This window comes from Nerophis lumbriciformis, linkage group LG01 (genome assembly GCF_033978685.3).
Source record: "Nerophis lumbriciformis linkage group LG01, RoL_Nlum_v2.1, whole genome shotgun sequence".
Taxonomy (NCBI): Eukaryota; Metazoa; Chordata; class Actinopteri; order Syngnathiformes; family Syngnathidae; genus Nerophis; species Nerophis lumbriciformis.
In genome coordinates, this window is record NC_084548.2 from 45,066,454 (window position 1) to 45,210,632 (window position 144,179).

Genomic DNA, 144,179 nt, shown 5'->3' on the forward strand with positions numbered 1-144,179 from the left:
TTGCTTTGTGTATAATTTTAGCTGTTTGAAAATTCACTATGTCGTGGAATTTCAGTATTTTTGATTCAATAAATAAAGGGTTTGAATGTTCTCTATATCCAACATTGTGTATTATTCTAACTGATCTTTTTTGTAACACCGTTAATGAATGAAGTGTACTTCTGTAGTTATGTCCCCATATTTCTACACAATAACTCGGATATGGTAACACTAGTGAGCAGCAGAGAATATGGAGTGATTTTTGGTCGAGAACAGTGGTTCTTAACCTGGGTTCGATGGAACCCTAGAGGTTCGGTGAGTCGGCCTCAGGGGTTCGGTGGAGGTCAAAACACACCTACAAACTTCTCCCTATCGGCGTATTATGGATACGGCAACAGCTGACTGGTTTGCAGGTGTGTAATTTGTTGTGAGTTGATGCACTGTGTTGGTTTTGTTGTTTGAACAAGTTGATGTTCATGCACGCTTCATTTTATGCACCAGTAAAAAAAAACATGGTAACACTTTAGTATGGGGAACATATTCACCATTAGTTAGTTGCTTATTAACATGCACATTAGTTACATATTGGCTCTTAACTAGTCATTATTAAGTACTTATTAATGCCTTATTCGGCATGGCCTTATTATAACCCTAACCCTCTAACCCTAACCCTAACCAAATAACTCTAAATTAAGTCTTTGTTACTTAGAATATGTTTGTGTCCAAATAACTCTAAATTAAGTCTTTGTTACTTAGAATATGTTCCCTATACTAAAGTGTTACCAAAAACATATAACTTTGTCTTGAATTAAAAAAAAAAAAAAACATTTTATTTTTTACTAAAGAAGGGTTCAGTGAATGCGCATATGAAACTGGTGGGGTTCGGTACCTCCAACAAGGTTAAGAACCACTGGTCTAGAACATCCATCCATCCATCCATTTTCTACCGCTTGTCCCTTTCGGGGTCGCGGGGGTGCTGGAGCCTATCTCAGCTGCATTCGGACGGAGGGCGGGGTACACCCTGGACAAGTCGCCACCTAATCACAGGGCCAACACAGATAGATAGACAACATTCACACTCACATTCACACACGAGGGCCAATTTTAGTGTTGCCAATCAACCTATCCCCAGGTGCATGTTTTTGGAGGTGGGAGGAAGCCGGAGTACCCAGAGGGCCGGAACCCACGCATGCAGTCACGGGGAGAACATGCAAACTCCACACAGAAAGATCCCGAGCCCGGGAGGCACATGCACTAACCCCTTTTTCCACTGTGCTGCCCGGTCTCGAACATGTTTTGCTTTATTCATTATTGACGTGTTTCTTGCTACTTTATGTTGTATATTTTTTTACATGAGATTTCCAGTTCAATTTATCATCAATCATTATACCTAGAAATTTGGTTTCATTTACTATTTCAATTAATATTCCGTGTATTTGTATTTGACTTTCTCTTCTATTGTTACCAAAAGGCATTATTTTAGTTTGACTGAGATTCAAAGATAGTCTGTTTTTGTCAACCCATCTTTTTAATTTGTTCATTTCTTCTGTTATTACTTGTATTAGCTTCTGTGTGTTCTCTCCTGAACACGTAAAATCCGTAAAATGTTATTTGAGAAAAATACAGAAGGATATACACATTATTTTGTTAGTTTCGACATAGGCGGAAGGGGAAAGTCACATGCTAATCGAATGTGTAGCAGCCCCACAAAGGACAACCTCCGGAGTCCCTTTTCCGCCCTACTCTGGATCTCCAATAGCCGGAACGTTGCACGCATCTGCTCGGCCCAAAGAGTGTCCCGGAACTCCTGGCTAATAACCGAGCTGTAACACTGGGAGAAAACGGTAGGTCGCATTGCACAATTCGCCATTTAATCAGAGCGTTCTTTTTTGGCAACCACACAGGGTGCATTAGCCGGTTTTATTGTGAAAAGGCTCTGTTGTGCATGCGTCTAACACAAAGAACGTCGCATGCAAACACATGGTGTTATTTGCATTTGAAAATGAATCGGAGATAAGGCCATTTTCATCACAGAATGTAAAAAAAAATATTGTTCGGCTTGTTCAAGCAGTTTCGTGTAATAATAACATGTGTATTCACAGGCACCGCCTTCTCTTACGAACGGTTGTATATGTATGCATTAAGCGCTTTTACTTCCTAAAAAAAAGGTAGGTCTTGGAATGTGAGTCCAGTGAATGTAAAACAAAAACAATATACCCGCTATCATTTATAATTGCGTATTTGTCGTTGGCGCCATTCAAAACATCCATATTTGTAAGGAAGTTGAATTTTCAGGACCCAGGATATTCGCGGCAAAAACAAGATCTCGCGAGACTTCATGCATGCGCTCTACAAAGTGAGGAGGGGCAAAAGAGCATGGAGTGAATGGTTGGGAGGGTTCTAATACACACAAATATCAAGAAAACTGATTGAAACCAGTCTTAGTCAGTCAAAGCTTTCCCTTTTTTGTGTTAGATCCCACAGGCATAATCACCCACTGACGGACAAGAGAGGATTTTGGATTTACAGCCATGGGGATGTAAGTAAACTGTGCATCAGTAGTATAATAGAATAATATTGCTGCAAGTTCCTTTCTGGGAATACTTGGCAGTGCTCATTGTTGTCTTTTTGTCACCACTTACATGAATAAATCAATGTGATCAAGTCTTATTATGTTTTGTCTGGGTTTTTTTCCGATTTTGATCAGTAAAAGAAGATCGACGAGAAGAGTGATTGTGATCCCTGAAGATTTACCTGACGAGACGGACTCAATAAATTCGCTGACCTGGCTCAACGGCCTACTGAAGACCAACTTTCAGGATGTGCAGCACATTGGTTCAGGTGCTTGATTACAAAAAACATATAATAAAAGTGTTTATTACTATCATTATTATTATTGTTGTTTATTACGCTTTTGTTCAATGTATCTACCACAAATGGACTGGGTGTGCACTTGTTTGAGACTTTTCGTCTTTTCCAGGTGCTTGTCACTGCCAGATGATGTCTGGCATCATTCCAGGCTCAATTGACATGACCAAAGTCAGGTTTGATGCACAAGCTAAAGAGGACTGCGAGCACAACTTTAATCTCCTTCAGTATGCCTTCACCAACAACGATATCTCAAAGGTATGATGTTTTTTTAACGAATGTACTTCGTTGGGTAGTGCTTGTTTGTATCACTTATGATATCATAGTGTAATAGCGCTAGGAACAGCACAATTTAAGTACACATCAGGCCATGTCTGCGCTTCAGGGATGTAACAGTAACCAGTCTGAATGATAAACTGCGGTAAAACTCCCAACAATAGTGTTACGGTTTTGAATTAAAAATAATCGTAAAAACATTACTTTTACAGTAACCGCATGCACTTTGATAAACTCACAGACCGGTGATACTGATGAAGCAAGCTAGCGTGCTAATAATTGGTTAGCTAGCCTAAATGCTCACATGGAAACAAGAGTCATTACGTCTTTCCCCATTAAAGGGGTCATATTAGGAGTATATCAGGCCATCTTCGAGCTGCTATCTGTCTGTCTCTTCAGGATACGCCATTTTGTGGGCGGTCCTATTTATGTGTTTACACTTCAAAATGCATCTTCTCTCCGTTAATCATGTTGTACTTTTCAGCGTTCCGTTATTGAGTCGAATGACAGATAGGAGTTAAAACTATACGCTACTTTGTATAACAAATGTCAACAGAGGAGGGTGCATGTGCGAGCCAGTCAGCCCCATAACAAGAGGATAGAGAAAAATGGCAGACTCACGCAAAGCTCTTGGGGTTAAATCCCTACCATATATAGAGATATCCGTTGACGTCACCAATTGGAAAAACTTTATTAATTGGGTAAATTTCAAAGGGCTCGTTTGGAGGACGCATGAAGAAAGGCGAGATCGTTTTATAAATATCTCCACCATGTCTCCATGGTTAGATTTAAAATTTACGGGACTTATGCAGATCCCAAATACACAAAAACAGTTTGTATACCCACATTACTGTCTGAGCAAGTACAATATCAATTGTGCACATTGAACCTACAGGCTTAATCAATAACAAAGTTCTCTTAGCACAGAGTGATAAATATCAAGATCTATACACAGACATGTTTACAACAGGAAGTTAACTCGGTGACGTCACAAATTGTACAGTATTTTGTATTTCTATAGTGTTTTGTATATTGTACAGGATTGCTTATTATTCTTATTGGATAGTACGGTAGTCTGTTTATTTCAATTGTTAGTTTTTTAGTTGTGTAATTTATTTTATTATTTATTTATTTTTACCCCATATTTGTTCCCACTACCGCACCTTAAAGTGGAGTCCTTAATCTCGTTATATGCAAATATAATGACAATAAAGTCCATTCTATTCTATTCTAATTAGATGTGCAACACTCGTTTTGTCTTTATCATTAAAAAACACTCTAAAACCTTTATAAATTAAAAAAGGAAGAAGATAAACGCACTTAAACACTTAAATAGGACTACAATGGTATAAAGTATATTGTGTATCTATTTATAAAAATAAATACAACTTGGTTAAAATATTTTAGTGTGTGTATAAGTACTTCTTGAGCACATTCAAAAATACAATGATAATGATAACTGATCATTTTAGTCACAATAATCGAAATTTTCCTATTGTTACAACCTTTTCACAAATCATATTTTTCCTTGCATTTTGGCCCCAGTCCACATGCACCTGTAGGTTTTTGTTTCCTAAAAACTGAAAAACGCAGTCAAAAATGATCATTTTCAAAATGTGTGTACCAGTATATAGATGACAATAAGCTTTTTGATCTGTGTCAGTATTGTATGTGTGTTGTTGTGCGCTAATTAAAAAAACATTCATGGTGTGTTGCCTGGACTATGTGTGAGTGCCCTGCTTTTAAAGACTTGAAGGATGATTTATTGTCAATAAGAACATGTACATGTTGTTATACAACTAATGTACATGTTGTACATCTAATATTTCACAATAGGGCTGGGCGATATATCGATATACGCGATATATCGCGGATTTGTCTCTGTGCGATATAGAAAATGACTATATCGTGATATCGGAGTATACGTTCTCACGCAGTTGCTTTTAGCTGCGGGCATTACACTACAGGATCCTCTCACTCTGTCTTGTCGCTCCTTCTCACAGACAGCAAGCGCACCTTCTTACACACGTCACATACTGTCACGTCATACGTCACATACGTATACGCCCTCCTTGAGCAGAGGGGTAGCGGCATGGCTAAGGTTAGCTGTGATGCGAGTGGGAAGACGAGAGAAAGAAGGTGCGAATCTGGTAATAAATGAAGGAATAATTAATTCCCCCAAAAAACAGCAGGGGGTCCATCGTCTGGCGGTGGTTTGGCTTCAAGTGGGAATATGTCGAACAGACAACCGTAATTTGTCAAGTGTGGGGCGAAAGCGTTTCTGCAAAAAGTAGCATTACTGCTAATATGTAGCATCATTTGAAAAGTCACCTGAAGAGTGATTGAAACTCCGCACGTCAACATCTCCGTCCGGTGCCACACCATCAAAATGCCGAGGCAAACATTTCCACATCAACACCGTATGAAAAAAAGAGTCAACAGAAGGAGATAACGTCCGCAGGAACCTACCACATAGCGAAGGACGAACACTATTTGATTTCCTATTATGCAGCTCATTTTTATTTGACACTTATTGAAATATCTTGTGTGACATCATGTTTTAAACTAATCGCTTGTTTTAAAATGTCTCTGACAATCTTGCACTTTCTGTTTTGGAAATGACATGAATGTTTTTGCCACTGCTTAATAACTGTTTAATAAATACACCTTTGGTAAATTGACTTACGGTAGTTGTGATTTCCCTCTCTGCATTAAAGTTTAAAAGTAGCATATATTAATGCAGTATGAAGAAGAATGTTTTAATGTAGACACATAGGATCATCATACTGCTGTGATTATATGCATCAAGTGTTCATTCAAGGCTAAGGCAAAATATCGAGATATATATCGTGTATCGCGATATGGCCTAAAAATATCGAGATATTAAAAAAAGGCCATATCGCCCAGCCCTATTTCACAATATTGATGATGAACAGAGCCGTTTTAATGCCACCAAGTCAGCTATGGACGTTTTTTCAGGCATCAGATAGCACAAAATGTGCCTGACAACAACAGGAAAATGGGGTTTTATGTGGACATAGAGATTTTTATGTAACTACATGGCTGTATATTTTTTTAACACTGTAGAGAACAAAATATGTGTTTCTGAAGATATTCATGTTCATGTGGACATATAACACATATTGTCATGAGAGCACACCGAGTTTTTATATTTGATTGTACAGAATGAAACTATTGTATCGTTATCTATTTGTGCTGATTTTTCACTCTTTGACTGTTTTTTTGTCGTTGTTGCCATATAGACCATTCCTGTTGCCGAACTCATAAACGGGGATTGTAAAACTAACTTTGAGTTCCTGAAGTGGTTCAAAGCCTTCTACACAAAAAATGTGAAAGATGAGTATGATCCTGTGAAAGCTCGGAACAGCCATGACATTATCTCTTACCGACCATCACAGCAATCTCAAAACGGTAAATGTTAAATTTTACAGTGACAGCATTAGTATAAGACTGTGCTTATGTTTTAATCACAACATTAACTAAAGTTGCATTTTTGTATTTATTAGGTACACCTAAACTGGACCATGTCACTGAAGATTGTGGACTCAAAAAAGTTGAGCAGCTGCACTTCAACGAGTTAGCCCTCAAATTCATTAAAAAAGTCTGTTGTCACCAAGGGTCAAGACATATTGCAGACTCTAAACTGAGGCCGGAGTATACCAAACACATTACAACACTTTGCAAGCAAACTCCATACTGTATTTACTTCTATGAAAAGGTGCCACTTGAAAAGGATGAGACTGTCTCTGTTGTTCTTGTTGGATTTTTTGACGTGGAAGGCTCTCGGCACTACATTAAATTTCTGGACGCTGTAAATTCCCCAGCTGATGAGACAGGGGAGAAAACCGCCTCTGCGGTGGTGGAGACTTTGAAGAAATTTGGCTTACCTGAAGACATGTTAGTTGCTCTTTATTTGAACCATGAAGGTGCTGCTGCAGAGCAACTCAGCTTGCAGCTCAGGGAGCTCAATCCAAACATAGTGGTATTTGGAGAACTTTACAACATTGCTGATGCTGCTTGCCATGCGGCTATGAAGAAGCTCTCCAGTCCTGTTATTGAGCTGATTCTGGAAATTCATGCGCACTACATATCCTGCTCTGTAAAGGACATTAACCTCCAAACAATTTTTGGCGCAGATATGATAGAGGACGGTTCATCATCTGTGCTCAACACTAGCTGCCATTATGTTCATCAGACAGTTGCCAAAATGTTGGAAATATGGACAGATGTCACTTTGTACTTCAGCTCATGTGACACAAAGGACAGGAAAATCAAATTCATCAACTCCCAACTAGATGATCCTAAAGTCAGGGCAACCTTCATTTTCCTGGAGCAGACCTTAAAGCCTCTGCAGAAGTTCCAAACACATCTTCAGGGAATTAAGGGAGACAGCAGAGCTGACATAAAGCTAATCTCAAAGGAAGCCAGCAGCCTTTTGCGCACATACACTGCCTCTTTCCTACACCCAGAAGCAGCAGCTAACATCCTTAAAGAACACAATGCTAAAATACTGCAGAAAAAGAAGTTCCACCTGTCCAGCCCAAAACTCAATTTTGGAGGGAAAGCAGTTGAGGACCTATTGAAAAATTCTTCAGCGTGTGTGCATTTCCAAAAGGAGGTGCTGTCGTTCTATGTAGCTCTCACTGGAGCCCTTGTAAAGGAGCTGCCTCTCAGTGAGGAGATGTTCGGCTGCATCGCTCAACTGCTGGACCAGCAAAGCAAACTGACAGAAAAATCACTGGAGATGCTGGTGACACAATTAGGAATGTGTGACCAGATGTCCAGGCAGCTTTTCAGTGAATTCCGTGATTATCAGCAGGCTGATGGTATGACACAGACAAAAGATATGGAACATCGAATGGACAATTACTGGTCCAGCATCCTGAAGCGAACCAACCCCATCTCAGTATTCAGAAAACTTGTGTTAACTTTGTTGTGCCTACCTTGTCCTCCCCTTGATGCTCAGCTTGTCTTTAGACAGGTATTTCAAGAGAAGTCATGCTATTTTGTATGTGCTGATTGTTTTTTCTGTGTTTTTTATTTTAATGTACTTATTTTGTTTCAAGGCCCTTGACATTGGAAATATGGCATTGCTGTCTGAGAGTGAAGCTGTATCACAGAGCGACTCTGGCCCCAAGTCAGACAGCACTGACAACCAAGACACATTTTTCAAAAATATCCCACCAGGTAACGCAATCAAATCAAACAATGTCATTTAAATCCAACATCTTATTTGAGTGTTGCTCTTTTTGTGCATGATGGCCCTTGATATCTTTTAAATTGTTTAAGTTTTATGCATTGCTTTGGAAGCAACTCTACTTAGGATTTTAATATTTGATTGTATTGTCCAAACGCTTAACTTGCCATGTGAACTGTTAGTTTTTAATTGGGGAATTCTGTATTGTTGTCAAATTTCTCACGATTAAGTTATTTGTATTTTCTACAGCTAAGTACTCCCAAGAGTCAACTCATGAGACAGAACTTATTATTTAAACTTGTGATTTGCTTTCAGACCTCTATTTAAGATGCGTGCAGCCATGTCAAGTCCGTCTAACAAAACTAAAAGGTAAGAAATGGGTATATAATTTAAGTTTGATTCTAATGTATCTTAACTACTACGCTATGCTACTACATAAAAATGCCAAGCTTGTGACAATAACAACTTTCAAACTATTCTCTGTCTGACTTCCAGGCTACTCTTGTAGGTTAATGTGACTAAAATGATGAAACGACTAACAGTTTGCTGGAGTAGAATTTAGGATAATATTATCTACTATGACAACGCTAAAATATGTGGTTGTTTCCTTCCTAAGATCTAGACAACCTATATGATGATCTTCTTGAGGAGAAGGACTGCCCTAGTGAAGAGGTATCTTTTTTGCAGCTTATTCGTATGTTTACATCAATACATGCTATCAGCGTGTGTATACTTTAGAGTATTCAGTGTATAGATTGTATAGATTTACTCTGTACTGAAAATGGCTCAAGACAGTCATTGTTGTGTAAACACCTGGCAACATAAGTGATTACACCTCACAGTGAACACGTCCAAATTAAGTCCGACAGTGATTATTTAGTGTAATCCTCTTGGGTATGGAATTAATGTTATCCTAAATAAACTGCGGCTTCCCAGTGCCAGTGGCACTCATGAAGCTCATAACCATGACACGGCCACCACCATGATTTACTGTACTCACTTGTGTTGTCAGCTAATTAGACAACGATGGCTGTGTCGCCCTATTTTCAGTAGATAGTAACGTATATTGCTGTACAAACTGTACACTGACTATTTTCAGGATTATACAAGTTTTATTTCTTTAGCATAGTACCTTGAGAATATATATTGTAATAAAACAATTGGTAAAATGTGAGGGGTACTTACTTTTGTGAGATACTGCACTGTATGGCAACTGCAGTGTATTTTCTGCCCAGTGTCAGAGATCGGGTATGTTTTTTAAGATCAATTAAAACTTGGTTATTTCTATGTACAATACTACTGTACTGTGCATTTAAATGTTGGGACATTATTTTTCCCACTAAAGTTACATTGAATAGAAGGTACCTCTTTCCAAAAGTACACATTAAAGTTGTGTATTTTGGGTGTAATTGGTGTGTAATAAAACAGCATAACTAATATGTCTGGTTATACACAAGCCGCAAGCCAATCCAATGTCCTCTTGTGTATTTGCAAATTACATCATTTATGTCCACCAACTTGCTGGTATTCGATTATCTCCCAGGGGCCCAATAGGGGAGGTCATAACTTGGAGTGCAGTTTACGCCAGAAGCCACGGGCACGGACAGTGTTTCAGGCTGATGTCGGCACCTGGTCCAGTATTGTAAGTTCAACTTTGAAGGGGGCTAAGACTGTTGGTATTACAAGAGTAGTTTAGACTTAGCTTAAATAATGTAATATCAATAATGCCCACATAATGTACTGTATGTTCAAATGGATAAGTGTATAGGATACTGCTTCAATTTTACATGGTGCCGTTTGGAGTATAAACCCATCATCAATGGAAGTACCAAGAAAAAGTGACTTTCCTTTGTCCACCACTACAGTGTGCCAAGTTTAATTCACATGTACTCCAATTGACAACTTTCAAAGGAACTGTATTTCATTCCTGCATTTCCTCTTTCATCCTTCCCCTAGCAGAGGAAACACTGAAAGCTTTGTGATTTACAGATGGTATCTTGATCAATTGTCATGAATACCATCAATAGGTCTACTATGAATACTAACCAGAAAAAATATCATTTTAGTAGTTCCACAGTAAATTAGTAAATGTAAAAAGAGTGCCAACATAAATATTAACTTGCACATGTTATAAGATTAAACCGATATTGATGTAGTACACAAATACGTATATGTCTGTGTTGACAAGGTTTTCTAATCTCATGTCAAATAAAGACACATTTTTCTTAGTCATGCATACAGTGACTTTTCTTTATTGTCTGGTTTAAGCCACCAAATGTGTTCTCAAAGTTAGTGTAATAATGTGTCACTTTGTCATGAAGACACAAGAAGAACAATTATTACATTTGCATGAACTTGACTAGTAAGCATTTTTTTCACTGTTTCAGCTGTATAATTACAAATTAAATGTAGCAATATACATATTCAGGGACCAGTTCACATACTGACAACAGTTTTCTGGTTTTCAGGAAGATGAGGATTCTTTAGGTAAGAAAGAGACCAGAATAAGCCTAAAAGGATCTTACCAGGTAATGTTACAAGCTTACGATACAGATCACTGAAAATATCTCCACACTATTTTGGTATATATTTTCTAATATTTTAATAATATTTACTTGTTTTCATCAGGATGGGAAGGGATTTTTGACAGGAGAGCTTGTATGGGGGAAACCGAAGGGTCTTTCTTGGTGGCCTGGTCTGGTGATACCTTGGAAAACCACATTTTCACCTCCAGGTTTGCGGAGGTTGGAATGGTTTGGAGATGGACACTTTTCAGAGGTTTGAAGCGTATGGCTTGTTTTTTTCTTCATATTAATGTATTCTTGGGGAAAACACTGTAGAGAAATCCAGAGCGTTGATTTGTATTTTATACCACTCAATTTTCTGTTACAGACACCCACAGAAGATTTGCTACCTTTTCGTGCCTTCTCTACATGTTTCTGTAAAGACTCATTTGCCAGCCTGCCTGCCTACTGGGAGGCCATCTTCCAGGTCATAGAGGTAAAACACACAATCTGCATTAGCTACTGTACACCAGAAAAATGTTTGCATGTATTAAAAAAGTAAATTTGAAGTAGCCTTTTTTGCTATTTCTTTCCACAATTTCACCAAAGCAATATACTGTATAATAGACATCATGTAGAACACACATTAACGCTACATGCAACTTACATTGTTTACCTACACACAGACCTACAAGTCACCTGTTTTTTTCACTGTTGTTTTGTTCAGTTTTGTAAAATAATTTGTCTTCTAATTTATGTGATTTTTTTTTGTCCAAAACTGCTGTTAAAAATGATGCCTGAAAGACTAATCCTCAGCGAGCTATCGCACACATCCCATACAAACATGCACAGCAACAAAATTACACTGAACAAAAATATAAACACTTTTGTTTTGCTTCTATTTTTCACAAGCTGAACTTGAAGATCTAAAACTTTCTCTATGTACCGTATTTTTCGGAATATAAGTCGCAGTTTTTTCCATAGTTTGGCCGGGGTTGCAACTTATACTCAGGAGCGACTTATCTGTGAAATTATTAACACATTACCGTAAAATATCAAATAATAAATTTTTAGCTCATTCACGTAAGAGACTAGACGTTAGGGATGATGTTTGATAAGAAATTATCGAGTTCAAGCCTATTATCGAATCCTCTTATCGAACCGATTCCTTATCGATTCTCTTATCGAGTCCAGATAGGTTGTTGTATATGGAAAAAAACACACAATATTTGGTTTAACAAATCACTTCACATTCTCTACTGCTCGCTACTATAGTATTACCATATCTGAGTTATTGTGCAGAAATGTGGGGAAATAACTACAAATGTGCGCTACATTCGTTAACCGTGTTACAAAAAAAAATAATTAGACTGCTACATAATGTTGGATATAGAGAACATACAAACACTTTTTTTATTGAGTCAAAAATATTAAAGTTCGATGAGTTGGTAAAATTGCAAACAGCTAAAATGATGTGGAATTAAATGATGGAATGGATTAAGTAAAGAAGTTAAACATTGTACTGATATGATCCAGTTTAAGAGGTTGTTCAAATGAATAGTGCTTTCAAAGTACAAAGAAGAAGAATTATGAGAAATACTTTCAACCTTATTGAAAATAAGATGTTCTTCATCTCAGTATATTAATAATGACTGAATTAATTAATTACATATTATAAAACTGTTGTATATACTAATTCATAGATATTTTATTATAAAAAGGTCAGTAAATGATGTATATCTTTGTAAACGCTATGAAGTGGGAAAGGGGTAGGATTAAATAAGCTTTACTTCTTCCTACGCCTGTAAAGTGAAATGATATGAAACTGTGATGTATTATACTGTAAGTGTGTTCATGTTCCAAATAAACTAAAGAAATAAAGAAAGCACTAGTTTATTAGACAGACTTGCAAACTCTGTCGTGGTGTAGGCTACAAGATAACGTTAACGTTATCAGACACATACAAAAAGGCTCACGTTAACGTTACCGTTAGCCACTGACTATGCTTAGGTAACGTTAGTCTAGCTAACATTACTGCAGTTCTGGTTGATATTAGAGGTAACGTTACTACAAGTGAGCAGATATGGAAATTAACCGGCAACAGTTAACGTTAGTTACTCACCGGCGTCACCGCCACTGTAGCTGGGACTGGGGCAGCTGGCAGAAGAAGAGGGGCGTTCTTCGTTGTCTCTGCCGCTGTTTCAACACGTGTCCAAGACACGACACGCTTGTTGTGCTTCCCCCCCTTACTTACACGAGAGCGAAGCCTGGCAATAATTGCATATTGCCGCTTCCTCGGTTTTTTTGGTGAAATGAAGCCATGCCTTTGAGTGCTTTTTCCGGTCCATTTTTTTCCTGCTTTCCCTATCTGCGCCTAATGACTGAGCTACGTGACGTCATTTCTTGTGATGTCCCACGGGGCATTTCTTGTCGGGACGGGATTCGTTCCCAGGGATTCGAATAAAGAACCAACTCTTTTTCTTTACTATAGTGGTCTCGATAACGGGTACCGGTTCTCAAAAAGGGATTCGAGTCCGAGTCGAGTCGGTTCTTTTCTTATCGAACAACCGGGAAAACCGGTTTCGAGCATCATCCCTACTAGACGTATAAGATTTCATCGGATTTAGCAATTAGGAGTGAAACGTATAGCATGTTCTATATGTTATAGTTATTTGAATGACTCTTACCATAATATGTTACATTAACATACCAGGCACGTTCTCAGTTGGTTATTTATGCGTCATATAACATACACTTATTCAGCCTGTTGTTCACTATTCTTTATTTATTTTAAATTGCCTTTCAAATGTCTATTCTTGGTGTTGGGTTTTATCAAATACATTTCCCCCAAAAATGCAACTTATACTCCAGTGCAACTTATATATGTTTTTTTTCCTTCTTTATTATGCATTTTTGGCCGGTGCGACTTATAGTCCGGAGCGACTTATACTCCGAAAAATACGGTATATAAAGGGACTATTTATGTCAAATATTGCTGACAAATCTGTCTAAATCCATGTTAGTGAGCACTTCTTCTTTCTAGGTGCGGCATATTAAGATGCTGATGAAACAGCATTATTATTGACCAGGTGTGTCTGAGGCTCACCATTATAAAAGGCCATTCCAAAATGTGCAGCTGTATCACACAGCACAATATAGAAAAGGTGTCATATTTTGAAAGCAAATGCAAAAATAGGCATTCTGACAGCAGGAATGTCTACCAGGGCTGTTGCTAGTGTATTATTGTTAATTTATCCACCATAAACCAAAGAGGTTTCAGAGAATTAGGATTTGCATCCAACTGTCCTTACGTCCAGCAGCTTCACCTCGAATTACAGCAGCTTCAACTCCAAGATTGTCTGAGACCAATTACCTGGATAGCTCAACACAGAATTTTTGCACAAATTGTCACAAACCGTCTCAGAGACGCATCTGCATGCTCGTCCTCACTATTGGGGTCTCGACCTGACTGCAATTTTTTTGTTGTAATCAACTTAATTGAGCAAATGCATACATGCAATAGCGTCTGGCGTGTTGTAGAGTTGTCCTCTTCATGGAAAATCCAGCTTTTCACTGTTCAGAGCAGATGGCAGACGGCGTCATGTATTGCGTCCTGTGGGTGAGCGGTTTGCTTATGTAAATGTGTATTGAGTGTTCCACAGTGGCGGTTGGGCCATGGTATGATCAGGGATATGTTATAGACAACGAACATGGGTGTGTTTTATTGATGGCATCGCGAATGCACAGAGGTGATTGTTTTGCCTTTCATCCAAAGCCATCACCTCATGTTGCAGCATGATCCAGGCATGTGAAATGCCCGCGAAAACGCGGAAATCTGCGTTTTTAACATTCAGTTTTGTGTCACAATTTCACTTTCGCGTTTATTTTATTAAATATTGTAGCGTGTAAAGAGGGGACTCAGAGGAGTGTCAAAAGACGGAGCTAATTGTTTTAATGACATTCAGAATATGTTTTCTTCTCAGCAACCCAGCTGTGATGTGCGAGTCGAGTCATGAACGAATCATACAAAACCTGCAAGTTTTTTACTGAATCAGCACTCATGGGTTGTCTTTGCCATTACCGTAATTCGGTCAGTCACTCGTCCCTGCCACGCTAGCGAATTAAGAGAATAAACTATGTAAATAATTATGCCTTTGTTAATATGACTGTGTTTCTTAATGTATTAGCACCATAGAAACAGCAACACATATGTTTCTTGCCTCAAATCAACTCTCCTTTCCACTTCCTGCCCAAGTTGAATCACTCGCTGTGTCGCAGTTTGGCGTGTGCTGCTGCAGATGCTTGCCGAAGACTCACTGAATCACAGATACTGAGTGAACGCACTATGAAGTGAACGATATGTCCCATTGAATCATCATTCGTTTAGTTTTTATTTTGTCCAGAGAATTCACAGCTGTAAGCATTACTGTTGTGACTGCGGATATAACTGAATAAAGGCTGTAGTTCATAAAAAAGAAGTTACCGGTAACTTATATTCAATTGTTTTCACAATTGTAGAATCAATACTGTTACCTCTAAAGTTGAGCAGCATTAACTTTTGCGGGTGTTATTTAATGGGATTACTTCTCACATAAGTGCGTGTCCCTCCGCCTGCGCCTCGTGACTGTTGACAGTGAGACTTGTGCAGTCGCCAATCATGTGCAACGTTTTACACATGTGCTCTGTGCTGAGTGATTCGTGTGTGAGGTTTTGCACATGCGCTCTGTGATGAGTTAATCAAGTGAACCGCATCACCAACAATGTGCGAGCATTTGCGCATGCGCTTTGTGTTACGGTAAGTGAATCGACTCGCTTCGGTGAGTGACTCATAGGTACCCGAGTCAGTAAAAATAATCAAGTTTACCATCACTCCTTCCCAGCGCAACAACACAACTCTGGAAATGTGTTTCTTTCAAACCCGTCCGACCAGAACTCTAACAATAACAAAAGTCTTGTTCGTGAGTGATTTATGTAAATGCTATCAAAAGATAGGATCTACATAAAATTTGTTGAACGCTCACCTCAGCCACGGGTACGCTGTTCCTCTCGCCAACACGCTGCACTGATTTGCAGGACAGGGAGACTATCAAGGCCGCCGAAACAAGCTCGCTACTTAGCATCATCTAGCACAGTGATCCTCAACAGGCGGACCGCGGTCCATGTCCGGACCCAGCGACGTGTCCGTCCGGACCCAGCACGAATTATAGTAAAAAAAAAAAAAATGTTTTTTTTATTATTATAATTATAATTATTATAAAAAAATATAATAATTGTATTTATCTGTGAGTTATCGCTAGCGCAAGTCAACGTTCTTTGTTGTTTTTAGTCAAATATCTCCACGTTTCGTTTACACTTCTCGTGTCTCACTCACTCCGTCTCTCTCTCTCTCTCTCTCTCTCTCTCTCTCTCTGAGAGAGAAAGAGAGAGAGACAGAGTGAGAGCGAGAGAACGCCACTCTGATTGGCTAATTCCGGGGTATGGGTTGTCATCTCTTTCACAACGACGCGCTGATAGGCTGTTACCACCTGGGTCATGTGCACAGTGCATGGAACCTTTCGCTGCAGGCACACAGTTGTCTCGTATCGCTACTTCGCTAACTGTTCACTTGTCAGTCACTGAATGTGAATCAAATCACAATGGCATGCTCCAAGTTGGCTCAGGCTGGTAAAAGAAAGGTGGACAGGGAAAACCGACGTTTCAAGGAAGAATGGACAGAGCAATATGTTTTCATCCTACCTACTGCAAGTACCAGACCAATGTGTCTACTATGCAACACTACTGTTGCTCTGGTGAAAAGTGAAAATCTGAAACGTCACTATCTGAAAGAGCACCGCGAATTTGAAGAGACATTTCCTCATGATTCAGAGCTAAGAAAAAAAGAAATCACGAGGCTGAAAAAGCCATATGAAACATCAAAGAAGATTTTTGTTAAATCTATGACACAACAACAAATAGCAACAGAGCAGTAACGTGCGGTGAGGTTGATGGCTGGTGAGGCACTGACTTCAACACAGTCAGATTTACAAACATATGAACCCTAAAGAGTATCTTATTCACCATTTGATTGGCAACAGTTAACGGGTTATGTTTAAAAGCTCATACCAGCATTCTTCCCTGCTTGGCACTCAGCATCAAGGGTTGGAATTGGGGGTTAAATCACCAAAAATGATTCCCGGGCGCAGCGCCGCTGCTGCCCACTGCTCCCCTCACATCCCAGGGAGTGATCAAGGGATGGGTCAAATGCAGAGGACACATTTTTTCAAAGTTCTTATTTATTTTTGTTTCAAAGAAAATATTTCATGTATTTTATTGGATATTTATTTTATTTTTGTTAATTTTAAGAAAATGTTAAACTACCTACCTCCTGCTATTATATAAGCTTGACCGATAATAAACGGACCCAGCCTGTTTCAAAAAAACATTTGTGGACCTTCAAGATTTGTACTTGAGGACCCCTGATCTAGCAGCTTACCGGTACTTGTACAACGTTGATGGATTTCTACCTTGCTGCTAATCATATTGGGATGTTTACAATCCGAACTCTGTTAGTTCCAAACCAGTTGTAGTTCAAGAGCATTTATTAGTAGCCATGAGCGAGAAGGTATATTTTGAGGTGACATGTAAAATGAGGTCACAAAACCAGAAGTATATTACCTGAGGGGTAGCGGCTATAGGATAGAGTTGCCAAATGGGTAACATTTTCGGAGTTCTTTGCGTGCATGTTATAGAATTTGACATTACATTTTCAATGATAATAATGTTAGTAAAGTATCTGCTTAAAACATTAAAACATATGTGGTACATTACATGGGACATGCAAGTGTCAAGAAGACAGCCAAAAGATGTTAGTTGAGAATAAACCTAAAGGAAAAATATAGTGTAGAAAAGCACACAATTGCAGGAAATGTAGTTTTGATTTTTCTAAATTTTATTTCGTGGCTTGCCTTTTTTCAAAGGGTGCTCACATGCCTGTGATATTTGGGTGTTCCGGTTTCTCCCAGCAACTTTGCACAGCCATTGAAGAAGAGTGGACCAACATTCTATAGGCCACAATCAACAACCAGATCAACTCTATCCAAAGAGTACGGTTAAGACAGCACATTTTTTACTGGCATTTTATATTGGCCAACCTAATGTACACCTGTTTAATAAATATGTTGTGTAATCATAATATCGATATGCAACACACACTTGTGAGTTGGATTATCCGGCAAAGAAAAAGTTCACACTAACTCAAATTTAGAAATACTTTTGAGACAGTATTTGAAATAGTTTTTTGTGTCCATTAGAAAACAATTTCGGTGTTTGAGTTCAGCTCATGGAAAAATGGGGGCAAAAAACAAAAGTGTTGCGTTTTTTTGTATAAGCAGTATTATTTAACTGGCAGCCCGGGGGCCAAATTCAGCCCAGGAATGACACCAGACTAGCCCGCGAGTTCAGTTTAAAAAAAAAACATGTCAGAGATGACCATTTTTGCAGCAGAGCCCTAAAAACACTGAAGCTCAGGCATACATCTGGGCTTTAACTACCTTTTTTGCAGTAGGTCCCTAAAAACGGCAGAGCGCTCTTGTTGTACACTGTGGAAAAATTAACGCAAAAACAACTGTCAGATTAGTTGCCATAATTTTAATGAAAAAAATAACTGGTACTGTTGGTCAATTCATTAGGTGTAAAAACCACTGTAAACTTTACGGTACAATTGCGGGGACTAAGCTGACAATTTTTTTACCTTAAGATTTACAGATTTTGTTTGCAGTGTACTCAATGCAATTTTTTCCCCAAAATTAATTTTAATAAAAAAATAATCGCCCAAAAATTTACTGTCCACTTTAGAGGTCGCTGGTTCTCAGGAATATACAACAGCGACTAATATTGATTTAAAAAAAAAAAAATGTACCAAAGAGAACTGACTTAATAACCTTGAAGTAGTTCGTCGAAAAAAATAGTACTAGCAGGGTACAATTTGTGAAACGATCTTTTGTGCACCATCTCAGCCTAATGAAACATTTACACATGCAAGTTACTACCAATAATATTGTATTAATAAAATATAATAACAATGAAATCACTTTTTAGAAAAGAAAAATAGGCCCTCTGCTGATTTACTCCTCACTTCTTATGCACAATTGCCACAGATTAAAAGTACTTATTGTTGTTTTTGAACAAATATTTAAGTGTATTTTAAAATGTTGCACTCTTTTTAATGTCAAATCAGTTAGGAATATTTGGTTGTGACTTTACGGGCCAGCGTGTTTAGCGTGGTGGTGCCAAAGCAAGATAAGTAAACGCGGCCTTTGTCTTTAAGTGCCTGTCTCTTAAGCCCCCCTCCCCAAGCCCCGTTCTTCCGGCTGGCAGCATGTCGGTCCTGGGGGCACTTTCCTGGACTTCGACCGAATGCTACTGATATGCTTCTTCAGGAAAACAATAAAACGCGATTCCAAAATTGGTGGTTTCCATTGGAAGCGCGATCGAAACATCTGGACACTTGATGGTTGCGTTCAAGTGCTTCGTGGAGCGGATCGCCGCGGTTCTTCCACTACGTTCACACGGACGACAAAGGAGCAAGACAAAGCCACCGAGCGCTGATTTTTTTTTCAATGAAAGTACAACTGTTCGGCGTCCAGTCAAGTAGGCAAAAAGAAAGTAGTTTAGATGTACAGTTTAAGCAAATACTACCGGGATATTTTAACCGGCAGATACTTAAACCATCGCACTCGGCGAACTATCTTGCTATAGTGAACGCCATGTATTTAAGGCCATTACAAAACTGACTGTTTTATGTTAAGCAATGCACAACATATGCATACTAACTCCCATGTCGTCCGTGTGAACGCAGAATTAACCTTTAATTTTAATTTGGCATTTGCTCGGTCCTTCAGGTATCCATGTAACTTCTGTCCTGAAGCTGCAGTTTCCCATCTTGCATGAACTAAACAAATTCCTGATCGGCTGTAGACAAAATACATTGGCCAAAGCCAACATAAGTTATTTCATAGTATAAACACAAGAAGTATGCCAAAAGAAAAATTAGTGCCCAAAAGGGCATCATACTCTGTCATTTGGAAGTGGTTTGGTTTCAACCCAAAAGATTCTGAGCAGTCCAATGTGATCTGCAGATTGTGCAGAATGTCTGTTAAAACATCTATGGGTAATACCACAAACTTGTTTAACCATCTGAAACGACAACATCCCAAAGAGCATGTCTTGAGTTTATCTTTGCGCAAGTCAGTCACACAACAGGCAAACGGCAAAAGAACGCCATATGTAGAGTGTGAGAAGAGGACAAGATCTGCACAAGGCAAGACAAACCAGGAGGAGGTGATGCTGCACATTTGTTAGAACCAATATGACATAATGTTACTATCATGTTAGTGTTTTGTGTTTCACTTCACAATAGTAGCACCGTATTTTATCACAAAGATATAAGATCTGCTTCAGTTTAAGGACATTTTAATTGTGAAACTGTAAACATGTGGTACTACAATGCAACCTTGTATGCATGATTGAAATATACCAAAACCATATATTGGGGTACAATATATAGAGTAGATTGTCTTGTGATCAGATCCTGCTAAATAAACAACTACCTTAATATTGTAAACTAACCTAATCTGCAGCAACCAAAATAATGTTTCACACATACTTGAGTCATAACCTATATTAGGTACAGTATTTAATCAATTAGAAGAAGCAAACAAACATTTGTATCTATAAATATTGCTGTGTAGTTTGCTACAAAAAGACTGTACTAACTATGCCTATGTATTTTGCAAAATGTTTGTCATAGCCTTCCAGATTAGATTTTGATCTGCCTAACCAATGTAAGGTTATGTTTCATTCAGTCACAAAGTATGTAATCTGCAGCTCGCAGGTGAACGCTGTGAGAAGTCCTTCGAAGATGCAAAAGGAGATAAAGAAACCGAACTGAAGCTAATGGTGGATTGGGCCTTTGGGGGATTTTTGCCTTCTGGACCAGAGGGATTTACGCCAAATAGTAAGTGCACATTCACAAATCCAACAGAGTAATTCTTCATTTTTAGGACTCAATGGATGTATTTTCCCACTAGTGATGGAAAGGGACATTTCCATGTTAAAACATGCTTCTTTAATACTATTTCCTGTATCATTTATTGTGACTTTTCTTCTTCATCTCAGCTCTTCAAGATGCTGAACAAATAGATTCTGACTCCACTCTGTCTGACTACCAGCCACCACTCAAAAAAAAAAATGCTTCAAAAAATAGACCGAGCACCTCCGACATCATCTATAACCGAGGTAGGTATCCATGTATATCTCAGAAAAATTCTAATCTCAGTATATCTTCTCAACGGACAATTCAGTTGAATTGAACTTTGGAAATACAGTGCCCTGGAGAAAAGCAGTATATATTTATTGTTCCTTAAAAATTACTCTGTGTAGGATTTTCTAAATAGCTGGCAACCCAAGTGATAACCTGTGATCTCACAGTAAACATGTCCACAGGTTGTCGTTGGAATACTACCAGTACCAGGATAATTGTGTCTTGCCGACAGTCAAGCATGGCAGTAGTAGCGTCATGGTCTGAGGCTGCATGAAAGCTGCAGTTCATTGAGGGAAACATAAATTCCATTAAGTACAGTGAAAAGAGTGCAATGATTCGTCGACAAATATTGACAGTAATCTTTGTTGCTGTTACAACAATTTTTCGACAATAGTCAGTGACATTATTACTCATGTTTTTCCGGACGTAAGCGAGTTAGCAGGGCAACAACATTGTGGGTGAAAACATGTAAAGGGTGGGAACATTTCACCCGAATCTTGTTAAAGACATGAATACCTTGATCATTTTGCAAAGCGGACCTTGTTTTTATTGGCGGTACATCTGTTATGTGGGAGCATTTAGGCATGTCAGACAGATAGATAGATTAAGTATTCAACTTCAGCCTAAACACTTTCGGTCTGCAACATTTTCAATTTATGAATGTACAACTGTTTATTTATGTAAAACTGTTTGTTTATTTTGTTGACCACTGACCGAAGAAATAAACTAAACATAAACTAACAGATAGCTTGTTACCTTGCTAGCTAGCTAACAAGCATGAGAGAAGTTGTTTGAAAAATAGATGTAACTATCATGATAACAACTAAGTTTTTTATTTATCAATAACTTCAGGTGTAAAGCAGCGTCAATTTGCAGTGCAAAGAAGAAACCATAACAAACGTCAATCACACATACACGCACACATTAGGCACCTCTGCGCCAATATCATATAAGAATAAATATACAATCTACTAATAGCTAAAATGTTTAAGAAGTCATCAATAATACAATAATATACAATGAGTCTATTATAGGGATGTAAAGGTATCAAAATCTCACGGTATGATACTTTCAGTATATTCAGCCCTCGGTACGATATCATTGTTGTATATCAAAAAAAGGAGTTGGTAAAATGTTATAGTGTGTAAAATGAAGTAGCAGGAATGTTTAGGAGAAACACACTTACTATAATCAAACAAAACATAATGCTCAAATGTTCTAATCATATGTATTACTACAAATGTGTGTAGTATGTATTTTTAAGTGCAAAGAATAATGCAGGAACATCCACTATTTCTGTCAGGTTTTGTTGGTGACGAACCCCAAGATGCAGAGATGACGATAGGCATTGAGCGGGAAAACATTATTTAATGTCCAAAAATATAAAGAAAGAACACAAACTAGGAACTAGGAACAGGAAACAGGATGCCAGGGAAACAGAAACTGGAAGACGAGGAACAAAAAGACAGCAAGCTACAAACATCTACAATATGTAGCTTACAGCTACACTGACATCGACAAGTAGGAATGACAATAATCCAGCGTAGAGTGGAGGACAAAGCCGGTTTAAATAGCAGCTGGCTGATTGACACCAGGTGTGGCCCGGTGCCAATCAGCCACAGCTGAGGGGGAAAAGCACTCAGGGAGATAATCAGGAAATTACCAAAATAAGAGCGCTGACAGGAAACAAAGACAAACGCAGAAGAAAAACTAAAACATGGCCAAAATGTCAGGGACAAGCCTGACAATTTCAAGATAATATAAAAAAAAAACTTAACAGTTGATGTCTTTAAACTGACAATGTTAACATCCAGCGTAACAACTAAGTGTAAAACAATGTTCACATTTACTTTCTGAGAAGGAGTGTCTTCTACAACGGACATTTTTATATCAGTCTGGAAAATGCTGTTTCACATAAAAGTTAACTAACAATATAACTTTTGATAAAGTAAATACCCCACAAATTGATATTTAACTCCGGTGGCTTGAAATATATTTTCTGGGTGACGTTTTATGAGGTGGCGATTTGTCTAGTCTCGGGTTTATCCTGCCTTCCACCCGAGTGCAGCTGAATAGGCTCCAGCCCCCCACGACATCGGGAGAGACAAGCAGTAGAAAATGGATTGATGGGTTGAAGATTTGTCAAGTAACTTTTCAGTTTACTCGTATTTCCCTTTTGTTTTTGTCATTTTCGTCCGTACAGTGCGACATGACTGGCTGGCACTGTGTCGCCTCAGAAACGCTTGAGAATTTGCTTTGCTTTGCAGAGCGCAGACTTTCTTACGTCCGCCAAAGAGATTGTGTTTTCGCCAGAGTTATTGCCAATTGCTGATTAGCAATACTAAATTGGCCCGAGTGTGTGAATGTTTGTCTGTGTTGACCTTGCAATGAGGTGGTGACTTGTCCCAGAGGAGCACACCAAGTCTGTGATGATTAGTGGTTGCAAACACAGAACAAGCTCTTGTTGCTGACAGAAGAAGCATTTGTTGCCGTGTGCCCTGTGAAATCAATATGCCCAAGAAGGACGTTCCAGTAATGCTTAAAATACTGCAAATATTACATGTTATCAGGAATGTTCCTTATATTTGCAGCATGTACGGTACATAAAACGTTGGAGTTTTTTGGATTGTTTTAGAGGGCTTTGGAGGCAAAATAGGTCAATCCCCATTACCTGCATTGTTAGCCGCCTCTTCCTAGCAGTTTTTGGAGAAGAAATGGAGAAAATATAGAAAGATCTTGTCTCACATAAGGATTGCAGTTTCCCTTTAGGTGAGATGTTATAAGTCCACTTTCATAACAAGTAGCCACCTACATTCAGTCATTCCTGGATTTATTTGATAATCGAAACAGAATATACAGGGATACAGGGAAAAATATCACAATAATGATTATGGAGAAGTTAAAAAAATAATATTTTTTTAACCACAACACATAGTTGTTTTCTCATTTTAATGATTTATTTTGATGCTTCACTTGCAGAATTGTTAGATGAGCTACTTAACGAAAATGGCACAAAAATTGAAGGTGAGTTCTGCCTGTGAATACTCGGTATTTTATCATCTAATTTTCAGTGATTAAATCTAAGAAGAAAATGCTTTTTGTTTCAGAGCTTTGTTTAACTTGTGGCACCCCTGATATTGAAGTGCAGCACCCATTGTTTGAAGGCGGCCTTTGTTCCAGATGCAAGGTTACCGTAGTCATTGACAGATGCGTGTTTGCTTCACTACATTCTGCAGACTCTGTCCAAAACTCCAGCCTCTAGTGTCCTAAATTATCCAAAAACAACATTGTGATTCCTTGCAGGAGAACTTTACAGAGACACTGTATCGCTACGATGAAGACGGCTACCAGTCATACTGCACCGTGTGCTGTTCAGGGATGGAGGTTATTCTTTGTGGCAACACCAGCTGCTGCAGGTAAACACTTTCTTAGGCAGGGGTCCATAATTTGTGGCCCTCTACTTAACTTTGTAGTTTAGTGTAATTGTGGCCTGCGCAAGACTTGTCCTGGCTGTTACCATTGATCTATTGGAAAGCTGCTTTAATGGCCTCTCTCAGGCCACTGATGACTAAGTCTACATCTTTCTTCTGTGGTGTCCATGGCAGATGTTTCTGTAAGGACTGTATGGATATCCTAATCGCACCAGGCACCTTTGACAAAATGAAAGTGATTGACCCATGGAGCTGCTTCATGTGCCAGCCGGAACAGTGCGCCGGTAACCTTAAACTCAAGCCAGACTGGCGCGTTAAGGTCCAAGACTTGTTTGCCAACAACAGTGCCATGGAGTTTGTGAGTACTGTTTTACACCGCAGCAGTACACATCCACTTTAAATGTACATATTAGGGAGAATGCGCAGTGCCTCACAAAAGTGAGTGCACTCCTCAAATTGCCAAGTATTGCAAATATTTTATTATATCTTTTCATTGGACAGTATTAAATAAATACAACTTAGATACAAAGTGAAGTAGTCAGTGTATAGCTTGTATAAATTGATTGTACTCTCAAAATAACTTGAAACAGCCATTGTTGTCTAAACCTCTGGCACAGTCCTGAGTACACCATAAGACAAAATATCCAAATTATGCCCAACTATTATTTGTTCCTTTACAGGAGCCTCACAGAGTATACCCGTCTATCCCAGCTGATGAGCGCAGACCATTGAAGGTTCTTTCACTCTTCGATGGGATTGCAACAGGTCAGTTTTCCTTGTTGTGTCATAAATTCGTCAAAGACAGTAGTACCTCGATTTTCATATACTCTGGACTCAACGACTGCGTGTAAAATTCTAATTATTCTCCATGAAAAAAAGTGTTTTGTGTTGACATTTTTCAAAGAGATTTGTTGGATTTACATAGTTTTCGAATGGAAAGTGTTTTGGTTCTCATAAAGTTGTTTTAACAGACTTCATGCAACGGATTATTAACAAAAACTGAGGTACCACAGTAACTTATATATAATGGTACATTAAACAGGCTGTATTTATATAACATCTTTCCACCTTAAATTAATTCAAAGGGGCTGCGTTAGTGCCTCCATTTTTCTACCATTCACACAATGGCGAGTGGCTCCCCCTGTGATATTTGCTCTTCATCTGCATCATGACAGGCTACCTGGTGCTCAAAGAACTCGGCTTTAAGATTGAACGCTACATTGCCTCAGAAATATGTAAAGATTCCATCGTGGTGGGCATGGTGAAGCATGAGGGAAAGATAGAATATGTAAATGACGTACGCACCATCACAAGGAAACATGTAAGTGCGCAATTCATACCGCTCTATTGGTGACATTTTTTTTTAAAGGTTCCTAAAATATGAATAAAACTAACCTTTATGTTGCAGCTGGCTGAATGGGGCCCATTTGACCTGCTGATAGGTGGAAGTCCATGCAATGACCTCTCCATGGTCAATCCCCATCGAAAAGGATTGTTTGGTATGCTTCTTCAATATTTTTTGTTGTAGCGAACAAAATAAACTAATAGGGCTTTCATCCTGATCCTGCAGAGGGCACCGGAAGGCTATTCTTTGAGTTCTACCGCATCTTGACACTGTTAAAGCCAAAGGAGAATGAGGACCGTCCATTCTTCTGGTTGTTTGAGAACGTGGTGTTTATGTCAACCAGAGACAAGACGGACATCTGTCGATTCCTTGAAGTAAGCATTTGATACAACTGAGGGTAAAGCTGCGGTTAAATTGTACGGTTACTAAATTACACTCTCTACTTGTTAGTGCAACCCAATTCTTATTGATGCTGTAAAAGTCAGCCCGGCTCACAGAGCACGCCTCTTCTGGGGAAACCTACCTGGCATGAACAGGTACATTATATCACAATGTTCCATCACTGCATCTTCTACACAGTGTTCTTGCTTTTTAGCTAATAGTCTACAATCTAACAGCGGAAATGACTCTACAGGGCTGGACAATTAATAAAATATAATGATTAGGGGAAAAATGCAATTATTAGGCCGCGCATTGTGCATGTAGTGAAACTGATGAGTGAGGGAAAAAAAGCATGTCTATGAGAATTTTGGGATCTCACCACGGTTCCTACTTTTTATTTCACACATCTCTAGTATGCCAAATCAATAAATCATTGATCTCAACAAAAAAGTTAAGTCGGGTGGAGTCACAGAATTGGCTAATAAAACGGAATCCACGGATAAACGCAGACAATTACTGAAATTGACATAAATGTGAGTGAAATGCAGTCATTGGGAGGAGAAGCAAGATTTGTTTGGTAAAATATTGTATCCAGGACCGCTCATTCATCCCTAAAACACGGAACTGCCCTGTGCTAGAGTAAACAATGAGAAGACGGCCGTTTGAAACAGCTACAAAACTCTAGGAAGCTAAAGCTAGCAATAACAAGCCATACACCCACAACATGATTATTTTTGATTGATAATTTAATCACAACTATTTACACGATTATTCATTAATTCGAAAACATGAGTATTTATTGTACCACCAAAACTCAAATTTAAATATAGTTGGTTTTTTTAAACAGATTACAATCCATCCATTTTCGACCGCTTGTCCTACTCGTATAATTAGTTAATTATTAGAATAAACCACAAGTAAAATAATAATAATGATACCAATACCAATACATTAAAATAACAATAGCAATATAAAAAACAAAGTTTTTGCATTTGATTTTATTTTTAATTCCAAATAAAATGTTTGTTATTTAAATAGAAAAATCCTCACATTTATTGGTGCGATACATCTTTGGACAATTTATAACAGTATTTTAGGTCAAAGCATATTAATTGTGCACATTATGGTGATCGCCAGTCAGGCATAAAAAAATATTCCTAAAAATTAGCGATCATCTTTCTTCACTTGATTGACATTCATGGCACCAGAGGATCTTGTAAGATCGCCTCCACAATTTGTTTTGTTTTTAACCCGTTCTTAACCCTGGAAGTACATTGAAAATACACGCAACCCTAACTCAAAATGCCGGACATAAAAAACCCCGCCCGGACAACCCCGCAAAAGAGGACATGTCCGGGGAAACATAAGAAGAAGCCGAAGTCTGTTTGAGTGACGTCAAACGTGCATGTGCGTAAGATCACAGTAGTAAACAATTTGTGACAAGTTCGCTCTCAAAATGGCAGGGAAACAAAGCACAGCAAAATGAAAATATGAAGAAGAACACAGGACATTTTTAACAGAATGGGAGAGTTCATATTTTTTTGTTGAACATAATGGCAAGCCATTCTGCCTTACATGTCAGGCGTCGTTAGCGCATTTCAAAGCTTCAAATCTTCAGCGTCACAAGGAATGCCAGAAGTCCCACTAAGCAACATGCATAGTAACAGAAAAAATATTATATTTTTGTTTGTGGACTTGGTTGAACTGAGAGTTTGTGTGTGTGAGACAGTGTACACAATGTTAATTGTTGAAAATAACTGGCCTGTGGTCTTAGTACTGTAGGAGTCATGTTGGTGTGTGACATTTACAATACATCTGGCCGAGCAGAGGTCTGTGTGTGTGTGTGTGTGTGTGTGTGTGTGTGTGTGTGTGTGTGTGTGTGTGTGTGTGTGTGTGTGTGTGTGTGTGTGTGTGTGTGTGTGTGTGTCCAAGGGGAAGGATGTGGCTCTTTGCAGTAACACAGTAAAAAAAAAAGTGGCTCTTAGTCTCTAACTAGTTGGCCACCCCTGGTTTAAGACATCGTATAATTAACATTAATCCGTATAAACAACATGGGCGCAGCCATTTTGGTGTGTCAAAGATTAACTGACAACGAGAACAGCCGAGTTGTTCTGAGATTTTCCCGAGAGATACACTGCATCAGGGTCTGGAAGAACGTCAGGTGTTCGGTGAATTTAGGTCAGGCTGATTTTGCCTGCCATATCAGCAACGCTAAAAAACATAAACATTACTATGACACGGAGAAAACTTAAAAAAAAATAAACGCGACATGTTTGTAATGCTTTCTTGGGGTAACTCCTGTTAGTTGACCTTGTACCAGTCAATTTGTACTGTCAGGAAACTCTACCTGATCCTATGCAAACTTCTAATAAATCCTTTAATCAATCGATCTATTATAATTAGTCAGAAAAGGTTGGAAACTAAGCTACCACTACTAGCTGTGTTCACTTACCAGATATATATATTAAAAAAAAAAAAAAATATATATATATACATATATATATAGATAGATATACATATATATAAAAAATAGATACAAATAGTGTTCATTTATTATCGTTATCAATATTGAAATCATGATTACTGATTGTTAAGTAAAGCAGTGTTGGGGTGTGAACGGAATACCTTCATGTCATTTGTAATGTCTAATAAAAGACTATAGATAAACATTATCCATATATTTATAGACAATTACTAGGTTTTTTTATTCTTTAATAACATCAACTTGTCAGCTTTTTGTCATTACATGATGCCTTTATCTCTATTTTTGCATTTTGATAGAGAGAGTTATGTACATTTCTATGTACATGTAGATGCTCTATCGGGACAGAGCCATTAAGAGTTTGAGCAGAAATATGTTGTATAGGAATTAATTATACACAATAAAAGTTTAACAAAATGATGTGTCACATGAATTATTTTTGAAGTAACACCTTAGTGACATGAAAAAAAACAATGTAAAAAAAAAACTGGTGTTTACTTTTTGATATAAAAAATAAAACACAAAGCAGTTTGGCTAATGAAGATGAAGTCTAATAAACAAGCTTTGTTCTTCTCCAACGCCTCCCTAGGGTTTCAGTACAACAGTTTGGCCAACAAAAAAAACCCGGTGTGATCCCTCTTACATCTAATAAACAATCTTCACAGCCTGCGTTCAATTCGATGAGATGCCAAAACCTTTTAGCCAGTATTGATGTTATTTGATGAACTGATACAGTTTGCAGTTAAATAAAGGACGAGTGAGCATCCCAGTAAAGACTTTATAAACAAGTTGTGACAACGTTCACGACACATTGCCTGCTGCAAAACATCAAATAGTTTTCTCCTTCGCTGTATGCTTTTAGTGTGGGGACAAGTGCGTCTGTCTCCAGTATTGTCCACACCTGTCTCTATCTAAACACAGCAGTGGGCTCTTAAACGCACGGCGAGAAGAGAGGGAAAATTACGTTAAACCGCTTGGCTCCGTTTACTCCGAGGGGAAATCTCCGCAGCAAAGTTGGTGTCCGCCATGACTATCAAGCCAAACACCGCTAGTGCGCATGCGCTAGACTTCGTGTTGTCAAAAATGCATTAATAAATGACGGTTTTGCTGTAATTAAAAAATTAAACGGTATTACTAACCATCGCAAATTATCATTATACCGTTTACTGTTACATCCCTCGTCCAGTAAAAAGTCAAGGGCGGTCGCGGCATGTTCTTGCCGCAAATGTTGGTCAATTTTTGGGGCATTACGGCGAAAGACGAGGGCAGTCGCGCCACTTGCCGTGGTTGCCGCGGAAAAATTCGAGCCCTGTATTATATTCATAAACTCAGGAATTACGTCCCTGGACACATGAGAACTTAAATTATGACCAATGTATGATCCTGTAACTACTTGGTATCGGATCGATACCTACATTTGTGGTATCCAAAACTAATGTAAATTAAGTACCCAAACAACAGAAGAATGAGTGATTATTACATTTTAACAGAAGTGTAGATAGAACATCTTGAAACGGAAAGTAAGCAGATATTAACAGTAAATGAACAAGTGGATTAATAATAATTTTTTACAGCTTGTCCCTCATAATGTTGCCAAAATAATAGAATGAGAATTGGCAATATGTTACTGCATATGTTAGCAGACTAATTATGAGTCTTTGTTTGTTTGCTTACTACTAAAAGAAAAGTTGTCTTGTATATTCACTATTTTATTAAAGGACAAAATTGTTCTTTTAATTGCAATAAGAAACATATGTTTAATGTACCCTTAGATTTTTTGTTAAAATAAAGCCAATAATGCTGCATGCGAGCTGAAGACGGGGTACACCCTGGACAAGTCGCCACCTCATCGCAGGGCCAACACAGATAGACAGATAACATTCCCACTCACATTTATACCCTAGGGCCAGTGTTGCCCAGCAACCTATTCCAATCTTTGCAGCCCCTTTAAATTACATTTGACACTGAAAGCACACACTCTATAAATAAGTGTGAAAGGTAAAAAAACAGAATTAAAATAGAAAAACTGAATGTTATTGATTTTTTTATATTGCTATTATTTTTTATTTATTGCTGTTAATATTATTATTTTTACATGTTGTTTATTCATTACTAATTTATATCTGTTGTTCTTTTATATATTTTTTTTAAAGTTGAGTTTTAGTGGTGCAAAGAAAACTCATGTTTTCAAACTACCGGTAATGAATACCGGTAGCTAGGTTGCAATCACGTGACCGAGAGGCACTTCCGGGTTTCAGGCGATGGTCTAGAGTTCCATTATGCTACTGTTTATTTACCTGCCTAAGTGCAGATTTGGCCGTATTTGGCAACTATTTGAAAATGAAAAAATATATTGAAAAAAAATATTTAAAATGGGATGGAGTAGATTTATACAATCTTAAGAAAAATATATGTTTTAATGATTTGAACTATCATCACCAAAACATTACTGCTCGCTACAACCTCCCTTCATTTAACACTTACGGTGTTTAGAGAAGAAAAGATTAGACACACATCATGTCTTCACATCTGAGGGTTCCACAAATGATGCTTTAATCCATGAAAGACAGAGTTGGACCTATTCGTGCATCGGTAAGTACCGTATTTTGATTGGTGATTGGTAATTGACATGAGTGCCTTGCTGCTGTGATCGTGATGCGGAGAAAAATAAAAAGTTTGTTTGCAGTTGATTTCCTGCTACAAATATTAGTATTATCTACAATTCATGTCTGCAGTTGTTTTTATGGTGTGAAGTTCATATTTTGTGTCAATTTTTAGCTATAAATATTCCTGTTGTTCAGCAATGTTTACTAGCGATATCAAGATTCAGTACATGTTGTTGAGCCTACGAGAGATTTATTCATCCAGTTTGTTAATACTATTAAGGATATTTTCTTAATATTAACAAATATCACCAAATATGTTACAATGTGGTCCTTTGTGTCAAATAAAGAACGGCTTTCCAGCACAACTACAACTAAGCTTTCCTATCTCTCTATTTGAACAACTGGAACACCCAAGAACAGAACAGCAATACACCGTTTCCTGCTCAAACTCTACACTCACTCGCACTTGTTTTAATGCTATATTCAAGCTGCTTGACCGTCGCATGAATTAAGCCGCGAAGAAGGAAAAACAGAGGTGACATCATATGCAACCCAGCTATAATCATGATATTATTTGTGATATTAGTATCAATCAAAAAATTTGGGATTATAATTTTGGCATAATCGTCTCGCCCTAGTTACAAGCTAGAAAAGCCTAAACTACTACCTATATTGGATAGTGGGCAGAAACATTAACTCTCTATTGCATATTCCATTTCCTTTTTCTCTTCAGACCCCTTGCTCTTTCTCTGGATCACAAACCTTCTCTTCAGGATTGTTTGGAGACTGGACGCACGGCAAAGGTAAAGAACAGCTTGTCCCATTTGTAACACCGTGGAGAGGAAAGGGAAACTGATGGAAGGGTTCATTTGCTATTTCATTTTTGTCTCTTCGTGCAGTTGGAAAAAATCAGAACCATCACAACAAGTTCACACTCCCACAAGCAGAGGAATGTCGGGCTTCCTGTCGTCATGAATGGCGAGGAGGACTACTTGTGGTGTACCGAAATTGAACAGTAGGCAATAATCATCTATGGGCTCAACATACTTTTTAAAAACAGTGATAGCGGATATATTCATATGAGGTCAATTACGGTCTATACAATGATAAGTAGTTTTCACACTGATGACCGTTGTTTAAGATGATAGCTAACAAAATAGATTTGTAACAAAGAAACCATCCTAGGAAACAAGTTATCCTCTAACATCTTATTGGGAGATGGAAATCGTGTAAACAAGGCAGGCCTTTTCAGGCTTGCAAATTTGCCTCCTAAGCAAATGCAATGTTTTTGATTGAACAGTCAAATCAACGTGTGTAACACTTTGCTCCACTGCTGTCTCTTAGGGTCTTTGGCTTCCCCAAACATTACACGGATGTGAACAACATGGGCCGCTCTCACCGCCGGAAGCTCCTTGGTAAATCATGGAGCGTCCCCGTCGTCCGACACTTCCTCGCACCACTTAAGGATTATTTTGAATGTGAACAGTAGCAATGAAGTCTGTAAACCTGCAGGCACATTCTCCCTGAACTTTTTGATAGGTTTTTTTTTTTTTGCATAAGAACAAACACATTTTTTACTGCTTTTGAAAACACTGAGAAGGAAGTTTCTTTTTTTTTTAATAACGCGGTAATCTATAGTGTATAGTGGCCTGTATCAACAAGCAAGCCGGTGTCTTTTGGCTCCGTGCTTTCTCAATCGACAGTGAGGGACGATAGTAGCTGCCTCCTAAATGTTTACACCACTGTGCACTTCATTTATTACCTCAGTGAATTAGGAGTGCAACCTCTAGGTCAATGGCAGCTGTAATCATTATTTTTATACTGATACTATATGGAACCTGATCTCGCTGTTTCTTCACAGCACAGCTTCATCGGGCCAACCTGTTCTCAAGCTATGTACAGATCCAACAAACGATTTCATAAATATGCCACTCCATACAAGCAAACTAACAAATAGGATTTCTACATCAGTAAAGAAAATAAGTATGAGATTACCTACAGATTGTGTAGGTTGATCCCTTTTTTAAATACATAAACAGTCCAGAATGTTATAGTAAGTTTCTTGTAACAGGAACAGAATATAAAAAATAACATTAAAGATCATAAATGATTTTTTATTAGATTTTTGGGAAACAAGCAGAAAATGTGCCGTTTATTTCAACTATATTTCCTAAAATACATATTGAGGCTATATATTTGTTTTATCCAATTACTCAATCGAACAAACTAAGCGATAGATTACGTGATTATAAAAAATAAATAACAACTGCAACGCTAATTTAATTTTGCTCAAACACACAACCCAAGATGTCATTTGCTTCTTGACACAGGCCCTAAAACTCTACCTCAAATGTATTTTGTACTTTTTAAAATGTGATTACCCTTTTTTATGGGTTAAATTTCTTTTAAATATTAATTATTTTTCCCACATAAAAGAACAGTCGTTACCTGCCATGGTTGACTTGAAAATGCAGTCTGCTTGTGCTGGATTTAGGACAAATCCTCTGCATGTATTATGATTCTCTGAATCTTGATCTTTGTGATTTTTAAAACATCTTTAGAGTCAATAATTTTAAAATTAATTAGAGTTCAAATGTATGTATATATCTTACTGGGTTTTAATGTGAAAGGAAGTTTACAAAACATTGCTGCCTTGATTAATACTGAATGACTTCCTGTGTCTAGCCTATCCCAGGTGACTTCCAGCATGTACATCTTAGGACTGATCGCCTGCCAATCGCAAGGCACATTTAGACAAACAACCATTCATCCATATTCACGTCTATGGACAATTTTAGAGTGTCTAATTAACCTAGCATGCATATTTTTGGAATGTGGGAGGAAGTTGGAGTACCTGGAGAAAATTCACACATATACAGGGAGAACATTCAAACTCCACACAAAGTTGCCCACAAAGTTGAACTCAGATCTCCTGACTATGTGGCCTACATGCTAACTACTAGGTCACCATGTGGCCTGTTTATTCCCTCCGGTGCTGTTTTAATGGTGCTAAATAGCTGTACACTTCTTTTTTATTGTTAAGAGGATGATAGCTTTTAAACAATTGTGTATTTTTAAGATGACCATGCATTCTTAGACTCTGTGTAATACTAATAGATGCCTTGTGTTTTTCCTCAATGACCACTACAAATGACAATGAATTAAACCAGTATTAGTTTATTGAAGAAATGTGTTCCATGTAATTATTTTTTAAAGATTTTCTCTTTCTTCATCCTATTATTAACTAAAATTGTGTTGCTTGATCTGAAACATGATGCATTATGAATAAGATCAAAGAGTGTGTCCTGGAATTTCTAGCTTTGATCTTATGAGAACCATGATTAAATGCTACATGGAGTACAACACAAATGATAATCCGATCATAATATTTTTGCTACCTAAAGAAAGAAACAAATTGTTGCAATTTATTTTGTTTTTTTTGCTTTGAACTGTCTTCTGTCAAAAAGTATTTGGAAATATATTGTTTTATTGAAGCATCCCAAACCCTTTTAAATTCACATGTAAAAATCAGACCGTCCCATTGTTCACAGTTTCATCTTGTAAAAAAAAAATGCATGAACAAAACGCCACAGTGAGTGAAATCACTTGGACACCGACACCACCTCCCAGGGTTTAAGTATTCTTTCCATTTGTGATGGAGTTTCAGTCTGGTTGCTTGCCTGTATGTCTAGCTTTGTCACTCCGGGAACTGCTTTTCCTTCTTGAATCAGTTGCATCACCTCAGCAAAGGAAGGCTGCTTTAACTGTGACTCAAGCTGTTCACAAGTCTGTTTTTCAGCATCGCCACAAGGTGAAGGCCGATCGCTGCAGCCTTTCTGAGTCACATGAACAGAACCAGAGATGGAGGACCACTGCTTGTAGCTGACTGAGCTTATGGGCTCCACAAACCTGTGAGAACAGAGTAGGAATCAATGACAGGAGAAAGTTATACTGGCAACATAGCGAGATCAATACAATGATTATTAACGTGGTTGAATTTTGCTGTGTTGTAGAAATGCACTGTATCGTGATTATAAGGTTTTTCGAATATTTTTTTCCTCTTCAGCTGGCTTTAGTTTTCCACCTCAGCAGATCGCAAAGACAGACTGAGTGCCCTACATTAACACTGTGTATATACATAAGCTTTCTTTGTTGGTGGTGTAAAGTGAAGGATTATTTTTATAAAATGCTAAATGTAAGAGGAAACTATCGTAGACCAAAAATGGGATCCGGCTTTTGCACATTCCAAATATATTTTGAGGGCGATGTTACAAGTAGAGATGTCCGATAATATAGGCAGGCCGATATTATTATTATATTATATATTATGTGTTAAAATGTAATATCGGAAATTATCCGTATCAGTTTTTTTATTATCGGTATCGGGTTGTTTTTATTGTTTGTTTTTTTAATTAAATCAACAAAAAAAAACACAAGATACACTTACAATTAGTTCACCAACTCAAAAAACCTTCCTCCCCCATTCACACTCATTCACACAAAAGGGTTGTTTCTTTCTGTTATTAATATTCTGGTTCCTACATTATATATCAATATATATCAATACAGTCTGCAAGGGATACAGTCCGTAAGCACACATGATTGTGCGTGCTGCTGGTCCACTAATAGTACTAACCTTTAACAGTTAATTTTACTAATTTTCATTAATTACTAGTTTCTATTTAACTGTTTTTATATTGTTTTACTTTATTTTTTATTCAAGAAAATGTTTTTAATTTATTTATCTTATTTTTATTTTATTTTTAAGTACCTTATCTTCACCATACCTGGTTGTCCAAATTAGGCATAATAATGTGTTAATTCCACGACTGTATATATCGGTTGATATCGGTATCTGTTGATATCGGTAATTATAGAGTTGGACAATTTTGGATATCGGCAAAAAGCCATTATTGGACATCCCTAGTTACAAGTTTTGGTATCACTGTGATACTTTGAACTTAGTCTTTAAGTCCTTTTTCCTTTAATTTGTTGTAATCACACTCAAAAACAGGACAAAGACTTTAGGCAAACAAAAATGTTTGTATTAAGTAACATATCTTAGCAATTGAAACAATATTTTGTATATCACCCTCATTTAACAATATCAAATATTACAATGTGTAGAAATATGGGGAAACAACTACAAATGTGCGCTTCATTCACTAATGGTGTTACAAAAAAGATCAATTACAAAAATACATAATGTTGGATATAGAGAACATACAAACCCTTTATTTATTAAATCACAAATATTGAAATTCAAAGATTTGGTGCATTTGCAAACAGCTAAAATGATGTATAATAAAGTAAACTATAACCTGCTACCCAAGAATGTACAACAATTATTCTCAACAAAACAGGAGAAATATAACCTTAGAGGAAATCTAATTTAAAATATATGTATGCTCGTACAAACCCCGTTTCCATATGAGTTGGGAAATTGTGTTAGATGTAAATATAAACGGAATACAATGATTATGCAAATCCTTTTCAACCCATATTCAATTGAATGCACTACAAAGACAAGATATTTGATGTTCAAACTCATAAACTTTATTTTTTTATTGCAAATAATAATTAACTTAGAATTTCATGGCTGCAACACGTGCCAAAGTAGTTGGGAAAGAGCATGTTTACCACTGTGTTACATGGCCTTTCCTTTTAACAACACTCAGTAAACGTTTGGGAACTGAGGAGACACATTTTTTAAGCTTCTCAGGTGGAATTCTTTCCCATTCTTGCTTGATGTACAGCTTAAGTTGTTCAACAGTCCGGGGGTCTCCGTTGTGGTATTTTAGGCTTCATAATGCGCCACACATTTTCAATGGAAGACAGGTCTGGACTACAGGCAGGCCAGTCTAGTACCCGCACTCTTTTACTATGAAGCCACGCTGATGTAACACGTGGCTTGGCATTGTCTTGCTGAAATAAGCAGGGGCGTCCATGGTAACGTTGCTTGGATGGCAACATATGTTGCTCCAAAACCTGTATGTACCTTTCAGCATTAATGGCGCCTTCACAGATGTGTAAGTTACCCATGTCTTGGGCACTAATACACCCCCCATACCATCACAGATGCTGGCTTTTCAACTTTGCGCCTATAACAATCCGGATGGTTCTTTTCCTCTTTGGTCCGGAGGACACGACGTCCACAGTTTCCAAAAACAATTTGAAATGTGGACTTGTCAGACCACAGAACACTTTTCCACTTTGTATCAGTCCATCTTAGATGAGCTCAGGCCCAGCGAAGCCGACGGCGTTTCTGGGTGTTGTTGATAAACGGTTTTCGCCTTGCATAGGAGAGTTTTAACTTGCACTTACAGATGTAGCGACCAACTGTAGTTACTGACAGTGGGTTTCTGAAGTGTTCCTGAGCCCATGTGGTGATATCCTTTACACACTGATGTCGCTTGTTAATGCAGTACAGCCTGAGGGATCGAAGGTCACGGGCTTAGCTGCTTACGTGCAGTGATTTCTCCAGATTCTCTGAACCCTTTGATGATATTATTGACCGTAGATGGTGAAATCCCTAAATTCCTTGCAATAGCTGGTTGAGAAAGATTTTTCTTAAACTGTTCAACAATATGCTCATGCATTTGTTGACAAAGTGGTGACCCTCACCCCATCCTTGTTGAATGACTGAGCATTTAATGGAATCTACTTTTATACCCACTCATGGCACCCACCTGTTCCCAATTTGCTTGTTCACCTGTGGGATGTTCCAAATAAGTGTTTGATGAGCATTCCTCAACTTTATCAGTATTTATTGCCACCTTTCCCAACTTCTTTGTCATGTGTTGCTGGCATCAAATTCTAAAGTTAATGATTATTTGAAAAAAAAAATGTTTATCAGTTTGAACATCAAATATGTTGTCTTTGTAGCATATTCAATTGAATATGGGTTGAAAATGATTTGCAAATCATTGTATTCCGTTTATATTTACATCTAACATAATTTCCCAACTCATATGGAAACAGGGTTTGTAATTTAAAACATTTGTATGCTCGCACAACATTTAAAATCTTCAGCATATCTGTATGTGGAATTAAATTATGGAATGGATTAACCAAAGAAATCAAACAAAGCACCAATATGATTCAGTTTAAGAGACTGTTCAACTACAAGTATGGTGAAGATAAGGTCCTTTTTTAAAAATAAAAAAAGATAAATAAATTTAAAAAATGTTCTTGAATAAAAAAGAAAGTAAAACAATATAAAAATAGTTACATAGAAACTAGTAATTAATGAAAATGAGTAAAACTAACTGCTAAAGGTTAGTACTATTAGTGGACCAGCAGCACGCACAATCATGTGTGCTTACGGACTGTATCCCTTGCAGACTGTATTGATATATAATGTAGGAACCAGGAAGAAACAACCCTTTTGTGTGAATTAGTGTAAACGGGGGAGGGAGGTTTTTTGGGTTGGTGCACTAATTGTAAGTGCATCTTGTGTTTTTTATGTTGATTTAATAAATTTAAAAAAATGATACCGATAAATTAAAAAAACGATACCGCTAATTTCCGATATTACATTTTAAAGCATTTATCGGCCGATATTATCGGACATCTCTAAAAAAAAAAATACCAATTGAACCAGTAAAATATCGGTCTTATGACACTACCCTGGTACGATTACATTGATAAATAGATCGATCCGCCCACCGCCATTTACTTAATTGTTGGGAATTGATAATTAGCTATCGTAATATGCATTAAATAATCAAGTGCGGTGGCAATATAACACCTTTGAATATTACTGAACTTGCCAACAGAAATCCGAAGATTCCTACCTGTTAAAAAAGAAGAGTTTCGCCTCCAACAGTTTACTTTTTTCAATGGAGCCGCCTTGTAATGTCTTTAGGCCGTTTAAGAACCTTTGGTCCGCTTCGAAGTTATACGAGTCAAACCTTAAGAAAAGAGATTCCATCTCAACAACAAACGGATTTGTATTTCCCAAACTGCCCTCTTTCCGAAGAAACCGACACTTCCGCGTCAACGAATGTTGAAGAACACACTATAAGGACAGGCTTAATAGTATAGCGTCCTCCTGCGGTTGGAAGTAGTACTATTACTTTACCAGTACTACTATTTGTTAACACTGTACTGTTCTTCCTAAGTCAGTACACCCCCAAACAGATTTACAAACTCTTGATGACTTGACTATGTGAAATGTCAATGAAATGTTCCTTGGGGTGTTAGTGTAAATACATATTTTGTGTTTACTGTTTCCATGGCAGAAGAATTAGTCTCACAGTAAACGAGGGTTTGTGCTGAGCTCTTATCCATCTCATTAAGTGCTTTTTTACCACTTACTTTTTTTTTAAACATATGTCACAGCAAACTTCCTGGAGTGAAGTGAAGTCATTAAAGCAAAGACGGATCCATCCATCCATCCATTTTCTACCGCTTATTCCCTTCGGGGTCCCGGGGGGCGCTGGAGCCTATCTCAGCTACACTCGGGCGGAAGGCGGTGTACACCCTGGACAAGTCGCCACCTCATCGCAGGGCCAACACAGATAGACAGACAGCATTCACACTCACATTCACACACTAGGGCCAATTTAGTGTTGCCAATCAACTTATCCCCAGGTGCATGTCTTTGGAGGTGGGAGGAAGCCGGAGTACCCGGAGGGAACCCACGCAGTCACGGGGAGAACATGCAAACTCCACACAGAAAGATCCCGAGGCCGGGATTGAACTCACGACTACTCAGGACCTGCTGCTGACAGAAGCAACATCCATCCATCCATCCATTTTCTACCGCTTGTCCCTTTTGGGGTAGCGGGGGGTGCTGGAGCCTATCTCAGCTACATTTGGGCGGAAGGCAGGCTACACCCTGGACAACATGTATATTTGTTAAATCATTTCATAGTTGGTGAAGATAAACCATGAATTGATTAACGTGGACCCCGACTTAAACAAGTTGAAAAACTTATTCAGGTGTTACCATTTAGTGGTCAATTGTATGGAATATGTACTGTACTGTGCAATCTACTAATAAAAGTTTCAATCAATCAATCAATCAAATATATACAGTGCATAAATATAAGTTCATATTGTACACTTTGATTGATTGATTAAAACTTCCGTACAATTGACCACTAAATGGTAACACCCGAATAAGTTTTTCAGCTTGTTTAAGTTGATGAATCAATTCATGGTGAACATAACACATAATGTGATTAAAAAGTTATTTCCTTGGGTTAATTCATGCAAGTTTATGTTAACTTTATTTTTGTTACAAACCCCATGTAAATTGGAGGGGAATCATAATTTTTGTTCCGGTTTGGTCACATTGTTGGGGGGACAATTAATGTGTGACGGAATTAAGGAAGCAGCATGAGACAACACGTGTTTGATCGAGAAGACTTAATGGAGTCTAGGATTGAAAATCAACTTTATTCACTTGGAGTTTATGAGGCCAATGAGGTATGATTCTTTCTGTGAAATCAATGTGGTTTCTTTTATTGGATGTCAGACTAATTGTAAGTTCTGTTTTCTTATTTTATTAGTTCTGAGGGCATTATATTTGGCATCGTTGGTAACATGAAGAAGGTGTACGTGGCTGAAATAAATGTCTTGAGCCTTGATTAAGACCTCGGAGGGAGTAAAATATGTCACAGCAAACTTCCTGGAGTGAAGTGAAGTCAAAGATGGATGAACACGTTTTTCTCAGATTTTTATTCAATGGGACATGTGTCACTACATTTGACCAAATGGGTGTCACAGACTGTGACCCACAGTCTGTATAAGTGAATTAGAATAAACATTAAGTATTAAACAATGACACTACTGGCTGGATTTCAATTGATCAATTCCTACATGTCATAAATGTCAGCAGTTACCTGCTTGAGGTAGAAACAGTAACTTTACAAAAACAAAAGACCAATCACAAGTCAGATTGTTTTTAATGCTGCACTGAAAAGCAGCTTAACAGTGTACAAATGAGCAGATATTAAAGATACACCGAAGGCTGACAGAATGAGGAAAAGAAACAAATGTGCCTTAAACATCAATTGACGGATGTTCAAATGAATACAGACAACAACACTAATGCAAACACACACAGAGTTTACTCGAGTACTATATGTTGTGATCCTGACCTCACTCACAGTTGGATTCAACGGCCGTACTCGCTGTTTTCTGGTCTTTGTGTCGAAGGACTTTGCTCCGGTTGGACGTTTGTCTCGGGGTAGAACGAAACGGACGAGCAAAGCAGAAGGTCAGTGTGCTGCTGGAGCTGCAGTCGTAACTTACATCCTGGTCGGCAAGACACAAAGAAACAATAGATAAAATCAGTCGTGAACAGATCAAAATGAGGTATTTTTCCAAATGAATACAAAGGGATATGTGTACTTTTAGGCAGGGGTGTCATTAGGTTTGAAGAACAGGAGGGGCATAGCCCCCAGGAACCTCCAGAAAACCTGAAGCTTTTTGAACTTGCAAGATCTATTCCTCACAACTTTTTGGCACTGTGTTATATTTACACAACAAACACTGAATACATCTAAATGGTTGAACGTGGAAGTGTAAGAAAGCTTCAGTCATCTTTAGTAAGCATGAGATGGTCCAAACACATAAGGACAGTGTTGTTGCATGGAAAAGCTTCCAGACAACTTGCACAGGTGATAGCAGTGTAAACGAACTTGCACAGCACTACAGAGTTGACCTGAAAACAGAGGAGGTTCTGGTAGAAAGAAACGTTCTTGCCTGGAAAACAGAGGCTGGATGTGAAATGTGCGATTAATCTGTGTTTATACATGATTAATGCAATAATGTGATTAATTACATGAGGTAAAGGGTCAAAATTGACATCCTAAATTATTTAAAATATTTGTGTGGACATGGTTTTTTTAATCAACAGCCCCTCTGCTGGTTGCAGACAAGTACTGCGCTACATTTGACCTCACCCTTCATGGTGTGATTATTTGACAATTGATTAAAACAGATTAATTAGACATATCATACAATCACTTGTATGATATGTCTCTCCTTCCACTTACGTCTGCGATGAGGGAGCTCAGGCTGTGTGTGACTCCGTTATTCTCAGTGCTTTCTTTCTCTTTCTGCTGGGCTGGGACGACATCTTCCTTCTGCTTCATGAACCTGTGGTTGACGATTCTTGTTACGCTGTCACTCCTCGACAGCGAGGCCGCAGAAGGCCTCACGGGAACACGCTCCAGGCTGCTTTTCGTCTTCTGGCCCGACCCCGGTACCGTTTTTTCTGCCCGGCAGCTCACTCTACGCAGGAACTCGGTGACCAGACCCCCTGCGGACTTGTTGGGGGGCTTGAGGCTCTGACGCGGAGGCTCACAGAGAGGAGGACCGCGGTTCTGTCCAGAAGCAGCTCTGGGACTAGTTTGGCGGGTCAACACAAGGCTGGACTGGCTCTGATGAAACCCATTTGACATTCGATCCCGCGAGGCAGATGCAGATGAGGAGCTCAAAGTAGAGGACGCCCCAAATGCAGACTGACTTCGGCACAATTTAGGGGACGAGGTAGAAAGCTTGGGCCTCTCGGTTCTGCTTGTTAGTCTGTCCAGTGAGGTGGAGATATGACGAGAGCGCGGCGACACCAAAGAGGAGTTGACCGCCCGTGAGGGACTGTTTCTCACTGTGGTGGGTACTTGTCCTTCTGTCTGCAGGCCAACACTCACCATCTGTGGCGTCGATTGGGTCTGCGTACCAGAACAGGCCACATCCACCCCTTGTCCCACTGATCTTGTTCTGTTCTGCACCAGTGAGCTGCTGTGACTCACCTGCCTCTGACCCGCCGCCATCTCTTTCATGTCGTCGCTCAGGTTTGCCAAGGAGCCAACACAGAGTGACGAAAAGGAGGTCAGCGGTGTGCACCAGGGAGACTGCGTGTCCACAGACTCTCGGTCACTCTCTGAGCTTTGTTTTAGCTGAGCCAGCTGGACTCTGCGCTTTGACGGGGGGCTGTAGTAAATGCGGAGGGTTGACTTCTCTGGAGCAGTATGACTCCTCTCTGTAGACATCTGCTCAAAGTTAAGATCTGGGAAGCTCAGCGGCATGATTAGATGGTCCCACGTCTTAACCGGGTCCTCCCGGTCTAGTTGGGCAGCCTGCTGGCTCAGATAGCACCAGTCCTTCCTCTTGCAGGTATGTGGAAAAAGATGACGCTGAAGTCTCTGTCTTATTGAACTGCACTGTCTGTTAACACAAAAGTGGGGGAACCAGTGAATTTCCACTTCCCAAACCTCATCGACAAGATGGAAATGTACAAAACACTAACCTGTCCGCATCAGAGGGTCTTTCATCATTGACAGCACACTTAGAATGAAAAAACAATTAGATTGTTACTGAGCATGGAACTCCAGAATGTTCAGCTCCACCTTTTCGCTATCTTAACATTCTGGGAGTAACAAAAAGCGTGATCATTGACTTAGGTTGGTCAAATCTAGTCTGGTCTTTTTAGAGTAGAACTGACCAATATAAGTCTATTATAAAGGTTTCTGTACTGCTTTTTGTTACTACAATAAATGTAGTCTAAAAAGAAAGGTCTCTCAGCGTGAACTGATGAAGCCTGCTGAAACGTCTTCTAGAACAGTGGTCCCCAACCACCGGTCCGGGGACCGGTACCGGTCCGCATTTGCTACCGGGCCGCAGAGAAACATTAAATAATTTATAAACAACTGCATTTTCTCCAACTTAACTTCCGCCTGGCCCTCTGTGACATGATACAATGCACATTAATGGAAATATAAAAGACAAATGTGACAGATTGTAGCCGAAGGCTGATTTCCATCTGCATCTCATTGCAAGCCCAGGGCTCCCACTAATTCAGCGTCATAGTGAGTTGTACTTTTCATGCAGTTATTTTTGCTGTGTTTATCTGGCACAAGTGGAAAGCCGGTCTCTGAAAATAATGCCTACATTAAACCGGTCCGTGGTGCAAAAAAGGTTGGGGACCACTGTTCTAGAACAAACTGAACAGTCCAGTTGTGATCGATTGAATGTCCTGAGAATACAATGACCTGGATGAATGAACATGTAATCAAAAGCAGTACAGTGAAGCAAACACCAAACCTTGTTCAACTTTACAATGTTTTAACATCAGCATACTAAGTTGTGCAATGCTTTGTTTGCTGTTTCCTCTTCATAAACTTGTAGAGGCGAAAGAAAGATTACTAAGGAGGGAGTGACATCCCCTGCACTTTTTCAAAAGGCCTTTCAGGCACCTGCACTTCTTGATGTCCAAAAAAATGTAACGCTATTGAATGGAGACAAGTCAAGGCGGACAACCGCAGCTCAGACTGAAGCTTGTCCCTGTAGCTCATTGATTAGCCTTCTTGCCAACCTGACACTGATTGACAGCATGCAGTAGCTGACCAATCAGCAGTCAAATGCAAGATAATAGCGAGTCAAAATATTTGTGATAAAAATGATAAAAAAATGTTGGTGAGTGAGATCATAAACTTTTCCAAACACTGCTTTTGTAGTATTACAAGTGTAGTTATATCGAACCAGGAAGAGAGCAGGTTATGAGGGTGCACTGGCCATCGATATTTTTTTTTAAACTCTATACACGCCACCTTTGATACGACAAACACTTTTGAAAAGCAAAAACAGCTTGTAGAAGCGTGCTTTATCCATCCATCCATCCATTTTCTACCACGTGTACCTCTCGGGGTCACGGACATGTCGCCACTTCATCGCAGGGCCAACACAGATAGACAGACAACATTCACACTGCCTTTCACACAGTAGGGCAAATTTAGTTTTGCCAATCAACCTATCGCCAGGTGCATGTCTTTGGAGGTGGGAGAAAGCCAGAGTACCCGTAAGGAACCCCCGCAGTCACGGGGAGAACATGCAACTCCACACAAAGACCCTGAGCCCGTGAATCGAACCCAGGACCTTTCTTATTGTGAGGAACTTGCCCTAACCACTGTGCTGCCCACATGGTGCTTAATATGAAATTTAATACCGGACCTCGCAGCCTCATAAAATAGTTGCAGAGTCCAAAATTGTATTCTTTGTTCTTATTTCCTTTTTACGTACTCAGTGGCCTAGTGGTTAGAGGGTTCGGCCTGAGATCGGTAGGTTGGAAGTTCAAACCCCGGCCGAGTCATACCAAAGACTATAAAAATGGGACCTATTACCTCCCTGCTTGGCACTCAGCATCAAGGGTTGGAATTGGGGGTTAAATCACCAAAAATGATTCCCGGGCGCGGCCACCGCTGCTGCCCACTGCTCCCCTCACCTCCCAGGGGGTGATCAAGGGTGATGGGTCAAATGCAGAGAATAATTTCGCCACACATAGTGTGTGTGTGACAATCATTGGTACTTTAACTTTTTTTAACTTTAACTTTTTTTCCACTATCCTTTATGTTGCACTCCAATAAATAAATAATTGATCATGCATGCTTAATAACATGCATCTAATTCTTCAAGCCAGACCATCTATAGTAAAGCCAATTGTGTCCCCCACTTCTGAAATAAAATTTTTGTCCGTGCACATTCACATGAGCTGCTTTTATCCGAGCAGAATTCAGCTAGCTTGTTGTCAATGCTGTATGAATTCTGCCGGAGGCCTTCTGAATCAACATTAGCAGCGGCTGTGCAATGTAAACGACCGGAGAACATTCAGTTGATAGACTGTTGCGATAGCCAATAAGATCAAGATTTGTTGACCGTAGTCCATCTAGATATCTTTATGTTAAATGTGACTGTGATTGGTGAGTATCCAATCACAAGTTGTGATTTGCGAAAGCAGGAAGTGGCACCGGAGTCATACAGAGAAATCACCGAGATGAAGGAGAGCAAAACGTTGATTAGGTGGCAGATATAGTAGAAATTAAATCTTGTGAGATGAAGTCAACCGATCCTGGAAGCGAGCTAAGCTGAAATGGTTTGTCTGCCACTTCCACTCGAATCAATCAACCACGAGCGGTACCACTGGCTTATACGGCATCGGATGGGTGCTACAAATTGTGAGTCCCATCCATCCATTTCCTACCGCTTATTCCCTTCGGGGTCGCGGGGGGCGCTGGAGCCTATCTCAGCTACAATCGGGCGGAAGGCGGGGTACACCCTGGACAAGTCGCCACCTCATCACAGGGCCCAAATTGTGAGTTCAAATATTTTATTTCTTCATGTTCAATATGTTTTTTACAATTATTAAAATTTTGACAGTGCCACGTAAAATATGTTTTAATTGCTGATACTGGTTTACTGATTTTTAAATGCGCCAAAAAAATAGCCCATTTGTACACTGTTGAGGTGGTTCAATACTCAGTAGTGTGCAAGTGTGTTTCTGTATAGTATTTCTCCAGCCGTGGTCATGCGGTGAGACAAATTATGGTATTTTGAGAGGTATTTCTTGAAGTCGAACTAAGCAGGACATCACTGAAGGCATAGGTGGGAAACACACTGCATGAGCATATAAAATAGTTTTGAACAAGAGGACAATGTTTTCTGTGTGTTTTCTTCTCAGCGGATTGTGTTTGAATGCTCCTGGCCTGCTTGGCCGCAGCTTCTACACGAGATTAGCCCCAATACTCTGGCAGGAGTCCCTTGGTGGTGCTTGTTGAACCGTCAAGAGGGCTCCCAGCCAGAGACAGATCACCAGCAGGACATCCCGCTGTGTTCTACAGTACAGAAAACCCTCACCTCGGCTGCTGCCTTGCGGACCACTCTGGCCTTGCTGTCAAGCGTTTCCTCCTGGAGCTCAGCACTGAGGCTTTCCAACAAACCCCGCAACACAGTTAAGGTTTTCACTTGAGCCTGAATCAAATAATTTCACATATGGCAGAGCTTAAGAACATTTAATGGTAAAAGTCTGGTAGTGGATCATCATTTACCTCTTTTCCTTCTTGACACCACTGTTGAAGAATCCACAGAATCTGCATGGACAATTGCATTTTGGGCTCTTTGCAGCTGTGCACCAGGTCAGATTTGGATGGTGACCCTTTCACTCTTGGTTCTGGCCTCTCCAGCTCCGCGGCGTGGAGATCTTGAACACACTCCTGCTTTCTGCGTATGTCTCCATAGCAGTCCTGACCTTCCTTGTGAGAAGAGTTGTTGTCAGTTACAAGCACCTCCATCCTTGTGATAAAAGCTTGCAGCATGGCCTGTAGTAGTTTCAGTGCCTCGTTCAAAGGCCCTGGGAAGAATAACGTCTGTGACGGCGGTAAACCATTTGAACTGCCGTCTGTTGGTGAGGTAAGCGCACAAGAGGGAGATGAACAATGGCCCTTTTTGGATGGAGTCATCATGAGCTGGATTGCAGAACTAAAAACGCAGGCATGATCCCTCAGAGCAACGAGAGCTGTAAAATTGTTTGCAGTAATTCCTTTCAGGTCGCTGTCTGGTGTTTGGTTGCTGACGCTCTCTGATGGATCCCACTCGCCACCTACAGGACCTTCTCTGGTGATGTGACAAGAAGGAATCTGTCCTTCAGGCTGTGATTCATGACTACAGAGTGAAGATGTCTCCACTAAACTTGCCTTTTCGTCCTGCTCCTTCTCATGCACTACACTTCTCATCCTCTGACATCTTTGCTTTCTGTTCTTCCTCAGAGTAGAAGGTGACAGATGTTCCTCCAAAACATTCCTATTCCCCTCCTCATCCACTTCTCCTTCTTTCTCTCTCAGGTCGTTCATTTCTGCTCGCAGCCCACGATTCTCCACCTCCAGCTCTACGATGCGGCGACTCAGGAGCATCGCCTCCTCTTCCACCAGTTTCAAGTGAACTTTGACCTCCGCTTCCCTGGCATGGGCGGACCTTTGTTTGCCTTCAGATGACTGGGCGCCCTCTATGTCACCGTACACTGAATGGTACCTAGCCAGCTGCTCGTGCATGGCCTCACTCTCTGATACCAATTTGGTGAGCTTCTTGCACATGACAGCCAATTCTTCTTTGGCAAAGTGGAGTTGGCACTTGAGGTCATTGTCATCCTGCAGTGAAAGAACAATTACTGTAATATACTTAGCACTCCCACAGGTCTGCAGCCATACTTGAACAAGATAAGAAGAAAGCAAACCTCCATCTGTTGAGAGAGCCTCCTCTCTGCTTTATTAGGTGCTGGTCTGATGCTTCTCTTCTTCAAACAGCTCTGGGAAATTAAACAAAACAAACTAATTATATTAAAAAAAACAATACTCAGCATGGAAAATGCTTGTAGCTCATGAAGGACAGATGTGCAGGACTTCTCATTTTAAAATTAGAAGAATAAAGGTGCAAATTCATTTAGGGATGGGTACCGAATTCGGTACTTTTATAGATATCAACCGAATTCTGTTGCTACTACCAAGTAACGTAAAATCAAATGCTTGATCGATATATTGATAGATCGATCAATTTATATTCCAAAATTTCAAGTTAATTGATCTGTGCTGGACAAGTTTGACTTCTAGAAGATTGGTATTGGTCCAAAATCCTTTCAACAGGTAATCGATAAATTTGATCAATACTAGAAATAGGAAAACATTTTATTCATAGATGTCTAAATAAAATGTAATATCGGAAATTATCGGTATCGTTTTTTTTTTTTATTATCGGTATCGGTTTTAATTTTTTTTTTTTTTTTTTTTTTTTTTATTAAATCAACATAAAAAACACAAGATACACTTACAATTAGTGCACCAACCCAAAAAACCTCCCTCCCCCATTCACACTCATTCACACAAAAGGGTTGTTTCTTTCTGTTATTAATACTCTGGTTCCTACATTATATATCAATATATATCAATACAGTCTGCAAGGGATACAGTCCGTAAGCACACATGATTGTGCGTGCTGCTGGTCCACTAATAGTACTAACCTTTAACAGTTAATTTTACTCATTTTCATTAATTACTAGTTTCTATGTAACTGTTTTTATATTGTTTTACTTTCTTTTTTAATCAAGAAAATGTTTTTAATGTATTTATCTTATTTTATTTTATTAATATTTAAAAAAAGGACCTTATCTTCACCATACCTGGTTGTCCAAATTAGGCATAATAATGTGTTAATTCCACGACTGTATACATCAATATCGGTTGATATTGGTATCGGTTGATATCGGTATCGGTAATTAAAGAGTTGGACAATATTGGAAAATCGGATATCGGCAAAAAAGCCATTATCGGACATCCCTAATTTTATTTAAATCGGCAGACTTTACATAAAGTCTAGAACTTTTTTTGAGAATGACGTAAAATGCTAAGTCTTTTATTTTGTCCGTCTGTGGCGTCATAAACACAAAAATGGCGGATCGCCAGTCGCTACGATGGTTAAGAAAGGTCACAACGAACGCACACACCACAAAATATATCATAAATTACAATCAAAAAGCTGTCAAATACAGCACGGTTGCAAAAGCCACAACAAATACAAAGGACACAACACAGTAATTTAAAGCTGCAACACAACTTTAAGCCACAAAAGACGGGACCGCTACATCGGAAGGGACAGCCAAGCAAGTTAGCAATCTCTGGAACACAACAGCAGGACAGCCAAGGTTAAGTCATTTTATCAGAAAGAAAGAAAAACAAGAGATGGATCAAGGAGGCTATGGAAATTAGGAAGCTAGGACCCAACACCATCAACAGGGATGAGGGGGCAAACACGCTTCCGCACACTTGACACGCTGGCCCATCATCGGCAACACCAGGGCGGAGAACAGATACTGTATGGCCGGGTCGTGGAACTTCTACTGTTAAAATGTTGGTTACTGTAAGTTTATTGAACATTTCTTGAAGTGTTTGATGTAAGAGAACATGAAAGTGTTGGTTGTACTCTATTCAAATAGGATGTGAATGCATTGGCCATTATTTGTTGTTTACTTACTTGTTTGTATCCATGATTCATTTACACATATTTCCCATAAAATAAATAACAGGAATATAGGAAACTTCACTGGCAGTGTCCAGTATCCAATATTTATTTGACAGTCACACTATTTGTTTTTTGCAGAAAAGTTACTGAATCAATTTCAACTCACTGAATCACATTGAATCGAATCATTCTAAAAAAATGACATTGTCCCTGAATCGTATCAGCAATCACAAATATCAAGTCAAATCAAATTGTTGTTAAAACTAATCATTACACCCCTAAATGGTACCATATTTTGAGAACTTTGCTGCACATGATGTCATGTCCTGTTGCAGACTCCGGCTCAAGCACTACAAACAGGCATATTTGTAGTGAACTAGGTAGTGTTGATAATTTCCATGCTAACAATGTACAGCTCCACTTTTCACGATGCGCTAGCTCAATGCGAATTTACATAGGAATTACATATACCGGTACATGCTACTGATTGGCATCAGTAATTTTAAATAGATTTCAACACCTCTAAATTTGGTACTGAAAACTACGACTGAGATGCACGTTAGAATCAAACAGCTGGTATGTAATGTATGCCAAGGGATTACAGATGAAAACTAGCCTTCTGGCAAATTCTGGCTTTTGTAACCATGTGCAGTCATGTGTTTCATGAAATTGCATTGTCCCCTTTGAAATAAACTAATCTTAATCTTAATAAATACAATACTTACAGTACAAACATTTTGTATGGCTCAACAAAAGTCAAGACGGCACATTTATCTTAATGGAAAAAACTATTAGGAAAAACTGAAATGAATGCATACTTGCAAATGAGGCTCGGAAGTCAGAAAAGATATAACAACTGGACAGCACTGTTATAATTATCAGCTCCTAAACATATATTTTATTATTAAACTAGTTCAAATGCATTACCCCAAGAACACACACAATTATACAAAAAATAGGTACTGTATATACTGATATCAACTCCCAAGTACCAGGAATTGGCACTGCATCGGTTCAAATAGATACAGGAATTCATTTTCAGCTTTTCAGATTACTGTGGCATCAGAGGAAACATCCATCCCTGACAAACAAAACTATCACCAGGAAGCAACCTGCACACTTACATACATGCGAACAAACAATCGAGCTCAAGTCACTAAATATTTGTAAAAACATCAAACCTTAGGATGGACTGAGGTTTGTCATAGTTTTAGATTTCCATCATGATTGATAGAAATAAGTGCAAGCCAGTTGGAAGGGAGTGACTTCATGTTGAATTCGAAACATGTGAGGAATGCCAGCAGCGTCTGTCGCCCACAATAGTCTTACTGACCTGGGAGGGATCAGACTGCGTTTATAATAGTCACCATTAACAGGAAACAGAAGCTCTTTCAAGTCGAAATTCAATGCACTCTTGTTTTGACGTGACGTTTTGCATTGTTATTATCAGGTAAGTGCAACTGAACGTTTCTTTTGCAGCTCACTATAATGGCACTAACAGGTTTACAGACATTACAGGCGCAGTGTAAGGGTCGCCAATCCTCCTTCCCTGTGTTTTAGGCTCTTGGATGAGGTAACCTAAGTGGATTTTCTCTGCCATAGTATCAAACTAGCAGCTGTCTCCAATGAAGGGACCAGACTGAGCACAGAATCCTGGATTAAATTAGACACGTGCCATCGGAGCGCACTCTCACCGACAACAAGGACAGAAGAAAACTGAAGGCTGACACTATGAGGGGGCTGAAGGTACTTCTTTGGAAAAACACTTTCGTTGATGTTTGTAGGTCACTGTGTCGGCATGCCAACCGCCGCCTTGCTGGAAGCCATAATATATGCTGATCCCGATTTAGCCAAGCTTAAATGAAGCAGAAAAGCTCAGGTCTATTTTGGTAATCTCTCACTTGCTTCCACCCTCTACTCCTTTTTCTCTGTCTTCTCAGTGGAGGACGTCAGCTTTGCTCTGAGTTCAGACTTCAGCATACCAGGCGGCTGCACCCCATCAAGGCACCGGGCAGCTGCTAGCCCTGCCCTCCGCTCATATCAGGGTGTCGTCTGACGTCCTTGGGATGAGGGGGACAGCTGGCTGGGATAGGCACAGCTGGGAGGGGTCACCATGATGGACATGCGAGATGACCATTCTTAATGGTGACATATTTGGATCCAACACACTTATTTAGTTAAAAAGTCACACCTCTCTGGCTTTTTCCAACTCAGCCTGCAAGACGTGCTTGGCCACATCCAGCTCCTGTGTCTTCTCTCGTAGCATTTCATTCTCCCAATCCAAGTGACTGTTCTTCTTCTGCACGCCCTCCAGCTCAGTATAGAGCCGCAGCGACACACTCTTTGCAACCTGAAAGCAAAGCCAATGACAGAATGTTTTGCGCTCGCATTTATCACTTGTGTAAAACATTAAAGGAGTTTAAAACATATTTAAAACATTTCCTTGTGGACTAGATAATATGTATTGTATATGCTTTGGTCTAAATTGTGCGTGAATAAGTTACTTTCTTAACCCATTTTTGAGTCTGTCATATGTTCAATTCTGGAGGTGTTACCAGATAGCAAACGCTGCACCCTCTCCAAAAGTATTATCTTTTGAAATGTACACTGTTTAAATGTATACCTTGAAGTCGTCTTCATAAATAATAAACACATTGACCCGGTCACATCATTTGCATTATGTACACTAGCACACTTTCCGATCGATTCTGACTCTGCATTAAAAAAGGCTGCTTTAACGCATTAATGTCACTGCATGTCACACGCCTTTGTTAATGTGCGCATGCCACGATTATATGAAAATAATACTTTATCCTACCTTTTTTTGTTTTCAAAACCCTACAAACATAGGCATCCAAATTGTGTGCAAGCTATATTGGGTTTCACTATGTAAAGCGCTTTGAGTCACTAGAGAAAAGCACTATATAATTCACTTCACTTCATTTATAAGTCAGAAAAGACTAAATTAATCATACTTCCCCTTTAAGTTAGTTCATGTTGATAACATAGACAAGGTAATTCCAGGGAGGCCCACTATGAGCACCAATGTACATATTAGTCAGATTTAGCAATTTACTCATAAAGGACGAATCAGACAAAAATTAAAAACAAGGATCATGATGAAGACCTAATGGATTTTCAAGCAGGATGTGCTCTAACACTCATGGATGATGCTTCTGAAGGATTTATATTTATGATAACAGTGTGATTAGTGATTGGGGGTAGTAGTGGTTGACCAAAAAGCCAATTGTAACAGAGGGAGGATTTAATTTGTGGGTGAGTGAAGAAGAGCTGTCTGACCTTGATATCATGCTCCAAGTTCCTGACCAGTTCTCCGTCCACCTGCCCGGTCTGGGCCACCCGGATGCTGCGTCGCTCAGCCTTGCGGAGGCGGTACTGTAAGATCCGGCAGGTCTTGTTGGCTTCGTCCAGCTGATGCCGCAGGTCCTGAAGCTGGCATACCTCCTCCTCCTGGAACATGTCACGCATTTCCAGCATCTCACAGCGCAACTCCTCCACCTCATCCTGGTACAGACACCATACAATGCTCAGAAACAAACACCAACCATAGTCTATTTTAAAAAATACTTGTTTTTATCCATCCATTTTCTATGCTTATTATTCTGTTCATCGTCAAAGGGAAGCTTGGGCCTTTCTCAGCTGATTAGGCGGACTTCAGGTCTCCAGTCAATGCCGCCTATTTAATTCATTATGCCAGCTAACTAGAAAATCATATAATGTTATGTATCTAGTTTATGGGTTCTTAACCCTTTTGACCTCAGGGCCCAACTTTCTCACGACAGACGGGCTCGGACTCAAATATTAACACTGAATTAGTAATCTAACTCCATCCATCCATCCATCCATTTTCTACCGCTTGTCCCGTTCGGGGTTGCGGGGGTGCTGGAGCCTATCTCAGCTGCATTCGGGCAGAAGGCGGGGTACAACCTGCCACCAAGTCACCACCACATCGCAGGGCCAACACAGATATAGAGATAATATTCACACTCACATTCACACACTAGGGCCAATTTAGTGTTGCCAATCAACCTATCCCCAGGTGCATGTCTTTGGAGGTGGGAGGAAGCCGGAGTACCCGGAGGGAACCCACGCAGTCACGGGGAGAACATGCAATCTCCACACAGAAAGATACCGAGCGCAGGATCGAACCCAGAGCCTTCATATTGTGAGACAGACGCACTAACCCCTCTTCTACCGTGCTGCCCGTAATCTAACTCTTGATTTTAACTATCAATAAGCGCCCCCCGCGACCCCGAAGAGAATAAGCGGTAGAAAATGGATGGATGGATAATTATATCTAACCTACTTAGTTTATAACCTTGGCAAATTATATGAAACCATGTGTTAATCACAAAGAGTATTATTTAACACATAAACCTTAGGCTTAGGTCAGGCTGATTATATAAGTATAATAAGTACAGTACTAACCAAATATACTGCTGAAAAAGGGACTTAAAATTCCTGACAAAATATTATTGCACATATAATGATGTTGTGCTAAAATAAATCAAATAAGTTAATGATAAATATATTTCTTAAGTTAACTGTCAGTAAAATGAAAATGAAAATGAAAATACAGCTTCACCACTTTAGTCATCATTTTTGCGGTTAAGAAACTTCTCTATGACTTTAGCTCATAACTTCTTCTGTTTGTTTGATATTGTTGTTAAAAAAAAAATAAAAAAAATAAAAAATAAAAAAAGATATTGTTGTTACTGCCACATATGGTGAAAAAGTGTAGTACAAATGAGTACCGCTGCGGCGTAAAGCTGATAAACAGATATTTTTTGGCGGCCCTCTAAAGTGTGGTCGTGGCCCAAAAAAGGGCCCTGTCCTATAGTTAAGAAACACTGATCTAGTTCAATTGATAATGTTCCTTTAGGAATATTGTACGTTTCAAGCCTCTTTGTACCATATTGTTATATAGGACGTGCCATAAAATGTTCTAATTTCTAGTAACCCCTGTTGCATTTTCTTAATACTGATCAGCTGGCTATCAAAGTTAACGAGTTCATGTGTATTTATCCGTCATCATTATCAACCAGATAAAACATGTTAACGCAGTTAACCTATTTGCAGAATGATTCACATTTCCTGAAAGGTCACTATCAACACATTTTGGGCAGTTTGTCCAAGTAGCATTACGGTAATACATGCACAAATAGACAGTTGACGCGGTATTGACAAGCTGCAAAAGCAAACAAGTTAAAATGGAAGACCCTAACCCATAAGCGCCGATCCCATGGGTGCTTCAGGTTCCTAGCACCCACGGACAATGCTGAGCACCCATGTGGGATTGATGGCAACTTTCAATCTTTAAAATAACTTTTGGAAAATCATTCTTGTTGTAGTTCATTTTGTGGCGAGTTTGTCCGTTTTACAAAATAATAAAGCCACAAATCATTTGGGATATTAACTTCGTTGAACATCTTTTTTTTAATACACACACACAGGCAGAAATGTACATCGGCGCCTATGCCCTAACCCAGTGGTCCCCAACCACCGGTCCGGGGACCAGTACCGGTCCGTGACGCATTTGCTACCGGGCCACACAGAAACATGAGTTAATTTATAAACTATCGCATTTTCTCCAGCTTAACTTTCGCCTGTCCCACTAAACAGACCAATAAGCTTGTTAATAGATGTATATCCATCCATCCATCCATTTTCTACCGCGTATTCCCTTCCGGGTCGCGGGGGGGGGGGGCGCTGGAGCCTATCTCAGCTACAATCGGGTGGAAGGCGGGGTACACCCTGGACAAGTCGCCACCTCATCACAGATAGACAGACAACATTCACACTCACATTCACACACTAGGGACCATTTAGTGTTGCCAATCAACCTATCCCCAGGTGCATGTCTTTGGAGGTGGGAGGAAGCCGGAGTACCCGGAGGGAACCCACGCAGTCACGGGGAGAACATGCAAACTCCACACAGAAAGATCCCGAGCCTGGGATTGAACCCAGGACTACTCAGGACCTTCGTATTGTGAGGCAGCCGCACTAACCCCTTTTCCACCGTGCTGCCCAGATGTATATTACAATTCCTTTATATTAAAACTTCAGCATTATAATGAGTTTAATTTTTCATGCTAATTTTTTTGCTGTTTTTATCTGCCACATGTGGAAAGCCGGTCCGTGAAAATAATGCATAGAGTAAACCGGTCCCTGGTGGAAAAAAGGTTGGGGACCCCTGCCTTAACCAACATGTTGGCCCTCTTGATGGTAAATTTGAGGACCAAAAAAAGACATGAAAGAACCGTCGACCAACAAAGTATTATGTACACTCTGAGGCAGACGTTCTCATTTTAAAATAGCACATTAATAACACAAAAGGATTAACAGATCCACATTGAAATGGATAAATGTGTATGAAAAACAGGACAGTTTTTTTATGATGTTTAAGGTGTTATAACAAACATATCAAGTGCAGTCAGTCTTTCCTCATTCAAAATGAAACACAATATAGATTAAAAATAAATTATATACGATTGTGATTAATTCAAAGTAATCCACTGCAACCGCATGTGATAAATCTAAATAAAATATAAAATATAATTTGACAACACCTGCTGGCCTCCTTATGGACTGTATTTTAGCATCCATTGCCCGGGTGACCGTGGGTAAATTCTGCAATACTTCATCAAAAATAAAATGTGGTTTTAATGAAACCTATAGACACTTACTCTCAAATACTCGTTTTCGGACCTCAATTCGTCCACTTCTCTAACCAAGTCATCCGTCGTTTCTGCCATCATGAGGTGCATAAATGCCCCAGAAGAGTTGTACAAGGTCATTGCCCCTGCAGGAGCGCCCATAGGTGGGCAGCAGGTGGTCCCTGCTGCTTCAGCGTCTATGCCGTCAGTGTTCGGACTCTGATAAGCTCTTCTGTCCGTCCTGTTTAATTTGTTGTCGCCGGTGGGAGAGTCGCGCTTGTTGCCCTCCGAAGTACAATCGGAGATTTCCGAGCTGCTGTCGGAGGAGAGTTTCCCTGACAAGCATCCCGAGTCTTTGCTCAGGTCCTCTGAAGCATTACTGGCGTCCGAAAGCTTTCTTGGAGCCGCATGACTCCTCTGGCACTCCGTCACCGCACTTGTTGACACACTTACCGGACGTTTGGCAACACTTTTAACCTCTTTCCCTTTTGGCTGGCTGCAACTGTGGTTGTCTTTGTTCCTCCTCGGGATGGTTCCCTGCTGGGTGTGAGAGGTCTTGGATGGCTTCTGGTTCCGAGGTGCGCTCTTTACGCACTTGTCTCCTTCTCTGCTCATCGTGGCCACTATGTGTTTTTTGTTTATAACAAAGAAAAAACAAGTTTCTTCAGTTCAGGGTGACCATGATGTCTATTAAAATGTACATTAATGAGTGACTCACTCGACTTTGGAGAGCCACACGAATCACCGCCCTGACTGGAATGTTGCCATAACACGCCGTAATAGTCGGTCAATATCACTTCCGGTAAATTATTTCACAATAAAACATTTTTTAGTCAGTTTCTGCAATGGTAGGAGATTTATTTTTCCATGTCTTCACATCGTTTATTTTTTGCGTTAGATGGTACTGTACTGCCAACCGAAACATGTGTGTGCATAGCCCAGTTGAAATAAACTTTTATTTTTAAAATCCTATTTCCGATTAGCAATAGTAAATAGGATTTTCATGGAAATTATTCTTTGAACATTTTGTAACCGGAATTTCACGTCAATAATTAATTATATGCGATCGTTTAATGGAACTAAAATTCAAATGTATTTAAAATATTTGGAAAAATAACTTTTTTTGATTGCATTTATTAGCATATTGTGAGGGAAGAGAATACATCATATGAATCAGTACAGAATCAGTTTACTATAGTACATATTCCGTCCAATTGACCACTAAATGGTAACAACCAAATAAGTTTTACAACATGTTTAGTTCGGGGTCCACGATAATCCATTCATGGTACAAATATCAGCATAATTCCATAATTGTGAGGTTAGGTACAAACTATTACATTTCCCCCAAACCACTATTAACCAATTTGTAGAAAAAGAATTGCACTTAATCGTATTTTAATTGTCTGATATTGCCAACCTTGAGACCTTCGATTTCGGGAGGTGGGGGGGTGGGGGGTGGTCGGGGGTGGGGCGGAGTTGTGGTTAAGATATATATATGAAATACTTGACTTTCAGTGAATTCTAGCTATATATATATATATATATATATATATATATATATATATATATATATATATATATATATATATATATATATATATATATATATATATATGTATACATATATATATATATATATATATATATATATATATATATATATATATATATATATATATATATATATATATAAATAAAATAAATACTTGAATTTCAGTGTTCATTTATTTACACATTTACACACACATAACACTCATCTACTCATTGTTGAGTTAAGGGTTGAATTGTCCATCCTTGTTCTATTCTGTCACTATTTCAGAACACACGCATTATACAAATATACATTATAAAATCAATAAGAAAATGGGAGCTCTAATTTGGGAGCCTGAATTAGGATCAGAAGTTCCTATATAAACATTGCGCACTCACGTCGCCTTTTTGTATTGATTACTGCAGCTGTGCACTGGATTCATTCACAAATACAAACTACAACTCACAAACACTTTAGAGTTAGGCTCCACCATCAGAATGTGTACTTAAACTTATAAAGATCACATGGATATTATTCAGTGAGTTGATTCACCAAAACTAACCTGTTATACAGGAGGAAAAAGCACACAGGACGTTTCAATTGTTCACAGACTGGTCGCGCTCATCAGAATGACAAGACACTTCCGGTCTGCAGGTGATAGCATTCAATTGGGAAGAAACGCCCTACTGCCTCCTACTGACCAATGTGAATACTGATAAATCTATAATGACAGCTCCAAAAACGAATTCAAACCACAAAATAAAATGAATAAATCAACACAAAAATGTGACACATTATGGGTGGGTCACATATGCATGTACAGTAGATGGCAGTATTGTCCTGTTTAAAAGTGTCACAACATTGCTGTTACGGCAGACGAACTGCTTTACGGGGGACGAAAACTTGACTGCTGTTGTTGTGTGTTGTTACCGCGCTGGGAGGACGTTAATGATACTGCCTAACAATAAACACACATAAGAAACCAAGAACTCGCCCTCGATCATTAGCTGTTTATATGGTGGGAAAGCGGACGTGAGAACAGGCTGTCAACACGTCACTCAGGTCCGCATGGAGCTGGAGGGGGCGTGGCCTCCAGCTCCGCCTGAATTTCGGGAGATTTTCGGGAGAAAATTTGTCCCGGGAGGTTTTCGGGAGAGGCGCTGAATTTCGGGAGTCTCCCGCAAAATCCGGGAGGGTTGGCAAGTATGGTGGGTATCTTTTATTCATTTATTTATTATTATTATTTTTTACTTTATTAGAACGCACACACAATTTACATTAACAATACAGAACAGGATAAACAGTTCACATAAGTGAGATTTTAAAAAGTAGCTTGAGGTTATCTTTTTAACATAAATTGCAGTTTTGAGAGTCTTTTGGTCCTTTTTGGGTTCGTGGAGAGATTCAGGTTATCCACATATGACATCAATATTATTTTAAAAGCAATGAAACTTGGTCGTTGATTTGTAAACTTAACACAATATATAAATTTAGTCAAAATTAAAAGGAGGTTGATAATACGTGATTTATCAATTTCTAATTCATCTAATTTATAAAGGCCAAAAAGTACATGTCTGATAGTATTTTTTAATGAGGATTAAATGTATTAAATTATTTAGGTCAGTCCAGAAAACACGAGAGTATACGTACTTTTTTTTTTAATGGGATGTTTTGTCTGCATTGGAACAAAAAGTGCGCAATGAGTCAATGTTACTTTTGTATTTTAGAGTAACATCTGTAAAGTCATTTGAGGGTGACCTCTTTCTCTTTTGTTTTTTTTATCTAATTTATTGTCAAAATAACGGATTGCCAATTGCGTCATATTCACACTGTGCTCTGATTGGCTGATGTACACGTCAATCATTTCGTCCTTGCCACCGACTTCCGCCCATCTCCAAAGGCTGGGCTGTCTTCAATTGTTTATGTTACCAGCTCACTAATTTGACATCTATTCACAGGTATATTATTATTAAACTATATCTACATACACATACCAGTATCCAAACTGCCCTTTGCTTGTCAGGGTGTGTGCTGCTAAGGTTAGTTAATGTCTCCGGAGGCATTTGAACTCAGCAATGTTGCTAACTGCTACTTTAGCTAGCTGCCCTAAAGGCTATTTTATGTTTAAACAATGGCTTGTTATGGGACAACTATTATACATATAACTACGTATTGCTGTAACACGCTGTCTGTATGTTTCCAGGTTCCGTGTTTGGCTGTCTGCGATGTTCCGAGGTAGTGATGTTCCGTTGCTGAAAATGACTTCGGAGTAACAAATCTACTGTTTCTACTCACTATGAACAGCGAGGAGGAGTTTTACGACGCCGAGACAGGTGAGACAGGACGACTGCTGTTGCACCATCATTGTAGTGACACCCAGTATTTTACGCTGTCACTAAAAGTAACAATGCTCTTTTTATGGGTGACACTGTCATATTAATTGAGCGAGTCAGATGATTCCTTGGAGGTCAGTTTCAAGGATGCCCTGGTGCTTGACAGCAGTGATCAGGTGACTGATAGCTCTGCTGCAGAGCAGAATGCAGTGTGGCAGCGTAGGTGAGGAACTGCGTATGGTACTCTAACAATTTTTCAATGAAATCATTGCATTCCTGATTGGTAACACATCTTTTGAGTCGTTGCAATTACATACACCGTTAAATAAAACTACATTTGTTAGTGTGATTAAATCAAACAAAATTATGTATTTTTGTTTTTTACAAGGAAAACCTTACCTGCTGAAATGATCACCAGAAACAACTTCAGTGTGACGAGCATACTTAAGAAATGTATCGGCATGGTGAGTCTTACTTGGTTAAAGAAAAGCATATATTAAGAATTGTAATGCTTATGATATTAATGGAAACATCACACAATGCACTTTTTGGTCTATTTTTAAGTACAGATTTTAGCCATTCTTTAATTTTTGTGGAATAAATGTCTTTAATTTTTGTGGAATAAATGTCTATTTTGCTGTCACATATTCTCTTCCAAGAGCACAACTCATTCCTCCTACTTCATTATTTTGCTGTCACATTTATTTCCAAGAGCACGACTCCTTCCTCCTACTTCATTATATTTGTATTTGCCTCAGCAAAAAGATGAGTTTGACGTTTTTATTTGTATATGTATGTCCATATTGGGGAAAAAATTACTGGTGTAATTATTATGCAAACTGAACCTTTTTTGTCCTGTTTAGTTTATGATCGTCAGCTATATTGGGTTTAAGAATCCCATTTTTCAGCATCAAATGGTACCAAAATAGCTTTAGTGAAAAGGATACATAGTTGCTATATGTGAGCACCATCACAAAAGCATTTTAGCAGACTTGTGTACATACTTGTGCTCTGAAGCTTGCCATTTGTATGTTGATGGTCCTTTATATTATATTGCTGCAGGAGCTGTCCAAAATAGCGATGCCTGTTGTGTTTAATGAGCCCCTGAGCTTCCTCCAGAGAATCTCAGAGTACATGGAACACACACACCTCATCCACAAAGCCTGCCGTTTGTCGGACTCTATAGACCGCATGCAGGTACGGTTAAATCACGGCACATTGATCCATATTAAAATTTCACATTTTCGAGCTAACACACTGTATTAAATGTAATCTTAATGTCACCACAACAGGTTGTTGCTGCCTTTGCTGTTTCAGCTGTAGCATCTCAATGGGAAAGGACTGGAAAGCCATTTAATCCTTTACTGGGAGAGACGTTTGAACTCATGAGGTATTTAAGATTGCATTACACATTTCTTTATTTTCCATCTTCTTTATTTATTTTATCTTTGAAATGTTTTTATTTTTATTTTTTAGAGAGGACGATGGCTACAGATTGATCTCGGAGCAGGTAAGCCACCACCCGCCCATCAGTGCCTTCCATGCAGAGTCTCTGAAGCAAGAGTTTGCTTTCCATGGATCCATTTACCCAAAACTCAAGTTCTGGGGAAAAAGTGTCGAGGCCGAACCCAAAGGCACAATGACGCTGGAGTTACTGAAGTGAGAATTTGTGAATTAACACCTGCATTCTCACACACACACTTTCATTTGCTGCACTGCATTTTGATTGGTTTGCAAATGTTAGAACTGTATCTTGTGCATCTTAATGATGCTTTGAATGTTGTCAGATGCCTTGTGGCCAAGAATGAAGCATGCTTAAACTTTGCTTTCATGTTGTTAGAAACTTTTTAGACTGCTGCCGTTGTTGCCTCACCACCGATAGCATGTGTGCTGGGAGGCAAGGAAGCAATGTTTTAAATATTTTTTACTTCTATATAACACAACTTAACAAACCGGTTACTGGGGGGCTATTATTGTGAAAAATATATAAATGAAGTGTTCATACTAGGGATGTGCCGATTGATCGGCCACCGATCGGTATTAGCTGATTTGTGTTAAAAAGTATGTGATCAGCCATTGTTGATTAATGCTTTTAACTGCCGATCACAAACGCTGATCCTCTCTGGGTGACAAGCGACTAGCAGCTAATTATGTATCTCCATACACAATGTGGAGTCACTTCCCTAAGCTAATGATAATCACCTCCATTGCGGTAAATAAACTGCATTTCTTAGTATTTAAAGTATCATTACCAAGTATTATCACTGGAGGATGAGAAAGCCAGGATCAAGCATGCTAATAGCTAAGCTACCCTAGCCTGAAACAACACCAAGAGATACGTGCTTAGTAAAGTTTAAGAAGTGTAGATGGAACCATGTTACAGCAGAAAGTATGGCTGGATGATAAAACTATATCAATATACAGGTATATCGCGATACACATGTATTCGATATTAATAAAAAATGCAGCCGATAAATTTAAATCTTTTTTTTTTTTTGTCAGAAGAAACCGGAAGTTGCGAAGTAAAGTTGTTTGCATAAACAAAGGCACTCGCTCTCTTGTAACCGAGCAACGCAGGAAGTGATCACTGATCAGTGGAATTGACACACTAACAGACCATCAAGTAAGTATCACCTGTCAAGTTTGCTTGCGCCATTTTGTTTACTTGGGGTTTATTCTTTGCATGGGGTGAGAAGAGAAACTGAGAATGAGTGCCGCAGAGAGCGAATAACTTGTCGATAAAAAAGGAAAAGTCACATTGACAGTATGGCAGTCTTTTGTATTTTTTTTGTATTTTTTTTTTTCAAATATTTTTATTGAATTTTGCAGACAGTACAGTATAATGGATCATGGCAACAGCAAGTTGAGGCATCTGCACATTTTACAATATGTAACATAGTAAACCCCACCCCTTACAGTACCCACCCACTTTAATTCCCAAGGTAATTGTCACCTAGTGCCCACAACAAATATAGACACACATGAATATATGCAAACTTAGATTCAATCTAACGAATATATTAAAGATAAACAAAAAATAAATAAGGTAAATAAGTAAATAAATACTACATAAGATGTGCAAAAAAAAAAAAAAATAAATATATAAAAATAAAACGTAAAAGTAAGTAAACACAGGGAGTGAGGGTCGGGGGTGCTTCAGCGGTCAGCTCTGTCTAAGTTGTGTTACTCGAATCGCTTGGGGTGATGTCAAGCTTGTCTCTAATAAGGTCTAGGAGGGGGCCCCAAGTTTTATGGAAAGATGACACAGATCCTTTCTGGGAGAACCGAAGCTTCTCTAACTGGAGACACCGCAAGACATCTTGTATCCAACTGTTATGGCTCGGCGGAGACGCAAGCTTCCATTTAAAAAGAATTGTACGCCTAGCCAGCAGAGTCGTTAACGCAATGACATGACGAGCGGTTGCAGGTAAACCGTCCACCTGGGGAACGCCAAAAAGGGCAGTCAGCGGGCTGGGTGTTATTGTCCTATCGAGGGCCTGCCCAACAGTGTCGAAAATAGCCGACCAAAAACTTGAGAGTTTTGGGCACGTCCAGAACATATGCAAATGGTCAGCTGGGGATTGTCTACAGCGGTTACAAGTGTCGCTATGGTTGGGGTATATTTTAGCCAGTCTAGCATTGGTGAAATGTGCTTTATGTAATACCTTACATTGTATTAGGCCATGCCTAGCGCATATGGACGATGAATGTACCAGCCTCAAAGCCTCCCTCCACCTCCCGTCAGGTATAGGTGCTCCAAGGTCATGCTCCCATGATTCTCTGACAGGTGAAGTATTAAGTGGATTCAGAAGGCCGATTTCATTATATATGACAGATATTAAACGTCGTTGGTCAGAGTCAAAGGAGAGAAACCGATCGATTTCTGCTTCTGGGGGGCGGTTGGTAAAATGAGGAAATTGTTTTTTAATAAAATGCCTTGTTTGGAGGTATCGAAAGAAATGAGTATTAGGCAGATTGTATCTTGTTGACAGAGAAGCGAAGGAAGAGAACACTCCATCGTGGTACAGGTCATTGAGAATTTTAAGTCCGTTAGTCGACCAAGTTCGAAACGCAGAATCCGAGCAGGCAGGGAGAAAGGCGGGATTGTTCAAAATCGGAGCACCGCTGGAAGCCTTGTGCAAGCCGTGATGTTTCCTAAATTGAGTCCAAATTTTAATGGTATTTTTAACAACTGGGTTTAGGGAGGTCCCCAATGAACATAATGGTAGCTGTGAGCAAATCACCGCGTGCAGGGAACCATTAGACGATGCCACCTCTATGTGAGCCCAAGGTGGACAGGCGGCTGGGGAGTCGCAATGGGCCCAGTACAGAAGTTTATTAATATTGCAGGCCCAGAAATAATTTCTAAAGTTTGGAAGTGCTAGACCACCCTCCGCCTTAGGGAGCTGTAGAGTGGCTTTCCCAAGGCGGGCTGGCCTGTTTTGCCAAATGAAAGAAAGAAGTTGTTGATCAAGGCCAACAAAAAATGATTTGTTGAGACATATAGGGATGTGCTGAAAGAGATATAAAAATTTCGGAAGTAAAATCATTTTTATGAGGTTAATGCGGCCAACTAGGGATAGGGGGAGGGCAGCCCACCTGGACAAGTCCGATTTAGATTTGTCCAACAGTGCTTGAAAGTTTTTCCGGAACAGCTCTGTGGGAGAATTCGAGACGAACACACCCTAGTATTTAAATCCTTCCTCCGAGATCTTAAAGGGGAATTGTGAGCGCGGGAGTGACCTTGCCAAATTATTCACAAAAAATAGTTCGCTTTTCTGAATATTCAGTTTGTACCCTGACAAACGACCGAACTGATCCAGAATCGATAGTATATGGGGAAGCGAGGATGAGGGGTCTGAAACGAACAACAGAAGATTGTCGGCATATAGGGAGAGCTTATGAACCCGACCGAAACGAGTGATACCCTTAAATTCCTCCCAATTCTTAAGCCAAATAGCAAGCGGTTCAATGGCTATATTAAACAGCAAGGGTGAAAGTGGACAAGTCTTTTGGATTTTTTAAAACGGACCGTAGTCAGACAAATGTGCTCGTAATCAGTAATGCCACACCACCTTATCCACGCTCACCCTTGAGCACAGTCGGCACTAAACCTGCAGCAAATATTTTTTTTTCTCTCAGGTTTCTCTTGTGTTTAAATTTACAGGCTTGGCACTATATATATTGTCACACTTTATTAGGCCTTTCTTACAAAGTCCTTTTTTTTGGCACATTTAATTGTAGAAAATTATATTGTTAAGTGTTGAATGAGAGTTTCGAATTTTGTTTACGTTGACGGAGTGTTTTCCATGGTTGTGTTGACATTTCCTTTCCTTTCTGCCTTGATAGCGGACGGGCTTATATACAGTATAGTCAGAGGAAGGTTACGGTACATTTTAAATTAGAATGTTTACATTGAATATATTTTTCCCCTGGTTCTTATTTTTCATAGGTCATAAAAAATATCAATAGTTATCGACCAATATAAAACACCTTTATCGTGATACCGTTTTCAGCCATATCGCCCAGCCCTAGCAGAAAGTAAGCCGTTATTAACAGGAAATTAACAAGTACATTAATAATAATAATATAAAGGCAACTGTTTGTGTGTCATCATTGTCACAGTCAGTACATGACATGTAAGAGGAGGATCGGATCAATCCATAAATTGGTGGTGTTGATATTAAGGATGGTATCAGTATATGATCGATACTAGAATGATCAGATCAATATTTAAATTTTCATCAAAGCATTTTTTTGTTTTTGTTAATGTTTAAAAACTCTAAGAACAAATCCCTGGATCCAGGAGGACTTTGAGGGCAAAACCCAAAGGGTTTAAATAAGTAGCAGGTAGTAGTTTTTGGTTGTGTTTGGTTATTGTGGACTGTTGACTTTGTTTTGCTCTACCAATTGTTTGTAATAAAAGAAAATAAAGAACTAGTTAAATAGTATGTTGAACTGTCAATAGCACTCTCTATAAAGAAATACCATTTTTTTTTTACAGTTATTGCATGTAATTGGTATTGTATCGGCCAAGCTCACTCATGGATGATCAGTATCGGAATCGGCAGCATAAAACCATGATCGGAACATCCCTAGTTCATACAAATATACACTTAAATGGTTAAAAGACATAACTTTGCACATTTTATCTCTCAAGACTAAACCACGCAGTCTTCAAGAAGCTGCACATTTCTTTCAGACATAAAGAAGCTTACACATGGACAAACCCAATGTGCTGTGTGCACAACGTCATCTTAGGGAAGCTTTGGATCGAGCAATATGGAACAGTAGAGATTGTAAATCACAGGTATGATGACAGTTACTGTGTTGAAAGCAGATATAGATACCAGACTACTGACATTGTCATTATAACAATAATTCAGCACGGGAGATAAGTGTGTGTTGAACTTCAAACCCTGTGGCATGTTTGGAAAAGAGCTGCACAAAGTGGAAGGTCACATACAAGACAGCAGGTAAGATTGAAGCACATTAGTCAGGTATCCACCAAGTCTTTTACTGCATATTCTTTATGTCCCTCCTCTTGCTCAACCAGTAAGAAGAAACACAGTGTGATTTATGGAAAGTGGACTGAGTGCATGTACAGTGTGGACCCAAAGGTCTATGAAGCACACAAAAAGTCTGACAAGAAGGCAGGAGGGGACTCAAAGAAGCTGAAGCAGGTGAGTGCTGTATGGAATCCCTGCATTTTGCTCCAGATTTAGAAACTGAGTGAGAAGTCGCTCATAAGGAACGACAACACCCGAGGGCAGGATTTAGGAAGGAAATTGCTTTGTCAAAAAAAAACGTGCGTAAAAGCATGTTATGTGTTGGCTAATGAGGTACAGACTTACTGATCACACAGGTCCGATAAATCAGGTTGTACCTATGTTTGACATGTTTTATTATTTGTCTTTGAAAGAGTTTGTGAATTCATTTGATCTCTTCTTTTACAATAACACGCGTGACAGTAGTAGCACGTAAGGTAAAACATTGAACTTGATATATGTAGTGTGCTGCTGCTGTTGTCTAGTAAGTTATGTCCAAGGTGTAGTGTATGGTTAGCTCTTTCCCAGCACTTACCCATAATGCCTTGCAATGACATATTTGCTTGAGAGATGTGTCCAATTTGTGACAATTTTAGTTCTGTGACACAGCTGTTTGCATTGTGTACTGTACAAAGGGCTCCATTACTGTTTTCCACTTTTGACAGCGTTAGTTATTTTTTGCGTTTATCTGTTTGTGCAGGAACATAGTTGTGAAGATGAGAATGCCGTTCTCGAGACTGTAACTGTGATACCAGAAAGTGCCTTACTGTGGAGGATATCGCCACCACCAGCTCACTCAGAACAGGTTGGCTTGCACAGTGCATATATCAATTAATCATTCAAACTTTATTTGTAAAGCTCCGTACATCAGCTATAGCTGCACCAAAATGCTGGACACCAAACAGTGCAAGAAAAACAGCAAAATACAAGAACGGATAATAAACATGACAGGTTTAAATTCATAAGTATCACAGTGATCTTAAGTACCAAAAGCGGCTCAGAATAATTGGTTCTTAAGTTTAGTTTTAAACAAATATAGGTCTCTAATTGTCCATAGTTTGGCAGGTAAAGTATTCCAAAGCCTGGGACCAGCTATGGAGAAAGAGTGATCGCCATATTGTTAATATTTGGAGCAACGAACCTCCAACAGCTGTTGGGTACTTGTACATTTCTTTCCAGTCAAGTGTAATTGTATATACTCTCGTTCAGATGTATAACTTTACCAGCTTTGCCATGACACTAAACGAGCTGGAGCCCAGCATGGAGCAACTACTTGCACCGACTGACTGTCGGCAGAGGCCCGACATCAGAGCCATGGAGAACGGAGAAATAGGTATCACCAGTTTAAATTTTCAGGATGTTTCAATGCTTCTTTTTTAAATGATTGCTTCTGTCGTCTGATTTTGTGTATTTGCAGACAAAGCAAGTGCAGAAAAAGAGCGCCTTGAGGAGAAGCAGAGGGTCGCGCGTAAAGAGCGATCCAAGGATGAGGAGGAGTGGTCAACCAGGTAAATCTGTCCCTGTCCAACTTTCAAAAGCTCGGTAGTTCAACTTTAGTGTGTCACCTTAAAGTACCAGTATAATAGAAAGACAATTTGACTTTATATGCTGAATTTTGTTTTATCGTATCCATTAAACCATATCCAACTGTATTTCCAAATCCGCAAAGTATGCAAAAATACAGTCTAAGCTTTACAAAATGCTTCAATTTGAGGCAGCCATTTTGAATATTCCGCTCTAAATTGCTTAGGCAATTTCTATAGATACGGGGTCGGATAATGTCATAATTGGAACATTGCTGCACTTTGACCATATCAACAGATCAGTCATACTGGAAATACGCAAAAAAAAAATGTATAAGCTCCAACACAGACAAAATATTTTTTCAGCGACAAATTGATAACTGAAAGCTAACTATTAGCTTATGCTGGGGCATTAATTGAGCCAGTCAGTGTCCTGCTGCGCGTATGCATCTCAGCTTGTCAAAGTTATTCTAGATTATAAATCATGCCCCCCACCTGGCTAATAGGAGGATTTAGCCATAAATCCAGAAATGTATCATTTGTGACATTTATTTTTGAGATCGAGACAAAGACACAACAACCGAATACGGTGTCTGCAGGCAGCAACTTTTCCTTTTAACCCTTCATGTGGATTATGATAAAGTTTTTATCGAAATGGGATACAAAACACATCATATCGGTCGGCCTTGCAGTGAGAGCAGACATATTACAGTAAATGATTGTTTTATTATATGTGTAGATTGTATTTTTGTTTAGCACTTTGCAATACTGCTACATGATGCTTATGTTTCATTAAAGTTATATCTGTTTAATACACAGCTTCTAAAACTTGTAGCTCACCTTCCTTATATTCAGGCTAAAAATTATAAGGTTCTGGATCATAATTTGTCCCAAAATTATGATTGTTGGCTCTCACAAAGGCTCTTTGATTAGCATTGTTGTTGATGAGGAAGGGATCTGTGATTCCCACCTCTAAGTCAAGGATCACGTGATTGGCTTGCTCATTGTCCCTTAAAATGGCTCCGAAATCTCTGTGAGATTTATGCTATTTTGATCATATCTATTTACTTGAAAATGTTGTAAGTCTTTTGGTGTTATAAATCAGATATTGGTACAGTGGGTACGGAAAGTATTTCAAACCCTTCAAATTTTGTCACTTTTTGTTTCATTGCAGCGATTTGCTAAAATCAAAAAAATCCCATTTTATTTCTCATTAATGCACACTCAGTACCCCAACTTGACAGAAAAAAACACAAATGTAGAAATGTTTTAAATGTATTAAAAATATAAAACAAAAAAATCACATTTATTCAGACCTTTTGCTTAATACTTTGTTGATGCCCCTTTGGCAGCAATTACAGCCTCAAGTATTTTTGAATACGATGCCACAAGCTTGGCACACCTATCTTTAGGCAGTTTCGCCCATTCCTCTTTGCAGCACCTCTCCAGCTCCATCAGATTGGATGGGAAGCATTGGTTTTCATCCAGGATGTCTCTGTACATTGCTGCATTCACATTTCCCTCTATCCTGACTAGTTTCCCATTTTTTGCCGCTGAAAACCATCCCCACAGCATGATGCTGCCACCACCATGCTTCACTGTTGGGATAGTATTGGACTGGTGACTGGTTTCCTCCAAACATGATGCCTGGCATTCGCGCCAAATAGTTCAAGCTTTTTCTCATCATACCAGAGAATTTTGTTTCTCATGGTCTAAGAGTCTTTCAGGTGCATGTTGGTAATTGTTTTACTAAGAAATGGCTTCCGTCTGGCAACTCTACCATACAGGCCCTATTGGTGGTTTTTCCTGTAGAGATGGTTGTCCTTTTGGAAGGTTGTCCTCCCTCCCCAGAGGTGGATGAAAACCAACGCTTCCCATCCAATCTGATGGAACTTGAGAAGTGCTGCAAAGAGGAATGGGCGAAACCACCTATAGATAGGTGTGTCAAACTTGTGGCATCGTATTCAAAAAGACATGAGGCTGTAATTGCTGCCAACGGTACGTCAAGAAAGTATTGAGCAAAGGCTGTGAATATTTATGTACATGTAATTTTTTATTTTTTATTTAAAACATTTTTACATGTTTTTTTCTGTCAATATGTGGTGCTGAATCTACATTAATGAGAAATAAAATTAACTGTTTTGATTTTAACAATAAAACAAAGAGTGAAAAATTTAAAGAGGTCTAAATACTCTCCATACCCACCGGGTCCCATCAGGGGTCAAAAACCTTTTTGGCTGAGAGAACCATGAAAACCTAATATTTTTATATGTATTTCCGTAAGAGCCATATAATATTTTTTACACTAAATACAACTAAATGTGTGCATTTTTGAGTAAGACTAACATTTTTAGAATATAATAAGTCTCTTATTGTTTTTAATAACATTGTTATTCTGAAGCAAACCAATAATAAATAAAATACTTCTTACCATTAATGCGACTTCTTAAACAGGTACGGTATAAAACGGATGGATGGATTAAAATGCATGATAATGTTTTATATTTTGAACGTTATTTTAACACTGTGATTACGAGCGGAATTATTCACGATTTAGCATGTTAAGCAATGTCAGCTAAGATTTATCTGAGAGCCAGTAGCAGTCATCAAAAGAGCCACAGGTTCCCTACCCCTGGTATACATGATTATAGCTTCATTATAGAGGCAACTTGTTTTTCCATTATACTGGTACTTAAAATAACAACATATTCTTCATGGTGAAGATATACATAACCTCTAATCTAATCCTCTATATCAGGGTTGTCAGGTAATTTTTTTAATTGGCCCGCAACACATTTTCAAGGTAAAATAAACATGTCCTGATTTAAAACATTTCACACAAAAAACAAAGAATAAATGTAACTGTCCCAAATCCCCCCAAAAATGGAACCTGAAATCCGAAATGGCCAACAACCTGTGCGTTTTACTGTATATGGTATTTGAGGATTTCCGTGTCCTGTCATGATGAACATGTGGACACATCTCTTGCAAGATGTGGTGTTTAATGCTAATGCTCTCAAAAAAGTTTAAGTTGGTGGAATAATAAATATATGAATCAAGTATAATGATAATAAGAAATTAAATGTTTTAAGGGGGTTAGATTAGATAGTACACTAATTTGCTTGTTACCTATAACACAAAGCTATTAAGTGGATGTTTTGTTCGGATACTTGAGCATATATTGACTGATTGACCTACATTGTATTGGTTTTAGTAACTTAAGTGTACATAATGTAGCAAAGTGGCCCCTTGCATCTGTATGTTAGTAATAATAATTAATCATAATGAAAGTTAATTTTATTTATAAAGGGTTTTTGACAAAGACGGGGAAAAACATGCGTACTCATAAACGCCACGTGCAAAATCAACAAACATGGCAGTAGACGCAAAGTTAAATCATGAAATGCAACCTTACCCGAGCATAAACGATGCATATTTATCCAGGATAGTCTTGAGACCAATTTCCTTGATCCAGCCACACACAAAGGAGTTTGTAGACCCACTGGTTTTTACTTCTGGAAAGAAGTCACGTGACGAAATACAAGCAATACAGTAATATTAATTGCAAAATGTCATGGTTTGGGCTGATTGTATCAACATCTGCCTTTCAAGGTATCGCTGTACTACTACCTCACTGTGCGAGGATAGTGGTGACTGAGGGAGGCAGCCAAAAAAGTTGACAAGTGATTGTCAAAAATTCACAATTCGAAGCTGACTTATGTAGGCCTTTTGGTTTTCAAATGAAAGAAGGGAACTAATAAGCTGAACAAAAATTATGCAGTTTACATATTGGCTATATAAAGGCACAGCCAACACTGCAGTAAAATTAGTGCAGCAGTTGCCGAAACTTGTTGATAATAAATAAATGATAAATGGGTTATACTTGTGTAGCGCTTTTCTACCTTCAAGGTACTCAAAGCGCTTTGACAGTATTTCCACATTCACCCATTCACACACACATTCACACACTGATGGCGGGAGCTGCCATGCAAGGCGCTAACCAGCAGCCATCAGGAGCAAGGGGTGAAGTGTCTTGCCCAAGGACACAACGGACGTGAATAGGATGGTAGAAGCAAACTCCACTGGATGACACTAAAATGCTCCCATCTACATGTACCTCAGCTCCAGCTCAGAGGGTCACAGAGTTGATGGTGCATTTCATCTGTAAAAATGTGTTTTGTTGGAAATGTCCATTTAAGGTGCATATTGTTTAATAAATATGTGAACTCTATTTTCTCCTAAATTTCAGCTGTGTTTTCGGCGACACAGTGTACTTTAAATTTTCACATCTGTTCAGTGGATTGTTCAAACTGTGACACAATATGTCATGATATCTTTTCCTGACTCAATTTTTTTTTAGAAATATGTATCGTACCCTGAAGTCCTTATTAATACCAAATACACTTGACATGACACTGACCTAACATTCTAACATTTTGTGCATTTCCTTTCAGGTGGTTCCATCTGGGAACAAACCCTCACACCGGAGCAGAGGACTGGCTGTACAAGGGGGGATACTTTGACAGGAATTACGTGGACTGTCCCAACATTTACTGACATATGAAAATATTTTTACTTGTTTCTATTGACATCTTAAGACTGGTGTGCCGTATAGGATACTGTGGCTGCTAGCATTTGAACTCAAGAGAAGATCATGATCACGTCAGCCATAGAAAGGTTTGAGTAAGTTTACTTCCTGTAAATCATATGCCAACTACCCTCACCTTTTATGTGCTCTACTTGTGTTTCTGATGATAACGGTAATAGTCCACATTGAGTAAATGTTACACATGTTGAAAAGGATTTAAACCACCTGTGTGATCTCAATAGAGCCGAACATGCTGCTACTGGACACAAAGCTTCAATTTATGTTTTAGTTCAGGTACTAATCTAAACTGTTGCATCTACACACCATCTACGTCTTTTGGGTTGTATAAAAATAATATCAATATCAAACTTATTTAAACACATACGCTACTTTACTGTAAACTGTATAAAACATCAATTGTTCGCTCTAAACACATAAGTGTTTTCTATCATGAGTAAGAAAGAGAGAAAGCAGCTTATGCTTAAGTTTACTTGCACAAGAAAATCATTTTGTAAATGTTATTGTTTTCCACTGTATCTCAGATAACGTTTTGAATAGTTGGTGCATCTATTGTCATCAAGCTGGTCCTCTACACCTCTTAAAGCCATAATTTACTTTTTGCACTGAGGTAAATCAATACTGTTAATGTATTTACACAATACTTCAAAGCAAAGGGATTGTGAGCATGTTAGGTTCAACAGAAAGCTGTGACTTTTTTTGCCTTTTATTTTCAAACAAGTACCATTAATTCCGACATGCGAGAGATTTGTCATTTTCTTCCTACAACGAAAGCCTTGTATTTCAGATTTCAGAGCAGGGCCTAAACCTATGCAAAGTGATCCACCCAGTCTACCTTTCTGAAATGTGAAACATGTAACAAACGTCATTTCTGTTGATCATGTAGTCGACATGCGATTGCGGACTACAGTCCTCACCAAGTGAGCATGTACTGTGATGTTTTCATTTTGTTCTTGAGCACTAACTTTGCATCAAAACTGCACAGTAGAAACCTCACTGTTCTATGCACATATTATATAATGAAGCATCATTTATGCTCCCAGATGCTTACTTGAGTTACAAGCACTTTCAACCCTGCACTCACTGAAGATGCAGGATTCATATGCATCCTATTAATGATGTCTATTATCTCATTGAGATTGTTCATATTGTCTGTTCAGTGGTCATCCTTCATGAGACACATCCATATACAAACCAGGTATACTTAATAATAAATCTAAATACGGACTTTTAAAATTAAATAGTCTTTGTCTTGTTTTATTTGTCTGGTCTCACAGGTGCATGTGCCTCACAATACGAAGGTCCTGAGTAGTCCTGAGTTCAATCCTGGGCTCGGGATCTTTCTCTGTGGAGTTTGCATGTTCTCCCCATGACTGCGTGGGTTCCCTCCGGGTACTCCGGTACTCCGGTTTCCTCCCACCTCCAAAGACATGCACCTGGGGATAAGTTGATTGGCAACACTAAATTGGTCCTAGTGTGTGAATGTGAGTGTGAATGTTGTCTGTCTATCTGTGTTGGCCCTGCGATGAGGTAGCGACTTGTCCAGGGTGTACTCCGCCTTCCGCCTGAATGCAGCTGAGATAGGCTCCAGCGACCCCGAAGGGTATAAGCGGTAGAAAATGGATGGTTGGATGGATGGATTGATTGGAAGAAAGGTATCAATGACATACATTTATTACCTGAAAATATTTATTAATCACAACACTAAGCAAACAAAACATACATTTTAGAATTAGAATGTGTTTCGGTTTTATTCCTTGGTCATTTATATAGCATTAAAAATAACCCCAGTTGACCAAATTTAGTGCTGTACAGACATGAAAACAAATTAGAATATTGCAAAACAATGTAAAATGTACATTTTAACACGCAAGAGGAACACAATACCAGAACAGCAATTATATATTTCAAGAAGTGCGAAAAACATATCAAATAAAAACGAGAAGTAAACTACCAATATTTCCTGCCTAACTGGATTTGAAAGCCAGGGGGAAATGTTTTAGCCCAAATTTAAGATTGATTGATTTATCAAATTCCTCTAATTATAAATTGTTTTAATCAAATATTTTAAAAGATGCTTATCGGTAACGTCACGTGAACGAAATAAACAGTAGTCGGTTGAAGTGCGATCTCTACCTAACTTGATGTCCGTTTTAAAACTTAATACAAATGACACACGTTTAGACCAATCACAATCAACAACGTGATTGTATAAGCCAATCAGCGTCATTCTTTAGACCGATCATCTAGCGCCTGATAACACAGTAGTTAAAGAGAACCGTAAGTAAAAATCGTAGTATTTAACTATTTTTGAGGTTTTCAGTGAAGTAATGTAGTGTTTGTGCGTGTCTAAAATATATTTTACATACACATATCTTATAAATGCTGTCAAATGATGGAACAGGCGTTTGGTTACAAGATGCAGAGTCATCTCGTAGCTAGCTACTTTCCCGTTTGAGGAGCAGGAAAACTGCCCGGATAATATGAGAAAATAAGCAAGACTGTCTATACAATGCAAGATAATCTAATTAAATGAAAACGTTTTTGTACAGAAATTGTATTGAAGTAGTTTAGGACCTACAGTAATCTTAACAAAGTGTGGTTTGGCCAGACATTGAAAAGCCTGCTATTTGGTCTTGTATTTCCTACAGTAGTTATCTTCATCATGGCCTCTGGAGCTTTGTTCCCCAGCATGGTGTCTGGGTCACGTGGTTCCTCCAGCAAGTACCTGGTGGAGTTCCGAGCTGGTAAGATGACCATGAAGGGCAGCACTGTGACCCCTGACAAGCGCAAGGGTCAAGTGTACGTTCAGCAGACCGACGACTCCCTCATCCACTTCTGCTGGAAGGATCGCACCACTGGAAATGTGGATGATGTACGTGTACAATATGGTCTGAGTTTATACCATAGTGTTTATATTTGTCAACATGTCTTCATGTAGGATCTGATCATCTTCCCTGATGACTGTGAGTTTAAACGGGTCAACCAGTGCACCACTGGACGTGTCTACGTTCTGAAATTCAAAGCTGGATCTAAAAGACTTTTCTTCTGGATGCAGGTATGCTGATCAGTCTGCGCGTCAGACACACAAACGCACAAGATGATTGGTTAAAGACAAACCAACAGTCAAGAAATGCTTGTGTAATTTTGCCAGGAAATGTTCTTTGATTTCAGGAGCCCAAGACCGACAAGGATGAGGAGCACTGTCGTAAAGTGAACGAGTATCTCAATAACCCGCCCATTCCTGGTGCTCTTGGCAGTGGCAGCAGTGGAGGGCACGATCTGTCTGCTCTGGGAGGTACCATACTTTTTCATTTGCTTCATAACCCGGCACACTTTCACTCTATAAACATTTGCAGCAAGATAGAAACTGCTAGATGCAATGAATGCTATTCATTCCTTATCTTTGCAGCCTTTTCAAAAATAGCCAAACATAGGCCTACCTCAATTAATTGAACAATAAATGAAAATTAACCCGGAAACTATACCGTCATCGATCATTTTTATTTTTTTCATCTTTCTCTAAAGCTGTGCATGACTCTAAGCACCTAAGGGCGGTTATTCAATAGAGTTAAATGAAATGAGTGACGTAGGGTTGTGCGACATAGACTATTCACCATACAAATGATCAACAATAGAGCTTTTAATACTAATGTTATATCATGATAATATAAGTTGATGACACATTCTAGGTGTGTTACGCAAATTTGATAGCAACAAGCGAACAAAGGCGTCCTTAACACATTGTAGCATTCTTGCTAGTGGCGAATGTCTCCACAGGGCAAAGCCACTTCTAAGTCAGTAATCCTTGCCTCCATGGCGGCAAAGGCCCCGTTTACACTGCACACCAAATCTGATTTGTTTGCCCTAAAGTGACCCAGATCAGGGTTTTTTTTGCCCTGTCTAAACACTCCAAAGTGCTTCAAATATGATCTTTTGGCATCAGATTCAGGCCACATCTGGAGGTAGTCCTCAATATGATTGGAATCTGATCTTTTCAAATGTGACTTCAGTCTAAACGCAAAGCAACTTGAATGCGACCTATATTTGACTTTTTTGTCAGCTTTGGGCGAGCTACGTCACTCGTGTGCGTGGGGATAGACACAGTCGCCAGTGGAAGTGAATATTTCATCACAACATCTGGTTTTGGTGTGCAAAGTCTATTTAAGACGACCACATTTTCGGTGCATCACTTGTAAATAGTGCACAAATAATAGGCTATATGGAACATATGAAGATATATTTTCGGCGGTATAGCTCGGTTAGAGTGGCCGTGCCAGCAACTTGAGGGTTCCAGGTTCAATCCCAGCTTCTGCCATCCTAGTCACTGCCGTTGTATCCTTGGGCAAGACACTTTACCCACCTACTCCCAGTGTCACCCACACTGGTTTAAATGTAACTTAGATATTGGGTTTCACTATGTAAAGCGCTTTGAGTCACTAAAGAAAAGCGCTATATAAATATAATTCACTTCACTTAATTTCGTCTCCACTACTTAAAGGCCATTAAAAGATTAGAACCCTCCCAAATATATTACACTATACACATCTATTCATACATTATATTACTTGAATTTACTTTCACGTGAAAAACACATTTTTAAGGCTTGCGATTTTTATTTTATTTTGTAGTAGTAGCGACTTCCTCCTGGTCACCTTCCTTTGTTTTCACTTTATCGAAGTGCGCATGTATGCGGTCGAGGCCACATTGGGGCCTGTGCACGTTTACACTGGAGTCTGATAAAATCACATTTTATTTGCAGTGTAAATATTCAGTTGAAAAAAATCAACGACAACAAAAAAAATCGGATTTGGCCACTTTGGCCTGCAGTATAAACATAGTGTAATACCTGAAGGACGAGAAATAGCTAAACATGCTACACTAGGCACTGTAAGAGGATACTCTAACCCAGCGTTTCTCAAAGTGTGGGGCGCGCCCCACTGGTGGGGAATAGAGACATGACAGGTGGGGCGCGAGGAACGGGAGGGAATTTCACTTAAAAATTTTTTTTTTTTTTTATAATTTTTTTTTTAGATTTTTTTTTTTTTTACTATGTTTTCATTTTCTATACACACTGTAAATCACTTTGTGATTCTGTCTGAAATCCGCTATATAAATAAATGTAAATTCAGAGAGGGGAGGAGTATATTTACAGCTAGAATTCACCAAGTCAAGTATTTCACATACCGTATATATATATATTAAGGCTGAAACGACGCGTCGACGTAGTCGACGTCATCGGTTACGTAAATACGTCGACGTCGTTTTTATGCTTCGACGCGTCGCATGTTTACGTCACACTGCCGTCATGGCGGAGCGCAAAGCAGATGATGCGAGCGAGGGAAAAAAAGCACGCCAAAAGTCGTCAAAAGTGTAGGAGTATTTCAATAAACTGCCTAACAATGTTGTAGCGGTGAACAGCTGTCTCGTCAGCTGAAGCGCGAGCTCGCAACTGTGGCTGTTTAGCAACCAGCCAAACCCCACTTAATAAAATTATATTTTATCTTAGAGCACATCCGCATCCCTATTCACCTAGGCAACCCCGGGAAATGTATATAATTCGGCATTATTTCGGCCAGTCGGCTTATAAAATCAGAGCCGATCAGTTTACGTTCGCGCGCAGGTATAACGCGGCGCGCTCCTGTCTCATCTGCTGGTGCGCGAGCCCGGTAATTAGACCGCTGTGTCAAATCAAGGAGTACAAAAGACGCCAGCGCAGAGTGGAAAAAGGTTTAGTTCATTACAGATAACCCAGAGTTGTGCCAAAAGTATGTAAGATTTAATATTTCTCTTCGTGGGTGTGGCGCACCTGTTGCGCTGGTGAGATGGGGGGGGGGGGTTGTGTGCATGTAGCGTGCTTAGTCTGGAGGCTAAATACACACAGTGTGTTATGTAACTGTTGTTTAGTGTTGATATTCTTTGCTTAGTTTGATAAATGTTGGAGCAGTTTGCTTCATCAGGAGGGTGAAGTCGCTCAATTTAAAGTGTTGGATTTAACTGTGTTGGTGAGGGCGTAGAAAAAGGGGCATTTTTCTACCAGTAGACAGCGTTTAAGATTGAGTGTTTCACTGCTAAATTAATAATATATTTATATTGAATATGGATTTTAAATATGTATCTAAATAGGTGGTTAATTGGTTAGGTATTTATGTATTTGCATATTGGGTTTTCTGTTGCATTTATCTATTGTGTTTCTGGTGTTAAATGTATTTTATATGTATCTTGGTGCATTTATGTTGAGACAATTTATTTAAAATCTGTTTTAACTTAAAGGGAAAAGATGTGTCCATTTTCTTGCACTTGTTTAATGGTTAAGAGTTTGATAGCCTAATTAATAGTTGTAAATTATGGGATTGATAATTGATTGATTTTTTACAGCATGTTAATCTTGTGGTGTTTTGTCCTTAAAGGTTTTTCACCTACTAAAGAAGCTAAAGGCTACTAAAGGCTACTAAAGACAGTTAATGACAGCTAAAGAAACTAAAGTCTATTAACACTGCTAAAGACTGCTAAAAAGACTAAAGAAGAAAAAAGAAGCTGTTTCTTGGTTGGAAAAACTGTTGCAAACTAAAGGAAAATAAAAGGAAAAAGTAACTACGGTCTGGTCTTTTGAGTGAAATCCAGAAGCCACATTCAGCATTGGTACATCCCTTCAAGTGTGGGATAAGCACAGCGAAAAAAGCAAAACACTTGACAGTTGTTGTATGCACACTGTGTCGAGCGGAAATGGCCTATCATAGCAGCACAACGGCTATGAAGGAACATTTGAAAAGAAAACACCCGACAGCGTTCTTGCCATCACCATCAACTAGTCAATCGTCCGCGTGAGTATACGTTGTCATCATTACACAAAATCATGAATGTGTCATTTGTATCTGCGTTGTAAATTCATAAACCAAAACACTGTTTCGCTCTGAGAGGCGCGTTAACGTTAATTAGTTGTGCAAATACCTTTTACAACATTAACAGTTACATATACTATGTACAAACCAACAATTAACTTTCACTTTAATCATACTATCATTGTTGTGTTATTAAGCAAAATAAGCAATACTTTTACTTTTGTTGAAATGTTTACACTGTTACAGAATATTTCGTTTTGCACTTTTTTGTATTGGATGTTTATCTTTATTTTTGCACATTTTAAAGCAAAATAAGCAATACTTTTACTTTAGAAATGCTTATAATATTGCAGAATATTAAGATTTGCACTGGATGTTTACTTTTATATTTGCACATTAAAAAGCAAATAAGCTACTTTTAATTTTGTTAAATGTTAAAAGTTTTAAATGTTTACATTGTTACAGAATATGTTGTCATGTTGTTAATGTTGACTGAGTGGCCATACTTTTTTTTTTGTATATAAAAGTCATGCCTTTTGAAAAAACTGGCCAACATTTATTTTTTCATCTTCATTTTAAATAAAAAAAATAATCGGTAAAAGGAAAAATAATCTATAGATTAATCGAAAAAATAATCTATAGATTAACCGATTAATCGAAAAAATAATCTATAGATTAATCGATAGAAAAATAATCGCTAGCTGCAGCCTTAATATATATATATATATATGTATATATATATACACATATATAAATATATAAGAAATACTTGACTTTCAGTGAATTCCCTGGTTCAATCCCCACCTAGTACCAACCTCGTCATGTCCGTTGTGTCCTGAGCAAGACACTTCACCCTTGCTCTTGATGGGTGCTGGTTAGCGCCTTGCATGGCAGCTCCCTCCATCAGTGTGTGAATGTGTGTGTGAATGGGTAAATGTGGAAGTAGTGTCAAAGCGCTTTGAGTACCTTGAAGGTAGAAAAAGCGCTATACAAGTACAACTCATTTATTTGAAAATCCGGGAGGGTTGGCAACTATGTGTTCCACAGTTAAGCAAGGTGGCTCTCCCGGGGCAAAGTGCTGTCACTTGCCCTGTCTTGCCAAATGCATAGCTCCTCCTTTTTTTTTGCAAAGATTGGCACTTTTATTTTATTTATTTTGAACTTGATGCAAGTTATTTGATTTATTATTGAACTTGATGCAAGTTATAACACTTTTATATGATTTATTATTGAACTTGATGCAAGTTATAACACTTTTATTTGATTTATTATTGAACTTGATGCAAGTTATAACACTTTTTTTTTTTTTTATTATTGAACTTGATGCAAGTTATAACACTTTTGTTTTATTTATTATTGAACTTGATGCAAGTTATACCAGGCAGCACGGTGGAAGAGGGGTTAGTGCATCTGCCTCACAATACGAAGGTCCTGAGTAGTCTTGGGTTCAATCCCGGGCTCGGGATCTTTCTGTGTGGAGTTTGCATGTTCTCCCCGTGACTTCGTGGGTTCCCTCCGGGTACTCCGGCTTCCTCCCATCTCCAAAGACATGCACCTGGGGATAGGTTGATTGGCAACACTAAATTGGCCCTAGTGTGTGAATGTGAGTGTGAATGTTGTCTGTCTATCTGTGTTGGCCCTGCGATGAGGTGGCGACTTGTCCAGGGTGTATCCCGCCTTCCGCCCGATTGTAGCTGAGATCGGCTCCAGCGCCCCCCCGCGACCCCAAAGGGAATAAGCGGTAGAAAATGGATGGATGGATGGATGTATACAACTTGATGTTACTTGATGTTCAATAAATTTGAAAATGTTAAGCTTGGCATTAGCGTTCTGTTGGGGCGATGGGGGCAGGTGGGGCTTGAAAACTCCCCCTTGTCCAAAGTGGGGGATGACAAAAAAAGTTTGAGAACCACTGCTCTAACCACAGGTTAGTGGAGTGATACACACATTGACAGTAGCGATTAGGGATGTAACGGTATTATAAAAACCCAGGTATTTCTGTTTAAATACCGTGATGTGTGACGGCTTTAAATGAAAACTTGGTGAATGCAGTTTTCTTTTGCCGTTTTAGTATTGGCCGAGTCTGTAAAAAAACTACATATCCCAGAATCCTCTGCTCAGCGTGGGGGCGTTGAACGCTGTAAGCAGGAAGTGAAGTGTGTTCATACTCATCGTAGATAACATGAGTTGTTTTTTTAAACTGTCCATAACTGGTGGAGTTATTTAGCTAACAGACAGACAAACAAGTCAAAGCCAAAACATAACCTTTTTGGCGGAGGTAAGAAAGTCTGTGTTCTGCTAAGCGAAGCACGCCACTTTCGTTTGGAGCGTTTCCAAGGCAACAAAAGCCAGCCGGTCGCGGCACACCGCATGACATGCACAACCTGAAACCACAAAAAAAAAATTCCACGCAGGAAATATGAGTAATCCAAAAAGGTACTTGCTACATACTCAATCCATCCATCAATTTTTAAACTGCTTGTCTGTTGATGTCGTGAAGAAACTTCCTAACAAAAATGACAAGACTTTTTTCACAGTAAAAAAAATATTGTCATTTTTGTTAGGAAAAAAACATGATTACAAAGCCAAATGTCCCATTGTGGGATTATTTAAACTTCAAATTGGATGGGCAATTTGAGCCAATCAACACAGACAAATGAGCGAGAATGCCGTGAACACGTGATGATGGCAACACAAAAAAGACGATGAGCGACTTAGTTATTTCAACTGGGGAAAAAATGCATTTTAAGATCTTCAATATTTATTTAAATAGCATTTTTACTTACAGAAATGAGAGCCCATTTTGTTTTTTTGTTTATTTAGGGTGACCAAGTTATTTAACTTCCAATTATAGTACAATGGTAAACAATTCTACAGTAATGAGAAATAAAAGTTTATATCCTTTTAAATGGTTACTTGCGTTATTATTAGATTATAAACACATTACTTTATGATCACTGTTAGAGGTGGGAATCTTTGGCCACCTCACAATTTGATTACGATTAAAGAGCTACAATTCGATTAAAAATCGATTATTGATACAAAACTAGATCATAAATGTCCTATAATAAAAGAGCTGGTTGGATCTCTCGGTGAGGTGGCTCCCTGCCGTCAGCCAAATTTTAGAACTGTCTGCATTACTTTATTTACAATAATTAAATGATCAATTATTGACGTTTACGAATCGATTTTATAATCGTCCATGTCCTAATTGTGATGCATCTAAAAACCGATGAATTCCCCCACCTCTAATCACTTTATAGATTTTATCAGTTATTTCTTCTGTTTAATAGCATGATGTAGACAATAGCTCTGAGTCTGTCTGCATAAAGCCAACTATGTTAAAGTAAATGATTGCATATTGTTGTGATGTGTGGCACCTAGAGACAAGAATATGTTGATTGGCAGTCTAAAAGTAACATTTCTTCATTCACTTGTTGTTCTCAGTTTTATGCTTTTTTATGTATACAATATAAAAATCGCAAATCAAACCGCAATTGTGGAGAGAAAAATTGCAATTTTTCCTAATATTGTGCAGCTGTACTACTAATCATGGCAGACATCATGAGAGCCAACAACGAGTACTTTGAAACAAATGATGTTTCAGAAACATAGAATTTAGAGCCTAAATATAAAGAGGCTGAGCTACAAGTTTTAGAAGCTGAATGATAAGCAGATACATCAAGTAGCAGTGTTGCCAAGTGCTAAACAAGAAATACAAACTACGAACAAATTAAAACAATCACTTGCTGTACAATGTCTGCTCTCACTATGATGCCGACTGTTGGGATGTTCATATCTTCCTGTTTAGATAAAAAAAATTATCATAATACCAGAGGTGGGTAGTAACGCGCTACATTTACTCCGTTACATCTACTTGAGTAACTTTTGTGATAAATTGTACTTCTAAGAGTAGTTTTAATGCAACATACTTTTACTTTTACTTGAGTATATTTATAGAGAAGAAACGCTACTTTTACTCCGCTACTTTTATCTACATTCAGCTCGCTACTCGCTACTAATTTTTATCGATCTGTTAATGCACGCTTTGTTTGTTTTGGTCTGTCAGACTGACCTTCATAATGCCTGCGTTTCAACAAATACAGTCACTGGTGACGTTCACTCCGTTCCACCAATCAGATGCAGTCACTGGTGACGTTCACTCCGTTCCACCAATCAGATGCAGTCACTGGTGACGTTGGACCAATCAAACAGAGCCAGGGGTCACATGACCTGACTTAAACAAGTTGAAAAACTTATTGGGGTGTTACCATTTAGTGGTCAATTGTACGGAATATGTACTGTACTGTGCAATCTACTAATACAAGTTCCAATCAATCAATCAAAAGTGTGAAGGAAAAAAGACCATTTTTTATTTCAACGTACACCCCGTCAAAAGCCTAAAGACTGACTGCACAGTTCCTGTCTTCACAATAAAAGTGCCGCTCCATCGCGCCTGCGCTTTCAAAATAAGAGTCTCCGAAAGCCTGCGCAAACAAGCTAGCAAGCTACGGAGTTTGCCGCCAATGTATTTCTTGTAAAGTGTATAAAAACGAATATGGAAGCTGGACATATAAGATGCCAAAAACCAACCACTTTCATGTGGTATTAGACAGAAAGGAGGAACTTTTTTTCTCCTCCATTTGAAAACGTGGACGTTTGTCATCACTACTGTCTGATTCCAATCAATGCAACTCATCAGAATCAGGTAATACACCAACTTATATTCTTGTCTTCATGAAAGAAAGGAATCTATATGTGTTAAACATGCATGTATATTCATTAAAACACTATTAACATGTAAACAAAAATGGCAAAAAAAAAAAATATAAATTATATACTGTATATATCAATGTATGTATGTATATATATATATATATATATATATATATATGTGTGTGTATATATATATATGTATATATGTGTGTGTGTGTATGTATGTGTGTATATATATATATATATATAGATATATATATATATATATATATATATATGATGTGTGTGTGTATGTTACTCATCAGTTACTCAGTACTTGAGTAGTTTTTTTACAACATACTTTTTACTTTTACTCAAGTAAATATTTGGGTGACTACTCCTTACTTTTACTTGAGTAATAAATCTCTAAAGTAACAGTACTCTTACTTGAGTACAATTTCTGGCTACTCTACCCACCTCTGCATAATACTCACAAAGGTAAAAAAAAAAGAAAACCGGTGGGCGCAAACAAGCGTCTTTTCGTGTCTTTCTCACCATCTCCGGGTGTATGTTGAATGTCAAAGTTGACCAACTTCACGGTTTATGGCAGTGCTTCTCAATTGTATTTCATTACGCCCCCCCATAGGAAGAAGAAAATATTTTGCGCCGCCACTCTCCACCGTGACTATAAATAGTATAATTTGTCTGTCAAATTGTGAGAACTATCTATACCTTTGCATAATATTGTAACATCACACCGGCCTTTGCTTGTCTGCCACCGTGGTAACAGTGAAGCCAAGTGCTACATACTCTTCGTCATATTCTGGTTCAGCAAAAAAAGCATGTTCACCGAGGTCGCACTGCGCCACTCTAGGGGGGCACGCCCTACTTGTTGAGAAAGACTGGTTTATGGCAGCAACTTTCTAATATACAAGTAAGAGGCAACAATTTACTATTTAGCACAAACTTTCACCAACTCAGGAGATGCAGCAGCTCAGTATGTCAATATAGCTGCACAAGCTTGTTACCTCTCTGTGATCAAGCCGCTGTTTTTAGCAGATGTTTTTAGAGGGCTTTATGGGGGCAATAGATGCAATGACATCATGAATCCCATTGCCTCCATATTTAGCTTACTTTTCTGGCGTTTATTTACTAGTTAGAATGCATTAAAAAAAGAAAACACGTGTTCTTGTCTGAAATAGGAATTCTGAATGATAGACAAACTTCCAAAACAGGGCAGTTAACCTTTTAAGCTACGTGGTGAAATGCTTTCTACATGTTTTATCTTATGCTGTCATGTGAAGGTGAGGGTGGTCTGCAGAGCCTTCTGGGTAATATGAGCCACAATCAGCTCATGCAGCTGATTGGACCAACTGGACTCGGTGGAATCGGTAAGCATGATCTTTATTGATAAATGAGAATCAATTAGTTGATGATTTTAAGAGGATTCATTTCAATGTTCCTCACTTGCCAAGGGGGTCTTGGTGCACTCGCTGGTCCAGGTTTAGCCAACCTTTTGGGCGGCAGCAGCAGCAGCAGCAGTGTTCCTTCTGCTAGTAACTCCTCCACAAGGTATCATAGCATGATTTACTTGTTGTATTTATGTCATATTATTTGACATATTTCAGTTTGTTCTTCTTTTCTTTCTCAGCCCGTCCACAGTGGTCACCCCCACCTCTACGTCTGCTACCAGTCGAATTGGCTCCTCACAGGCTCCCACCACACCTGTCAATGCCTCTGCAACATCAGCAGCCTCTCCGCCAGCGAGCACCCCGACCACCCCTGCTGTGACCGCAGCAGCGAGTGCGGCAGAAACGGCAGCGGCGGCGACAGGAAACCCTACCCAGCCCATCCAGCTGAGAGACCTGCAGAGCATCCTGGCAACCATGAATGTGCCTGCCAGCGGCTCAGGAGGTGAGGATAAGAATGCTGGGTCTAAAAGTGGGAAAAGTCAACTGCCATTCATGAGGCCAAGTATTTATTTCAACATGGTCAAGAAGAACTGTTGCAGTTCAGGATTAGGATCAAAGAAAATATTTTTATCTCATCTCTAATTCTGCAATAGGTTGTGTTATGAGTTAAGGTGTTGTCTTAGGTGTTGTCTTATTGGCACACTTAATACTTTTAATCACTACTTACTTGGATAATTGTGCGGTGTTTTCTGTGCACCACAGATTGTTTACTCTCACTGTCATGTAATCTTAGGCCATGTCCACACGAACATAAAACCATATATTTGGGGGTTAAAACAATCTCCATCTACACAAGTGTAGTTTCAAAACTGTCTATGTCTACACACAAACGCATACACCTGCTGTCATGCACATTTTGTCCAATCAGAAGCCTGAAAAAGGCAGCAATAGCTGACTTGGTGGCATTACACCTCTGTTATGTTTATTTTGAGCGACTTTGATGTACAATGACATGTACATTATCTTTAAAACCAGCCCGCATGTACACAGAGCCCTGGGAACATTATTAAAGAGCGAATGCATGCCTGTGCTGCTGAAACCCAACACTCGTAGAATTAACACATGTTCAGCAACATGGTGATGTATTACATGTGCAGTGTAATACAGTGTACATTATTTCGAAAATCAGCACGCACTAACGAGCCAAGGAAACCATTTTGCATGTTTAAGGGAATTATAAAGCATTTAATCGTCTATATAGTGATATGGTACATGTGTAATGACGTGTATATTGTCTTTAACATCAGTACACACTACAAGGAGTGTGTATTTTTTTTTTTTAGTTGCTTGGTCACTTTTTACACGCGAGCACAGTCGCGCCCAAAATTGGAAGCAAGACACGTTAGTTAACTTCATAATTTGTCGTCAAACAAGGACTAAAAACAAGATAATGTTGCACCTTTCTTATGACACACAGCAAAAAGTCTTGCTTGTCAAAGTTGTCCCATCAGCGATCATATCCAAAACAGCTGACTGTCATTAGCGCCGGCGGGAGTGTCGCATAGCCCATTTTTGATTAATGTTGAGTGAAAAGGGCAGCATGTTTATGTTAAAACATACATTAAGTCCTCTTATTATGTGTTTAAAGCCAGCAAGGCAGTGTTGAGCTTGGAAATGGCAGCGCACAACCGTGACGTCATCACAAGTCTCTGTTTGCATACGCGAAGCGGAGAGTTTTGGATCTCTACACTTTGGCCAGCGTTGGTAAAAGTCTGCGTTTTTTAAAGACAAAAGTATGCATCTGCGTGTGGACAAGAGGCCTAAACGCAGTATGCGTTTATTAAGTATCTGTGTTCGTGTGGACATGGCCTTAGCTAAGTGGGTTTGAAAATTAAATCGGTTTTTCTTTGTCTTCTGAGGCCCTACTTAGACCCACAAATATAATTGATGTTTGTGAAACCCATTTTTCCTACCCTCAATAGTAACATGGGTCTCATATGTTAATATCATGAGTCACTAAGTGGTGCTGTTGTTACCTCACAGTGGACCTGGCCAGTGTTCTGACCCCAGAGGTGATGGCTCCTATCCTGGCCAACCCTGAGGTGCAGCAGAGGCTGACGCCCTTCCTGCCCACAGGGGAGTCACTGCTTCAGAGCACAGATGAGCTCCACAACACGCTCGGCTCACCCCAATTTCAGCAGGCAAAGTGTTCTACTTCCAATTATGATGTTTTTTTAAGCTGTAGTCTGTGCAGCGCTTATTGGTTATTGTTAGCGTTGTGTTTACTCTCGTTGTTTGTGTTTGTGTGCAGGCTATGAGCATGTTCAGCAGCGCTCTGGCTTCAGGGCAGTTGGGTCCTCTAATGAACCAGTTTGGTTTGCCGGCAGAGGCTGTGGATGCCGCAAACAACGGAGGTCAGTGTTTTGTTGCTAGAAAACAAAAACATGTGAGGCTATAACGCCTGTAAACAACCACAAGAATGTGGTTATAGTAGAATTTAGTAGTATAATAGTAGTAGAATAGGCTTGTACAGTAAAACCCTCCTTTATTGCTGTTAACTGGCCTGACCATGGTGAATGAATGTAAATAAAGTTTACAACCTTCTAAATTAGTTTTTAACATCATGAAAGCTTTCTAGAGATGAAATGCATAGTTTAGTCACTAACTTTACACTTGTTAATCCAATATAGTAAATGGCTCGGCCTCGGGCATAATCAGTGGTCATGTTACTGAATGGCACACACTCAAAATGTTTTCTGTGATAGAGTAAAATAGGATAGGATTGACTTTTATATATACCACAATTGGGAAATTGTGTGGTTGCAGTGCAAATTGTAAAAGTAGCTCAAAAGTCACAAAAGTACCACTCCTTGTTGCATAGTCCCGAAGGTGTTTGAACTAAAAAAATCCACACCTGGGCAATGTTTGGTGACTTATTACAAGCAACACAATGCAAACTAAAACACATTTAATAAATGGTTTGAATGTGTAAACATACATTGTCCTCAAAGACTAAATCATCAACATTTGACATTTCTACACATCTTGTTTGCAGATGTGGAGGCTTTTGCCAAAGCAATGGAGACCGAGACAAAGTCCGAAGACGGTGGAGATTCCAAAGACAAAAAGGACAATGATGAGGACATGAGCTTAGACTAATAACCCTTTTGGAAAAATTTATTTATTTAGCCGTCACAGCTTCTGGAACACATTTGAAGAATAAATATATTACACTGATTGAACACAATGCTGCATGTATGCCATCTTATCCAAAACAAAGATCAGTAAATTGAGAAAACATTTAGGTAACCATGAGGTTTAAAATAAGTCATAACACAAAACAATCTGCATTTAGTTTATTTAATAATTCACTCAACAATAAAAAATGATTTCTTGAACCTGTTTTACACCAACATTTTCAGTAGTTCTACATATTTAGATACAGAAACACAATAGAGAACAGTATTTCATTAGTCGCCACACAATCTGCTCGACTGAAACATTACAAACACAACAGTCAGTCATTGCCACTGGAGTTGTAGGCACTTTAACACATCCAACCATGACTTCCTGCCTCTAACCTCTATGGAGTGTGGATGACGCTTCTTTGGGCTTGCTTTTACACGACAGCTAAAGATGTCACAAAGCAAAATTCCTGAGAAATGAAATACTGAATGTGTCAATGAGCCACAGAGTGTTAAATCCCAGTACGTCGTGTAAGACACGCTGCATAGCAAGTCCTACATGTAAACTCATCAGGAGATTGAACTCTCTTGGCAGGGGTGCCCAAAGTCAACTCACTGAGTAGTTTCGTTTGACCCACTTAAGGGCGGCTTCCCAAATGTAATTCATATTCATTATTGATGATTCAAACGATACTGAATCCTCTCTGGCTCAAGAAATACAAGAAGTGATACAGTGCCCCTCGATTTGTCACTGAGAAAAGAAAAAAAACGTGAGCGATGCAACTGCTGTGACATTTGAATGAATCCCCAAACTGTTAGGGAGTGCTTCTTTTTTGGTCACGAGTAACAGCTGGTACTAAATGCCAGGTGAGTGGCGTTCTGCGCTTGACAGTTTGTTTTGTCTCCATCAATCTAAATGGACATAAAAACGAACAATTCCGCTGCGTGGGATCATTTTGATCTTCTAACGCCATATAAGGTAAATATTTTCTTGTTTACTATTTGGCTTATTGACCAGATTTGTGCTTGTCATATTCATTTCTGTGCAACTATTCATTTGAAAATAATGACATTTGCGAACATTATATTTCATTTGCAGGTCAATTGGTGACTTTTTTTAGTACTACGGATGAGGGTTCGGGTTAGTGACAATGATGAAACACCAACACAGCACAGTGTCAATACAGCTAGTGAGTGTGCCATACACTAAGGCGCCATTTACACATCACTGATATTCATACTAAACTCGTTCAAGCTCGCGATCATTGATGGCATGTCTGCAAGGCTAATTACAGTAATAGATCTCCAATTTTATTTTAATTTTTTTTAAATAAGGCGGTATGAGGCTAAACTCCTCACTCATGGTGCTGCTGTAGGCTTAAAATTTCTGTTTGGCCCACGACCCATTGGGATATTTTTACTTTGTCCTTTGGAGGCAAAGGTGTGGGCACCCCTGCACTTAAGTGTAAGCACAGAGCTGCCATGAGGTTGGTGTAAGAATGTGACACACCGTACTACAGTACTTCAAAGAGATAAAACTGCATCTACGTCACAGTGGGTTTAAAAGGCATTTTAAAAATCAACAGTATGAATCTGATAAAACTATTCTGTCGAGATGGCAAAAGGTGCAAAATCCAAAAAGATCAAAGTTCAGAATCGACACACCAAAAAGCAAACTGAAGCACAAACGTGCTCGTTGGTTGTCTCTAATGTAGAGCTCAGGAATGAAGCGACAAGGTCACACGTACAAACTCTTCAGTGGACGACACACACAATGTCAACGCCACACAACAGAGAAATACAGAAAATAAATAAGATCCAACCCTAGCATTTACCGCACACTCCAATTTAGCCCTGCTGCACTAGGCGGCGGTAGTGTGGCATGACCTTGCTCTCGGGCAGGTAGAGTCCCATCTCCATGGCAACTAGCACAGAGAACTCCAAAGGAACCAACTCTCGTCTGTTTATACGGAAACGCTCCTCCAGCTTCTGCGTAGGAGAGGAAGGTTAGAGATGGAAGTCATGTGACAATGTGTGCAACATGAATAATGTTTAATTAAGAAATATTGTCATATGGTAATGAAAGAGTTAATTTAGACTTGAGCAAATAGTTCTAAAAACAAAAAAAAAATGTGGACAACAAGAGGAAAGTAACATTAGGAACTTCCTCTAAGTCTTAAAATGAGTAGTATGATAATAAAATGATGAAAATGTTTTTTTCATCTGTGTTCTAGCTGATTAGGTTGAGACAAAGGTGAGAGCGAGTGCTGCTTTGTGTCAGCTTACTCACGTCAATTAGCTGCTTGACATCAGGTTTCCTCAGATCGCTGCTGATCTTAGCGGCCAGCAGCACGCACGCTGCAGCAACCAGCTTCCTGTTCTGCTTGTTGAGGCGACCCTGCAGCACCAGTTTCTCAAAGTAAACAAAAGCCATCGCTATGGTGACCGGCTGGAGAGAGCACTCTTCGCTCACGGCCCTCATCTCCCTCTTCAGGCTGACGCAGAAGGAAAAAAAGGTTGCGTTTACTTGATCGCAATGTAATAAGGTAGAGTTGTTTTTTTCCCCGAGAGGAAGATGTAAACCTTCTTATTTTGCTGAGTGTCAGCAGGATGTGAGGGAACTTCTCCTTGAATGTCTCGTTCATGTCCTTCTTCAGGTCTGACGGTTTTACATACTCCATTACAGTCGTCTGCACAGACAAAGCAAATGAGGGCCCAGATAAGTGTGAATGTGGGTGTCAGGGACAAGTCTGTTCTGTCCACTGTGACATTTGCTACCCCAACTAATGGCAAGGATGCTTGGAACTCAAACTTTGCCCAAAATTTCAAGCAAAACAATTAGCAGAGAGACCGCTTTTATCTCGAGACACCCGAAGTACTTGTAAGTCGAGGTTTCACAGTATATATACAATGGACATACATGTAGAATCAGAACCAGAATCAGAATCGTTTTATTGCCATTGTTTGAGAACGGGTTCACAAACTACGGTAGGAATTTTTCTTGGTGCTACGTAGCTTAACTACAATTACCAGTAGCTTGGCGGTAGCTTAGCTACTTTTTTTAATGAGTAGCTTTTCCTGTAGCTCAGCTACTTTTAGACCCATGTAGCGAGGTTGCTTACATCAAAGCTACAAGCTATAAAGAGAGTAAATAGACAGCAAATCCAGGCCTACAAAAAAAAATATGGAGAAATTCCAATGACCTGGATGAATGACAACATCCATACATACATATGGAGAAAATTGTGTTCGTACAATGAGTCACAATTGGGCTAAGGGCACATTTTTTTGCCATGCTATTATATACAGCAGTGTTTTTCAACCACTGTGCCGCGGCACACTAGTGTGCCGTGAGATACAGTCTGGTATGCCGTGGGAGATTATCTAATTTCACCTATTTGGGTTAAAAATCTTTTTTGCAAACCAGTAATTATAGTCTGCAAATTATGTGTTGTTGTTGAGTGTCGGTGCTGTCTAGAGTTCGGCAGAGTAACCGTGTAATACTCTTCCATATCAGTAGGTGGCAGCAAGTACCTAATTGCTTTGTAGATGTCGGAAACAGCGGGAGGCAGTGTGAAGGTAAAAAGGTATCTAATGCTTAAACCAGAAATAAACAAAAGGTGAGTGCCCCTAAGAAAAGGCATCGAAGCTTAGAGAAGGCTATGCAGAACGAAACTAAAACTAAACTGGCTACAAAGTAAACAAAAACAGAATGCTGGACGACAGGAAAGACTTACTGTGGAGCAAAGACGGCGTCCACAATTTACATCCGAACATGGCATGACAATCAACAATGTCCCCACAAAGAAGGATAAAAACAACTGAAATATTCTTGACTGCTAAAACAAAGTAGATGCGGGAAATATCGCTCAAAGGAAGACATGAAACTGCTACTGGAAAATACCAAAAAAAGAGAAAAAGCCACCAAAATAGGAGCGCAAGACAAGAACTAAAACAGTACACACAGGAAAACAGCAATAAACTCCAAATAGGTCAGGGCGTGATGTGACAGGTGGTGACAGTTCACCTACTTTGAGACAAGAGCTATAGTGATGCATGCTTGGTTATGGTTTGAATTCATATCCAACAATTGCGACAACTACTTTTTACTGTCAACTGAGTTTCGTTTTTTAATGATTTCTGCTGGTGGTGTGCCTCCGGATTTTTTCAACGCAAAAAATGTGCCTTGGCTCAAAAAAGGTTGAAAATCACTGATATACAGTGTGTGTGTGTATATATATATATATATATATATATATATATATATATATATATATATATATATATATATATATGTGTATATATATATATATATATGTGTATATATATATATATATATATATATATATATATTTAGGCATATCACACAGCACTAGCATAGAAAATAGATCTTGTGCACTCACCACATATGATGCAAATATCAGAACCCTCTTGTGTCTCCCACAGGGCCACTGAGGGTCACTGAGCAGGTTGGGGTCATAATCTGCCACCTCCTCAGCACCTGAGAAAGATACAGAAAGAGAAGATGTGATATGTGTGAGGTCAGTCTAGTAGCTATTATTCCACCCGCTCAAGTTATACATACATGATTCTTGTGCCACATGGTTGTTTAGGCGTGCAGGTGTAACGTGCCTCGGCCCGTTGCCACAGAACCGTGCGGGAGGGGTCTGAACCGTGCAGGTTTCCGGAATGCTGCTGCCCTTCTGTCTCATCAAGGCATTGGTTGGATAAAGGAACTGAGCGTACGACACAGTCTGCGAAGGAAACAGCACATCAATGGAGCGCTCTTTGATTCTGCCACCATTATATTATATTCAAACGCATACTTTGCCACATGCGCCCAACTCTACGCCTTCCAGGGAGGGAAGCAGGTCAGCTGCCACCACAGAGGAATGCCTTCGCTGCGCCTCCAGTTTGGTATCACTGCTCACAGAGAAACATAAGTGTGTACAGTATTCACCCCCTAAACTCCATGCGGGTCAACACACTTGGATGATGAAGCAGAAAAGAGGCAACAAATAAAATGATGGACAGTGTGAGGGGAAGCAAGCAGAGTTGGCTTTCTGTGTACCTGAGGTGAGATATCTCTCCATAGGGCAGCACTGAGAAAGCAGCGTAAAGTGACCGCTTGGCACAAATCAGCATGATCCTGCAGAACACAGTGAGTACAGGCACACACACACACACACACACACACACACACAACAGATGGGCGCATCAGTCCATGAACTGTCACTTTGTCACAGAGACAGCTAAGTCGCCCACACGGTCTGCAGTGAACAGCCAACATGTGTGAGAATACAACTACCTCATCCATAATATCATCACTTCTTAAAGCAACAGAGGCATAATTGAGTTCATTGGTGGCCCACAACCAGCAGAGAGAGCAAGTAAGTCAGGCTCAGCTAGCATGTTTAAATTAAAAACATGTTCTGTAGCATATACAGCAACATGTGTCGCAAATGCTGAATGAAAATGGTGAGCTCACTTTAATGTGTGACCATTTAGACATAGAACATGTGTGTTGTTGGTAAAGGTACGTTTACTGCTGGACTCACCATATCAATATACTGCCTTCACATGTTGGCGTGCTCATATTTCTCAATATATTTTGTTTAAATGTGAAAATATACACCGTTCTACTTTGTCGTGTTTTTTTTGGTTGATTGTCAGATATCATTTTTTCTTACTACTACACAGTCAAGTGTTCCCATAGCAACCGTGGTAAAGACAGAGAGCCACATTTTGGCTTATGAAACCTTGACAGACTTCCCTTAACTCAGGCATCTGAGCAACACTCGAGTGAGACCTGAGGGTCAACATGGCCTTTCTACACCCTCTTTAGCAAACAGCACAAAGAGGTGAAATGGTGACAAATGGAGATGGATTGACAGGTAGATGCTTGACTAAAAAGCAACATAAGATGTTTGTCAGTGGCCACAGAGTAATCATTTACTAATCCCTGGGACTGTGCCAATCAATATGTCGGCGATCAGTCTCAGACCATTTTTGTGGAAAAAGTAAATGATTGCTACAGCTGATAAATGACTTTTAATTACAAACACCAATCCCCTCTGGCTGACACTATTTGTTTTTAGTTCCCCAGCTGACAGGCAGCTAGCAGCTAATTATGTGTCTCCATACACAGTGTGGACACGCTCCTCCAAGCTACGGTAATAATAATCCCCTTAATTACGGTACATAGAGTGCATTCATAGTATCTTTAGTATCACTATCACCGAAGGCTAAAGAGCGAGCGCAAGCCAGGAGAAGGCATGCTAAAAGAGAAGCTAATCGCTAGACTATCTTGAAACAACAGTATAAATAAGTGCTTTGTAAAGTTGAAGAAGTGTAGATGGAAGTGCGTTACAGCAGAAAGTGAGCAGCTATTTACAGGAAATTAACGAGTAGAGTAATAAAGACTGAAGATGATAATAAAACAATTGTTGGTATGTCAGCATTGCCACAGTCAGTACATGACATGTAAGAGGAGGGCGGCTTGATCCATAAATTGGTGGTGTCAATACCAAAGGTAGTATCAGTATATGATTGATACTAATAAGGTCCATATTTGTACTCTTTCAAAATATTTTTGTGGTTATTTGTATTAATGTTTACATTCTCTGGACAGAGGAGAACTTTCCAAATGATTTAAATGAGTAATAGACAGTCGTTATTGCATTTGTTTAGTTATTGTGTACTATTTACTTTAGCTCAAACAATTGTATGTAATAAAAGAGAATAAAGAACTGGTTTAAATATTGTGTTTATATTGTTAAACTGTGCACAGCAGGCGCCATAAATTAATTGAAAAATGTACAGTTAATACATTCGATTGGTATCGGTATTGGCATCGGACGATCTCATTCGTGGATGATCAGAATCGGCAGCATAAAACCCTGATCGGACTACTAATCACACACCCTTGTGACATGAAACCATGAGATATTTCAGGCAAGTCTAATAGCTGCAGGGGTTTAAGTTACTGTTGGAACCGTCTAACATGTGCTCACTGAACCTCTGTGGGCTCTCTTGTAAGGCACCCAAGGGTGGTTAAATACACTAGAGCGATCCACATCCAGCAGCTGTAATCATATTTCTCTCCAGGATGAATGGAGTTGCTTCGCTCAGATAAGCAGCTTATTAGAACAACACCTCCGGGTGAAGATAAGTTGCAAGGAGATGCCGAAAGAGAGCAGCTCTTTTGTTTGACTTCCTGCAGTGGTGTGCCGTCAGGGCCAGCAAGGCCTTCTCTGCTGGCCTAACATAACCAGAGATCATGATCATAACTAAAGATAAAAGTAATTTTTATTTACTTTCCCTAAATATCTAAAAGTATTCATATTCTCTTCATGTCATATTATGCTCCTTCCAGCGCTGTTGTTTTTAGTTTATAGAGTTTTTGTCTAATCAGAATTCAGCTATCTTATGTTGCCATGCTGTACCAAATCTGCCAGAAGCCTTCAGATTCAGCAATGCGGGCGTTTGTGCACTGTAAGCAAACGGGCACATACAGTTGATATATATTGCAATAGCCAGTCAGATCATGCGTTGTTGTCAGTAAGGCCTTCTAGGTGGCCTAAGGCAGATATATAGTGATGTTATGAGCCAGGTAACATAAGAACTCCATTACCTAGCATGCCACAGTAGGGAAGAGCATGCGCAATAGCCCCGTTTAGGTTGTTGAATGTAGACTGTGATGTTTTTTACGAGCACGCTGTGGAGTAAACTTTAAGAAGTCAGCCAACACGCCTCGTCTGCATCTTTTATGATTAGACAAGACAACACATATATTTGCAAGGCCATTTTCAAGAAGGATATTTAAAGTGAAACTACATCTTGTGAGACGATGTCGGCCAACCCCGGAAGCTAGCTCAGCTGTCCCGGCGATGAAATGTGAGTTCAGATATTTTATTTCTTTCTTTTTTCACGTTTAAAATGTTTTTTTGCTATTTTAATTTTGACAGTACTGCATAAGATATGTTTTAATTGCTGATGCGGGTTTATTGATTTTTAAAATGCACCAGAAAAGAACCAGTTTTGTACAATGCCCAGTAGTGCGTAAATGTGTTTCTGTATAGTATTTCTCCAGTAAATGGTCATGTGGTGACATCAATGATGATATTTTGAGAGGTAATCATTGAAGTCGGACATCACTGAAGGCCTAGGTGGGAAACGCACGGCCCGTCACTGACTTCCTGATGTTGAATGAAGTTGTTCCTGGAAAAGCTTCCTGCTGTATGCAACGTCCACCTCACCTGCATCCCCTGGTGTCATACTGCCTCATACTCTTGATGAAGTGGACTTTCTTTGGCACCTTGGGTCCAGGAGAACCAGAGGCATTCCTCAACCTATGAGACCATTAAGATAGGTCAAACATCAACCCACCAACAATAAAATATTCTGAAGTGTAGCTGCATCACACGTATGACCAAACACAGTGAATATGAAGTCGTTAAAGGCTACCTGGGTCGTTGATCCAGAGGAGGGACGGCCGGCAGAGGGCTCAGTGCGGGGGCTGACCTGCCCCGGGAGGTCTGCTGCTGACCGCCGGTGTAAGGGGGCAGAAAGGCGTCTGGGCTTTCAGCTGTGTCGTCCGCCTCAAAGAACACATCGTTGGCTCCTAACCCGACAGACCTGACCGAAGGGCTGAGAACTCCTGGGAAACTAGAGGACGAGCTCTCGGCAGACGCAGCGGCCTCTGTCACCTGCGACACCGGCCCTTGGCTATCTGTCGGCGGCGACGTGAGAGCGGCGGCGGCGGCCCCGAGTCGCGGTTCCTCCGTGCTTTTTCCGCCAGTATTTTCATCGTTACACCGACACTGAGGCCGTCCGTCGAGTGAGATATTGTTCAGAAAAAACAACGCCGCCTGTCTCCTTTTAGAGTCTTTGGTCCTCCGTCGCTGCTCTCGGTGTGTTTTGGTCGGTTTACTGCCGCTGCCAATGGACTGAAGACTGCATAAAGCTGTCGCCATTCTACTTTGAAATGTGTCTGTGTGTGTGTGCACGAAAGGAAAGGAGAGGGGGAACCTGTACCACCAAGATAACCACACCCCTCCGTCTCATGATTGGTCCTTCACATTCTATGCAAATTAGGCGTATAATTCTCGGTAGCTGATTGGCTAATACACGTGTCAGGTTACTTTTTTATATTGTAGTTGTTGATTGGTTATATCTTATATGGTTATTGGCGCAATCCTGAAAACAAAGAACCAGTAAATGCATATGAAGTAGTTTTATATTCATAAATGTAAGTTTCTCAATAACCGACCTGTTTTTTTGTGCCTTAAAAAAGAATTAGAACTCTACTTTAAAACGCTCTCTCCCTCTAACAAGCAAAAAACTGTGAAATCTATGATGCTGTGTGCCAAATTTGCATTATTTACGGAACTTGTGTGAGCCTATGGCTTTACATTTTGTTACATATATATATTTTGCGTTCTATTTTAGTTACTTTATTGAGTTTACAACCTCCTGGCGCTGTTTTGTACTGTTTCTGCATTTGTTTTGTTTATTATTATTTCTTGATTGTATGTAAAAGTTGCATATTATAAAAAAAAGGTTTATAAAATAAAATTAAAAAATGAAGTTTTCGTTGCACTATGTTATAAATCGTAGGATATTGTTTGCTGTACTATATAATATTACGATTATTTGACAGTAAGTGGTCACAATAACAATTTTCAGTACATTGATAAAATTGTACCTGCAGCACACTGAATAAGTGACATAAATGAAGGCACAGTCATTTGTGTCCTGGTTTTATGGCAAATAGTCGTCTTTTGCCACATCATGCTTCAAATGTTGCATTCAAATATTTTATAGTATATTCTATAAATTGTTTACCCTAAATTAAGCATTTTCAAGCCCAAAATGGCTAAATGAACTCAAGATATTAATACTACGGGAGTATTGGCCACTAGGTGAGACCAAACCAATCAGTGTGCGCTGCTCAGTATCGTGGCCACTGATTGGCTCAGCCTCAGGCAGCAGTACTAAATTGGATTAAAATATTGTGAATGTGACTAAAGGGTGTTATATTATGTATACAGCAGGGGTGTCAAACTCATTTTAGATCGGGGGCCACATTGAGAAAAATCTACTTCCAAGTGGGCGGGACTGATAAAATCACAGCACGATAACTTAAAAATAAAGACAACTTCAAATTGTTTTCTTTGTTCAAAAATAGAAAAAGCACATTCTGAAAATGTACGAATCATAATGTTGTTGTTGTTGGTTTTTTTACACTTACATGTTGCGGTTAATAGTATTCTATCTTTATTTGTCGTTATTTATACTTTCTGAATAAATGATGTGATAATGTTCATAGTCAACTCATTTGTGTTAATTTTCAATCTATCAAGATTAAAAAAATAATATCAAAATCAAATTACAGGATGTTATGTATGCAGTTTGCTCATTTTCCTTGAGTGGTGCACAAACATCATGTGTTTTTGTTTTTTTACATACGTCGCATAATCTACAAAGATACAAAGAATTGCTATTGCGACATCTAGTGGACACATTTAGAACAGCAGTTTCTTCCATTAAAAATTTTGGCTCATTTTTATACTTAGCAAACTCATCCCAGGGCCGGATAAAATCTGCAGGTCATACGTTTGACACCCCTGGTCTACAGGCTTCTCATAACAGTTTTTTTATGCTCTTGCTGTATGAAAATATTCCATTTATATTTAATGATTCCAACTTCGCAGAAAGTCCTTTATCGCTGTCATGTTTGGAACCAATTAACAGCGATAAACGGTGCGTCAAACCCGTCTGGCCCGCCACATCATTTTTTGGGGCCGGCGGTAGCTTGGAAATATTGTGCGTCAATAAGGCATTTCATCTTTACTGATAGATGCATTTCAATTTTGACAGAAAAAACAATTGTTTGCAAATGCAGTTCTTAACTCCATAGTATTTGATGCAACACGCTATTCCATGCTTTTTTGGTCATGAAAATCTGTTACCAATTAAAATGAGACACTAGCTGAACTTAAATATCGGCTTGTCACTTTGACGTGATTCCAACGCAAGTTTTTAATCAGGTTTTTTGGTAAACAATGAGAATAATCAAACAAAGGGACAACTGTGTGACAAATGTCATGACACTCATGAGTGTCTTGGACTTTTATTTATTGTTTCCTTAGCTTCTTTTTTATTTCCTGTGCAGCGCTCGTATTTTTGTTTCCACTTCCTGTTTGCCTCCGCCACCTATCTGTTTTGAGCGCTGCCTCCCTCACCTGTCCATGATCGGCAATCAGAACACCTATCCCTGGTTGCCAATTTAGCTTCTCGGTGCCGCATAGCTTTTACTTTAGCTATTAGTTTGTTGTGAGTCTTTTCCACTCACTCGTAGACCACTCCTGCTCGTGTGTTGTACTTATCAAATTTACTTTTTATCTGCACTTTGTCTTCTGTCTCTGCATCTTGGGGTCATGTTGAAAGTAACGCTGCTAGAACGCAACAACTATATCATGACATTGGGATGTGACCCCTGGTATATGCTGATGAATTGTGGAAAAATACATTAATTACGGTCAAATGGTGTAATTATTAATAGGAAAACAATGCTACTAATATAAATGTAAGAAACAAGCTAGCATCATGATATGGATTCTAGGCCTGGCAGCTTTGATAACTATATTGAAATGAAAACTACATTTATGGTGTTTAGTGGTGCAAGGACAAATTGTGAAGCACAATTAAAATCAAATCAAGTGGAAATTGATAGAGTGTATGAAACTAAAATCTTGGGAATAATAATTGATCATAAATTATGTTGGAAACTGCAGATGGAATATATAAAGGGAAACATATCCAAATCCATTGCTATTTTTTTATAAAGTAAGACACATGCTGAATAAGAAATGTCTGCATATGTTATATTATTCTTTTATTTTTCCATAACATATTGTGATGAAGTTCGGGGAAATGTTTATAAAACAAACATAGACCCAACAATTAAACTTCAAACAAGGGTAATTAGAATAATACACAAAGTGTGCTATTATGAACCTATTAATCCATTATTCATAAATTCTAACATGTTAAAATGTTCAGATATTGTGTTTTTAAAAACAATGGAAATTGTGTTTCGAGTAAAGAACAACAGCCTTCCAGTTTGTATTCTTAGATTATTTAAATCAAGAAGAAAGAACTACAATACACGGGGGATATTGATTTTTGAAATATGTAAAGTAAAAAGGAATATAAAATACAAATGTATTTCAGTTTTAGGAGTTGAATGATGGAACAAGCTCAGTGATGAGTTGAAGACATGTAGTTAAGGTTTACCTTTAAGGTTTAAGAAAGCCTTGAAAGGTGAAATATTGGAAAATTATAAAATATAGTAACAATTACTTTCATCCCATTGATTTTTTAAAGTTGATGTTCCAGGCAATCTAATTTTCAGTGAATGTATAGGATAGGCAAATGTAGCTTGGTTCCTATCTACCACCCCCAGCATGCCCACAACACTCGTAATTTAGATCTGATATCAGGTAAACATCGTTTACTGGCTTGTACCGCTCGAAGTGTTGTATGCAGGGGACCAAAGATTTGGAACCGGCTTAATGAGAGCCTCAAGATGCTGTATCCATTCTCCAACTTCAAAAAGAAACTGAAAACTTACCTATTAACCACCTATCTCTAATGCCTCATGTGGGGTAGACTACTGTTGGGTTTTGCATGGTTGAATGAATGTATGTATGTATGTGTATGCTTGCTTTAGTACTATTATCTTGTGTTTATCATATAGCGTTGTTGTTTTTTGTTGTTGTTGTGCTTGCCAACATGTTTCATCATTCCATGTATATACTGTCGTCTGGACCCCCTGTCAAAAGCTTCTTCTAGCTTATTTGGGGGACCCTTTCATGTACCAACATCTTTAAATGATGATATTCACTACTATTGTAATTGTTATATGGTATTGTGAATAAACTAAACTAAAACTAAAAATGTAAGCCTTGGCTTCAGCCTATTCCTTTTTCTTTTTGTGTGTGTACTGTGTATGTGTATTGTTTGTTTTGTATTGATTGTTAATATGTACTGTTAAATTGATCACATAAAATGGTTGATCATATCAGTGTTTTTCAGCCACTGAGATATTGTCTGGTGTGCCGTGGGAGATTATGTAATTTCACCTAATTGGGTTAAAACATTTTTTGCAAACCAGTAATTATAATCCGCAAATGTGCCGTTGTTGAGTGTCTATACTGTCAAGAGATTGGCAGAGTAACCGTGTAATACTCTTCCATATCAGTAGGTGGCAGCAGGTAGATAATTGCTTTGTAGATGTCGGGAACATGGTTTGTCGCGATCACAATATGCAGACAACAGCGAGAGGCAGCGTACAGGTAAAAAGGTATCTAATGCTTAAACCAAAAATAAACAAAACATGAGTGATGCTAAGAAAAGGCGTTGAAGCTTAGGGATGGCTATGCAGAACGGAACTAAAACTGAACTGGCTGCAAAGTAAACAAAAACAGAATGCTGGACGACAGCAAAGACTTACAGCGTGTGGAGGAGACGGCGTCCACAAAGTACATCCGTACATGACATGACAATCAACAACAAAATAGGAGCGCAAGACAAGAACTAAAACACTACACACAGGAAAATACCAAAAAACTCAAAATATGTCACAGCGTGATGTGACCAGGTCGTGACAGTACACCTACTTTGAGACAAGAGCTATAGTGAATTAAATTCATATCCAACAATTGCGAGAACAACTTTTTACTGTCAATATCGGCTGCTGAGTTTAATTTTTTTATATTTTCTGCTGGTGGTGTGCCTCCGGATTTTTTCAATGAAAAAAATGTGCTTTGGCTCACAAAAGGTTGAAAAACACTGAATTATATGACCGAAATAAACTAATTTCATTTCACATTCTCCTGATACATGCAGTTCTTTCCCAGGTAATCTGGTTTCCTCCCCCCAGTCCATGCATGTTACTCTAAATCAGGGGTGTCAAACGCAGTGTTGGGTTAGTTACTGAAAAGCAGTAACTAGTTACAGTTACTAGTTACTTCATTTCAAAAGTAACTCAGTTACTAACTCAGTTACTTACACCAAAAAGTAATGCGTTACTGTGAAAAGTAACTATTTAGTTACTTCTTTTTTCTTTTCTTTTTTAAAGCTCCAATTAATGCCCTTTTAGCCTTCATTTCAGTACTGTTATTGCACTGGAGAATAATACAATCTGTTGATCAACTTGACATGCATTTGCATCACTCAACTCTGCTAAGCCATGTGGTCTACATACAACACATAAAGATATGTTACAAAGGCCAATTTGTTTCTGGCCAGAACAAATTGACAAAACTATTTTAAATAGCTGCAACATAACATACATAAGTAACAAACAGCATAATAACAGCATAGATGTAAACCAAGAAAGGCACACACTACATACACAAAGTCTAACCAGGCATTTTCTTCCTCAAGTAATTCTTATACAAAATCATGTCTGAAACCCAGAACACTCCACATTTCCCCAGTTTTAGTTTAGAGATAAGGAAAGATTGGCCTGGCCCACTAGGATCCCTCTTTATGTTTGTGAACTTTATAGTCTATACATTTAGAGTGATGTGATAATCAAACACTCTAGAAGTCTAGAATGAAAGAGTATATAAGAGAATTGACAGCAACGTTCCCTCTCAGGAGCGCGCATGTGCAATTGCGCACTGCTCAAGCGTCCTCTGCGCACGGCAAATCTATGCCATGCACAAAATCAAATAAAAAAATAAGCGCATAACAATTTTCGACACGACACGGACACGACAGAGAAAACCGTTTTCGTCATCATTGTTCAAATATTGTAACGTCTGTCGAGACGCTTTGAGGACATGAATTCCATCCATCACTTTACTGAGCAAAACTCTTTACTGTCGGCCATAAACACATCACCAAAACATTAGTAAAAAAAATGATATCTAGCAAAACTGGTCATTTTCTGCAGTACAAACCAGACCAAAAGCAACTTTGTTATATCAACAGCAGCCGCTCGCTCTCTCACGTGCGCCAACACTTGCACATATGGCACTTAGCCAGTGATGCGTTTACAGCCACACAAAAAGTCGGACAACTCCAACACCACACATAAAGTGTCATTCCAGGTCGTTACACTATGATTTACCAATCAAATGTGTGCTTATTCTAGTGTCATTTATTAGGAATCTTAATTTATAAATATTAATCATTAAATGCTGTTAGTATATTAAATAAATACTAATAAAAATATATTTTTTACAAACAGGAAGTTGCAGGAATGTACACATGATCCCCTGCTTACATCTCATTGTGCAACATGTGAATGTTTTAATGGGAACTAAATGCAATGTCTGAAAGGGGTACAAATTATTTCCAAAGCAGGACCTCCACCCAGACAAACAATACAAGTACACAGTTCATGAAAAACAATATTTTTTGTTATTGTCATTATAAGTGGGCCTAAACACTTATATTAGAAATGGAAATGACTGCTGTCATTTGATTATAATAATAAGAGAATGTCTGTCTATCTGTGTTGGCCCTGTGATGAGGTGGGGACTTGTCCAGGGTGTACCCTGCCTTCCGCCCGAATGCAGCTGAGATAGGCTCCAGCGACCCCGAAAGGGACAAGCGGTAGAAAATGGATGGATGGATGGAGATGTAAGTTGTTATTTAGTGAGGTTTGGGACAGGTGTGCTGCTGGTGTAGCCACAGTGTGCACGTCTAAAGTTGCTCACATGGACTCCACTCAATGCTCAGGGACTTTTTGCATTTGCTCACACATGAACAATTAGAGGGAACATTGATTGACAGAGTGTGTACCTTCAGCGGTGAATGGTGGTGGTGGTGGAGGTGAAGTGGCATCAGAGTCTCTGTCTCTCTTTACTAGCTTCGTCGAAGCATGTTGCTATGTAGCTTTTTTCAGCAGATTTGAATTGCTGTTTTGGGCAGTAGATGGCATCTTTGATCCAAAGCACAATTTACATTTAACTAAAATGTTATTTTCTTTGTGCTCGACAAAAGAAAAGTAGTGAAAATATCTCCATGTTAGCAAACTCGACTTCTGGCTCCGCCATGATCAGACACGCCCCCCTCGCTCCCCACACTCACACTCAGACACACCCACACAGAGCGCATGTCTCTCTCTCTTCTCCGGCTTGTGACACAAGAAGAATCAGAACGATGACACAGCAGCCCTCCGATAAAACACACTTTATACTACATAAAAAGTAACGTAATATAACGCAGTAACGCATCATGTAGTAACGGTAACGGAGTTACTGAATATAAAAAAATAACGCGTTAGATTACTAGTTACCGCCGAAACTAACGGCGTTACAGTAACGCGTTACAACACTGGTCAAACGTGAATGAAACTGTTACAGACTACCACAATGTATTTTCTTGATTTATTTCAGTGTTTCTTAAAGCCAGAAAGTTGCCATTTGAAATGACTATAGTTTTGTGTCATGTCTGTTATCAGCAATCCAACAACTAAATGAACAGCGTCCAAGTCTGGTGATTCCATCATATTTTCCAGGGGTCGTACATGTATTAAAAAAAAAAAGGCAGCACATGTCAGGTAAACACATTGCGCTTTATTCCGGCAACAGTGACTTCATGACAGCTTCTCCTTTAGCTTTTGTCTCGCAACAGTCTGGTGTGACCAGTTTAAGGCGTTTTGATTCTTGCGTTGCATTTGAGGTACAGTTCTTTCCAGGCTTATCTGACGTGACACTGTGTGGTTGATACATGACAGGTTGAGTTAGCACCATTGTCATCCAGATAGATGTCTCCCTTAGGGTTGTAAAAGGTGCTGAATGGGCTGTTTATCATCTATATTTGTGTCTGGACAGTGTTTACAACAAAACTGCCTTTTCTTCCCACCCACTCAGTGACACCTCTTGAAATTAAATGTTTTTTCCACACACACACAAATACACACATTTTCCGCTGGGGGGGGGGAAAAAAGAACCCTGATGAAAGATACATGCCGTTACCATCAATAAAGTCAATGCTCGTCTCTGCAGCTAAGAGTTTTCTTTACATTACTCGCACAACAAAATATGGATACAGAACAAGTAGAGACGGCTACAACTTCCTCCTCCTTGTCACATACAGGAGCTCCCATTCAGTGGACACATTCTTCAAGAATATGCTTCTTTTCACGACTAAGGTTTGAATTGTTCTGGTTTTAACAAACAATGACACAGGAATGTTTTCTATCCTCAAGCCTCGTCACAAACACGCACCTTTTCTACTGTTTTTTGTTTGTTTGTTTAAACATTCAATTCTGATGTTGCTTTGAAAACACCACATTTGGAAGCAGCATTTTTTTTTTTAGAGACTCCTTCAACATGAGCGAGCAGCTTTGGAGAAGGATGACTACTGGCGTGGTATTTGAAACGGTGAGTGAGTCGGCTTTAAAAGCGCAGTGACTCACTTTGTAGCTGCTGTTGGTTGTCAGACATGTTGAAGACGTGTCCTTACTGAGGAGGAGTCGCTGCCTCGTGACCGAAGTTCTGACACTGTGCTTCTCTCTTAACTGGCTTTGTTACTGTCACCCTAACCTGAGTAGTGATACAGAAAACTACAGTAAGTACAGTCCCGATGAAAAGTTGACATGCACTTGTCAAGAACATAATGTCATGGCTGTCTTGAGTTTCCAATCATTTCTACAACTCTTATTTTTTTGACATCACATGGACAAAGATAAGACTTTCTGGAGGAAAGTTATCTGGTCAGATGAAACAAAAAATTGAGCTGTTTGACCACAATACCCAGCAATATGTTTGGAGGAGAAAAGGTGAGGCCTTTTCATGGTGGTGGTAGTATTGTGCTCTGGGCTTGTTTTGCTGCCAATAGAACTGGTGCTTTACAGAGAGTAAATGGGACAATGAAAAAGGAGGATTACCTCCAAATTCTTCAGGACAACCTAAAATCATCAGCCTGGAAGTTGGGTGTTCCAATAGGAACACCCAATTTTTTGTTAAACAAATTATCCAAATATGTTGGCCTGTTCTTTCACCTTCGTCATTATCTTCCTCTTTATGCTCTACTCACCCTATATAAAACTCTCTTTGAACCACATCTAAACTACTGTAATGTCATCTGGTGTAACACCTTCCCTACCTACCTTCACAAATTAGAATCCATGCAAAAGAAAATCATACGGGCCCTGTCATGGTCCAAGTTTAATGCCCCCACTCGACATCTATTCCATAATTATCATCTCTTAAGACTGACAGAGTTCAATATTTATCAAAATGCTTGTTTAACCTATCAAGTCATTTACAGGCTGAATCTTAGGCTCTGTAGCTTGGTTCCTATCTACCATCCCCAGCATGCCCACAACACTCGTAACTTAGATCTGATATCAGGGAAACATCGTTTACTGGCTTGTACCGCTCGAAGTGTTGTATGCAGGGGACCAAAGATTTGGAACCGGCTTAATGAGAGCCTCAAGATGCTGTATCCATTCTCCAACTTCAAAAAGAAACTGAAAACTTACCTATTAACCACCTATATTTAATGCCTCATGTGGGGTAGACTACTGTTGGGTTTTGCATGGTTGAATGAATGTATGTATGTATGTGTATGCTTGCTTTAGTACTATTATCTTGTGTTAATCATATAGCGTTGTTTTTTTTTGTTTTGTTTTTTGTTGTTGTGCTTGCTACCATGTTTCATCATTCCATGTATATACCGTCCTCTGGACCCCCTGTCAAAAGCTTCTTCTAGCTTATTTGGGGGACCCTTTCACGTACCAACATCTTTAAATGATGATATTCACTACTATTGTAATTGTTATATGGTATTGTGAATAAACTTGAAACTCATTATCGAAGAAAAAAGAAAAAAAGAAAAAAAAGACCCCAAACACATGTCAAAAGTGGTAAAGAATTGACTAAATCAGGCTAGAATGAAGGTTTTAGAATGGCCTTCCCAAAGTCCTGACTTAAACATGTGGACAATGCTGAAGAAACGAGTCCATGTCAGAAAACCAACAAATTTAGCTGAACTGCACCAATTGTGTCAAGAGGAGTGGTCAAAAATTGAACCAGAAGCTCGTGGATGGCTACCAAAAGCGCCTTATTGCAGTGAAACTTGCTAAGGGACATGTAACCAAATATTAACATTGCTGTCCGTATACTTTTGACCCAGCAGATTTGGTCACATTTTCAGTAAACCCATAATAAATTCATAAAAGAACCAAACTTCATGAATGTTTTTTGTGACCAACAAGTATTTGCTCCAATCACTCTATCACAAAAAAATAAGAGTTGTAGAAATTATTGGAAACTCTAGACAGCCATGACATTATCTTCTTTACAAGTGTATGTCCACTTTTGATCGCGACTGTATGCAACACCATCCCACAACATATTTGCATTTGCAAAAAAAAACCAAAAAAACACTCCCATTATTTGTCTCCACTGCTTGGCAGTCGTCATGGAGATGAAAGGTCACCATCACACGGTGGTCTCGTACTCCATCACTTCTTTGGGCGTGCCCAGGCAGCGGTACTGAATCCTCGGAGCAACCGGCGCCACGCTCTCCAGCACCAGGATTGTTTTGCGCAGCCTGCGGTCGATGTAGTGAGCGTCCCAGGCGGGGTAACTCTTCCTGGGCAGGTCTATTCGGATGACGGGCCCTTCTGTCCCTGGTGTAGGGTGGGGCGCTGGGGCCCGTCTTCCCCGAAGTGTTCGCACTAGGAACACGTCCCCGTCCATCCCAGACCCCTGCTCTCTGTCTTTAGTTCTCTGCAGGGTCCTGGGTGGGCTGCTCACCAGCTCAGGGGGGAGGCTGGCGGTCGGGGACACCAGCGCCTCCGCCGCCACCTCCTTCTCAGACATGTAGCCCCAGCCTGAGACGGGGCCGTCAGGGTGCAGCAGACAGTAATAAACAAACATGAAGAAGGTGCCCAGAGCGTAGCTGCTGGCCACCACACACACCATAACAACGGCGTAGAAGTCTGAGGTATGTGTGCCGCGGTACAGATACCAGGTGGCGGCGAGGGCTATGTTCTCCACGAACACGGTCAGATTGTAGGTGAGCATCCTGCAGCGAGTGCGGCCCTCCCTCACGCTGAACCAGCAGAAGACGTACACGATGCCCACCATCATGTTATAGATGATCTCCTCCCACTTGGACATGCAGAAGTCCGTCTCGCCTTGAATGATCCAGAAAGTCATGATGCACCAGTGGGCCACGATGAAGATGCCAAAGTAAAGCTGGAACACGGAGGCGAAGAGGGCGAAGGCCAGCGCGCGGGCCCCGATGGTGAAGAGATGCCACAGGATCTGAACGACGACTGCCTTGTAGGTCATGGGGAGCTTATCGTCTCTGGAGTCCCTCAAGACTTTCTGATAGGAGGCGATCATCCAGGCCAGGGACATCAGGGAGGCGGACGCTGAAAGTCCTGTGGGAGTTGAGCAAAGCAAGGTGCGAACGAGTGAAGATTTAGTAGTGATGAAAGCAGCGTTTTGTCCCCATAACTAAAACATGAGCACAGGTTGTACTGTGATCCAATGTTAATGTTGTTAATTTCATTGTCATTTTCAGCAACTACATATTTTCCTCTAACTACAATAAGACTATAGCTAATTTTAAAAATTGACGTTGATTTAGACAATCATTCCATTTAGTTAACAAACACAAGCAAGACAAAGAATTTGGGAGAAAAACACAAAATCGAATCATATTCAATTTTGTCTTGTACATGACTGGGACAAGTTCGTATAATGTCCAGTCAGACTTACAAAGGAGATCCAATCAGATCATTTTCTTTGAGAGATAGGGAAGTTGGGTTTATCACCGCTAAAACAATAACTGCAAGCATTTACCAAATGAAGAGGACACGTTTCCCTTTTTTTTTTTTTTTTTAACAAATAATAATAATATAACATTTTTAGACACATTTTACTTCTGATGCAATCAGCAGGCGAGTCATTGTGACCTACTCAGTGGTCTTGTGGTTAGAGTGTCCGCTCTGAGATACCAAAGACTATAAAAATGGGACGCACTACCTCCCTGCTTGGCACTCAGCATCAAGGGTTGGAATTGGGGGTTAAATCACCAAAATGATTCCCGGGCGTGACCACCACTGCTGCTCACTGCTCCCCTCACCTCCCAGGGGGTGAACAAGGGGATGGGTCAAATGCAGAGGACAAATTTCACCACACCGAGTGTGTGTGTGTGACAATCATTGGTACTTCAACTTTACTTATCTACACAACTGTAAGTTGGCCAAAGCTGATACTATCAAATTACTTCTATTACTGTTACTATGTGAACTACTATACTAGTATGCTTTGCTTGGTTTACACAAAAAAGAAAAGTCTTAATTTTTGTTTTTATACTAATAACTCACTAATAAGATAAGGGGTGTCCAAATTGCCCCAGCATACTTGGATTTTTTAGTATGCGGCCCTCGGTGGAACATTTTTGGACACTCCTGACAAAATGATTACTAAACTGGATTACCTCTTAATACTTTTAAAGATGAGGACTTTATTCAAGTGATAGTAACACTGCGTAGAAAGCTAACTAAAATACACAATCTGCTTGACAAACTCTATGAAGCTGAAATACAAAATGAAAAAATGCCTACGACATATCTTTTGACAAAAAATGACAAACTATAACATTCCTGACCATAAACTCATACTGCTTTTGCAGGTAGCCTAAAAAAAAAGTACTTTCAATTAAACAATATTTTATACTTTCAATTATAGTCCAAAAAATTTACTATAATTTGTGTTGACTAAAATGTTGTGAAATTTAATTGACTAAAACAAAAATAAATTTTCGTCAAAAGAAACGAAATACAAAATCTGCTGTCAAAATCAACACTGATGAGATCACCTTTAGTTGTCTGTGGGTTAGTTGGTTAGTTTTAGTGACGCAAAAAATACTTAACTGTTTTCATTTCTACTTTGGGTTGGGGTTGGCATAGAACCCATTTGATATTGGTGCAGATCTGGATAAAGATGAATACAGATTGAATACATGTTTAGCTTTGTCATACAGAATGTCAGTAACAACCCATGTGTACCATTTTATACGTCATCCTGCATGAACCAACCTGCTAAACAACAAATACACTTCACAAAAGTGAGTCCACCCCTCACATTTGTATAACCCAGTTATATTTCAGCAACCATTGTAATTGATCTTTTCAAGCCACTTTTTCTGGATTAGGTTATACCTCATTATGACGCCATCACTGTAGTTCTTTGTTAACTAACACAGACAAAGTCTCTGTATTTGCCAACAACAGTTTTTAACCTAGGTAAAAATTATGTTACATTTTCATGTATGTATTTCACTCATCGTTTATATGTATTTGCCATTGTTTTCTGCATGTACTTTAATTATTCTTGAAAAAATTTCAATTCATGGAATTAATCGATTGGATTTGTGTCATTCTTTTAGGAAAATATTGCTTCAGGTTTTCGTATTCTTCGGTGTTCGTTTGACATTTTGGAAGGAAATACAGGACTAATGAGAACTGAGGTACCACTCTATACAAAATGGTTGCTGAAATTTGAGTGAGGCGAGTCGTCACTTTTGTAAAATAATGTATGTACTATGAATGATCAAAACATGCAAAAAAAAAATTAAATAATTTAACAGTTGGCCTCTGTGGAGATGTTTGTGTTTTGACTTGGTTATGGAATAGAAAGTTGATCCATCACCCCTTTGTTATGTTTGTTTCCTATACAGAACTGTATAGCATTTTATATTGTGTTCAAAATATAGAAACTTTTACAAAAATATGGACTTTTGTTGAGGTTGCGACTCACTATTCATGTTTACATTGTTTCTTATTAAGAAATGTGCTTCAGTATAAAATATTTCCTATTTACAAACCCTGTCCAAAAACCAATTAAGTTCTTATATCAAATTTCCACTGTATATCACATTCACTCCAGAGACCTATTCCTTTTATAGTATTACATAGATAGATAGATAGATAGATAGATAGATAGATAGATAGATAGATAGATATATGGTTCGGTGGATGGATGGATGGATGGATGGATGGATGGATAGTACTTTATTGATTCCTTCAGGAAAATTAAAATTTCAGCAGCAGTGTACAGAATTGATATATAATTTAAAAAGTAAATAATGGAGGTATAAATGGAAATAAAATAGAAAATATAACAATACAAATAAAAATAAAAACTATAAGAATAAAAATATAACAGTAAAAATAAGAATATAACAAGAGAAACTAGGCAATAGTGACCATGTTATGAAATAAATAAAAATGAATAAAAACGGTAATTCTGTCGATTATATGTGTCTATTGCACCTTTAAAATGTATTGCACTGTTTTGTGTTGCAGTTTATTTCAGTATTGTTATTTTTGTGTGTCCCCTGTCATCCTAGTACCCCTCCTCCCCCCCAGAGAGGAGTTGTACATTTTGATGGTGTGTGGGACAAATAACCTTTTTAGTCCATTAGTCCTGCACTTGGGATGAAGCAGTCTAGCACTAAAAAACGGAAGTTCCCATATCATACAGTATTCCAAAATGTAGTGTATGAAAAACTGGACTAGTGGTCCCCGTGCATTGCACGGAATGACAGATGGTCTTGTGAGGACACTCACCCTGAAGAGGCAGCACCTGACCGGCTAGTATCATGATGGAGAGCTGCAGCACCAGCTGTGGGGCGCTCTTCAGGAAGGACTCGAGCAAACGCAGGATACTGATGTCGGCGCTCTCAAACATCATGCGCCAGTAGTAGTGACGGCGCTCGGGCTCCCTGTGCCAGCGGCTCTGCACGCCCAAATAGAGGGCTCGGACGTACCTGGGCATCAAATGGGCGACAAATTCATATCATGTCATTTGCTACAGTTGCCTAAAGTAGGGGTGTCCAAACTTTTTCCACTAAAGTGTCGCACACTGAAAAATCAAAGAATGCACGGGTCGTTTTGATACATTTCATTTTCAAAGCCAACAGAATATATGTTTTTTTCAAAACAGCCTGCATGTCAGATTTGTGTACTAAGTGGGGGTGCTTGATAAACACATGAGGGATTATGCCGTCACACCAACAAACATGCCGTTGATCATTTGGGACTTCTTCATTGTTTCACAGAAAGACATTTTGCGTGCTTTTTGCACCAAATGTTCTGCAAACATTCTATGAGTAGGGAATAAAACCATCACGCTTCAACACAGACTATCTTTGAATCTCAGTAAAACTAAAATAATGCTATTTGGTAACAGTAGAAGAGAATGTCAAACACAAATACAAATAGACGGAGTAGAAATTGAAAGAGTAAATGAAACCAAATTTGTAGGTATAACGATTGATGATAAATTGAACTGGAAATCTCATGTAAAAAATATACAACATAAAGAAGCAAGAAACACGTCAATAATGAATAAAGCAAAACATGTTCTAGACCAAAAATCACTCCTTATTCTCTACTGCTCGCGAGTGTTACCATATCTGAGTTATTGTGGGGAAATAACTACAAAAGTACACTTCATTCATTAACAATGTTACAAAAAAGATCAGTTAGAATAATACATAATGTTGGATATAGAGAACATTCAAACCCTATATTTATTGAATTAAAAATGCTGAAATTCCACAACATAGTGAATTTGCAAAAAGCATAAAGCAAACTAATCTGCTACCCAAGAATGTACAACAATAATTCTCAACAAAAGAGGAGAAATATAATCTCCGAAAAAAATGTAATTTAAAACATTTGTACGCATACACAACACTTAAGACTAGGGATGTCCGATAATGGCTTTTTGCCGATATCCCGATATTGTCCAACTCTTTAATTACCGATGCCGATATCAACCGATATATACAGTCGTGGAATTAACACATTATTATGCCTAATTTGGACAACCAGGTATGGTGAAGATAAGGTACTTTAAAAAAAAAATATATATAATAAAATAAGATAAATAAATTAAAAACATTTTCTTGAATAAAAAAGAAAGTAAAACAATATAAAAACAATTACATAGAAACTAGTAATTAATGAAAATGAGTAAAATTAACTGTTAAAGGTTAGTACTATTAGTGGACCAGCAGCACGCACAATCATGTGTGCTTACAGACTGTATCCCTTGCAGACTGTATTGATATATATTGATATATAATGTAGGAACCAGAATATTAATAACAGAAAGAAACAACCCTTTTGTGTGAATGAGTGTGAATGAGTGTAAATGGGGGAGGGAGGTTTTTTGGGTTGGTGCACTAATTGTAAGTGTATCTTGTGTTTTTTTATGTTGATTTAATTAAAAAAATAAAAAAATAAATAAAAACGATACCGATAATAAAAAAACGATACCGACAATTTCCGATATTACATTTTAACGCATTTATCGGACATCTCTACTTAAGACCTTCAGTATATCAGTATGTGGAATTAAATTATGGAATGGATTAAGCAAATAAATCAAACAATGTACTAATATGATCCACTTCAAGAAACTCTTCAAACTTAAAAGTGTTTACAAAGTAGAAAGAAGAAGAACCATGATAAACATTCTGAATTTATTTAATCCATCCATTCTGTTTCAAGATAATCTTACTCATCTCACCATATAAAATATAACTTACTTCACCAAGTATTATTTATTTTTATTGTTATTACTTATGTGGTATATTGTGAAAAAATTGAGAACAGGAAGGGAACAAAAGTTTTAGCAACTGCTATGTAAAGGAAAAGGGGTAGGATTAAATGAGCTCTGCTTCTTCCTATTCCTTTTCGAACATGTTGAATAGAGAAAATGGAAATGGTGATGTATAATGTTGTATGCATGCATGTTCCAAATAAACTCAAACTCAACTCAACAACTCTACACATTAAATCTATTCAGCAACCTGAAATGCCCACATCGCTACAACAGTGTTTTCAAAGCCTAAGAAGACATCTGCGCTGATAAATTAGCGGCCTCAAAGAAAGTTGAGCACAAACTAGATTAAAATCTACATATAAAAAATCATAGCTACAAATGGGTTAGTCTGTATTATTATTGAAAAGCAGAAGTTATCTGTATCGGTATCTGCTTAATAAAACATTTTGCATTACTAGTTTTAAACGTCACCAATTAGACTTTTCCCCCCGTTACTACACTCCTATTTGCTCTCTTTTTCTAAATTGTATCTGTTTTTTTGTAATAGTATTTTTAGAATGTGCGCAAATGGACCCCGAGCCACAATTTGGTCACACCTGGCTGGAAGTGATGTTTAACATATTCCTTATGGAGATGAAAGTTTGACTTGTGTGCCGCAAAGAGATTGCGACTGTTTTGAGTTTGAACAGCGACATTAAAAAAGGGAACATGTAGAGATGTTCTGCGCTTCAAATCAACTCTGTCAGATGGCTGCAGCGAGGAAACAAATAAATGCACTCAGTCCAGATTGGAGATTGAATATTAGGCAAACACAGCTCAGTGTAAATCCCTTGTTGACATGGACCCCCCCCCCCCCACACACACACACACACACACACACACCGCTGCTGCTATGGTGACCTTTCGTTACTAACATGTGGGAGACACACAGGCCTTTATGTAAACACAGTTCAGCACAAATGTGTTTTCTCTCCAGATATGGTGGTCTCATGTTTGAGCCAAGCACACCTTCTGTGTGTGAAGCTATAAACGTCTTATCGCTTAAGGGAGATGCATCAGAAGATGTCGACAAGCTCGGTGAACCATGATGGGGTTTGCGTAACCTTCGGTTGTTCTACTTCCTGCTGCACAAAGGTCAAATGCACCTCACTGACTGGATCCTGCAGACACTTCACCTGCCAGCGCACCAATGACGGATCATTCTTCAGTTAACAGCTAAAACAGGAAGAAATTGATGCGTATTGTCACTCTCCTCCGAACCGGAGGACGACTTGGCTGTGTGACTGGATCAAAGGAGACAGCGGTGCCGCATCATTAAACCAAAGCTTACTTTATTGACAAGCAAGGGTCACTTAGGGGTCCTGCATTACCAGGGGGTGGCCTATCCCAAAGATGTCTATTTCCTTCCTTGGAGCAGCCAAGCAACCAGTTTCTACAGAACCTCATGATGTCATCTCAAGTTGTTGAGATGACATCATTAGGTTATCTTTCCTGTGATAAAATGGCAACCAAGGTAATCAAAAAGGTCAACCAACGAACGAGATTTCTCTATAGAATCTCCTCTCTGGTCAACAAAAGCACCATGAGGGTTCTGGCGGGGACTCTCGTTCAACCCTTTTTCGATTACGCATGCACCTCCTGGTACCCTAGCACCTCCAAAACCCTCAAATCTAGATTCCAAACATCCCAGAACAAGCTAGTCAGATTACTTCTAGACCTCCACCCCAGATCCCACCTCATTCCTACCCACTTCTCCAAAGTGGGCTGGCTCAGGGTGGAGGACAGAGTAAAACAACTTGCACTGAGCCTAGTCTATAAAATCCGCTACACCTCCCTGATACCGAAGTACATGTCAAACTACTTCCTTAACGTAAATGACCGCCATAACCACAACACCAGGGAGAGCTCTACTAACCACGTTAAACCCAGATTCCGATCTAACAAAGGTCTTAACTCATTCGCTTTCTATGCCACATCAATGTAGAATGCGCTCCCAACAGGTATAAAAGAAAGGGCATCTCGATCCTCCTTCAAAACCGCAATAAAAGTACACCTCCAGGCAACTTCAACCCTAAACTAACACCCTCCCCGGATTGTTAATAATCAAATGTAAACAATCAAATGCAGATACTTTTCTTATGCCTTCTGATCTCTCTCTCTCTCTATGTCTACTACTTGCTGTACATATCCTACCAAGTCAGACCTACACTGTTTCAATATCCATTTCTCTGTTCTCAATTGTTGATGACTGATGATAACAACCAAACCTAACCCCCCCACACACACACACACCCCTCCACACCCCGAATTGTAAATAATGTAAATAAATCAATGTATACACCCTGATGATTATCTTGTGTGATGACTGTATTATGATGATAGTATATATGATAGTATATATCTGTATCATGAATCAATTTAAGTGGACCCCGACTTAAACAAGTTGAAAAAGTTATTCGGGTGTTACCATTTAGTGGTCAATTGTACGGAATATGTACTTCACTGTGCAACCTACTAATAAAAGTCCCAATCAATCAATCAATGAGTTTGTGCTGAGGAAGTTGACTCCATCCTGACCATGTAAAGGCCTGATGGTGTGTGTGTACGTCTTCCCTACACATAGGCCATTACCCCGGATTTCCACTGGATGCGAAACGGCGGCGGATCGGCACCCACACTGCGCCGGACTGTTTCCATTTTTATTCAAGTCTATGCGTCCGTTTCCACCGCCTGCGGAAAGTCACCGACACGCTGTTGACGTTCTGCATTTAAGCTCTAAATATACGCAGAGCTTCTATATTTGCCGGTCGCAGTAAGAAATCCATTCAATGTAGCTAAAATGTGCTTGTGTTGGACAGGAAGTCATGCACAAACACAACAATTATCTATATATATATATATATATATATATATATATATATATATATATATATATATATACAGTACTCCGTTTTTAAGGTGTATAGTATTTTACACTTTGAAACATCCTAATGGGCGGCGACGGACATGAAGTCAACTTGTCACAGGTTTTCAGGTGTAATTTCACCTCGTTGACACAAATGGATGAGCACATGCTGGTTCTGGAGGCCCCCAAATTAAATAATTTTATACAGGCATATCCTTTGATTGATTGATTGAGACTTTTATTAGTAGGTTGCACAGTGATGTACATATTCCGTTCAATTGACCACTAAATGGTAACACCCGGATAAGTTTTTCAACTTGTTTAAGTCGGGGTCCACTTAAATTGATCCTGTGCAGCTATGTGGTGATTTTGGGGCCTGTGTCAAACACCAGCTGATACAGGGACCGGGAAAGCAGGGCAGTGGTTGTTGGGGAGCGCTTGCCAGGGATGTTGTTACTGTTGTATTGTTGCTTGCTACAAAAAATAAAGTTGTTTGTCTCAGCAAAACTGTTTTGGGTGTTGCCATTTAGCACATGTTATTAATGGCAGGACGCAGTTTATTTGCTTATGCTCTTTTGGAAGTAACAGAATAGGTTCGCTTTACTACAGCTTCCCTTACCACATGATTAAGCGCGGAGATCTCGTAAAAGTCTGTGCTATTTGGCTGCACAACGGAGCCGCAACAGTGGTGGTGCTGCTCCTTGGCGGTTTCGTTCAGCAGCCGTTCTGCATCCAGTGGAAATCTGGGGTTAACCTAAACATGTAGACTCTTCCCACGGATGGGGCTGTTATTTTGCATTCCATAGGCCAATCTACAAGCCTTTATCTTGTGAGAGCTAAGCTAGTCCACATGTGATGATGTTGTATATTCGATGGTCGTGTGATGGGTGATGAGCCAAGGAGACGCCAGAGGAATCGTCGAACAAAACGCTGTATTTGTTTCAGCGAGCCTCAGACAGGAACTGCAGTTTCCCAGAGAAGGAATGGGCCAAATCTCTTCTGAATGTCCTCTAGGCCCACAGTGACTAAATACCGCTTCCCGGAAAACCCCCATTCTTTGTAACTCTAGTCTTGGAGACGGCCAGTTTGGCCGGTTCAAGCTTTCCTTGACATTATTCCTCTGATCAGTTAGAGTCGGGTGACCTCCGACCCCTATCCTCTACTTCTACCTGTGGGGCTTCTTACCAGATGTTGCTGATGTTTTCATTTTCTCTCCTAAAATCCAACAGCTGCTGTCTTTTAAATTCCTCAATGTCCTGGGTGCAACGCCCCCATCTCTGGAACGAGCTGTGAGTGACATTTGCAGGTTTGCCCTTAGAATAATCCTTCAAAGGATTCTGTGACCAAATACAAACACATGCTGCTTCACATTCATATAAGAAAATTGTATACGGTATAATTTACCTCAATGTCAAACTAATGTCTACACTTTATTACCTGGTCACAATGATGTACACCAACACTGGTTGCCTGCTTGCTCCAAGAGGAATGTAAACGATCACCCTATGCAAACCATGCTATGTACTAATATCAACACAGTATAATCCTCTAAATGAGCGCACACATACACGCCCGGACTGCAACAAACGGAACCCACAAAGCAGCTTTAATGGCATTACCGGTAATTCAGCTTTTTAATGTGCTGCTGGACACACACACACACCCAGGAGGAAGTAGGAAATCGATATCCGGCCGTCCAGCACAGAGAGACTGACATGGGCAGCTTATGATCAATTGATTTGCATCTGAAGCTTCCTCCCACCATAGCTCACATCAACGCCTCCTTCAGCCTCTCAAGCCTGTCAAAAGCCATCAGGACACCCCTGCGCTCCAGCACATTCCTCCCAATCAGACCGAGCTGCTGACCCACAGACCTACTCGGCCTTGTAAGAGGAAGTGCCTTCCTCCCGAGTCCCAATGAGGGACGCAACAAGACCGAGGACATGTATTTGTGGCTCCATTGATGGAGATGAGTTGATGCAATGTCCTGGGTGATGGTTGACCTAGAAGCTGGTCAGTGTGCTGATGGTGGTGGGTGGAGTCTATACTCAATTCCAAAGCCGGACACAAACGTCAAACAATACAAGAAGACATGATGTAGTGTTGACTCTAAACACAAATAGATGGTGTGTAGTTACCTCCACACTTGAGCCAACTGGAAGATGTGAATGACGACCTGAAAGAGCCACATGAGCACTCTGCAGCAGCCCCCGGTGGCCGGCTCAGGCAGCACCCCAGCCGCCGCGGAGGTGCGGCCAGCGCCCCGCTCTGCACCGCCGTCCTTGTCACCGAAGTCGCTCCCCGCCGCCACCACGGCCGCCGCAGCCGTGCCGCTCTCGGGGGTGTCGGTGAAATCGTAGGCGAACCATCGGAAACTCAACACCTGCACCACCACGGAGGGGAGCACCACAAAGACGAGGGTCAGTGCAAAGCACCAGTACTCCCTCCGAAGGTAGTAGTCGGCAGCCAGCCACAGGTCGGAGGCCCCGTCCGAGAAGAAGACCAAGAGGGCGCAGAGGGTCCAGCAGCAGTCCGACACGGAGTAGCGCTGCTCGGCGGGGAGGCGATGCGGAAGCGGAGGCGGAGGACGGTGGTCCGACCTGGAAGGACAGTCGGGGGGGGTTTGGTTTCGCGGAGAGACGGCTGCACCGTCGGATTTCGCAGCCATGTTTGTCGGAGGGGAGAGTGAGTAGGAGATGGGAAAATGATGGAAGGGGGGAGGGGGTCGCGCAGCCTGTGGGTGTGTGGAGGCGAGGGAGGAGGGGGAGGAGGGGGGACTGGAAGGTAAGGAAGATGGGGAGGAACCGGAGCTCATCGATTCTTTTACACCGTGGAATGCTGCAAATGACAGCTATATTTCATGGCTTCTACATGCATGATTCAGTTTTTAAATCTTTTACAGCAGAGATGGTACGGTAGTCTTTCTGGAACACAATCAGTCTGTTGTATATGTTTATTATTGTGCAGTATAATTTGTTATATTGTATTTTTAATCTCCATACAGTAACTTAATTTTGTGTAGGTGTAACCACCAAATATAATAACAGCTATACAATATTTTCTAATCTGTATTGTAAGTGCGGTGACACTGGGGCAGCTTAAGCCTAATTTAAAAGTGCAGTGATGCTGTATTTTAACCTTGACCCCCTTCATGCAAAATCAAAAAGGAAAGTATTAATTTTATGTTTTAAAAACACACACAGAAAATGATAAAAATGTACTGAAGTTTAATCATTCATTAAAGCTGGAAAAAGAGAAACAAGCAATATTCGAGGTGGCTTAGTACAATATATTTTTTATCTTCAAGACACATGTTAGAGGAATTCCCCCCAGTCTGTCTATAAAATACTGATAGCCCCCGTATTATTCTGCAAAAACAGAAGTTTAATTATGAGAAACGTGGAAGGCTTGCAGGCTCTTTAAACCAAGTCACTTAGGAAATATATTGCATGAAAACATGTAAGTATAGCAGAGTGATGTCATTGTTAGTACAGAAATGTACGAAGGCCAACATTTACATACTTTCTGTAGCAAAATCACATAATGCCCAAGATGGATGTACACAACCAAAACCCAGTGAAGTTGGTACGTTGTGTAAATCGTAAATAAAAACAGAATACAATGATTTGCAAATCCTTTTCCACCTAAATTCAATTGAATAGACTGCAAAGACAAGATACTTAACGTTCGAACCAATAAACTTTGTTATTTTTTTGCAAATATTAGCTCATTTGTAATTTGATGCCTGCAACATGTTTCAAAAAAGCTGGCACAAGTGGCAAAAAGACTGAGAAAGTTGAGGAATGCTCATCAAACCCTTATTTGGAACATCCCACAAGTGAACAGGCTCATTGGGAACAAGTGGGTGCCATGATTGGGTATAAAAGCAGCTTCCATGAAATGCTCAGTCATTCACAAACAAGGATGGGGCGAGGGTCACCATTTTGTTAACAAATGCGTGAGCAAATTGTCCAACAGTTTAAGAACATTTCTCAACGAGCGATTGCAAGGAATTTAGGGATTTCACCATTTACGGTCCGTAATATCATCAAAAGGTTCAGAGAATCTGGAGGAATCACTGCACGTAAGTGGCAAGGCTGAAAACCAACATTGAATGCCCGTGACCTTCGATCTCTTAGGCAGTACTGCATCAAAAAGCGACATCAGTGTGTAAAGGATATCACCACATGGGCTCAAGAACACTTCAGAAAACCACTGTCAGTAACTACAGTTGGTCGCTACATATGTAAGTGCAAGTTAAAACTCAACTATGCAAGGCGAAAGCCATTTGTCAACAACACCAAGAAACGCTGCCGGCTTTGCTGGGCCCGAGCTAATCTAAGATGGACTGATGCAAAGTGGAAAAGTGTTCTGTGGTCTGACGAGTCCACATTTCAAAATGTTTTTGGAAACTGTGGACGTTATGTCCTCCGGACCGAAGAGGAAAAGAACCATCCAGACGGTTATAGGCGCAAAGTTCAAAAGCCAGCATCAGTGATGGTATGGGGGTGTACCAGTGCCCAAGGCATGGGTAACTTACACATCTGTGAAGGCACTATTAATGCTGAAAGGTACGTACAGGTTTTGGAGCAACATATGTTGCCACCCGAGCAACATCTTTTTCATGGACGCCCCTGCTTATTTCAGCAAGACAATGCCAAGCCACATTCAGCATGTGTTAGACTGGCCTGCCTGTAGTGCAGACCTGTCTCCCATTGAAAATGTGTGGCGCATTATGACACGTAAAATATGACAACGGAGACCCTGGACTGTTGAAAAACTTAAGCTGTACATCAAGCAAGAACGGGAAAGAATTTCACCTGAAAAGCTTCAAAAATTGGTCTTCTCAGTTCCCAAACACTTACTGAGTGTTGTTAAAAGGAAAGGCCATGTAACACAGTGACAAAAATGCCCCTGTGCCACTTTTTTTGCAATGTGTTGCCATTAAATTCTAAGTTAATGATTATTTGCAAAAAAAAAATTAAGTTTCTCAGTTCAAACATTAAATATCTTGTCTTTGCTGTGTATTCAATTGAATATAAGTTGAAAAGGATTTGCAAATCAATGTATTTCTGTTTTTATTTACGATTTACAGAACGTGCCAACTTCACTCGTTTCGGGTTTTGTATAACTTAACAGAACATGTTGAAATCCCAAAAATGTCTATATGTACAGGGATATTTTTAACATAAGCAGTATAAAACATGTCAATGTGATCGAATAAAACATACGTAAATGAATTGTCCCTAAAAAGACGTATTTGGGGGAAAATGTGACGACTATTTCCATCTAACAAGCAGTCGAGTATATTTTGGCTTTCAAAGAATCCTTGGAATGTTGGCCGGGCCAATGGGAGACGTTATTCATTTAATGGTTCTGCATCAGATAAATGTGTCATTGCATTAATCCTAGGGATTTATTCAGCTATTTGTGAGTCACACATAAAAACTTGTCTATACACAAAAAGGATTAGATACCAATCAGACACATACATTTCCTCGTTTAGGGAGGTTTACAACTTAATGCAGAGGGAATGTGATGATGATGTTCTCTGGGATGGAAACTGAAATATGACTGTAACACAGCATGGCCAGCAGATGGAGTCATTGCGCCGAATAGACTATCAGTAAGGAAAATTCACGAGTTATGTTGTCTAACATCACATTGTGATGTAGGGCTCCCAATACCGCCTGTCATTTCAAACTGAAGGAACCACTTACTAACCAAACTAATGTCCAAGTACACAACTGAACACTAAACCTAAAATATTCATTAAAAATATAGTACTCAGTAGGCGGTGGAGCCCTGCGCTTGGCTGGAATCGAAGGGATTTCAACACCCACTCACCTGGCCCGGAGCTAATGTTTGTGACATTGTGTGTGCGTGTTGGGGGAGTTGGAGGTGGGACTTTAGAGCAGCGTGCAGCATTCCTTCTTTTTTGGCTTCTTTTCCATTGGAGTTTTCCTGTTAATTTGTCGCACCAGATCATAGAAAATCTAGAGCAAATAAAGATAAGTGAGCATGAAATAAACCCATTATCAAGTAAATATTATTGTGTAGATAAACTTACCTCATTCACATTGATCTTTGATTTGGCTGACGTCTCTAAAAAGGCACAGTTGCTCCACTGACGGGCCAAGTTCTGACCCTGCTCCTTGCCGACCACGCGCTCATCCTCCAGGTCACACTTGTTGCCCACCAGGATCATGGGAACCTGGCCGAGCAACAGCTATTGTTGTTTTACATACCCAAAAATGACTCACGCAGAAGTGAGACACTTGTACTCAACAGGACATACACACACCAATTACCGTAAAAGAGCTGCTATGAATTAGTAAAACAATCCCAGCATGTTGCACATCCTCTCGCTATACAGAGTTAAAGACACAATGAGCAGAAGGAACCTCTGACATTTGCCACAAAGTACCTCCTCCCTCGCTATGTCTTTAACTCTTAAGGTGTCAACTCGGGCTGCACGATTTAGAGAAAAAAACCTAATTGCAAGTGTTCTCTCCTAAATTGCAATTCCATTTGCAAATGTTTTGTTTCATACATAAAAATGCATGAAACTGCAAAAAAAGAAGTGAAGGAATCCTTCTTACTTTTAGACTGTCAATCAAAAACAAAATGGACTATCATTTCTGTAAGCAAAAATTTAACTTGAACATCATACAGAGCATTTCTTTCCCAGTTGGAAATAATAGGTCAAACATTGTCTTTTTTTTGTTGCTATCACAGCATTCTTGCTCATTTGTCCGTTTTAATGGGCTTATATTGCCCATCTAATTTGAAGCTGAAATATTCCCACAACGGGACATTTGTCTTGGTAATTTAATTTTTTCCTCCAAACTTTTTTTTACTTTACAGAACTTTTACCTGGCGAGTCTTGAGGCTCAATCTCTGTGCTTCCTAATCTGGCGGTCTTGCTCTCTGCCCACCGAGACAAAGATTGTGTATGACTAAAGGTGTAACGGTATTGTAGATTCCGTGGTATTTCGGTTTCAAAATCTTCACAATATTACCATTGTAATGGCCGCATGGATCTATCCATATATATAATTATTGCTAGTCACAATTATCTTGTGCTCAGCTGCGAATAAGATAATATACACTTATTGCCATTTATTTATGAATAATTATGAACTGTTACAGGCATATCAAATAATATGGGTAATATCAAACATTTTAATTAATGGAATGTTGGAATATAAAAGGCATCGGGTGCTATCGGACGAGGCGTAAGCGGAAACTGAGGTCAGACGCCACCTGGACCACCTGTTAGCCAGATTGTTTTGCTGCAGAGCCACTACTTGGATCATATCCTCGTTTTTAACCTTTTTTTGTGTATTTACCATGGGGAGGTATAGCTCGGTTGGTAAAGTGGCCGTGCCAGCAACTTGAGGGTTCCAGGTTCGATCCCCGCTTCCGCCATCCTAGTCACTGCTGTTGTGTCCTTGGGCAAGACACTTTACCCACCTGCTCCCATTGCCACCCACACTGGTTTAAATGTAACTTAGATATTGGGTTTCACTATGTAAACGCATTTTGAGTCACCAGTAAAAAAGCACTATATAAATATAATTCACTTCACTTCACTACCATTGGCCTGTGGCAGGAGCTTATCCAACTACACTCGGGCCTAAGGCGGGATACACCCTGGACAAGTAGCCTCCTGATAAACGGTCATCCAGAAAATATATTTGAAGCCAGCAAAGCCAAGCATCAGCTTGTCAAGTATTTACATTAATAAAAGTTAAAGCGTTGGATAACTTTTTTGAGAAACAGCATTTTCCAGATTGTTATAAACATGTCCACTGTGGAGGACACTGCTTCTCAGAAAGTAAAATTTAAAAAACACTAAAGGGAAAGTAATTGTTTTACACTTGATGTTCAAATTGTCACTTTAAAGACACGAAACTTTAAGTTGTTTTTTTAAAATATTTGCTTAAAACAGTGGATGTCCCAGCACAATTCTTTGCACTTAAAAATTTATGTTTGTAGTAATAAATATGCTTAGAAGATTTTGGCTTTATGTTTGTGTTCAATTACAGTAATGTGTTTATCCTACACATTCCTGCCACTTCATTTTACACACTATAGTATTTTTAAGCCTTTTTTTGGACATTTACCACTATAATATTGTACCGTGGCCTTAATACTGTGATAATATCGTACCGCGAGATTTGATACTGTTACATCCCTATGGATGACTGAAAAGAGGGCTCACTGCGTTAAGTTAATTCTACCGTTAAATAAACACGCCTAGGTGCTGAGTGAGACGCACAGATAAACTTATTTCTCCCTGTCTGAGACAAAGAAACGTGATGCTCAACAATTCTGATTGGCAATGATGTCTGTCACTCAAATGCCACCAACGGCGGAGAAAAAAAACACCTCTGCCTCTTGCGGTTGCATTATTGCGCTAATCAAAACCTTGATGTCGATTAATCTAATGCATAGATTCCCAGAAATTATTAGCTACAAATATCAGTAGTATGTAACAAGCATTAAGTATTACTTGACGCATCACACTTACGTCCTCTGTGTCCTTTACTCGCAGGATCTGCTCTCGAAGGTCCTGCAGGTCGTTAAACGTCGACTGTGCTGTGATGGAGTAAACCAGAGCAAAACCTTGGCCGTTTTTCATGTAAAGGTCCCTCATGGCCGTGAATTGCTCCTACGGAGTAAAGTACCGCCACACAGCATGTCATTAGACTGTTGAGGTCACATAGTGAGGAAGTGTCTGACTCTACTTACGGTTCCTGCTGTGTCTAATATCTCTAGCATGCATTGCTGTCCATCGACTTCCACTTGCTGCATGAGAAAAACATACAAACATAAGTAAACAAACATACAATACTGTGCGGATGTTGAAAGCCACCATTAGATTTGGGGGTTTAGCAATAATGATGAAAATACATAACTGGCATATTAGTTGCTAGAAAGCTGTCCTACACTATATACCAGGGGTGTCAAACTCATTTTAGCTCAGGGGCCACATGGAGGAAAATCTATTTCCATGCAGGCCGTACTTGTAAAATCATGGCAAAATAATAAAAAAAATAAAGACAACTTCAAAATTATTTTCTTTGTCTTACTTTGGCCAAAAATAGAACAAGCACATTCTGAAAATGTACATCCATCCATGTTCTACCGCTTGTCCCTTTCAGGGTTGCGGGGGGTGCTGGAGCCTATTACAAATAATCCTCTTGGCAAAACACATCAAGTTAGTTGAAACTTCTGGAGGAAAAAAATTGTTGCAGTTTCAAAAACACCATGAAGAGCGCAAGGAACTTAGTCTTTGTCTCAGTGTTTTACACAGCCATTCCTGTTTAGCATTCTCAGGCTGGCAGTTCACCATTAAAACACATGTTTGGAAGAGCAAATGTTTCCTCAAACCGCCACATTGATGACATCCACAACTGCCACATCACATTCATTTATCATCATTCAAATATTACATTTATAATATAATCCAAACAATTGTCAAAATGACACTGTAATAGACAAATTATAAGTAACAACTACAAACTTAACCAATGGTAGATTTAAGCATAAAACAAAATAGAACAAACAACAAATGTAGAGACACAGTTTTACAATGGAGTTCAGAGTGCACATTGTGCAGTCAACAAATTGCGAGCGCTGCACGGATTTCTAACTACAAAGATCAAGTTGACTTAAGTCTTTACATCTTACCGTTTAGTTATTTTATCTGTTGAGTGGATAATTTACAATTAAAGAAGGTATTTGTGTGTCACTATAGCATTAGTCTACCGGCAGTCACAACAAAAGCAGCTGATAGCTTGCACCTACACTGATTGTAGTAGCAGCCAATCCAGACAGCGCTTAAAGTCAGCTGACGCATCATCTTTAAACAGTGTCATGTGGGTTACACTGGAATTGCTATTGCGATATCCAGTGGACACCTTTAGAACAGCAGTTTCTTATTCTTTTTTTTTTATTTTTTATTTTAATTATGAATTTATTAATCAATCAACAAAACAAACTCTTTGGGAGGACTGATTAATTCTTCATCTTTAACAGGGATGTATAAACATCCTAACAGTTAGCATTGTGGTGAGAGCATACATTGTACAGTAATTGATGTCTTATTATGTTTGTTGTATCATAAAGCCTGTATGAGTAATAATCAGTGTTGTTGAAGGAAAAAGTGAACGTTGTGATGCGTCTATGAAATGTATGCGACACTGTATGATTGAAATGAGCAAAATAGGTAAATATTGCATGTTATGAATATGTATGTTACTACAGTACATATATACTTACAGAATGTATATAAAACCTTGATGGAATTGTGTGGATGTTTTTTAGACGTTTATAGGCAGAATAGAGCGACTTCCATAGGCTCTATTGAAAGTGGACCTCTGCTCACGTTTATTGCGCTTGTCTAACATAATTGGGATTGTGAATGATGGCCAAAATTCCAAAAAAAAGAAAGTTCCCCTTTAATGATTTCATGAAAACATTAAACTTCAAAAGCAATCGTTTGAGCAGACCTTAAAGAGAGGTGTCCACCAGGTGGTTATCAGGCTACTTTCTGGTCCACAGACGATGAGGAACAGATGTGTGGTGACATGGTTCCACAGTGACTCAAATAGTTAGAATACATTTCTTGACCCACTTTACAAGGTTGAAAGAAAAACTGTTGTCTTTTTGCACAGCTCTGCCAAATGTATCTGTGCTTTAATTTACTGTTCAAATGTGGAAAAAGTCACTTAAACAAGAAAACTAGAAATGGTCATTGTAAAGCACTAACAATTTGAACAAATATGCAGTAGTTTGATTTAAAAATGATTTTAGACATATTCTAAGATTACCTTTCTGTAGGAGTCTTCGATTGTTGGGTCGTACTTCTCCACAAAAATACCTTGCACAAACTGGACCGTCTGGAGTGGACAAAATAAGGCAAACATCAAGAATCCATAAGATTAATGTCTCTCTTCTTTCATACACGTTTGTGTGTAATGTGTAATTTTTCACTCAAAGCAGTTGAAAAACATAAATCCCTCACCAGGGCAGATTTCCCCACGCCTCCTGAACCCAGTACCACTAGCTTGTACTCGCGCATGGTGGACAATTTCGGGGGACACTGCAAGGGTCTGTGAAAGGACAGAGTTGGTCAAAAGGATGGAAGTGTCATGTTCAGCTGCAGTGAACATACTTCAGATACACACAGAACAAAGTTGCCTTTTCCAAATGAAACGGTTTTAATGATAGTTGCCCTAAAACTTAGATGTAAATGGAATAGCATAGGCTTGTGCATTCAAGCCATCTTCAAATTGCAGCATGATAATGATCTTGTTCTTTGCAGCTGCAGAACATATTTCTCCAAAAGCAAAGACAGTACTGAGCCCCTAAACAAAGCAGATGGTCTTATCAGGGGCTCATCTGCAATAGTGAACATCACATCTTACATCTGCAGCTTAAAATCTCATTTTTGGACTCAAAAAAGTTAGCTCTTTTCCAGTCACTGCCATGGGACTCATGCTGTCATAGTAACAGGGTGTTGCCGCTGTAGAAAATGTAGCTGAATGAAAATCAAGACTAGCTTATTAACAAGAACTAATCTGGCTTAAAATTTGTAACAGACAGCAAGGTAACAGGAACTGGCAAGAGATCTTCAAAATTGGAGCGCAGCCGGCAGTCGGAGCCAAAAATAACTCCATGTCATTACAATATAGACGGGAGAGGTCATGGAGAACGACCCAACCCCCATAAGCTCAGCCTGCAAACCAGGAGGATGTTTTGGCAACTTTTGTCAAAACCTTTTCAAAAATGTGACATAACATAATAGACTCCAGTGAAAAACAATGAGTGACATACACTACACAGACAAGAGTATTAGACCACACTGCAAGTACAAGAGAAAATCGAAGAATATTAAAGCTTCCACTCTTGTGGGAAGACTTTCTACAAGATGTTTCACTGTGTCTTCGGGACATTTTGTCCATTCATCCTGAAAATATCTGATGACGTCAGAGATATTGGACTGGAGAGAGGGCCGGAAAGAGGGCAAAATGAGGGGTGTAGTCAACTACTGATTGTTTTAATAAGATGTGCGTCTGAATATTCTTGCGTTTGTGTATTTGCGTTTTGAACCACTTTGGGGTTTCTGTAGTGCATATATGGTATTGTTCTTACAAACCCCGTTTCCATATAAGTTGGGAAATTGTGTTAGATGTAAATATAACCGGAATACAATGATTTGCAAATCCTTTTCAACCCATATTCAATTGAATGCACTACAAAGACAAGATATTTGATGTTCAAACTCATAAACTTTTTTTTTTTTTGCAAATAATAATTAACTTAGAATTTCATGGCTGCAACACGTGCCAAAGTAGTTGGGAAAGGGCATGTTCACCACTGTGTTACATGGCCTTTCCTTTTAACAACACTCAGTAAACGTTTGGGAACTGAGGAGACACATTTTTTGAGCTTCTCAGGTGGAATTCTTTTCCATTCTTGTTCAACAGTCCGGGGGTCTCCGTTGTGGTATTCTAGGCTTCATAATGCGCCACACATTTTCAATGGTAGACAGGTCTGGACTACAGGCAGGCCAGTCTAGTACCCGCACTCTTTTACTATGAAGCCACGTTGATGTAACACGTGGCTTGGCATTGTCTTGCTGAAATAAGCAGGGGCGTCCATGGTAACGTTGCTTGGATGGCAACATATGTTGCTCCAAAACCTGTATGTACCTTTCAGCATTAATGGCGCCTTCCCAGATGTGTAAGTTACCCATGTCTTGGGCACTAATACGCCCCCATACCATCACAGATGCTGGCTTTTCAACTTTGCGCCTATAACAATCCGGATGGTTCTTTTCCTCTTTGGTCCGGAGGACACGACGTCCACAGTTTCCAAAAACAATTTGAAATGTGGACTCGTCAGACCACAGAACACTTTTCCACTTTGTATCAGTCCATCTTAGATGAGCTCAGGCCCAGCGAAGCCGACAGCGTTTCTGGCTGTTGTTGATAAACGGTTTTCGCCTTGCATAGGAGAGTTTTAACTTGCACTTACAGATGTAGCGACCAACTGTAGTTACTGACAGTGGGTTTCTGAAGTGTTCCTGAGCTCATGTGGTGATATCCTTTACACACTGATGTCGCTTGTTGATGCAGTACAGCCTGAGGGATCGAAGGTCACGGGCTTAGCTGCTTACGTGCAGTGATTTCTCCAGATTCTCTGAACCCTTTGATGATATTATGGACCGTAAATGGTGAAATCCCTAAATTCCTTGCAATAGCTGGTTGAGAAAAGTTTTTCTTAAACTGTTCAACAATTTGCGCACGCATTTGTTGACAAAGTGGTGACCCTCGCCCCATCCTTGTTTGTGAATTACTGAGCATTTCATGGAATCTACTTTTATACCCAATCATGGCACCCACCTGTTCCCAATTTGCCTGTTCACCTGTGGGATGTTCCAAATAAGTATTTGATGAGCATTCCTCAACTTTATCAGTATTTATTGCCACCTTTCCCAACTTCTTTGTCACGTGTTGCTGGCATCAAATTCTAAAGTTAATGATTATTTGCACAAAAACAAATGTTTATCAGTTTGAACATCAAATATGTTGTCTTTGTAGCATATTCAACTGAATATGGGTTGAAAATGATTTGCAAATCATTGTATTCCGTTTATATTTACATCGAACACAATTTCCCAACGCATATGGAAACGGGGTTTGTATATGTCCTTATTTGCAATTAGAAATAGAAACTGATACCAGGAAAAAATACTCATTTATAGTAGAAGTCATAAAATACAAGAATTTAATTAAAATTTTACAGGCATAAACATATACAGTAGCAGCATTTGCATAAAGACCTGAGGATTTTGTCAAGTTACTTTAGAGCAAATATTACACAAACTGAAATAGACACACAGATATAAGCCTATAATATCATCGGTTCATTTTAATGGTTGATTATATCGGAATTATCAACGTGACGTCATAATTTCCATTATCGGTCAATAATTATCGGACACCAATAATATTGTGCATTCCCTGTTGTTGTCGTTATTAAATTAACTTGACAAAACAGCTCAATATTTTAACCCAAATGCAATTATATTGTCAGAAAGCCATACAGGAACATTTTGTAAATTTTCTAATAGAATGCACATAATACAATACTGAAATAAATTTAAAAAATAAATAAAAGCAACAGTATCAACAATAATGTTTTTAATCCTTTAAAATGTGTTTTAAATTGATTCTCAAAAATGATTAATTGATTTAGAATCGGAATAAATAAAAATTGCAATTTGGATTTGAATAGATTTTTTGAGCACCCCTACTGACCATATAACAACCCTTACAGCAAAGGAACATCCACCCATCCACCCATCCATCCACCCATCCATCCATCCATCCACCCATCCATCCACCCATCCATCCACCCATCCATCCATCCATCCATCCATCCATCCATCCAGCCTATCCAAGCTGCATTCAGGCAGAAGGCGGGGTACACCCTGGACAAGTCGCCACCTCATCGCAGGGTCAACAGATAGACAACATTCTCACTCACATTTACACAATAGAATTACAGTGCACCATTTTTCTTGTACTTGATGTGTATGTATATCATATATTACATGATAAGGTGGAAGATTCACCAATAAGAATATGTTGTATTTATATCAAGGAATAATACAATACGATAATCATACATTAATTTGCAGTCCAAACAGAGATTGTGAGACACATGGACATCTCATTTAGGAGCCCCTTTGAATGTATTAATGATACTTGGTCTTTGGTACCTTTGTCAAACATGAAGACAAACAATACAAAAAAACACTGTCACACTCGAGCAGCATTTGCAATTCTAAGTGTGACGTATGATGCTTCACCAGAAAACCCACACAGAAAGGGAGCGCGCACACAACTCCACAAAAGAGCCATTGTAATGACAGGACTCGAGTACACATACAAACAGAGATCAGAGGGTGCATACATCACCATTATATGAGGTGCACCTACAGTCAAAGGTATGCAATGTATTTCAAATGAAATCCCACACAAAAATCTAAACATCTTTGCATATTGATGTTCTAATAATCAGATAGGGTTTTTTGATAGCATTGCATATTCATCAATGCCGTCAATGTGTAAACAGAAACCTAACCCTACTGACAAAGAGTGCTGTTTGCACAAAATGTGTGTCGTAAAACAAAGCGCACACACATAATGTGAACAGATTAACCTACTGTGAAGACAGCAGCTGCAGATGCCAACTCCTTCTACATCTGGGGAGGGGGGCCAGGAAATCCTTGGGTGCACAGATATCGGCGGGCAGGTGCTGAGGGTTAGCAGGGATCAACAAAGCTAGTCATTAATTCAAAAAGGGGAATATTTATTCAAATATTTGACTTAAACAAGTTGAAAAATGTATTCGGGTGTTACCATTTAGTGGTCAATTGTACGGAATATGTACTTCACTGTGCAACCTACTAATAAGAGTCTCAATCAATCAATCAATCAAACAAAATTGGAAGAAAAATAACATTGTGTTGCTGAATTGGTACAACTTCAAAGTGAAGCCAATCTACCTGGTGACCTACTTTTGGAAATTAGCTGTCACGTGTTCAATCAATCAAAGTTTGTTCATATAGCCCTTCATCACAAGTGTCTCAAAGAGCTGCACAAGTCACAACGACATCCCACATCAGGGCAAAAAAAAAACTCAACCCAATGAGCACAATGAGATACCTCGGAGGGGACCACAGATGCCCCCTCAACTCAAGGGTGAACGGTGCAACGGATGTCGAGTGGATATACGGTAATTAATGTTGCGTTAGTCAACATATTTTTTTAACAGTCTGGTGCTTTTGCAGTGAACTGTATTGTGCAAATTAGCACAATACATCATCTGTATCACCTTTGGGAGTAAATGGACCAAAGTCAACGTCCCCAAACGCATCTTTTATGAGTCGTTAGAGTGTAAACAAATGAATGAAGTCACTTTTGAAACAACACAATAGATTGGCACAGTGTTGGAGTGACACGATGGTTTCCTATTCCTGATCACTTACATTTTACAGCAAAGCGGTATTCCAAAAGGAAGGGTGTGGCTATTAGTATGAAAAACTTGCCCACCACACAAAACAAGTAAAACGCCAGACATGTTAACGTGACAGCAAATTTAAAAAGTTAATCGGTAAGTTCGGTTGGTGGAAAAAACATAGCTGATTGCTGTGAAAGTACTAGGTTAGTAATGTAGGAGGATACTATCTAGACAGGATGTTAAACACTGTTGACTAATAATGGATTGTCAGTATAGAAAAGCTGACCTCACAGTTTCACATTGGAGTTATATTACTACCCCATGTTTACCCTCAAATATTCAGACGACAAGGTCAATTATCAACACTTTTGTGAACACTAGGAGCTTTAAATTAGCTAGCCAGTTAGCAACTAGCTGAACTCTGCTAGAGATCAGAAAACTTTTGTTTTCAACCATATTTGCTGGTAATGTCAACAATGATGCATGTTTTTCAACCTAGCGACGAACTTAACGCGCATTCACTTAAAACAGCAAAGGTTATTAGCGCCGACAACTAGTTAATCATTAGCTTCAAATTAGCAACCCTTCTAGCTTGTATGCTAATACACTGCATCTCACAAGGGTGGCTCCACTACGACGAAGCCAGTGTCATTTTTAGGTTTTCAGCGGCGACTCCTAAGTGTTTGGGAAAAGTAATACAAGTGGTAGACTTTAAAACTGTCTATCAAATCGCAAATTGTCCACGGAAGCCTTGCATCGTACTTACCGTGTTCCAGTCTGCTTGCCCTAAACCACACTGTGTGAATGTGCGGAAGAATAGAGATGGCGGCTGCTCATTGGTTTAGGCTCAGCCAGTCACCGTGCTTCCATTTCAGGCACATATTTAAACATCTGAGGTTCATATAGTATAGTATAGTATAGTATAGTATAATAGTATAGTATAGTATAGTATAGTATAGTATAGTATATGAACCTCAGAGTGTTTTTCAACCACTGTGCCGCGGGAGATTATGTAATTTCACCAATCCATCCATCCATTTCCTACCGCTTGTCCCTTTTGGGGTGGCGGGGGTGCTGGAGCCTATCTCAGCTGCATTCGGGCGGAAGGCGGTGTACACCCTGGACAAGTCGCCACCTCATCGCAGGGCCAACACAGATAGACAGACAACATTCACACTCACATTCACACACTAGGGCCAATTTAGTGTTGCCAATCAACCTATCCCCAGGTGCATAATTGGATTAAAAATATTTTTGGCAAACCAGTAATTATAATCCGCAAATTATGTGCCGTTGTTCAGTGTATGTGCTGTCTAGAGCTCGGTAGAGTAACCGTGTAATACTCTTCTATATCAGTAGGTGGCAGCAGGTAGCTAATTGTTTTGTGGATGTCTGGAACATGGTTTGTGGTGATCACAAAATGCAGACGACAGCGGGAGGCAACTTGCAGGTAAAAAGGTATCTAAGGCGAGTGCCACTAAGAAAAGGCATTGAAGCTTAGGGATGTCAATGCAAAAGGAAACTAAAACTGAACTGGCTGCAAAGTAAAATAAAACAGAATGCTGGACGACAGCAAAGACTTACAGCGTGTGGAGCAGCAGACGGCGTCCACAAAGTACATCCGTACCATGAATTGATTAACGTGCACCCCGACTTAAACAAGTTGAAAAACTTATTCGGGTGTTACCATTTAGTGGTCAATTGTACGGAATATGTACTGTACTGTGCAATCTACTAATACAAGTTTCAATCAATCAATCAAACATGATAATCAATAACAAAATAGGAGCGCAAGACAGTAAGTAAAACAGTACACACAGGGAGACACCAAAAAACTCAAAATAAGTCAAGGCGTGATGTGACAGGTCGTGACAGCTAGTACACCTACTTTGAGACAAGAGCTATAGTGATGCGTGGTTGGTTTTGGTTTGAATTTATATCCAATAATTGCGAGAATGACTTTTTACTGTCAATATCGGCTGGTGAGTTTCATTTTTTTCTGTTGTGTGCCTCGGGATTTTTTCAATGAAAAAAATGTGTCTTAGCTCAAAAAAGTTTGAAAAACACTGAATTATACTGTACACAGCCATTTACTGTATGTGTTGTCATGTCTGCAGGAAGCTTATTGCAAAAAAGAAATACATCTGTCGATAGATAAATTATATCAAATAACCTCCAGACGTTGCATTAAATATGTGTCCTGGATGTACATAATTTGCTACAATAGTATTTTGGGTCAATGTTCTTTTTGTAATGCAATTTCCTTTGTGATGGAGTATCCAGTGACATGGAATTTTCCCATATAATTTCCCTTTTAAAATTTTTTTTTAATTTTATCTTTGTGAGAGAAACAAGACTTAAAAAAAAAACACACAAAAAACAGGAATGATTTACAATGTAATGCAGCATATTACTGTGTGCCCATGTTTTTTCTATTACAATTGTACAGCTACAATAACATTGGAAAAGATAAAAGCATTTCACACCGTTATTTTAACTTTTCCTTGATTTGATATTTTGTAAATTTTATGAGTCCTGTTATGATCCATCCATCCATCCATTTTCCTCCACTTATCCGAGGTCGGGTCGCGGGGGCAGCAGCCTAAGCAGGGAAGCCCAGACTTCCCTCTCCCCAGCCACTTTGTCCAGTACATCCCGGGGGATCCCCAGGCGTTCCCAGAATAGCCGGGAGACATAGTCTTCCCAACATGTCCTGGGTCTTCCCCATGGCCTCCTACCGGTCGGACGTGCCCTAAACACCTCTGATACTATAATAAGCAGTTTTTCCTCTTGGTTAATTTACACACATGCATTTCTGCAACATTGTATATATGAAGGTAGCCTGGAGCCTCTCCCAGCTTATTTTGGACAAAAGACGCATTACATCCTCTTCTAGTTTCCAGTCAATCACAGTGCATTTTCTCAACTTTTCATTAAAAGCATTTGTGAACTTGTCATGTCAATAGCCGTTCAAATGTGAAATAGATCTACTGTACCATACCATTTGTACGTATAGATTTATGCTCATACGTCACAACAAATAAAAACAGACAGCAAGTGCCCAAAAGGCTTGAAATAATATTCTAATCAAGGCTATACAATGTGTGGGCCTACTTTTGTCTTTTAATTTAATAAATCTTTAGTGAGATATTTGTGTAACTGTAAACCAGAATCCCTCCATATTCCATCACATACATAAATCTGGTGGTAGTTGATTAAAAAAAAAAAGCTATATACTGTACTGCTTGCTACAGGTTGAGTTTGTAATGCTTGACAGCTGGCCAACAGTGAAAGTGCAGAATTTTAACTCAATTAATGTCTTGGTTCTAAATGGGTTAGTCCAAAACCAGCCAATCTGTTTATTGGGATGTTTTGATTTATTTTGCTGAATGCTGCACTTCTTCAGCTTTCTGCTTTAATAGACAGCAATATTTTTTGTGTAAAATGTACTAATATTTACAACTATTCACTGTTTCTTTTACATCCAACATACCTTTTGGCATTGTAGCATTGAGGGTTGAAACAGACTCCTCCATAGAACAAAATGAATTTATTCCACAATATAAACTATGCGAAATCCACACTGAGCATCCTAGACCAAGTTACACACTGCCATGTGAGCATTATTTCCTTCCAACCTGCTACATAAGCTCCCTGTAGCTGGCGTAAATCCATTTGTGTAACTTTTTGTACATCACATCATTGCTATGGCACCAACAATTTGATGGAGATGCATTTATGTCAAAGTATTGCTCAGATAAATAAACCTATTCAACAAAAATGGGAATAATTATATTAAGATGCATGTACTAAACATTGGATTTAAAAAAACAGTAGGTTAGAGAGGGGAAAACCTTGATTTCATTCTTATTAAATCTTGCTAAGCATGCAAAGAGGCTCTGGAGAAGATAATATTTAACCCTTAATCAATCTTTTACCTTTACTATACTGGGCGTGTTTAACATAACACTCTTGATATCCCATGCAGTACATATCATATCCTGCGCTATTTGTCCTTTTTTTCATTTTGACAGCCACAAACAATTCATAAGAAGAAGTAAATATATATAATATGTATGTAAAAAATACAAAAAAAATCTAAACAATATAGTTCTTAACAACAAGTAAAAGAGAAGATAGCACCATTGTTACAAAAAGGTTGGACAGGTGTGGCAGGGTGTGACTAGTGGCACCTCAACTACTGTCCTTCGGGGAAAAAGCTCTTCATTTTCTCATGTGTCTGTCGCTCAGTGCACATCAGAGTCGCTCAGTGCACATTGGATACAAATGTAGTCTTCCTTCTCTGCCATCTCAGCTGTGACTCCAACGCAGACCTGATGAAACCACTGGTTGCAGCTACCGTCACACTGGACCCAATCCACCTGCGGGAAGAGCAAAGAGAACTACCTTTGAGACATGAGAGCACAACTCTGACCGTCCTGATATACATTTTTTGTCCTGATATACATTTTTATACATTCATTTGCATTTAGGCATTATCCCTCACCTCATCCCCCTCTGGAAGCTGACACCTCTCTGCGGGACACAACGCCATGTCTTCGTCAGACTCATCCGACTGTGAGATATCAGACCGTGCTGAAGACAAGTTTGACGCCTGTCTGCGAAGTAATTCTTTTTTATTTGTCTTCTGCCTTTTGTGAGAGTGCTTTCTGTCTGACCCCTTAGTATTTAGAGCTTTCCTCTCTAAATGCCTTTTTGCTTTCTTTTCTGGAACAAACACAGGGTCCCTCATGTCATCATCCTAAAAAAAAGAAACAAGTTAGCAATCACACAAACTGGCATTCTTCTTTAAAAAGGGGAGTCACAGAAGTCAGATATTTCATTTGTTGGTACCTGGATATTTTTTCCCTGAGAGTTAAATTGTATACGTTGATCGCAGTCTGTGGGGTCGTCTTGCCGTGGAGACATGCAAGTGATTGTGAACTGGCTCGTGGCTCTTTCCAATAAAACATGGTGGAGGGTTTGGACTTCTGGGATTGACACCTGTAAGAGGAGACCTTCCACCATCAGCTCCTCCAGTTCCTGACTTAAGCCTGTTAGACAAATACACAAAGCATAAGTATGAGTCCCACAGAAATAACAAAGAACAAAATAGTTTAAGGCTCTGGTGACCCTGACCCTGCAGCGGAATGCATCTCTGCTCGGTATAGAAAACCGTCTGAGCAGGATTTGTCTTGTTCCACTCTGGAGTCAAATAAGGAGCCTGAAAGAAAAAAACGTAACCGACTTTAATCACTGAAATTGACATCATACGAAACAAAAAGTGGCACAAGGAGATGATGACCGACCTGAGTGTTCTTGTAACTGTCAGAGGAGCCAGATGCACAACGGGTCAGAGTTGGAGGTGATTCTGCTTCATTATCCACTTCAGTCAAATTATAAGACTGTAGAATTTCCTGAGCTTGATACTGCCAATTAACTGTCCTCTCAACCAGGTTTTGCAATGCGTCTCCCTCCGGCAAGCGAACCCCAAGGTGCCTCAAGGACTCAAATAGAGGGAGAACTTTTTCCAATGAGGGCTTTCTGGATCGCCGACACTGTGGACACAGCCACGGCTGTGTTTCACTCAGATCTAATTTGTCCCTGACACACACGCTGTGGAAGGCGTCTCTGCAGAGTTCACACTGCAGCATGGCTCCCATGAGCACCTTTTGACAGACGCACACCTTCAAGTCCATGCAGTCTGCAGTAGGGAGGAGTTTCGACTCATTTGCCGCTCTTAAAATAGAGATTGCCTCCATCTCCCTGACCTGCAGCTCCTCCAGAGTTGTATTCTAAAAAAGAAGAGATTACTTTAAAAAAAATAGCATTTCAACAGTATTTTCCTCATGTATTATGTATGTATACACTGTATTTCTTAAAATAGGTGTCTCAGGGCATATACATACTTAACTGCATTATGTGCCGGCATTATTTGAAGTAAGGCATCTATTTGAGAGCATGACTTTGATTGCACAAAATCTTGTTTCATAGGTATACTGTTGCTTGTTGCTTACTCAAGGGAGAATTATCACCTTAGTATTCCAGTGGGAATATAATGTGTAATTGCCTCACACGAGCAGTTCCTATTTTGTGTCCTTTCATTCTTAATTTATATCAATAATGAAGTACAGTGGGAGGATGACTTATTATTCTCTTCTTAATTACTAGCACTTTTTTCAACATTGCAGTTAATTTAGCCAAGAGTGAGTGAGCCTCAAAGTATATTCAAATTCCCACATTTGTAAGACCATGATTTTTGTTGCAAATTTGTTACCGGTAATTAAATGTTTTTTTTTCTTTTTAACTGTGGTTTAATGCTTGGTTTGAGAAATAATTAAGCTCAACATTGTAACCACGTTTTCCAAATCTGCAAATTGGGGATGGTAAAGAATGTGAAGAAAACAAAAGTGTACGATGGAGAGAGGACCTACCCTGTGGCACTACTTATTTTTTCCTAATGGGAAAAAATGAGGCATCCATTTGACGCAACCGGCAATTACTTGAGTGTCTATTAAAAAGGGAGGATAAGCTGTGTTTTTGCCCTTTCCCCCCCACACATACAGTTGGTTAGTTTACTGCAACTTACAGCAGAGGCGGAATCCTTGGCGTCTGAAAGCACTTTCTCCAAATCAATGGCGGTGTTAAGTCTCAGGGTTTTCTTATTATTACTTTTAGGTGATTCCTTCCCTTTCTTGGCCTTCCTCTTGAGAGAACTTTCGTTTCCAACTTCACATCTTGGACACAGAACCTTTGATGAAGAACACAACACAAAGCCATTAGCTTTTTTCATAGGTTCAATGATAATTTTTGAATAATTTACCTCAAGCAGGGAATGGGCCATGTCTTTCTGAAGGAAAACTAAAGCAGCAGATTCCTTCCAGTTTTGCACCTCTGTCATTAGAGACTCCAGTCTATCCAAAGGCTCCAGGTGGATTTGAACAGCTTGTCCTCGCAACACCATATTCGATAAGTTGTCCAACATTAGTATGCGGTCGTTAGCCTGAAAAACAGAACGTTTTCATGGGTAACACATGCTACCAAACGTTCAAAAAAACAGTTGAATGTGTCCTGACCTGAAGTTCCTCAGCTTCCTGAAGCCACTGTTGAGCTTTTCTGATGGTATCTTTCAGCAGAAGGCAGTTTGGGAGGTGAGCGGAGATTCTAGACGCCTCCTCAGCAGCAGCAATAAGGGTCTCAATGGAGTGAGGTGGTCTGTTGGGCAGTAAAACATTACATAATGAAACACTGTAAGTTATAAAAGTGGACACAATGAATTCCACATTCATAACGAGAACTGTTGCTGCATTTTGTTGAATCCACACAGGAAATGATTGTTCAAAAAACAAAACCCGTTGAATATATTTTAGATACAAGATTGTTGTTATTTTCCAAACTAAGACTAGTTATATGACATTTCCCCAATAGGAAAAAATGTGTTTTAAAAAGAATAAAAGTCAAAATTCAAAGCTAAGCATGGCAACTATGCATGGCAAGGGAATATCACCTTTCAAAAATGTAAAATTTTAAGCTCTAAGTTAAGATGGAGAGATGCACATTCTTAAACAGCCATGCCATTAAAAGCGACTTGTGACAGTAAATGCTGAACAGCACCAGTGGAATGAGGGTCGGAACTAAACGTGATGCTCACTTTTTGTTGATCTGGTTGAATATTCTAGCCACAGCTTTTTGCACTAGCTGTAATTAAAATGAAGCAAAATCAGGAGCACTGACGTGATATGAAATCATTCAGATACAATCAGTGCAAAGACCCAAAAAGAAAGTGAGACATGACTCGTAAAACAAATATATTCGATTTTGAATAAAGCTATAATTATAAGTTTGGAGAGTTTTGTACCTTTGGGAATAGACAAACACCATGAGGCATTGTTTCTATACCTGGATTTCAGAAGACTGCTCGCCTTTTCCTCCCAATGCTCTGAGACAGTCAGAAGCTCCTGAAGGTGCGCCATAGCTTTCTCCACAGATGAGTGCGGTGACAGACCCACACCCTGGTCGATGAGCCTTCGCATGTTTTCCAAAGTCAGTGTTGCAGGCTGGATGCTGGCTTGCTCCACTCCCTCGAGCCAGCGAGCCTGTTCCAGCCTCTCCCTCAAGCGAGGTAGCTCAGGCAGGTCCACGTCAAAGTCAAAGCTGACATCTAACAGATTCTTGATCTCGGCCACACTGGGCATCCTATCTGCAAGGACTTTTTCGCTGTGCTGCTGGAAGTCTTCAATACGATTCAAAAGTTCCTACAAAACAACACACAGTGAGCAATATTCTGAGGTGTGTAAAGGTCACAGATTGACTCTGTGAACCTACCTTCAACAATGGGGCTTGAGTGAGGCTGCAGGAGAGGTTATACAACTGCCTTACAAACGAACTCAGCTCCTCCACAGTCAGCTGGCTGCGGGATTTTCCATTGCCAAATTGATACCTTGGGAACAGTTTCCCATCAACTTGATATAACTGATCTATACATCTTTTGAATGACGTTACCTGGTCTGTCTCTTTCCGTTCAACAGCTGTTGTGCCACGGAGGAGCACTTTTCTGCATCTTTGGTAACCATACGCAGTCGACGCAGCAGGTCGTTGTCAGGGAACAGCTTGGACTCTGATTCAGCGAGAAGAGACCGAAAGACTGGCAGGCCTGAGGAGAGGAGACCTTGTTAAATAACCACAGTCCAACAAATTCACACATAAATGGTCCATGTTGTTCATTATTTATAGTACGGTACTTGGGATTGAGACTGGCCAAAAGCATTTTTTGCTTTACACTTGTTGGCTTACCTTTTTTCTTTTCCAGTTTAGCCTCTATAGTCTGTGACACACGGGAGGCCCATTCATCATACTGTTCAGCTCGTTGCCGCACAGCATTCATCATGGGTAACAGGTCCTCCAGTGTGTATCTATAACTAGAAGAAAATATTCACATATTTAGTCTTAAACCGAGTTATTAATTATATTCATACTTGCTAGCGTCTGAGTTTAATGGGACTCTAGTGGGGCTTACTTCAGTGTGTAGTTGGTGACTGGGCAGGAGCAGAGATCGCTGATATGATGCAGACAGACGAGCATTCCTGGGCTGCAAGTACAGGTGATAGCAGACAGGTAACAGGTGGTCCGGCATTTGAGGCACTGTCGCTCGTCATCCTGAAGATGATCATATTTTGCCTCCTGCCAGTGCACTACCCCCTGAAAGGAGTGCCAAATCAGTGGTGAGTGTTTATAAATGAGGGACATGCTTGAGTGCAATTAACTATTCCTGCTTTACCATTTTTGTCACTTTTTCTCTCATTTCCTGCTCCTCAAGGATCATGATGCTGATGTCCTTGTAGACAGCAGATGCCAGAACCACATCAAGGGTCTCTGCTTTTGCTGCCATGTTGCACACCATCTCATCATGGGAGAAAACGTTGTACCGGTGTAACATGCGATAGTGGCCAACGCATTGTCTACCGAGAGGCATCTGCAGTTACAGAAAGAGAAGCGATATGGTTAGCCTGTTTCATCTTTTCCATTAAATGCAACTGACGGCTAACGGTGAGGGCCTAATCATAAACAAAAAGCAATGAAGTGCAGTCATAAATGGATTATCTTCTTAAGTAAAAATTGCTGAGTTAGCACATGTACCGATAAAATACAGAGCAGACACACTTTGAATGCACAATCCATGTTGTCAATATTTTTTGCAGAAGGATTTATTATACTCCATGAATTTTTGACATCCCGTGCAATGTCTTAAATTCCACAGGACAATAAACTGCAGCAAAAAGTCATAGGGTGAGTTGCATCTGTGTGAGTTGCATCTGTGGGGGCCATATGTGTAAATCTGACTCCAAAGGAGTACTAGCTCTGAACCTCACCGCATGTCGCTGACAAACATGTCACTATACTGCTGCCACAGATTTACAAAACAATTACAAGTCTATATATGTAAAAAAAACTTTTACCCAGTCAACAGTGCAGAAGTTGACTGCCTCTGCAAAGTTAAAGCCTTGATTGAAGCCACTGTGGTAGGCTCTGGGAAACGTGACGACAAACTCACCAGCACACTGGTTTGTT

The 144,179-nt window shown here is 39.4% G+C and overlaps 8 protein-coding genes and 2 long non-coding RNA genes across 14 annotated transcripts in view; 4 read left to right on the forward strand and 6 right to left on the reverse strand.

Moving 5' to 3' along the window:
• Nucleotides 1-1,708: 1,708 nt before the first annotated feature.
• On the forward strand, nt 1,709-34,569 carry dnmt3ba (DNA (cytosine-5-)-methyltransferase 3 beta, duplicate a). Its single transcript, XM_061969529.1, has 29 exons — nt 1,709-1,823; nt 2,455-2,518; nt 2,687-2,820; nt 2,960-3,105; nt 6,387-6,555; nt 6,651-8,125; nt 8,211-8,331; nt 8,657-8,710; nt 8,958-9,013; nt 9,885-9,983; nt 10,810-10,869; nt 10,970-11,119; nt 11,234-11,369; nt 19,725-19,732; nt 19,801-20,163; nt 20,710-20,839; nt 21,001-21,120; nt 24,125-24,169; nt 24,253-24,332; nt 24,449-24,561; nt 24,751-24,934; nt 25,257-25,341; nt 25,752-25,897; nt 25,985-26,075; nt 26,147-26,295; nt 26,372-26,457; nt 32,124-32,193; nt 32,290-32,405; nt 32,735-34,569. The coding sequence occupies exons 2-29, from the start codon at nt 2,511-2,513 to the stop codon at nt 32,877-32,879; spliced, it is 4,539 nt and encodes a 1,512-aa protein (XP_061825513.1). The 5' UTR covers nt 1,709-1,823; nt 2,455-2,510; the 3' UTR covers nt 32,880-34,569.
• Nucleotides 34,570-34,857: 288 nt separating this feature from the next.
• Nucleotides 34,858-39,382, reverse strand: LOC140678993 (uncharacterized). Its single transcript, XR_012050584.1, has 2 exons — nt 39,187-39,382; nt 34,858-35,299 (listed from the first exon to the last, which is right to left on the reverse strand). It is a non-coding gene; the product is annotated as an uncharacterized lncRNA (long non-coding RNA).
• A 1,321-nt stretch (nt 39,383-40,703) lies between these two features.
• Nucleotides 40,704-52,836, forward strand: LOC133621606 (uncharacterized). The gene is made up of 3 exons (XR_009817678.1): nt 40,704-40,825; nt 51,785-51,928; nt 52,123-52,836. It is a non-coding gene; the product is annotated as an uncharacterized lncRNA (long non-coding RNA).
• LOC133621596 (uncharacterized) lies at nt 40,925-57,618 on the reverse strand. Of its 2 annotated transcripts, XM_061983740.1 has the most exons (10): nt 57,578-57,618; nt 56,890-57,482; nt 53,483-53,707; nt 52,374-52,532; nt 48,405-48,476; nt 47,224-48,318; nt 47,033-47,146; nt 43,653-43,690; nt 42,400-43,570; nt 40,925-41,656 (listed from the first exon to the last, which is right to left on the reverse strand). In XM_061983740.1, coding segments are annotated over exons 1-10 (3,624 nt in total). In that variant the 5' UTR covers nt 57,579-57,618; the 3' UTR covers nt 40,925-41,500. The 2 variants fall into 2 exon arrangements, with proteins under 2 accessions (XP_061839724.1, XP_061839732.1); XM_061983748.1 differs by having other exon boundaries at nt 56,890-57,601.
• Nucleotides 57,619-60,838: 3,220 nt separating this feature from the next.
• LOC133621610 (oxysterol-binding protein-related protein 2-like) lies at nt 60,839-73,624 on the forward strand. 2 transcript variants are annotated; one of them, XM_061983772.1, is made up of 13 exons: nt 60,846-60,949; nt 61,115-61,190; nt 61,789-61,923; nt 62,019-62,116; nt 62,203-62,236; nt 62,327-62,385; nt 66,929-67,036; nt 67,113-67,202; nt 67,283-67,409; nt 67,975-68,079; nt 68,484-68,607; nt 68,692-68,782; nt 73,252-73,624. In XM_061983772.1, the coding sequence occupies exons 2-13, from the start codon at nt 61,134-61,136 to the stop codon at nt 73,352-73,354; spliced, it is 1,131 nt and encodes a 376-aa protein (XP_061839756.1). In that variant the 5' UTR covers nt 60,846-60,949; nt 61,115-61,133; the 3' UTR covers nt 73,355-73,624. The 2 variants fall into 2 exon arrangements, with proteins under 2 accessions (XP_061839766.1, XP_061839756.1); XM_061983782.1 differs by having other exon boundaries at nt 60,839-60,949; nt 62,203-62,385.
• A 1,923-nt stretch (nt 73,625-75,547) lies between these two features.
• Nucleotides 75,548-89,599, forward strand: LOC133621617 (proteasomal ubiquitin receptor ADRM1-like). Its single transcript, XM_061983812.1, has 10 exons — nt 75,548-75,683; nt 76,055-76,278; nt 76,345-76,461; nt 76,578-76,701; nt 86,245-86,331; nt 86,416-86,512; nt 86,592-86,854; nt 88,396-88,553; nt 88,664-88,766; nt 89,408-89,599. The coding sequence occupies exons 2-10, from the start codon at nt 76,069-76,071 to the stop codon at nt 89,509-89,511; spliced, it is 1,263 nt and encodes a 420-aa protein (XP_061839796.1). The 5' UTR covers nt 75,548-75,683; nt 76,055-76,068; the 3' UTR covers nt 89,512-89,599.
• A 94-nt stretch (nt 89,600-89,693) lies between these two features.
• Nucleotides 89,694-98,549, reverse strand: cables2a (Cdk5 and Abl enzyme substrate 2a). Its single transcript, XM_061983797.1, has 9 exons — nt 98,004-98,549; nt 97,796-97,888; nt 94,609-94,686; nt 94,364-94,460; nt 94,123-94,291; nt 93,941-94,038; nt 92,121-92,227; nt 91,828-92,032; nt 89,694-91,526 (listed from the first exon to the last, which is right to left on the reverse strand). The coding sequence occupies exons 1-9, from the start codon at nt 98,510-98,512 to the stop codon at nt 91,386-91,388; spliced, it is 1,497 nt and encodes a 498-aa protein (XP_061839781.1). The 5' UTR covers nt 98,513-98,549; the 3' UTR covers nt 89,694-91,385.
• Nucleotides 98,550-106,123: 7,574 nt separating this feature from the next.
• Nucleotides 106,124-121,136, reverse strand: xkr7a (XK related 7a). Of its 2 annotated transcripts, XM_061983824.1 has the most exons (4): nt 120,206-121,136; nt 113,158-113,357; nt 111,460-111,519; nt 106,124-109,959 (listed from the first exon to the last, which is right to left on the reverse strand). In XM_061983824.1, the coding sequence occupies exons 1-4, from the start codon at nt 120,880-120,882 to the stop codon at nt 109,010-109,012; spliced, it is 1,887 nt and encodes a 628-aa protein (XP_061839808.1). In that variant the 5' UTR covers nt 120,883-121,136; the 3' UTR covers nt 106,124-109,009. The 2 variants fall into 2 exon arrangements, with proteins under 2 accessions (XP_061839808.1, XP_061839818.1); XM_061983834.1 differs by lacking the exon at nt 111,460-111,519.
• Nucleotides 121,137-121,277: 141 nt separating this feature from the next.
• rap1aa (RAP1A, member of RAS oncogene family a) lies at nt 121,278-134,929 on the reverse strand. Its single transcript, XM_061983849.2, has 8 exons — nt 134,878-134,929; nt 133,315-133,406; nt 129,103-129,190; nt 128,909-128,977; nt 126,825-126,881; nt 126,604-126,744; nt 124,138-124,281; nt 121,278-124,063 (listed from the first exon to the last, which is right to left on the reverse strand). The coding sequence occupies exons 3-8, from the start codon at nt 129,157-129,159 to the stop codon at nt 123,977-123,979; spliced, it is 555 nt and encodes a 184-aa protein (XP_061839833.1). The 5' UTR covers nt 129,160-129,190; nt 133,315-133,406; nt 134,878-134,929; the 3' UTR covers nt 121,278-123,976.
• Nucleotides 134,930-137,646: 2,717 nt separating this feature from the next.
• The window catches only part of kdm5bb (lysine demethylase 5Bb), a 20,733-nt gene continuing 14,200 nt past the window's right edge, over nt 137,647-144,179 (reverse strand). For both annotated transcript variants that reach the window (XM_061983861.1, XM_061983871.1), the window contains 15 exons: nt 144,068-144,179; nt 143,389-143,583; nt 143,128-143,309; nt 142,905-143,029; nt 142,614-142,764; nt 142,437-142,551; nt 142,011-142,366; nt 141,188-141,326; nt 140,935-141,114; nt 140,701-140,862; nt 139,421-139,906; nt 139,251-139,335; nt 138,966-139,165; nt 138,619-138,873; nt 137,647-138,493 (listed from right to left, as the gene is read on the reverse strand). The exon at nt 144,068-144,179 is cut by the window's right edge and continues 8 nt beyond it. In XM_061983861.1, coding sequence (XP_061839845.1) covers nt 138,359-138,493; nt 138,619-138,873; nt 138,966-139,165; nt 139,251-139,335; nt 139,421-139,906; nt 140,701-140,862; nt 140,935-141,114; nt 141,188-141,326; nt 142,011-142,366; nt 142,437-142,551; nt 142,614-142,764; nt 142,905-143,029; nt 143,128-143,309; nt 143,389-143,583; nt 144,068-144,179 — 2,878 coding nt within the window. In that variant the 3' untranslated portion in view covers nt 137,647-138,358. The remainder of the gene's footprint in view (nt 138,494-138,618; nt 138,874-138,965; nt 139,166-139,250; nt 139,336-139,420; nt 139,907-140,700; nt 140,863-140,934; nt 141,115-141,187; nt 141,327-142,010; nt 142,367-142,436; nt 142,552-142,613; nt 142,765-142,904; nt 143,030-143,127; nt 143,310-143,388; nt 143,584-144,067) is intronic.

Excerpts from the sequence above, each read along its gene's own strand:
- LOC133621610 (XM_061983782.1), top strand. The coding sequence starts at position 61,134 with ATGATCACCAGAAACAACTTCAGTGTGACGAGCATACTTAAGAAATGT. Across the intron at positions 67,203-67,282 it reads GGTCACATACAAGACAGCAG|TAAGAAGAAACACAGTGTGA; the intron begins GTAAGATTGAAG and ends TTGCTCAACCAG. Across the intron at positions 68,080-68,483 it reads CACCAGCTCACTCAGAACAG|ATGTATAACTTTACCAGCTT; the intron begins GTTGGCTTGCAC and ends ACTCTCGTTCAG.
- dnmt3ba (XM_061969529.1), top strand. Across the intron at positions 2,821-2,959 it reads TGTGCAGCACATTGGTTCAG|GTGCTTGTCACTGCCAGATG; the intron begins GTGCTTGATTAC and ends CGTCTTTTCCAG. Across the intron at positions 24,935-25,256 it reads ACAACAGTGCCATGGAGTTT|GAGCCTCACAGAGTATACCC; the intron begins GTGAGTACTGTT and ends GTTCCTTTACAG.
- LOC133621617 (XM_061983812.1), top strand. The coding sequence starts at position 76,069 with ATGGCCTCTGGAGCTTTGTTCCCCAGCATGGTGTCTGGGTCACGTGGT. Across the intron at positions 76,462-76,577 it reads GACTTTTCTTCTGGATGCAG|GAGCCCAAGACCGACAAGGA; the intron begins GTATGCTGATCA and ends CTTTGATTTCAG. Across the intron at positions 86,855-88,395 it reads GCCTGCCAGCGGCTCAGGAG|TGGACCTGGCCAGTGTTCTG; the intron begins GTGAGGATAAGA and ends GTTACCTCACAG.
- cables2a (XM_061983797.1), bottom strand. The coding sequence starts at position 98,512 with ATGGCGACAGCTTTATGCAGTCTTCAGTCCATTGGCAGCGGCAGTAAA. Across the intron at positions 97,889-98,003 it reads CCTCTGGATCAACGACCCAG|GTTGAGGAATGCCTCTGGTT; the intron begins GTAGCCTTTAAC and ends ATGGTCTCATAG. Across the intron at positions 94,687-97,795 it reads TATGACACCAGGGGATGCAG|GATCATGCTGATTTGTGCCA; the intron begins GTGAGGTGGACG and ends TGTGTTCTGCAG.
- rap1aa (XM_061983849.2), bottom strand. The coding sequence starts at position 129,159 with ATGCGCGAGTACAAGCTAGTGGTACTGGGTTCAGGAGGCGTGGGGAAA. Across the intron at positions 126,882-128,908 it reads TCGAAGACTCCTACAGAAAG|CAAGTGGAAGTCGATGGACA; the intron begins GTAATCTTAGAA and ends TTTCTCATGCAG. Across the intron at positions 126,745-126,824 it reads TATTAGACACAGCAGGAACC|GAGCAATTCACGGCCATGAG; the intron begins GTAAGTAGAGTC and ends TTTACTCCGTAG.
- xkr7a (XM_061983824.1), bottom strand. The coding sequence starts at position 120,882 with ATGAGCTCCGGTTCCTCCCCATCTTCCTTACCTTCCAGTCCCCCCTCC. Across the intron at positions 111,520-113,157 it reads TCAGGTGCTGCCTCTTCAGG|ATCTGCACCAATATCAAATG; the intron begins GTGAGTGTCCTC and ends ATCTTTATCCAG. Across the intron at positions 109,960-111,459 it reads CCAAAGTAGAAATGAAAACA|GACTTTCAGCGTCCGCCTCC; the intron begins GTTAAGTATTTT and ends CAACTCCCACAG.
- LOC133621596 (XM_061983740.1), bottom strand. Across the intron at positions 48,319-48,404 it reads GGCTCTCTCAACAGATGGAG|GATGACAATGACCTCAAGTG; the intron begins GTTTGCTTTCTT and ends CTTTCACTGCAG. Across the intron at positions 43,571-43,652 it reads AGACCCTCTGATGCGGACAG|ACAGTGCAGTTCAATAAGAC; the intron begins GTTAGTGTTTTG and ends TTGTGTTAACAG.